The sequence below is a fragment of the Ambystoma mexicanum genome, chromosome 11, assembly GCF_040938575.1.
Source record: "Ambystoma mexicanum isolate Mex_15411 chromosome 11, UKY_AmexF1_1, whole genome shotgun sequence".
NCBI lineage: Eukaryota > Metazoa > Chordata > Amphibia > Caudata > Ambystomatidae > Ambystoma > Ambystoma mexicanum.
The window spans coordinates 104,187,160-104,331,338 of record NC_090934.1 but is presented as its reverse complement, the minus strand read 5'-3'; positions in this window follow the sequence as shown (position 1 = coordinate 104,331,338).

The window sequence follows — 144,179 nt, the reverse complement described above, 5'->3', positions numbered from 1 at the left end:
AAGTTATTTCAGAAAAATATGTGTAATCATATTTGCATCCCATTTGCATATTTCCATCTCCCCCAAAACATATGTAAAAAATAACCATAAATAAGCTAATTAGATGTAATACATGTGATTATGACTTCCCTGTGTTTTGGTATGAAATAAATGTGCTCCTCACGCAGATGACCAATGCACGCATCCAGATTCTTATAGTCATAAGGATGTAACCAGACATCATTCCCAGAACAATCATGAGAAAACAGGAAGCGGAAGTGGTGTACTGGCTAGCCTGCTGCCTGCAGTGCATCACATGCTCGTCTCTATCATCCACTGTTGACCTGGAAGTAATTGATTTCTGAGCGATAGTCACAGTACATAGGAACTAATTTTGTTTAAAAAAACGTGATTCCCAGGAGGGACCTGTTTACTTTTGCACTTATATGCAAACATGCCCCCCATGGCAATTTTCATCATTTGCACTGTGGATTTTAAGAGAGAAATATAAAGAGATGGCGGAAGCCTCTTTACACTGCAATACTTGCCCTCTGCAAAGCAAATAGAGAAAACACTGCCTGCAACGGCGGGCTATATCTACAATGACTTCCTGTGGAAAGTGATGCTTTTGGCAGGTGCAAACGCAGGGGGTTTAGATGAGAATTCATTGGTTTCACACCAGCATGAACATCTGAGAAACCAAGTAGTTTTTGAAGGTGAAATGAGGTCCCCAGTCTTGTTACTTATACATTAATAGTTGGTTTAGAACATTTCTCTTTGATCATCTTTAGTAGCAAGTGCCTTGAAGCAGCCTAGTGCTGCAAATGGAATAGTCAGTGTTGAAGTGTGGACAGATTTTCCCCAGAACTTTGTTCTGGCAAAAATGTCTCCTTGGATCTGGAAAAATCCAAAAACCCACGGCACAAGTGCAGCGTTTGCGCGGGTCGCACAGCGTAAGCCCACCTTTTTCATGAGGGGTACGCCGTCCTCATTAGCTGTTTTTAAGAAAAGAAGGAAGAAGAGAAAAGAAAGTAGTGTTCTCTCTTGAGCTGCAGTAATTGCTTAGCATGTTGGCAGGCCACACAATTACCCACACTGCCACACAGAAACGTTGTGAGCACAACTGTCAAATATCTGATATAAGGGTTGTGTCCTGCACAGACTATTTTGATCCTATGGTATTTATTGAGCGCGGACATAGATTCAAGAATCAACAGAGCGCATTACAGAGGTATATACAAATACAGATACATAACGGAGCGCTTTACAGAGGTGTACAACAGTACATATATAAAACGGAGCACTTTACAGAGGTGTACAACAGTACAGATGTATAACAGAGCTCTTTTCAGAGGTACATCAGAACAGATATACATTGAGCGGTAGGATACAGGGGGGCAAGGAGGGGAGGCACAGCTGTACCGAGTGGCAGGGATAAGAAGGGCGGGCAGCGTCTAGCGAATCAGGTGTTGCGAGGGGCGATGTGATGTCCTAGGTGTTGATGAGGAGAGACTCCTTGAAGAGGTGGGTCTTGACTTCTTTTCTGAATTGTAGGAGCGTGGGGGCGAGTAAAATCTTCTCTCTTGGTTTGTCCGATGTGCTTTATACAATTAGGAAAGGCCAATAGAAAGGAAGGTGTATATTTCACTTTGATGTTTTCACTTCCTGTGATGTCACTTCACTATTTATTTCAGGACATGTTCCCTGCAAAGCCCTTCTCCTAGGGTGGGCAGATTGGGGGTGACCAAACCCTCTCCTCTTTCATCCCACAGCCCTTGCCCCCCTTTGCTGGTTTATCACACAGTAAAAAAATGTCAATTTCCTGTACTGGGCATACACCTTACATTTTTCTGGCTGAGTAGTGGTACATCAGCTATGGTACGGCCCGGCCTGGCTGAACATGGCTTAATATAGTATAACATTACCTAACATAACCTAATATAACAAGTAAGACCAGATCATGTTGTATGCGTGTTTATAATGTGTGTCTTTCTATGGCTTCAGCTCAGATGTCATCACTTTCTTTCCTGGTCGATTTTCATACTAATTGAACGGTTCTCTTTTATTTATTTATTTATTTATTATTTATTTATTTATTACACACCACATGCCCATAGGCCTCAGAGCACAGATGAAGAACAGAGAGAAACGAGACAGCAGATAGCTTACTGTGGCTTACTAATATTACTATCAGACCCATGCTATGTGTACATTATTACCAGGGTGATGGAGGCACTGGGGCAAATTCATAAACAATCCTGCAAATGGAAAAGCACAGAAGAGGCACAGGTCTCAGAATACTGTGGGGGATTCTGAGACATGTGCAGGTCATGGCAGCCACAACAGTGGCTTGCACATGCCTTGGGAGCCAGGTGCCCCAGTGCAAATACTGGTGAGCATTACCAGCCTAATAATGAAAAGCTGGCTGCACATTTCCTCATCACAGTCCTTTGTGAGGACACGAAACGAAACACTTGTGTAAGAGCACGATACAAATAAAATATCATATAAATATATATATATATATATATATATATATATATATATATATATATATAGGAAAGTATGTCCTTTTTGTGAATTTCAATGCCCTTTTATGTGAACAAAACTCCCAGATGCAAACATGAAAAATGGCGGTACTGGATGTAGACATTCTGGTCACCTTTGTGAGTCACGCATTTTGTTTTTTTATACTTACATACCGCCATAAACAAGCCCTCAGGCATCAGGGCGCTAAAGAGGGGATCATCCATCAAGGAAGCCATGGATCCATCATGATGAGCCAGAATGTATCAACTGAACAAGTATGTCTTCAAAGATGTCTAAAGCAATTCGAGTGACTCACATTTTCTTAGGTCAGGAAGAATGGCGCTCCACAGGGTCGGGACTCTGGCAGTAGAAGTCCCTTGACTATTAGCAGCCAGGTAGACTCTTGGCACTGTAATAAATTCAAAACTCTTAGATAGGTATAGGATGATTTTACCGACAAAAAATGGTTGCAATGGCCAAAAGTTCTAAAAATGCTACCACCAAAGGTTTGAACACCAAAAGTTCGAACCTTTGGTGGTAGCATTGTAAAACAAAAATGGGGGTTGCGGGGGTGTCCCCCGCATCGCCCCGCTTACTATACTTCATGGTAAAGTGATCGGGGGTTGCGAGGAACACCCCCTCAGCCTCCGTAAAAAACAATAATGGGGACTGCGGGGATGTCCCCCGCATCGCCCCGCTCACTATACTTCATGGTAAAAAAAAAGAAAAGAAAAGAAATGGACCCAGTGGCTCAGGTTCCCGATCACGGAAGTGAAAGGGAACTGCTGCTGCAGGAGCCCAGTGTGAAGATGAAGGTAAGTGGGGTTTGTTTATGTTGTGGGCGTGGGTGGGGGGGTGTTATCGGTGTGTTTGTGTGGGTGTGTTTTTATGTGTGTTTGCATGAGAAAAGTACAAACCTTTGGTAGTTTGCACCTTTCTCATGCGAACGTTCCGGCCGCTGTAAATTCAGCCGCGGTCGGATCACTTCAAATCCTCATAAATACATGTCTGTGACAATGCTAGAGAGCGAAGGTCTGTTCTTGTCTTTATTGCTAGCCAATCTAGTCTTTTATTGGCTTGGGTAACATGATCTCACCGGCCCAAGCCTGTTACTGCTCGGTCTGCATTATGTTGCACTATTTGGAGTTTGCTCAATTCCCCTTTGCATTTTCTCAGTAATAGAGTGCCACAGCAGTCCAGTGTGGCACCCGCTTTGGCCCTTGCAAAACTTGCACGAGTCTGATCTGATAGAAATGGGCGGGTTTGATGTAAGAGCCTAATATAATAGGCTGAGGTAGAACTTGCACAAGTCACCCGCGCCTTCATACTCATTGGCTGAGCAAAGAACCCTCCCCGCGTTTTTACTTCGTGCAGTATAGGAATGGAACAACCAGAAGCAATAAACGTACTATACTCATCTCCAGGCTTGTTGAGTCTAGCGTCTGTCCCTGTGATCATCAGCTCAGTTTTGGAATTGTTCAGAGCCATGCCATTCTTCCGCATCCAAGATTGGAAAATGGCATAAACTGCACTGACGACCTCAGTGTCTTGTTATAGTCCCCGGTCAGGGGGATAAGACACTGAGTATCGTCCAAGTAATTCCTATGAATTATCCCCTTAAATTCGAAGAGCTCAAACAGAGGTAATGTATAGATAGGATAGAGGGATGGTGACAGGCATGATCCCTGAGACATGATCTCCACGCGGCACTAACGCGGCATCTGTTTCCGCACCGTTATTATACACTCTGGATGTCCGATTAGACAGAAAGGATGTTATCCATGCTGCTGCTGGATCTGAAACCTGGGCAGATAATACACGCCTTTTCAGACAAGGGGAGGGATACAGTTACATGGACAAAGGTTTTGTGTAGTGATCTGCATAGTGGGTGTAATCGGATTTGAACCTATATAAACAATATTGAAGCAAGAGTGATTTAAACCGTTTGGAGATGAAGCTTTTTAGATGGTCCAGAGCCTTTGAACCACAATTCAGCCCATCCAGGCTCTTCCCTCCCTTTCTGCACCCCTCTCCCTCACCTTTTGTTTTTCTCCAGCTCTACCAGAAATGTCGTCAGGCCTAGTACAGTAGTCGTTTGTCTGTTTCCATTCCCTTCCCATTCTCCCCCTCCCTATGGGGCTCAAATGGGAATGGGGATGTACCGGGTCAGTGTTCCTTCAATGGGGAAATACCGGGCCCACCAAGGTCGTAATGGCCCGGTATTTCCCCATTCAAGGAACCGAGTACCCGGTATGGGGGTAGCCATGGCGCTAAAAGCGGCATGGCTACCTCCATACTCAGAATGAGGCCCTATGACTTTACTGAGTAGTGGAATATTGGTTGCTAAGGAAATTATGTAACAGGACCATCAGGTTCTGCCTGGAGCCACCCTGTGGCAGAGAGAGCTGAGAAACAGGTGCCTAGGCCCTCTGTGCTTCAACTTAAACCATCCTCCGTCAAGAGGCCCTTCTAATTCAAAAACGTCACTTTATTTTTGCAGTTGAATCCTTATATTTTAAGAAAAACTGTTTACTTTAGCTTGTTGGTGGTATACATTATTTCAATAGAATGAAATTAAATCAGAGCCTGGTTCATTGAGCCAGTGCATAGTCAGCAAGCTGCTGACTCAGTCAGTGCCTTTTTCTGACACATTGCACATCATTTCAGAACTTTGTTCATAATAGGCATTTTCTCAGATTTCGGTTCATTGCATTTTCATCTCATTTTAAAACTAAAAAGCATTTTCTTAATCTCCTCCTCCATGCTGCAAGTTGATGAACTGTTTTGACAAATACATGTTCTTTTTCCATTTAATTTGTTCTGATTTTTTTAATATGTATTTATTTTGCTGTTTTCTGGAGAAAAAAACATAGTCCGTTGTTCTGTGACTGGATAACTTCCTTTTGTATTGTATTGTATTGTTTTTGGTTATTTATATAGTGCTCTTTCCCCATTTGTATGGCCTCAATGCGCTTTGTGTTTGGAACGCCCTCGGTGACCGTAGTCAATGTGGTGGAGGTTCTAAGAGTTTTGGATTGAGAGATGCTTGTGTGCATTTTGCCGGCTGAGGACTTAGGTGGTTTGCTAGGCTCCACTAAGCAGCCCAAAGGTCAGGCACGTGGGTGGGCGCTGTTGGTGGTTTGCGATAGACTGCTATTGTTGAAGATTCGATGTGTGGCCAGCTATGCTGAATTTTCTTTTGGTAGTCGCTGTATGCTAGTGGCAGAGGTGTTTCAGTGTGGGCATCTATGTGCTCTGCTAGATTGGATGGGCAGAGTCATAGCTCCATTCTACAGTGGATGGATGTATGGCCGTTCCTGCGGCCTGTGTCCAAGACGTGCTTAAAAGGTATACATACCATATGCTTCGATGTAGGTCAGAGCGGCGAGGGCGAGTGGGGTTTAGTGCAGTGTTCCACAGCGAATGCTGCTGGCTTGCCTAGTGTGTTTGTCGGAAGGGATGTTGTTGCGCATGGGGCGATAGTTTGTCAGTTGAACCAATGCTAATGCTGTCATTGTTTTTTGCAGTAGTATGTCTAGGTGAGCCACTGCGAATGCTGCTGGCATCAATTCTGTGACTGGTATATAGGGTTGTTGGGGTTCAGCAGTGTAGTTTAGAGAGGGGCGGTCTTCAGGTGGGAGTTGGGAAGAGCCAGTTTTTAGGGCCTTTCTGAATTTCAGGTGATGTTCAGGGTTGCGGATCTGTAGGGGTATGGAGTTCCAGATAATTGGCGCTTTGATGGAGAATGAGGACCCGCCCAGCCGGGAGGAGTTGTGGGGTTGGACAACTAGGCGATATGCTGAGCGAGATCTGCGATTCCTTTAGGGCTGGTAGGGGAGGATTTTGTCTTGCAGGAATTCAGGCCCGGTGTTGTGGATTGATTGATTGATTGATATTTTATTTCTATTGTGCTCGTACACAAGTGTTTCAGAGCGCGACAAGGCAAGGGAGGGGAACAGGGGAGAACAAAACAGCGATCTTACTAGGCCCAGTGACATTGAGAACGCGCAAGTGCATGGGAGAGGGGGGAGGGGAAAAGTGCATGGAAGGGGGGAGAGGTGGAAAGTGCGAAGCAGAGGAGAAACAGATAAATAACAATAAATAAATAATAAAGGCAACAAACAGTGGTAATGCAGCCAGCAATTTGCAAGTGCTAGGTTTAAGGCAGCAGACAGGGTAGGTCCGATAAGTGCAGGAAGAAAAAGGGGGGGCTGTATGGGTACAGATACAGACCCCAGTGCAAGGGGTGGCCTGGAGGCAGTGCAGGAGGGTGACAGGATGAGCAGGTACCTGGGCCCAAAAGACAGAGGGTGGCCAGGTGCACAGTGCCGAGAGAGAACAGATCAGCAGGGGAGAGGGGGAGCGAAGGCAGAAGAAAAGAGGAAGGTCTTGAGGTGCTTCTGGAACCGGAGATGGTTCTCCTCAAGTTTTAGAGTGGCAGGGAGGCTGTTCCAGTGGGAGGCCCCAGCCGAAGACAGAAATCTACCCCCAGCTCGTTTCTTAGAAAAACGACTGACCCTGAGTGAGTTGGAGGTAGATGAGCGAAGAGCTCGAGAGGGGAGGTATTTGCCGAGGGAAAGCTGAAGGTATTTTGGACCCAGGCCCCAGAAAGCCTTGTGGACAATGCAGTGGGTTTTGAATTTAATCCTTGCATCCACTGGAAGCCAGTGAAGAGATTTCAGAGCTGGAGAGATACGATCCCAGGGCTTGAGGCTAAGGACAAGTCTCACAGTCCTGTTCTGGATTAGTTGCGGAGAGTAGAGGCAGGTAGATTTAGAAAGAGGTTGTTACAATAGTCCAAGCTAGAGAGAACCAGAGCTTGAGATACCATGAGCTTCTGGGGGAAGGAGAGGAAAGGCAGAGTACCTCTGAGGAGGTGCAGTCGGAAATTTGACTTTTTAGAGACCTCAGATATGTGGGCGAAAAAGGAAAGGGTGGAGTCAAAGATGACCCCGCGGTTCTTAGCCTCGCAGGTGGGAGTAGGAGGAGGGCCAAGGGAGGCCGGCCAGAGAGTGAGGGGAAAGGATGGTGAAGGTGTACTGATGAGGAGGATCTCCGTCTTGCTGGCATTCAGACAAAGATCATTGGCGGCACACCAATCTTGAATGGCAGTTAGGCAATCAGAGATGAGAGAGGGGGAGGAGGTGGCAGAGGGCAGCCTAAAAATGAGTTGAATGTCGTCAGCGTAGCACTGGAAATGTGAGCAGAAAATGGCAATGCAGTGGGCGAGAGTTGTCAGGTATTGGTTGAAAAGCCAGGGCGAGAGGTTAGACCCCTGGGGAACACCACAGGTAGAGAGGAAGATAGATGAAAGGAAGGACCCAAGTTGGACCTGGGAGGGTCGATCTGAGAGGAAAGAGGTCAGCCAGGCCAGAGCCTGATCAGTGATACCCAAGTTATCACGGAGACGGTTGAGCAGGAAGGTATGGTTGACCGTGTCGAAGGCAGAAGAGAGATCGAGGAGGATGAGGAAAGAGGGAATGTTAGAGTCAAGGTTGGTGAGCAGATCTTCACGGATGTTTAGGAGAGCAGTTTCCGTGCTTCTGGCAGCTCTGAAGCCAGACTGGTGGTCATGGAAACAACCAACAGAATTGGAATGAAGGTTAAGCTGAGAGATGGCCAACTTTTCCAGGAGTTTGCCAAGAAAGGGAGTAATGGAAATTGGGCGATAGTTAGCTGGACAAGAAGGATCAGCTGTGGGTTTCTTGAGAAGAGGATGCACAAAGGAGTGCTTCAGAGGGGAAGGATCCAGAGGCAAATGAGTGGTTGCAAAAATCAGCAAGGGCCGGAGCGAGGGTGTCAATGTGGTCCTTGATGGTTTTAGAGGAACAGGGATGAACCTGTTCCTCCCTCCGATGGCACGGTTGGTGATGCACATGGCATTAAAGGAGCCATAGAGTAAAGTAGACATGTTCATTTTTTACATTACGTGTTTTTTTAAAATCTCAACACAGACATTTTTGTAGTTTTTTTATGAAAGCAGTTCATTCTTTTTTTATCCATTTTAACATTTAGCTGGCAGCTGATTTTCTTTTTTCAGTATTTCACATTAAGTGTCTCTTATTAGATCGAGCTTACGCATCACAGTTCAAATCAATTGTTTCCTGTGGTTCAAAGAAGACTAAGCTGTTTCAAATCAATATATGCCTTCAGTTTGAGAAATCTTTAGCCCAATTGGAACCATGGTGTCCTATTGGCTTGAAGGGGAGCGTGCCGATTCGAGCTGCGTATCAGTTGAATCAGACTTACTGACTTCGTCCGATTCCACTCAAAAGCCATCTTGATGGAGACTACAAGTGAATTGCACCGATTCAAGCTGCCTATGAGTTGAATCAGACTTACTGACTTTGATCGATTCCACTCAAGAGCCATCTTGATGGAGGCTCCAAGTGGATTGTGCCATTTCGAGCCGCGTATGATTTGAATCAGACTTACTGACTTCGTCCGATTCCACTCAAAAGCCATCTTGATGGAGTCTCCAAGTGGATTGCGCCGTTTCGAGCCATGTATGAGTTGAATCAGACTTACTGACTTAGTCCGATTCCTCCCAAAAGCCATCTTGATGGAGGCTCCAAGTGGATTGTGCCGTTTCGAGCCATGTATGAGTTAAATCAGACTTACTGACTTCGTCCGAATCCACTCAAAAGTCATTTTGATGGAGGCTCCATGTGGATTGTGCCGTTTCGAGCCGTGTGTGAGTTCGAATCAGACGTTTAGTGATTTAGCTCGATTCCGCTGACTTAACTGTTTTAGCGTTGGTGCAGGTTCATCAGTGGGATGTTGCGTGCCCTCTGAGAACATTCTCATGCCATGTATACAATTAATTGTCGGAAGTACAATGCAAATGTATGTTGGTGCAATTAACAAGAGTTATTTTGTAAAACTGTGTCATCACTATCAGCCAAAGACCATGAAAGCATATGACAGAATCCCATTGCCCTGCCTACACCATGATGGGTTAAGTCACTACTTGAATTGCAGCAGTGCTGTTTCTGTGGAGACTTTCACACGCAATACCAATAGTTAATTGGGTTGTTGAGGTCATTGTTGTGTTTCTTTAAGAGAGGTAAGACCGCAGTATGCTGGAAGCAGGCTGGCAAAGTGGCAGCAAAAAGTCACAGAAGATATAGGCAGACTTCAACATGGCTGCCAGCTCCTAGACTGTTTGCAATGTGAATGGGTTAGCCATGTGAAATGATGGGTGAGCAGGCCAATGGATGGGTGCAAGTTGTGCTGCGATGAGAAGGTGCGGGCAGTGGGTGTTTGAGAAATGAAGGTGGAGGAAGAAGAGTATGGTTAGTAGTCAGGGTGGCGCAAGCCCTGGTGTTCTTCGCGGAGAGGTAGGTTGTGAACCGGTTAGTAGGATGAGAAGAAAAGCAGCCATCCGAGGGGGGTCAGAACAGACAGAAGGCTTGTGCATTGTTTACAGTGGTGGGAAGGTAGAGCAAGGGGAGGAAGGTGGTAGAATGCAGTGTTTTTGCAGATCCCAGGGCAATGGGGGGAGAAGCAGTGTGTTGCGGGAGGCACCGATAGAAGGACTAGATTACCCTAGAGGCATAGCGGATAGCATGTAGATGGGCTCAGGTGTTGGATGGCTGGGGAGGTACAGGGCATGGGCGAGTTGGAATACACTTGTGAGTTGGGTAGTGCGGGGGCAAGAGAAGCCAAGAGGACCTGAACAAGATAAACCATCATGGATTCGGGTTTGAACTTACTTGTTTGTGGTGGTTGGAGGGGGGGAGTGAGTGGAGGGTTGATGTAGACTATGAAATGAATAATGGAGTGTTCAGAAAGGCATAGATCAATGGATGGGGATTGTTGGGTGGGGATAAAGGCCATTTGTTATGTTATGTTATGTTATGTTACCATAGCTTGATATAGCGCTACTGTTACCCGAAGGTATCTTGATGCTTGTTACTGGACACCGAAAGGTGGATCAAAGCGTGGAGAGACTAGCCAGATCAGAGGGATACAGAAAGGTTTTCAGAGCCTTACGGAAATTGACATTGTCATCAATAAGCCTCAGGGTCAGGGCGTTTCCAGAGGCGGGATGCATTAGTTTCCTTGGGTGCAGGTCGGCTGATTTTCCAGGTGGCCTAGAGTGTAGTGGGAGAGGGGGGATTCCAACCAGAGCCTGTGGGCCTGTGTCATGTTCAGGAAGTTGACGTCTCCCACATGCATGGAATACAGTGGAAAGAGATTTGAATTATAGGTCGACATCATGGATGTAGAGTGTGGAGGGACGGGGAGGTTAGCGGAGACAATCGATGAGTGTGATAGTGAGTGGACCTGGTGCAAGAGGTTAGAAACAGGGGGGAAGGGGCAGGTGGGCTGGCTTTCCTGATCAGGAGACCAACAGCTCTGCCTTTCTTAGTGAAGGGAGGAGAGTGGACGGGAGTGGTTGAGCAAAAGTGAAACGTCACGTAAAGGAATACACACCTTCATGTTTCTCTTAAAAAGTGAATAGTTTAAAAGAGCACAATGAAGGCTCTAAACCAAAACTGAAACTTTTACTGAATTGGCCCTTTAACTGTACATGTAACTTTAAAAGGGGTATGCCCTGCGCTTTACTGCACTTTGCTTTTAAAGTCTACACCCCCTTCCAATTAAGGCCTGCTTACTTAAATGTGTGTTCTTTTTGTATTTGAAAATATAAACAAAAAATAGATCACCATGTTCTATATCACAGAGCATCTAATTTACACCTTTACATCAACTGCATGCTAAGAGTTGGCCCCTATAAGCAGGACTATTCCATTCTGTAAGATATCACTGTAGTAAGCGCCCGACACAGAGACCGCTGCCGGAAAACTACACTTCACCGGTTAGTCATGGATGATATAATGAGCAACATTATATATTGTGACATCTGTGTTTAAGAAACATGGATGCCCCAGATGTCACGCCCCCTGCCGTTAACGTTCATCAATCTGCACTGCCAATCACAATCCAGTGATTCTCTCTCTGTCCATTGATGCTTCAATTTCCGGATATCATCTAACGATGCCTATTTAAGGAGCTGGTGACACGCAACCAAATCCTCCATCTCTTGAATCCAGGGAGTCGACTTCCATGTCTCAAGTTCCGTTGCCCACCTTGCCCCCCGCACCGCTGGATCGGGGGAGCGGGGGATAGGAGAGTCAAAATTGTACAGGGTTCTCCCTCTGGTTTCCAGTAATCACATATCAGAGCGGCAGATGCTGAAAGGTCATGATGATGAAGAGTACCCGATTGCTTTGCCGCCGCGCGGCCCCGGCACTGGGAAGAGAAATGGCTTTTGAAAATGTCCGCGCTGATCGCCGGTGTCAGTTCAGAGGAGTTTATTTGCTGATAACAAATGAATGCATTTGTTTTGTGATTCAGATAAAAATGCAATCTGCTGAAGCTAAATTACAGAATGACAGTGGAATGGAAATAGGAACAGACTCTGGCAAGGCGGTCCGCAGTACTGCTTTCCTATTGGATAAGGGACATCATTGGAGCGTTGAGTGAGAGCACTGGATCGCTGGACAGTCAACCTCAAGGTCTTGCTGCTTTTCGACTCTTGGATTCAGTTTCAGCTTCAGCCATGGATAGTCCTCCTGAGGAGTCATCAGCCACCCAAGACACTCTACTTTCAGTTTTTTGGCCACCGGGCGATAATGGACATGAGGTCGCAGGCAGGTGGATTATTACTTGTTGAAATCGCCATTCTCATGGACTGTTTCTACGGATTGTGGTCCTTGCAGTCCTGTGCATGTCAACTAGGTCACCATCAAACTGTTACATTGAAAGAGGGATACAGTGCGGAGGAAGGCAATGGGAGACGACCATGGACAACTTTCTATACCACTGTAACAATCATTCATCGTGATGTTCTACCATAAACAAATTGAGGGAAACTAACTGCGTACTGGCCGCAATCTCCGGATTGGGTCTGAGGCAAAGAAATATATACAATCACTAGCACAAGGGGTTCGATTATCGGGCCAGGTGTGTCCTGGTTAGCACAGTTACCTACGCACATAGTCTATGGTATAGAGAAAAAATCTCATCAGCGAGGCAAGTCCCAAGCTATTTCCAACTAGTGCTCCGTTAGTGGAACAGCTCTGTGGATGAAGCCTGGTCCAAATCTTTGACATGAAAAAGCTCCCACCAGCCAGCTGCTGTTTCCCTTCCAGGTGAGATCTCACTTGCTTTGCTCGGGCAGTCTCATGGTTCTTTGGTTGGTCCTTTGGTGATTTGTTTCATTTTTGGTGGTACACCTTCATGGTGGACTCCTAACATGTGTAAGTGGGTAAAGTGCCCAATAAATGGTCCTAGCCCCTGGCCCTCACCCTTTTCGATAATGAGGACTGACATAGATGTACTCCAGTATTTAAGTCCGTGGACAAGCCATGGATTTACCAAGGTCAACTATTGACAAAGTCCATGGATGGAAATGGTTAACTAATGAAAACCACAAACAGTTAAAGACTCTGGGGCAGTGGTATGAACAGGCCATTGATGGTAGCAGGAGTAAAATCTAGCAAGTGCCTGGTCATCTAATAGCTGTGCCGGGAAAATGCCTAATACTTATACACAAGCCAAAACTGTTGGCTTTGCTGATGCTTGTTTGATTCACTGTTGGACTTCAAGATGTAAAGAAGTATTAATGTGGACCTTTTTTGGGCTATTCGATATTTCAAAGCCCTCAGCCAATGAGTTAAAGAAGGAATAGTCCAAGGCAAAGTGAAGATCTGCCCCCCCTCCACTCCCAAGGAACATTGGGGGTGTCTCTTGTTGGGAACCAGGACCTGCCCCTCTGCACCATACCACCCTAAACCTAAAATGACTTACTCTGTCCCACAAAAGGCAAAGGAGGTATATCTCTGAGATTGCCGGTTGTAACTTTATAATTGCGATCATGGTTGGTTTGTAGAAGTGTGAGAGCTGAGTACGTTTTTTCACTACTATTCACCCATGAACCCCTGCAGAGCGGAAGTCATTTCTTCACAGAGTGTGTGTGTGTGTGTGTGTGTGTGTTTGAGACGGGAATCTCTGGCACGATGCGTTGCATGCGGCTTCCATCGGGTATCAGGCACAGCTGCCCTTCTGCTATGTGCAGTGCAAGGAGACTGGTACATCTGTGCCCATATGGTAATGCCTGGCAGTGCATGGAATATCTAAATCCAGAATGCGAAAACTATCAAAAAAGTTCATCATCGAATTGTGCTCACATTGTAAACTGCCTCTTTTTAGAACTCTAGTGTACTCTTTTTAAATACCCTCATTCGAAAGGGGAAGGGGAAAAGTTGCACAAATGAGCTACTTTGCATAGCACCAAAGAGCGCTATGGGAACATAAGAATGACTACAGAGCTTTATATTTGACAAACATGTCTTGGATAAAAGATATTGGGCCTCATTACACGGTAGGCGGTAAGGGAAAAACGATGCCGGTAAAGGATTACTGGCATCGCTGAGCGCTCCTGTCTATCACGACCTGCTTACCCGCTATTAGCGGCACCGCTAAGAACGGTGCCTCTAATAGCGGCACGTCGTGTGCGCGCGACCCCTCATGGCGGCAATAGCAGCATGGCGGAAACAGGAGTCCATCACAAGTCATGCGGACATGCAAATAGCGGCAATGAGCAGGCCCAAAAAGCCCATACCGGCATGGCGGAAATACCGGCATCGCGAACCACCCGTAAAGGGCTATGTGCAGTGTTCCCAACTGCCACAGGTGCACACAATCAGCACAGGTGGAGCCAATAGAGACTGGGCCAGCACAAAAGGAGCACACCACACCTCTTCCCACACCCATTCACACGCCAAAATGATTCCAATACTAGTACCATTACATGGGCTGGAGGACATTATTGCATTGCAACAGCAACAACAACAGGCAGCACAGAGGAGACGCAGGATGTGGAGGAGGGTGAGAAAGGCACAGCAAGGCCCACCAGTGCAGCTAGTTGTACCGCAGAGGCATCCACCAATCCCCAGAATCAGAGCCAGTCCATTCAACCTAACCCCTGAGCAGATACACACCCTGTACCGTCTGGACCGGGATACCATCACCACCATCGTGGACATGATACACAACGACATCGTCAGCCACATAGACATCTGTACTGCCATCCCCCCTCTACTGAAGGTGGTCTCTGTGCTCCACTTCCTGGCCACAGGCACCTACCAGCACACGGTATGGCAGATGCATGGCATATCACAACCAGTATTCTCACGCACGCTGAACCAGGTGCTCGATGCCCTCCTGAAGCACACAAGTGAACACATATCCCTGCCACGGACTGGCCAGGAGATCTCCAACACCAAAGTTGGCTTCCATTCACTGGCAGGCATCCAAAGTTGCATCAGGGCCCTCGACTGTACCCATGTGGAATTGGTGGTCCCACATGCCATTGAGGCAGTGTACCTAAACAGAAAGCAATACCACTCCATCAATGTACAAATGGTATGTGACTCTAACAAGATCATCACACATTAGTGTGCCCGATATTGTGGATCAACCCATGATTCAATGGTTTTTCAGAACTCAACGATAGCGCGCTACATGGAGCGACATGCTGGACAATGTTCGTGGCTACTTGGTGAGTAGCATGGCAAGCACATGGCAGTGTGTGTGGGCAGTAGATTTGGGGGGGGGATGCCTACTCCAACTGGGTGTGATTGGGGGGGAGACATGCATACTCCAACTGGGTGTGATTTGGGGGGGAGATGCATACTCCAACTGGGTGTGATTGGGGGGGAGAGATGCATACTCTAACTGGGTGTGATTGGGGGGGACAGACGCATGTTCCAACTGGGTGTGATTGGGGGGGAGATGCATACTCCATCTGGGTGTGATTGGGGGGGAGATGCATACTCCAACTGGGTGTGATTTGGGGGGGGTGCATACTCCAACTGTTTGAGATTAGTTGACAGAATGAACAATGCCCATACAGAAATACACCACTGTCCCCCAAGGCAGGTCAGATGGGACCTGACACATGAAACCCACATGCAAGACGTAAGCTGCACAACAATGAAATGAAGCCATTACCACAACCATGCCATATCCATCCACATGCACACTGCACATCATCAGACCGTACCCTCTACAACACAATGCAGCAACATGCAGCCAATATGGACAATGGAAATGTACGCTGAACAGCATCACAACGGAAATGCGACCTTGAGTGCATACAAAGGGATCACCTGTAGCTGTTATACTGAATCACACCTGTGCACCACAACAGAAGTGCCGCATGCCAGCATGGGGACATCGAGTTAGGAATGGTAGTTCACTAGGAGTGTGGTTCAAACGGTGACAGGACCGAAGGATACGAATGACTGGACATCACCTAGTACATGGCAACAACTTCCGTATGCATGAACAGTGAATGAACACTTGCAAGGACTACATCACTTTCCCACATTGCAGTTACTTTGATTACCTCCATGCATGTAGGGATATGTGGATGTCATTCACAAATCAAAGTTGACTTGTGTGATAGGTACTGTTTCCATTTGATGCAATAACTTACACATACCCATTGTTGCACCCATGCAAGTGATGCTGGCTATCCCTTGAAGAGGTGGCTCCTTACCCCTGTACGGAACCCACAGAACAGGCACAAAGAGGACTACAATTGTGCACATACCCGTACCCGTGTGGTAATTGAGCAGACATTTTGCCTTTTGAAGACACGGTTTCGGTGCCTCAGCCGGTCGGCTGGGGCACTCCTGTACGGCCATGAGAAGGTGGCCAAGATCACCATGGCATGTGTCATGCTGCACAATATGTGCATCAGACGGAATGTTCCTCTGCCCCCTGACATTGAAATGCAACCACCTGGTGAGGAGGATGATGAGGATGAGGAGGCAAAAGATGGGACTACACGTCATGCAGGTGGCGATGCACAGGAGGGACGTGCTGTGCACCAGCATCTGATAGACCAATATTTCTAATACACATGGATGAAGAGGGTGCAATGGATGTGGGTATCGGGGCACTGAGTCTTGTGGGGAAATGCACACTGTGCACTGTCTACCAGTAAAGCACACATACACAATGAAAAATGTCCACTCATGTGATTCGTCATGTCACCAGTGTGTGTTAAGTTTCGTAAGAAAATGAAGTGCATGGACCCTACACCACAAACACCCTTTAACTCCTCCCCCACAACTCTCCCAAACACCCTTTGCCCCCTCCCCCCACAACTCTCCCAAACACCCCTTACCCCCTCCCCCCACAACTCTCCCAAACACCCTTTACCCCCTAGACCCACAACTCTCCCAAACACCCTTTACCCCCTCCCCCCACAATTCCCCGAAACATTGCTTGCACATCAGTGCAGCATTACAGTACACGAGTCACCAACATCAGGCTGGCCCTACTTCCCACCCCCTCTGCTAGCATTGGGTGGTTGCGAGTTGGTGCGCTGCATAGCCCGCATGGACCTGCACAAGGGGCTGGTTTGCCTTGAGCTGGCAGAGGAGGAGGTGCTCAGTTGGTCCGGTCCCGGGGGGTTCTGCCTATCCATAGCATCTGCGATGCGTGTGAGGACCTGCCTCACAGCTGATATTTCCTCACAAATGCGGTTGGTGCTGGCTTCAATGGCTTGTTTAATGCCCTTAACATGTTCCCTGCACTCCTCCCTCGCCAGGGCAGTCTCGCCCACATGCTGGCTGACCAGCGCAGTGATGTCTTCCTGGCGCTGTCAGATGATGCTCATGTCATGGCCTCTCTGTCTGCTTTCGATGGTACCTGATGCAGCTTGGGGCATGTGTCCACCATCAGGTGATGTCACCGTGGGACTCCAGCACCCTGCCACGAATTCATCCACAGACAGCTCATGGCTGCTGGCATGTGATGTGGGGCGTGGGCTCTCTTGGGGTGACTGCTGCGGGATGGGTCTGTGGTGTTCAATGGGTGAAATACACCTTTCCTCCACATTGGACATGGGTGCCGTGGCAGCTGCCTTGCCGATGGAGCTATTTGCGGCGGACAGTGAGCCTTCCACTGGTGAATCCTGCGTGGTGGGAATTGCTGAAGTAAGTGCTGCAATATTGTCAGATGGACCTTCACGCCTTGGTGACGTGGGTGGCTGTGTGGGTTTGGCCCTCTGCGGCAGTGCAGACTTTCCAGTTCCCCTCGATGTACTGGATGTACTGGCCATGGTGCCTGCTTCCATTCCCTTGTCCTGTTTCTTTGGAGTTGGGGCCTGCGTCGTCAGATTGTGAGCCTGTAGGGGACAAAGAGAGGGATAGCATCGGTGATGGGTCAACGTGCATCATGCAGATGATGTTGTTGCTGCAGTTCTATGCGTTTGGACTTCATGTTTGGCCATGCAGGTCGTTAGCCAGATGGGTGGGTCATGCCATGAGTCTGGGTGACACGTGTCTGAGGTGCTGCATGCATGTGGTTGTGTGGGGATGTGCACAGCATATGGGCAGGGTTGTGTACATGTCTGTTTGATGTCCAAATCCATGAGCTGATTTCAAGGTCACATTTGGGGGATTACCTAATGCTTTGCATTGCAGTGTTTTGTGTGGACACTCACCTCCATCTGACGATGACAGCACACCGCGCTCCATTTCACCAACTCCCTCAATGGATTCAACGCCAATGGTGCTGGCACATGTCTCCTCCCACTCTTGCAGCTTCATTGGGGATCCTCCTCTGCCTCCTGTGCCCATGGCCAGGCTCCTGTTGGCTGCTAGATGACTCTGTACGCAGAGGCGCAGATCGTCCCACCGCTTCCGTATGTCCTTCACAGTGCGGGGGGTGGAGCCCACCGCACTGATTTTATGGGCCACCTCTACCCAGAGCTCCTTTTTCTTAATCAGTGCGGGACGGCGCATGTCGTTTGCAAACACGACCTCAGTGTTGGCAGCAATTGTGTCTGATAGTATTATCACTATTTCATTGGAAAAGTGTTCCTTGCGCTGCCGCGCTGCTCCTTTTTGTAAGGCCTTGGACATTCTCAGGGGTTGTAGGGATGATTTTGCAAAGCTGTGGTGTAGCTGCAGGTCCTGGAGGCAGAGGATGGCAATGGATTGTGTTTTTCAAGATGGCTACCGTGCTCTTTCCCGTTCCTGTGTGATGACGCTACTTCCGGTTTTGCTTATTAATGGATTCATGGACCGGGGAAGTGCTATCAGCGTTTTCCTTGGTGCCGCTAAGGGACTTTTTGTGGCCTTTACCGGCATGGCGGTAATGTCCTTACCCGAATGGCGCAAAGCTTGTGTCCGCGTACTCGTAATGCCATGCAATTAGCGGGCTGCTTCCTACACGGACACGTTATTAGCGTCATGCCGGTAAGAACTGTTACTTTCTGCCTACCGTGTAATGAGGCCCATTGTTTACTTGAATCTCTAAGTGGGTAATGCACACTGGGCGTGGTGCTCATTTAATATTGCTAAACATCCACCCTTACAATGAAATGTCTGTAACTAAAAACATATATACTTATTCAAACCGACTCGTAAAGTTGTTCGAGGAAAAAATTGCAGCAACATTAATTTCTTCATTGGGGAACAGAAGGCACACTGGAATGAGCATTTTAGAAGAGCATTGACTCTGGTTAAAGAGCAGACATCCATATATATATATATATATATATATATATATATATATATATATATTCAGTAAAAAAACTTTGTTAAAGGGACATTATGGTTAAGTTGCGCTACTAAAAACCTATTAAATCCAGTAAAAAAAACGTTGTTAAAGGGACGTTATGGTTCAAAGTAAAACCGAAAAACCCTTGAAATTCGCCAGTTATGGTAAGCTAAGCAACCATAACTCACGCCACCGTGCACTGCTAAAACTAACACCCAGGACATCAAAGATGACATCACAAATGTCATTGATGACATCACTGATGACATCACATGTTTGGCTCCCCCATTTTTCCTTTACTGACATATCTAGACCACATGGTTTTGTTCAGTAACAGTCAAGAACTAAAAATTGAAAAGGTACTATATTTGTAGACTTATCCTTCAAGTATGTTCTTACAGTAATTTTCTTAGGGTCAAGTCACATCATATGAAAAATATACATAGCGGAAGACACAGGCTTGAAAGAGACTAATCCTCTCTCTGCATGAAGATAATCAATAGGCTTATCAGCACTTTCTCATATATATTTTTTTAACTGTACTTTCCCTATATATAATCATATTTGTATACATTGTACTCACACTCCTTTCCTTAGGGTCCAGTCACACCATGTGATACACATATATAGGGTAAGTAGCAGCTTTGAAACAGAGCAATAATTTCTCTGCATAAAGATAATCAGTTAGGTTATGAACTCTTTCTGCTACTACTTCTGCTTTTTTGCTTACTTCACTTCCCCTGTATATACTCATATTTTTATGTGTTGTTGTCTCTTTGTGTTTTGTCTGTAATAATGCAATTATGTATTAAGTGGGTTTTATTAGTTACTTATTACATGCTTCATAGTGTGCACAACTCTAATAAGAAAGCAGTTATCATTTCACTATTCAACATGGCAAGATTATGAATATTGCACCTTCATCATGTATGCTGCACACACTGCCTATGTTCCTGCATGAGTAGCTTAGTATATTGGATAGAACTTCATAATAGAATACTATTTATATTAATGCATTGTCTAATGTACTAAGTAGCTCATGATATTTATTCCAATGATCCTTGACACTTTTTGGTCAACATTATAAGAATCCCTTGTACAGAGTTTTCATGAAAAGTAAATGCACATGTGATGTCATCAGTGATGTCATCAATGACGTTTGTGATGTCATCTTTGATGTCCTGGGTGTTAGTCTTAGCAGTGCACGGTGGCGCAAATCATGGTTGCTTAGCATACCATAACTGGCGAATTTCAAGGGTTTTTCGGTTTTACTTTGAACCATAACGTCCCTTTAACAAAGTTTTTTTACTGAATTTGAAGGTTTTTAGTAGCGCAACTTAACCATAACGTCCCTTTAAGACATTTTTTTTACTGAATTTCATAGGTTTTTAGAAATGCAACTTAACCATAATATCCCTGACTTTATATACATGTAACATAGAAAATACTGAACACCAGCTAGAGATTTTGATGTCCGCGGCCTGTGTTTCGAATGTCCGCAGGGTGCGGGCAACAGCAACACTACCCAAAAACTCAGGGGTATCTTAAATTGTTATATCATGCCACATGAACACTGCACACGTTGAAAACCCAACACACAAATACATTATATGTAGTAATAAATAAGAAGTAGAACCTATGTATCTAACACATCAACCATCCATTTAAATACCATATATAGTAAAATGGAATATACCAAAATAAGAAAGATATGCTTCTAACATATTTACCACAATCTAGTAAGTACACTTCTTTTTTCTTATATGTTTCTAAAATGTCTATATTAGATACAATAAAATTAATATATTTTTTTTTTCCTCACAGAAATGTGAAATACTTTAGAATGGCTTGAGGAGAATTTCCCACATGGTAAAATGTCTGAAGATAGTGAAACTAATGGTAGACACTTCTCTATATAACCAAATTAATAAGCATTACTTTATGTGCACTTAACATATATATATATATATATATTTTTTTTTTAACAGACCATACAAACATTGAAAACAATACACAACAAGATACTTTAGAACAAACTCTCCAGCGCATGGAAGAAAAAATGAAGAAGCTCATGACAAATTTCCACCTTTTGAAAGATTTTGTGGAGGACCATATAAAAGAAAAAAATAGATACCATTGTGCAACCTGTCCCCCCTCTCCATATCCCAGTCAATTATCCCCAAACCCTCCCCACACAGAAAAACGTTTTGATGAGACTTCCATCCCTTCATCTTCTCCTGACAATCCTCTTGAAAACCCAAACTCCCCTGTGTTTGTGTCAGTTTCTGCTTCCCCTTCTCTATCATAAATTGTACATATATATAAGATAAGGAAAAATAAATGTTATTTGTGTGTTCATTTAGTCCTTGTGCTTTTTTAAAAAAAAGTCAGTTTTGGTGTCCGTGAACAACACAGATGTCCAGAATGTTCGTAAATAAACAAAATAGGGGTGTCCTGATAATACTACTCGTGTCCGTATTGTTCGCAGGCAAGTCAAAACTGTTCTAAGAACTCACACGGTGTCCTGAAATGTTCGTAAGTAAACGAAATGGGGGTATCCTGAGGACACTATACCTGTCCGTACTGTTTGTAGGCAGGTTGAAACTGTTCTAAGAACACATCAAGTGTCCTGGGAGGTTCATAAATAAACAAAATGGGGATGTCCTGAGGACACTATGTCTGTCCGTAGGCAAGTTGAAACTGTTTTAAGAACACACGCGGTGTCCTGAAATGTTCGTAAGTAAACGAAATGGGGGTGTCCTGAGGACTCTATACCTGTCCGTAATGTTCGTAGGCAGGTTGAAACTATTCCAAGAACACATCAAGTGTCCTGGGATGTTCGTAAATAAACAAAATGGGGGTGTCCTGAGAATGCTATGCCTGTGCGTATTGTTCATAGGCAAGTTGAAACTGTTCTAAGAACAACCGCCTGTCCATAACTGTTCGTTTCACTTGTGTCACACTTTTAATTATTTTCAGGACCCGAACACTGTCCGTAGACTATCTATGCACATGCGCACCACACCCATAAATCCTACGAACATCGCGCCTGTCCGTAGCTGTCCGGTACACTTGTGTCGCACTTTTAATTAGTTTGAGGACCAGAACACTGTCCGTAGAACACCAACGTGCATGCGCAAAACAGTTCCAGTGCATTTGGTGTCCTGTGGACACCCGTTCCCTTCGCGGACATGTTCGCAACGCCATCATGTGACCGCGCTCACGCTAAGCGTGTGTTCTGATTGCGGACACTGTTCGTGTCCCTGAACAATTTAAAAGTATCTTTTCAGGCAATCTAAAATATTTAATAATAATAAATCACCATAGCACATGTCCCAGACAATGATCCTGACTTTCTACATACTTTTTGGGACTTTTTGGGCCTTTTTTTTGTTGTTTGATCTGTCCATGGACCATGCGGGTGTCCACAAAGTGCGCACCAGCACCCCTATAAAAGGCCACACCCCAGAACTCATCTTCATGGTGTTTCTGGCTACCTGACAGAACACTGTACATTGGCTGCCAATCTTCCTGATTTTTCAGAAACCTGATGGCAACCATGGCTCCTCTGCTTCCACTTGGTGCTACATCTGCCTCAGCACCACCCCCAGCCCCTCCACCACCACCACCTCCCCAAGGGCCTGAAGAGGGGAACAGGAGTGAGGATGTAGAGGAGGATGAAGAGGATGAGGTAGTGGAAGTCCCTACTACCAGCACTCGCCGTGACTCTTGGGTGTGGCGGTTATTTAACATTCATGGTAACGTACCCAAGGTGCGTGAGAACAAAGTCACCTGCAACAAATACAAAGTGGTGCTCAGTCGTGGAAGGCTTGGTTCGTACAGCTTTGGTACAACAACTATGAAGCGACACCTAAGGTCGTTCCACGGTGGGGCCATTCGGAAGGTTGTACCTTGCGAGGAGCGTAGTAGGTTGACTTCCTCTACTACATCCTCCGTTTCCGATCCTGTCACCACAAGGAACACTCCTGTGGGAGAGCGTAACCCTCCAGCTGCCTCACAGGCCATTCGCAATGCTGATGACCCTTACCTTTCGAGTATCACAGTTGTGTGTATGTACAGTGACACAGTACTCTGCAGGGGGGAGAGACTTTGTAGTGCTTTCGAGACTACGGTCTCAGAGCACGAGAAGACCTGCCCCCTACCTAAGTAAGGCCCACCCTACATCTTCCTCTCTCCACCTGCCCTTTCCTATCCCCGTGGTTGGTGTCCCCCCCTACCCTCATTTCCCCTCCTCTCCTAGTGTGTCATGTGTAAAAAACCAAAAAAAATATAAAACAACAAATATTTAAAAAAAGGCTCTTTTCAGAGCCGCCTTTCACAGTTTAAAAATAGAAGTGGCAAATAAATGGAGGTGAGCCCTTTGTATTTTTTAGACGTCTGTGGACAGTTTGCGGACATCTAAAATGTTGGGGTGCTGCCCTATCATAACCATTGCACTTTTCTCTGGGAGGAAGTGGCGGCTCTGAAAAGAGCCTTTTGGTGGAGTTTGTTTCTGCTTGAAAAACTTGAAATGGTCAACACCTACTGCAAAATGGATGGCTGTAATTCCAAAAAAGGTCGCAATGCATTTTGTACATTTCTCATAAAAATCTGATTGCCAGCATAAGTAAGATGGACTCCATCTCTGCCAAAAATGTATGTGCTACGAAACATAATATTTTCATTGTGAAAAGAGGACATGCCAACATCTCTTAGAAAGGCACAAACAGCCTTATTGACATCGCGCCTCGCTTTCTCCATTTGTGGACCAAATGAAGAAGAACGCAGCCACATTTGTCTCTGCGCAATCCGAGAAAAAATTACCTGAGAATATGGAAACATGTCTATGACCTTCCCAAGTCCTTTTTTCATTGCAAATTGCAAAGAAATTCCAGACACATGTCCTAAACTATTCCCTCCACAATGAATTATCATTATGTCTGGATGATGCTCTGTCTCCAAACTAGCACAGAGAGCTACCAAGGAAGCCACTTCATTCCACGCACTCCATGCCAGTGCACTTCCACATGTGGGAATCCAAGATCTACAGCTACTCCACAGCTTTCTGTATGCACCTTCAACCAATGTATCCACGAATCTCCCAAAATCCAGATAATCTGTTTTCTGAAACACACAGCCATAGCTATCTGTTATTTTCCCAGGAAAAAGACTTTCTGACAAACTCTCTCCTGACACAACACACCCACTAAACTTTACTGACCAATCCCCTGCTCTGATCATTCTCATTTGCATACCTCCCCACCCCAAAATCCCCATATGTAACATGCGTTTTCTGCGGACTACCGCCATGTCCGCGGACATAACGTAACATGGACAACCCTTCTACCATTTCCACTTTACTCTCTGTGCCATTCCCTGATTGGATGCAGCTAAGCAGTCACACAGCCATCCACCAATCACATCCAAGACCTCTATATCTAACTCCATCATCATAGATCAGCACTTCAAATGTACTGTTAATCACTCTGAGTACAAGTGTCATATCATTGGAAAGCACCCACTACAAGAAATACTGTACAAGTCTCCAAGATTTCTACTTGCAGCTGCATGCATATCCATATGCATGAACACAAACTACAGGTATGCATGTTTTCTGTATAGTACATGTGCAATTCTTATAAATGCATATAAACAGATTAACTGCCTTTTAACCTATATAACCTATAAAATGAACTTACTGTCATTTTTCTCATCTGCTATAATCAACTGTCACTTCCAAACCTGTCTGCTATTTAATTTCTTTTTACACACACATTTGCAAAGCATGTTGAGCTAACATATTTAAAGTAAAATATAAAGACTGCACATAGTCAAGCAGAATTGCATGCACACACTATGATCAGATATCAAACAAGAATACTTCTACAAAAACATAAAAGTCAACTTCTTTCCTTTACAATTGCATTGAAGACCACTCTCCTGAAAAGCAGCAGCAGAATCTGAAGTACAAACAACAACTCAGACGAGACCTGCTCATTCTACACAAAAAGTAAGTTAAATACCACCATAATATTTTTACTGTTACTCAAACACACTGTGGGGTTCATTCATGGTATTTCTGCACCACAAAACAGAGATTGTGCACCATTCTGCCCACAAATCCCCATTTGTTAAACAGGGATTTGCAGGCAGAATGGCGCACAAATCCCTGTTTTTCGGCGCACAAATGACATACCTCAGTCCCTAGAATGTTAGTATTGTAGAACAAAGAACTGTTTTAATTCTATACCATTAGATTTAATATGTGTGCTTCTCCTCACCACTAGCTTACTTTCTACTGTCATCTGAACCCCAGTATAGTAACACACAAATTCAAGAATAGCATCCCAACTAATTGTAGTTGCCCACTGCACAATCACACACCATCACATACATCTTTACCATCATACTCAGACACTCATGCACACAGCACACATACATTGCAGAACATCCCAACCCATACCTTCTTTATTTTTACAACAGACCCCAAAGAATGCCTACCAAAAAGCAAGTCCGTAGAAAGCAACGCAGAAGTAAAGCAAATGAAAATAGAAGTGTCCAAAATAAGCATCCATCTCTAGCAGAATTTGTACAAAAAGTTCAAACAGAACAGCAAATACAGTCATTTAGCGAAACAAAACAAGCTTCAAGTACAGAAACTTTGCCTCCTCAAAATGTAAAACGAAACAGAAAACAATGAACAAGAAATCAGCTACCACTACTGCTAAAACTGCTCCTATAAATATTGATGTAGTGCCAAGTAAGCATACCAAAAAAAATAGTTTGGCAAAAATGTTCTGCCACAGAGTCCTTCAAAATCTTATAAAAACAGGAGAGAAATCATGCACAACCTTAAAACCTACCATAGAATATTAATCTTAGAAGCTTTGATAGACAGTGCAATCCTTCTCAAAAGAAAGTTATTTATTTTAGTGTTAAACAAACTGAAACCACTAAAAAAACTAATGACTAAATTACAAAAAAGACTTCTCAATAAACGAAATGTCAACAAAAATAACTTCTTAAATATCTGTGGAGGTGAATGGAGTCACACCATAAGCACAGAACCATATTTTAATGAAGAAGCATACAAACAAAAGCAAACAAATACAATTGCAATACATAGCAGTGGACGAGGTTATGAAAAAGTTAATAATACCATAATGGAACAAGAAATACTGCTTACAAAAATATCCGCATAAATCTCAGAATTACCTCTCCATTCGACTGAACCAGAACGTCCAGTATACAAATGGCCATGCACGTCAATGTGTAACTTTCAAAAAAGTCTTTACACCAATTCCTCAATCAGTATGTGAAAGGCAAAGACAAAATCAAAATTAAACTACTGCAAAATATGGATACCTTTCCAGTGCATAAATACACATGACTACAAGGCCATTCATTAGCCTGCATTTCAGGACCTATTTGCAAAACCACCTTCCATCATATCAAAATGATATCAACACATCATTCAACTATAATAAATCGAGTCTATAAACTGTACTATGCTAAAAGTCCTGTTTTAGCACTAGCCAATTTAAATATCCTTCTACATGGTACAGCCAAAGACCTACTTGAAGAAATCGACTATATCCAGAAAAAATATTTTGGAAGTGAAAGGCACTTACAAAATGCAATAGCTTTACAATAGACTAGCAACAATTCTACTCATGGCAACCTTCTACTACACACATACAAAAAAGAAATACTGAAATTTAAAAGTACATCTGCTGAAGTACCAAACCATGTGTGTGTGTGTTGCCGCAGAACTTTTTATAAAAGTAACACAAAAACTAAAAACTGTAGACCTAACATACAAAATAGAAGACAATGAAGATTCTAAATGGGTTGAATTAGCTCTCTACCTTATAGCAGAAAACAAATACGAAATAACTGACCCCTTAATACTTTGAAGTTACTGCACTATAAAACTTGACAACAACCAAACTCCTTCACGTGCTATCACAAATAATTTGGAATTATTCACATTACCAAAACCCCTACAACAACTCAATTTATATAAGAGCATCATAATTCAAACAGTGCACCCCTTTCAAGCAATAATACGCCTTCAACCAAAACAGCAAAATTACCTCCCTCTGAATTGGTGAAAGGCATTTGTGGCAAAATACTGTATTTACCATTAGATCTAAAACAAAATATGCACACTCTGGGAGTGCAACATCCAATAGAGCAATCTTTAATTATCTTAGTAAATGGTGTACCTACAAAAGACAAGACAATTTGGCAACAACTGGTAGACTTACATAAAGTTAGACAAGCCTTGCAATATCTAAAAGACAACAACGAATACTACAAAGAAATGAATATTGAAGAAAACTTGAAGGAAACCACTGAAATAATTCAAGAGTCACCAGAAACGGGTCAATTTGAGCTTCTAGATCCTGCTAAACTATCCAATATTTCAGACCATTATACAATTCATCCATTGCACTCTAATGACACCATAGAAGATGTACTAGAAACGTACCAAATGCGACAAACAAAAGGATCACCAATCAGCATATGAGAAAAAAGTATAGAAGCACATGCTTTTCCTCTACTCTTTCCTACTGGCAAAGGAGGAAGGTACGATAATAGACCTATAATACCGCTCGTTACGGATGTATTCCGAAGATCCCAGATTTAGACAAAATGTGGAATACATATTCCACCTACTCTTTGAAAGTGAACTAGCAACTCTATGTTACGGAGTTGCACACACGTTAAATTCAGGAACCCACTTTCAAAATATGTCAGCTACGCAATTATTACAAAAAGTGCAAGAAAAAGATGAGGTTTTACAATCAAGCATTACAAATCTATTAGCAAACATGCATGGCACTAAAGAGTATTGGTTCCAACGTCATGGAGATATACATTGTATGATAAGAAACCTTAGCCCACCCATTTGGTTTGTTACATTAAGTTGTGCAGAATATGCATGGGAAGATTTACATGATTTCCTATGCATATCAAACAAAAACAAAACAAACATAGATATACTAACACCTGGAGAACTTTGTTCTCTAGATCCATCTAATGTTTCAAGATATTTTCCTCACAGCTTCATTGCTATGCTACACTTTATTTGTAATAAAACTGTTCCTCCCCTCAGAGAAGTGCAACACTTCTTTTGGAGAAAAGAATACCAAGCCAGAGGAGCACCACATATCCACATGCTTTTATTGATTAAAGATGCTCCTAAATTTGGTCAAGACAATGATGCCACTGTGTTACAGTTTATCAAAAAATATGTCACTTATGAAATTCCATCAGAAGCAACAAATAGTGATCTTCATGCACAAATTTTACAATTTCAAAGACACAAATGTGGCAAATATTGTCGTTGCAAAGATAAAAACAAAGGGAAATACTACACCAAATGCTGCTTTGGTTTCCCTAGGCCGGTTACAAAAACAGATCAAGTGAACAACTTCATGTCTTCAGTTAAACATAGTGGTAAAGGTAAATCACCTAAAAATACATATTACATAAAAAGAACAGAAGAAGCAAAATATATCAATATATCAATGATTACAATGCAATAATTGCCCTCTTATGGAATGCAAACATAGATGTGCAGTACATTGCAGACAATTCCACTGCAGTTGCACAATATGTGAGAGCATACTTAACCAAAGCAGAAAAAATAGAGCTTCAAGACCTCTGGAAGGACCTGTCATCAGACAAAACACTGTCCCAGAAATTGTACAGCTTGGGCATAAAAATGTTCTCCCATAGAGAATGTGGCTCCTATGAAGCAGCAGATCATTTAACCGCTACTGCTTTGTATGGAAAATCAGAAAATATAGTATGGCTAAGTCTTGGTCCTGCTAAATCTAGAAAAAGAGTTCTCAAATCATACAACGACATAGAAACAATAGCCAAAAATGATCCCAACAGCCAAAACATTTTGAAAAACAATTTGCTGGACACATACTATCCAAACAGAAGTACCACTTTGGAAACCATGTGTCTATACCACATAGCCCGAAACTTCACATACAAAAATAATATAAAACCTGATGAAAAAGAAAGGTAGTTACAGAGTGACAAATTGTGAAGGCAGCTTAGTAAAACTCACCAAACCAAGTTGAATTAATCATATCAAATTGACATTAAAGACTCCTCAACATAAAGAACTATATTACATGCCCCTGCTACAACTCTTTAAACCATGGATAAAAGAAGAAGAAATACTAGATAACTATGACTCCTACGAAGACGGACGCTTTCAAAGCAAATGAAAGCACTATAACCGATGAAAACTTTACACACTACAAAACAATGTTGCACAATGAACAGCAACATGAAGAAGAACTACAGGCCCAACTAGATAAGGACACTCCTGATAGTAGTCAACCTTCTGTAACAGGAAGCCAAGATCCACTGGGACAGCCACTAATAGCAAATGAGGCAGAATTAGCTATGACAGAAGTAGGAAACACCATGTGTCAGTATGAAGATAAAGAAGACTTAACTATACTACAATCAAAACTAAACAATGAGCAGCATTTTTCAAGAAGTAACAAAAGAAATTGCACATGGTGTACAACATGAAAATAAAGAATGCACCTGCCAAAATTACAAACCTATACTACTGTACATCAGTGGGGAAGCTGGTTCAGGCAAAACATTCTTAATCAAAATCATCAGCAAATTCCTTCAACAATTGACAAACAACAAACTGTCAGCTGTTATCACTGCCCCCATAGGTTTAGCTGTCTACAACATAGGCGGTGTCACTTTACACCGATTGCTACTCCTGCCAGTAGAACACCAAAACAAATGAGACTATTACAAACTTCTACAGAAGCTGCGATGGAACTACGCAGAGTGTTAAAACAAATGAAATGCTACTAATAGATGAAGTGAGCATGGTCTCCAACCTAATATTGGCTTTGATTCACCTCAGATTACAAGAAGTACTCAAAACAAACTACGAAGAGCTCTTTGGAGGAAAACACATTATTGTTTTCGGAGATCTTCTTCAATTGACACCAGTGAAAGGTGAACCTATTTTTAAAACCTTAGGACACAAGCTCTCCCGTAAAACTGTTGGCAGCATAGGAAATGTCAACCTTTAGCAACATTTCCAATACAGAGAATTAACATAAAATATGTGGCAATCTGCACATCTCACTTATGCCAACATCTTAAAAAGTATTAGCGTTGGTATACTATCTCAAGAAGCACAAGCAATATTGAAAACCCGGCACATTCATGCACTTTATGGCGATAATGCATGTGCTACTGATGTTATGGAACAATTAGGGCACACAAATGTCAATTGTATGGCCTTAATGCCAACTCTTGCAAGCTGTTTCCAATTCAATGAATCAATGTTACCTAAAGAAATGCAACCAATAATGGAAATTAGCGCGGCAGACAAACTAGACGTACATGGTATGACACTAACCATGTTTGAGCAAGCCACAAGAAGACTAAATAGTTTAGAAAATTCAATCTCCAACACAGCTGGGTTGGAAAACATATTAAAATTATCCTTAAATTGTAGAGTAATGCTTAAACGTAACCTTGACATGGAGCAAGGACAAGTTAATGGAGCACTGGGTACAGTTGTTGGCTTTCAAACATACCCACGTGACAACAGCATTCAGTTTGTCAATATTCTCTTTGACAAACTTTCAGAAGTGAAAAGGATAGTACGCTCAACAGCTCGATTCCTTCTCTTCAAAGACATGTATGTACGCAGAGAACAATTTTCTCTAACTCCTGCATACGCAGTCACCATTCATAAATCACAAGGTCTTACCCTAGACAAAGCATTGATAGATATTGGTAAAACAGTCTTTAAAGAAGGCATGAGCTACGTAGCACTATCACGCTTACGTACACTTGACGGTCTATTTCTAATCAACTTTGATGCAAGTAAAGTAAACGCTGGTATTCCTTGCATTTTAGAATACAATAGACTACGTTCACTATACACCCCCCATCTAAAAACATATCCTGTTCCACAAAAAGTAAAACATTGTAAAAGAAAACTAATTCAATCAGAAATGCAACAGGATGTTGCTGCAAATCCTCCAAAGAGAGTAAAAGAAGCTAATACTTCATCAATTACCACAACCAAAGAAGAACCTATTACTCAAAGTAACTCGGGTACTTCTTCAAAGAAACAACACACATTCCGTAAAAATGTCTTGGACACAGACCTATCTAGTCCATTTAAATTTTCAAATATAACTGGTGTAAATTGCTACGCAAATGTAGCAATGAATATTCTATTTCAATTGCCACCAATTGTTGACAACATTTACTTACACAGTACAGACCAATTGTGTTTGCAAATGTTAGTACTTCATAGAAACGCAACAAACAATCCTGACAACACGTATAGTGTACATGGAATAAAACAAGAATTGGACTACTGTGCTGGAATGGTGAAATTCACTATAAACTCACAGGAAGGTCCACAAGAATGTCTAATGTACCTACTACAAGTACTGGAAAACAAAAACATACCTATAAATGAAATCTTCCAGATTTCATATATGTGGAAACATACATGCGCTCTCTGAAACAATGTGACACAGGAACACATCCCTAATGAGCGCTTCGTGTATGTATCCATACCTAATTGTGAATCTGTTCCATTTCAGAAACTTGTACAAATTGCAAACCATGGTAGATTATGTACTACCTGCAATTCGGATAATCGCTCCACCTTACTAATACAAACACATAGTAAATACGTAATACTAATGCTTCTACGTTACAATGCAGATGGTACCAAAAACAACTGCAAGCTGTCTGGATTCGCACATGGTCAAGTATCACTTTTTAAGAAAACCTTCACAACAATAGGTATAAACTACCACACAGGAGCCACACCAATGCAGTTCACTACACTGCATATATATATAAAAAATGTGGATGGTTCAGATGTAATGATAGTACCATTGCTCTAAAGCAGAGATTACCAGCAAATCTTACAAACACTTATTTAATCTTCTTAAAACCAAAATTTAATAACTAATCTGTACTTAAACATTAACAAAACTTCAATTAAAAAACTATAAACTGTTACAATATGCCAACAAGTATCTAACTGCCCCAAGATTCTACAACGACTAAACAATAAATGAATACCACTAAATTATATAAAAAAATAAACAGTTAGAATACGCCAACTGGTATCTAACTGCCCCAAGATTTTGCAATAACCAAACAGATACATCAATACCACTACATTATAACAAAAAATAGACAGTTAGAATATGCCAACAGGTATCTAACTGCTCCAAAAATCTGCAACAAGCCAACAGATAGAACATTAGCCAGAAACAACAAGTTAACACTGAAAACAAACAAATAGACTGTAGCATAACAAATAAAGTTTTTTTTAATCCGACATGGATTTTTTTTCCCACAGACCCAATGATTTTAGCAACAAACACAGAAACTGAGCAAATTGCACAGTACACTGGTTTGTAATCTACTAAATATGATGGTCAAAATAAATAAAAAATGACAATTATTCAATGTTATAAGTCGTTACAAAGTACCAATACTAACATGATCTTTTCTTTTATCACAGAAATTGACAAGGAATATATGTTCTCCAGTTACCAAACCAAACAGTAAGTAGATTATAATAAGTACAACCACCACAGCATATCACACCCATAGTGGCTTATAACTTCGGTGCTTATAAATTTGGTCTTGGCCATGCAACCAAGACTCTAGGCCCTGTCCACAACCACCTCAGCAGATCACACCCATAGTGACTTATAACTTTGGTGCTTATAAATTAGGTCTTGGGTGCATGGCCTTTGGCATGCACCCAAGTCTCTAGGCCCTGGCCACAACCACCACATCATATCACACCCATAGTGACTTATAACTTCGGTGCTCATAAATTTGGTCTTGACCATGCACCCAAGACTCTAGGTCCTGGCCACAACCACTACAGCATATCACTCCCATAGTGGCTTATAACTTTGGTGCTTTTAAATTTGGTCTTGGGTGCCAAAGTTATAAGCCACTATGGGTGTGATATGCTGCGGTGGTTGTGGCCAGGGCCTAGAGTATTGGGTACATGGCCTACGGCCTACGGCCATGCACCCAATACTCTAGGCCCTGGCCACAACCACCACAGCATATCACACCCATGGATCACACCCATAGAATCAAACACTTTAACTATGCCATATGGGCACTTTTTATATCCACAAACAAAATGAGTGTTCTTAGAACAGTTTCAACTTGCCTACGAACAGTACGGAAAGGTATAGTGTCCTCAGGACACCCCCATTTTGTTTATTTATGAACATCCCAGGACACTTGATGTGTTGTTAGAACAGTTTCAACTTGCCTACGAACAGTACGGACAGGTATAGTGTCCTCAGGACACCCACATTTTGTTTATTTACAAACATTTCAGGACACTGCGTGTGTTCTTAGAACAGTTTCAACTTGCCTACGAACAATACGGACAGGTGTAGTGTCCTCAGGACACCCCCATTTTGTTTATTTATGAAAATCCCAGGACACTTGATGTGTTCTTAGAACATTTTCAACTTGCCTACGAACAGTACGGACAGGTATAGTGTCTTCAGGACACCTCCATTTAGTTTATTTCCAAACATTTCAGGACACCGCGTGTGCTCTGAGAACATTTTCAACTTGCCTATGAACAATACGGACAGGCATAGTGTCCTCTGGACACCCCCATTTTGTTTATTTACGAACATCCTAGGACACATGATGTATTCTTAGAACAGTTTCGACTTGCATGCGAACTATACAGACAGGTACCGTGTCCTTAGGACACCCCATTTTCATTAACTACGGACGTTAAGGACAGCGCTGCTGTCCGCGGTCAGAACGAACACAACAGGGGTGCCTGCCACCTAATTAAATACAACATTTGACCCATCTCTTACTCCCCCACCCTCCCCAAACAGTCTTACACGCCAACACACTTGCCTAAATAGAATTTTTCCACCAAGTTTCACTGCACTGTCCGCGGATATCCGTGGATACAAGATGGCAGGCGTGCCCAGAAAATCTGACGCACCACACGTTCTCAACCACCCAATCAGCGAGCACGTCGAATGTCCGCGGACGTGACATGGATCGCCCAGCCAATCAGGACCCTGTCCGCGGAGCGAACAGGGAAGTGTGTCTGTGGAGCGGACATGGGTATCTCTTTTTTTTTTGCCGCACGGATTAGTCATTTAAAAAAAAAAACTACTAGACGGATTTACACCAATTAACAAAAGCACGCTTTCGGGCCCAAGCCACCGCCCCTGCCGCAAATTTGGTGTAAATCCGTCCAGCGGTTTGGGCTGTAGGCGTGAGCAAACTTTTTTCCCATTATGTCTATGGGAAAAATAGAAGTTTTGGGACCCCCTCTATAACTTTGCCCCCCCTGGCCCAAACCTCACCAAACTCAGGGTGGGCCATATACTTTTTTTGCAAAGTTTGGTGAGGATTCGTCCAGGGGGGGCGAAGTTATAAGCCACCATATATATATATATATATATATATATATATATATATATATATATATATATATTCATTTATTTCAGCACACAAAGCCCTCAGGCATCTAGGCGCTAGTTACAGAAAGTGCAAGTTACTTAAGATCCGGCAGGTAACATAGAATAGGCAGGTAGATCAGCGCAAGGATTCCAGGACTAATCATGTAGGTTACATTAATAACATGTGGAGCAGCGCAAGGATGCCAGGACCAATCTGTAGGTTACATCACATAGCAGGTGGAGCAGCACGAGGCTGCCAGGACAAATCAGGCAGTTAGATAGGTTGCATTACATAGCAGGTAGGATCAGCGCACCGCTGCCAGGCCCAATCAGGTAGGTTACATTACATAGTAGGTGGAGCACCACAAGGTTGCCAGGACCAATCAGGTAGCTTAAATTACATAGCAGGTGGAGCAGCGCAGGGCTGCCAGGACCAATCAGGTATGTTACATTACATAGCAGGTGGAGCAGCACAAGGCTGCCAGGACCAATCAGGCAGGTTACATTGCACAGCAGGTGGAACAGCGCAAGGCTAACAGGACCAATCAGGTAGGTTACATTGCATAGCAGGTGTAGCAGCGCAGGGTTGCAGGACCAATCAGGTAGATTACATTACATAGCAGGCGGAGCAGCGCTACTCTGTCAGGACCAATCAGGTAGGTTACATTACATAGCAGGTGGAGCAGCACAAGGCTGCCAGGACCAATCAGGTAGGTTACGTCACATTGCAGGGATGCAGCGCAAGGCTGCCAGCACAATCAGGTAGGTTACATTACATAGCAGGTGGAGCAGTGCTAGGCTGACAGAATCAATCAGGTAGATTACATTACAAGCAGGTGGAGCAGCGATAAGTTGCCATAATCAATCAGGTAGGTTACATTACATAGCAGTTAGAGTGGCGTTAGGCTGCCAGGAGAAATCAGGTAGGTTACTTTACATAGCAGGTGGAGCAGCGCTAAGTTGCTAGAATCAATCAGGTAGATTACATTACATAGCAGGTGGCGCAGCACAAGGCTGCCAGAATCAATCAGGTAGGTTACATTATATAGCATGTGGAGCGGCGCTAGGCTGCTAGGACCAATCAGGTAGGTTACATTACATAGCAGGTGGAGCGGCGCTATGCTGCCAGAATCAATCAGGTAGGTTACATTACATAGCAGGGTGAGCATCGCTAGGCTGCCGGAATCAATCAAGTTAGTTACATTACATAGCAGGTGGAGCAGCACAAGGCCGCCAGGTCGAGACCGGTATTGGTGGCTATATTGCGTAAACAGCCATGAAGGTCAAAGTCAAGGTAGAGCATTGTCTAGCACCGTGACACCTCATGGTGTGAGGCAGGATCAGAACATGGGAGAGCATGGGCAAAAGCTCCAGTTACGAGAAGGCGTATGAGAAAGTAATGGGGGAAGGAAAGAGGCCCGAGCACAAGCCGCGCCTCCATGAATGGGGCCTGCATATGGAATCTAGGATTGTGGATGGGGCAGTAAGAGGGGTCACGCAGTAATCAATATTGAGAGAGTGGGGTAGCCTCCTTACCTTAGACGAGTGGAGAGTGCAAAGAGAGAACGATAGTGTAGCAACGCTGCACCGCCCTAGGACGACAAGGCCAGCCAGGGACCAGACAGCAGGCCTTGGTGTCTTGATTGGCTGTTAAGATAGATGAATTGGCCAATCTGTGTGTAGGCAGGGCCGTAGTTCTCAGCACTCCAATGCTACAGGGAACAAGCCCGCCATGTTGGAATCTGGAGGGCTGGGGGCATCAAAAGTGAGAGCAAGCAGAAACGGAGGGTAATGAATGCATTCCGACATGTAGGCTGTCGGAGGGGTATAGCCTTAGACATGGAAGAAGCCAGGAGGGCAAATGGGCTTAAAGGCAGCACCCTTAGCTGCGCTCGGTGTGATGAGGGAGCATAACGCCACAAGCCAGGCAAGGCTTACCTTTCCTTCTCCGTGATGGTTGTCAGACCCCTCTCCCTCATGGAGTGGAGAGTCAGATCCTTGGGTGGTCAGGCACAAAGAGTGAAGCATAACTATATATATATATATATTCAGTAAAAAAACGTTGTTAAGGGGACATTATGGTTCCAAGTAAAACTGAAAACCCCCTGAAATTCGCAGGTTATGGTAAGCTAAGCAAACATAACTCACGCCACCACCGTGCACTGCTAAGACTAACACCCAGGACATCAAAGATGACATCACAAATATCATTGATGGTATCACTGATGACATCACATGTGCATTTACTTTTCATACAAGGGGTTGTGAATGTAATGTTGGCAAAAAAGTTTCAGGGATTATCGGGAGATGTGTAATAAACTACATACTTCTTCACGCAATGTAGTGTTCTAAAGAACATTCCATTGCAGTGTTCTTTCTAGTACAGGAACCTACTCATACAGAAATGTAGGTATTGGCTTCAGCATACACCACAGAGGTGCTATATTTGTAATTTTCCAAAGTTATATAAAAAAAGTTGAATGCTTCTGTATCAAACTTTTCCGTACTGTGAAACATGTACTAAGTAGCTAATAATGCATCACTTACTACATATTTCTACTAATACACACAAAACATGAATAGACTACAATGCATACACGTATGGGGATTATATAGGCAGAGTAAAATAAGCAAACAAGAGTCAATATCATTAGGAACTGTGTATAATCTACATGATTGCATTGACGCACAAAAATGATTGCTGTGTTTCAGGCCTGCTTCTTCCCCTATATATGTACATCATAAGAGGCAATTACATTCTAAGGAAACTAGTGTAAGAACATGTGAGAATAGAAATATCTATAAATGTAATACCTTTTGAAAGTTAAGTTTCTGACTGTCAGTAAATAAAACCACCTGCTCTAGATATAGCAGTGAACAAAAAAGAAGGGGTTGGACATGTGATGTCATCAATGATGTCATCAATGACATTTGTGATATCATCTTTGATGTCCTGGGTGTGAGTCTTAGCAGTGCACGGTGGTGGCGCGAGTTATGGTTGCTTAGCTTACCATAACTGGCGAATTTCAGGGTTTTTCAGTTTTACTTGGAACCATAACTTCCCTTTAACAAAGTTTTTTTACTGAATTTCATAGGTTTTTTTTAGTCCAACTTAACCATAATGTCCCCTTAACAAAGTTTTTTCATTGAATTTCATAGGTTTTTATTAGTGCAACTTAACCATAATGTCTACGAACATCTGACTTTATTGCACACTTTCCGGAGAGTGCCACATGACCATATGCTGGCACGCACCATGATGACGTGTCCGAGAACCCGTACGCACTTCACAATAAGATCTGTGCTTTGCGGACAGTTTGGAACTGCATTTTCTACTGATCTAGGAACTTTCAACTTCAAAATTTCCCTTGCACAGCTCCAACACCTATTCCTACTCATCCATTAACAATCTAGTACACAGTACATACTTTTAGCAAAACTGCTATTTATCTTAAAATGGCCTCAGCTAAGGCCATCCCTCCTCCCCAAGAGACACCACCACTGCTGTAATCAAGGAGCATGAGAAACACTGCCCCCTACCTTAGAAATAACACACGCGCAACATTTTCCCCTCTCCACCTGCCCCTCCATATTAGTGTTTGGTGCCTCTTCCCTCATTTCCCTCCCCACCTTTCGTTCTAAGCTCTCCTGCCAAAAAAAGCCATCCAAAAACTAAATAAATGTTCCTTTACGAGCCACCTTTCAAAGTTAAAAAATAGAACTAAAAAAAAAAATGCATATACTCCATCTACTTTATATTTCTCAGTAAAGTACATAGACTCAATAGGATTTTCCAACATTTCCATTTGCATTTTGTGTCATACTAATGGGAATATTGGGGCGGTCATCCACCGTTCCAGGGACTGGAACGATGGATACCGGCCCAGCAGCCCAAGTTATCAGCCCAAGCAAAGCGACGGTGGATAATGAGGTTTCTGGACCATTATCCGCCCATTCCAGCCCCTGAAATGGGGGATGAAGGCCATTAGCAGCCTAGGTTCCCAAAGCCGGAACCCGTGGTACTAAAAAAGAAGATTTTTCATCCTACACAGGGATGCCTGTGGCATCCCGGTTTAGGAAGGAAAATCCTTTTCCAAGATGGCCACCATGGAAAGGGAAGGCAGGGGTTCCATACAGTGCCCCTCTTCGCTTTCCATGGCAGCCTGCAGAAGGCAAAAAGAGAACCCTATGACCATTTTACCACAAGCACATTTTTCTTCCCTTTCAAATCTATCCTAATTTCAAATAACTTTACCACAAAGCCAGTCCCAGGTGGACATGGCCACTTTAATCCTATGTTTTGTCCCTTCTGGTCATGGCCAGTAGCCAGATTTTCCTGATCATGACCTTATTCCATGACCCAGACATTCTGACCACTGCCCATGGCCACAGGCTACCCCTCAGTCACTAAAGTTATACCGCTATTTTTTGTTAACTACATTATGACACTTGTCAAATAAGAAAACACTGCCACATTTGCAAAACCATGCAAGATCCTTGCCAATGCGCCTTACGCAAGTTTGCTGGAAATCCACCCACGTTTTATTTTTTCAAAAGTGTCAAATGAATGCACATACAATCGTCATATGCGCTACCCCCACTTCAAAAAATCCATTCAGACTTTACGAAAACATTTATATCTAGATCTATCATTTTTTTGCAAAACCTTTGTGTACATTTCTCAAATGGCACCACATTTATAAGCCTTTACATTATTTTGGGACAACACCTCTAATTTTGCTCCACCTTGACAGAATCCAACCAAACTTCGCAAAAAGATTTATATCTAGATCCAATATCAGTTTGCCAAAGGAAGTGTAGATTCATCAGATGACGCCTCATTTATAAGCCTTTACATTATTTTAGCACCCCCCCTCTAATTTTGTCCCCTCTGCACAAAATCCCACCAAACTTTGTAAACTCATTTGAAATCAGGTCAGAAATATCCCATCGTCATCACCCCTTACCTCCCCAGGGATTATTTCATAAGCTTTACAAGTGCAATGCTCTGAAAATATTATTGTCCGAGGGTTCGGGCATGTATTTTTATACATATGTTGATCTATTGCAGAAACATTTCCAATTCACCTTACCTTACTTTTCCTCTTTTATAAACATGCGAAATCTGGCAGCAGGGTGCAGCCATCTTGTGCTAATAGTATAAATTGCTGCATCGGCCTAAGGTAAACTGCCCTGACGTTACTAAATCAAATGCCCCGCCCCTGAGCATCACATTACCAAACCTAGTGACCTTTCACGTTGATGTTCCTCATCAGCGTAGCCAAACGCGCCCATAATCACCTACGTGACGTGACGCAGAACCGGAAAATCAACACACATCGACTCACAACACAGCACGTCACATTTCCGAATATTAAACTATACTTTAAAAGAAAACAACAACACTGTACAATTTGTAAAGTACCTTTATTTCACAATAAACGCTCTGAGAACATCCGACTATTGCCATACTCAATCAAATTGCAAACTTTCTTCGCTCGTGATCCAAAATGTTTATCGTGAGGCACGCGTTGTTCTTTTTGCATACACAAGGTGTTCGTTTTTGGTAAAAGAAGCGCTTTGGTCGCACAGTGAATTCCAGTGCTTCTGCATCAACTTGGGGCTAGACCACGGTAAAGGATGTTATGTTGCTCCTAATCGCTATTACAGCGTAAGGGCATATGGGCACTTGGTGAGCATCCCAAAAAAGAGTCACTGTGATCCAGTTGTTCACAACTATGCTCAGCTGCCGGCTGAAAAACCTGCCAGTTGGCATCTGGAATCTATGACAATCGCAGAATGGCAGAATGTATCTGTTTCGAAAATATAACAGAAATGTGTCTCAGTAGCCGATCTTTATTACAATTTATTTATTGACTTATTAATTCGGCATAGAGTTTAAACTAACGATTAGCACAGACATGAAACAATCTCAACAGAGAGAAAACAACGTGGAAAATGGTACACAATTCGAGATGGTCATACATGAAATTTTAATTAAATATTAGCATTGAACCTGGGGGAACCGAGTGGTGGTCTACATGCACCTCGATGCTGGACTCCCCATTAGCACGTTAAAAAGACCACTACACACAAAGGTTGTACTTGCGTTTCATTGCAATAAGCCACACAGAACAAACGTATAGAATGTAACCCAGAAATAATGTTCAGATACTAATAAGTTAATGCTCGTTCCGGTATATACAATCATCGAAAATCAAACTTACATTATATTCACCAGTTCCATTCTCTTGGCGTAACTGAGACCGTAACGCTCCTGCGTTCGCACCAACGATTCTTCATGAACTGAATTTACATGTTCCTTACCCACTTTTGGAATGCATAACCTTATCATATCTTCACTATTACAAACCTCCTTTCATTCAATTCCTTTCGGAATGGTCCCTTTCTCTCAAGGTCAAAAAACAATTGAACCTTATACTGTGTGTCCGATGCGTGGGCTTCCTTAGCTCGCTAGCAAAAATTGAAATCTGGTAACTTTCACTCAGAATGAACATGCATTCTTACTTTGCAACAACTTGCCTCATCGCATCCATAAGAACTGTTATTCTGATCCACGTCCATCAGGTAGTGCAGGTGGCTGCCTGAGGTGCCAGGCTGTAGGGGGCTCCAGTCTGACTCCATTATTATTTTAATTACATTTTAACACAGACACATTAGCCCTTTATTTGCTGCGCTCTGGGTGTAGCACCAGCACATCAATTTATAAACATGAAGCGTTTTAATTAAGAGTGTAGAAAAACCTGAAATAGCTTCTATTTAATATTAATAAATATTGGGCAACCAATATAAACAATATAGAGGAACGGGCATTCAGAATGTAGTATTGTATTACTCTGTAATACCACACGGTAAAGTTGGGATTACAGACTGCAGAAGCAACAATCTATGTTTACAGGTCCAAAATCCATTATTATACATCTCCATCCCTTGAATGACGAAATGCAATCACTTTCACCTGTACTTTAGACACATATTGTGGAACACCTCCAAATGTACCGTGTGACTGTCGCGACAAAAAAACACCAGTTTTCTGCTTCTTGCAGCCATATCCCATCCCATCCTCATCACCCCTCACCTCCCCAGAGATTATTTGATAAGTCTGACAAGTGCAATGTTGTGTTTTTTAATATGTCTTGACCGCAATATCCGCGGACACCAAACACGGATCCAAGATGGCAGGCGCATCGAAACAATCTGACGTACCTCAAGCTTCATCCCAACCAATCAACAAACAAGTCATCTGTCTGCGGATATGACGCAAGCCGATTACCCAATCGGTGTCCTGTCCGCGGAGCAAACAGGGAAGTGGGTCCGCGGAGCGGACATAGATATCACTCATTTTTTGTGACCTACTTTTTAGTCGTTTAAAAAAAAAAACTACTGGACAGAGTTTCACCAAAAAAGCACACTTTCGGGACCAAGCCGCTGCTCCTGCTGCAAATTTGGTGAAAATCCGTCCAGCGGTTTGTGCTGTAGATATGAGCAAACTTTTTTCCCCATTCAGACTATGGGAAAAAAATAGGTTTTGTGACCCCCCCTATAACTTTGGCCCCCCGGACCAAACCTCACCAAACTTTGCAAAAACATTCAGAGTGGGCCATATACTTTTTTGCAAAGTTTGTTGAGGATTCGTCCAGGGGGAGCAAAGTTATAAGCCCCCCAAAAAGTGCTCTTCCTATGGGATTAGCAACTTAACCATAACTACAAAGCCACTACTGTGGCTGTGTAATATATATGTATATATAGGCTATATTTCACAAAACTTTGAAAGTGAAAGCTTGTGTTCATTAAATGCAGGACAATTGAAACACCTTATTTTGGATAGCATAATAAATATTCATAAAAGTACAAATACATTAATAGAATAAAATATAATAAAGCAAAAAACAAACCCGTGAGCTATAAATTCACCCCATTTCGGTTTGCATCCATAATATGAGACTCTCCACGAAATAGAGCTTCATACATTTGGTTCATGTATGTACCCACAATTATACTCACTCACTTCCTGAAATAGTGTTGTCTGGAAGTTCAGATTCTGAAGCAATTAGAGTACTGTCTTGGATTTCTTTCTTTTATAGTCCCGCCAGGACACGGTTCTACGCTGTAATTGACTTCCTGGTAGTTATTTTATGACATTTTCTTTTTCTTTTAATAGGGGTCCACCTACTACCCTCTATACCGTTCCCTACCTACTCCATAAACTATCCTTACCCACCCCCATATCCCTGCCACTCAGCATATAACTAACTATTTTACCACCACAAAGTAACTACCGCAAAGTGATCTGCTGTCTTAATATTGTTTCCTGTGGAATATTAAAATTAAATAAACGTCTGACTAGGTCCTAGTGTAGACTAAGTGTCACCATTAGTTTTTTTTTTAAACTTTATTTTTATTTATTTGTATTTGTAGAGCGCACTAACAGCCCAAAGGCATCGAGGCGCTGTTACAGGAAATTGCAAGTAAGCTTGATTCAAAGGTTGCAAAGAAAAACAGTACTGTCTCTTGGTTACAGATATATTGGAAATAGTAAGAAGACACGTTACATTATTGGCATAAAAGACATTACCTAAGGGGGGGTGATCGTTCTTAAATGGTGGTATCCTCCTGCCACAATACGGCGAGATCTGCAGTTAAGAGCCGGTGCAGAGTCAAAACAATCAGATAAATAGCCTTGTTTTAGCTTTACGGAAGGCTAAGTGAGAGTCAACTATCCTAAGGTGTGTGGGAAGAGCATTCCAGTGTGATTCGGCCATAGTGGGGAAGCTGGTGCCACCTGCCCGGACTCTCCGTGTCTTAGGAATGGTGATCATGTTGGCGTAGACCTTCCTCACAGACCTGAAGGAGGTATGCCTAGCTATTCTTTGGACCAAGTAGCAGGGGGGGGGGGGGCAAATCATGGAGCCTTTTATGCGCAAGGGAGAGAGTTTTAAAAACAGTTCTCTCTTTAACGGTAAGCCAATGAACTTGCCTGCTCCCCTCCGAGATGCGGTCCTTGCGCAAGTTCCCTGTGGCTGCCCTAAGGGCGTTGTTCTGAACAAGTTGGAGTTTAGCCAGGTTTTTACAGTAGGTCCCTACATGGAGGGCATTGCAGTAGTCCAGTCTTGAGCCGATTATTGCCCTAGCAATGGTGAGGCAGTTCTGTCGAGATAAGAAGGGTCTAGCTGCATTGAGTAATTTGGAATAGTGGGCCGAGGTGGAGGTAATGACATTAACCTGTCGATTTCTTAGTCAGATTGAGGTCAAGGTAGACTCCCAAGGTCTTGACTGTTTGGGATACAGCGATAGGTAAATTGTCGATGGTGAAAGGGCAATATTGTTTGTTCAGATTGCCCAAAGTGGTGGGTGATCCATTCTCACTGTTGAGGCATAACCAGTTTTCTGCCATCCAGGATTGGATCGTGGAGTAGATGGAGTTGAGGGTGTTCACCCGTCAGGGGGATAAGCACCTGTGTTTCATCAGCATAATAAGTGTAGGAGATTCACGTGGCGTCCAAGAGTCAGAACAAGGGCCTTGGGAACACGTTATAGAGGGTGGGTGCAATGCAGGACCCCTGAGGGACTCTTCATTTGATGTGGCTTGGAGTGGCACAGGCTGAGTCAGGAAAAAACTTTCATTGACCTTTCCTGTAGGAACGAGGTGATCCAAGCACATGCCTTCGGGGAGAAATTAGCCGCAATGCAGAGATGGTGGCAAAGTGTGTTGTGCCCCACCAGGTCAAATGCAGCAGATAAATCAAGGAGCAAAAGGAGCACTAGTCTGCCAGCGTCTCTATGGTCGTCCATTTGATTTTTCAAGTCTAGGAGAGCCGTTGCGGTGCCGTGTCGTGGACAGAAACCAGACTGCCGAAGGCCGAGAAGATGGTTGTCTTCAAGGAATCTTTGGAATTTGCAGGTAGGCTGCTTTGTCCAAAACCTTTAGTGGTTGAGAGAAGGCAATGGATTGGATGGGTTTCCATGTTAATCATGGGCCTTAATCGAGATGTATTAATACAGCCATAAGGAGTCATCGTTTTTTTGTGGATAAATGAAACCAATCTAAACACTTTCGATCATCAGGGGCAACACAGTGAGTGCAAAGTTAGGTATTTCTGGAATGGACTGTTTGTGATTTTTTGTTTTCAGGTTTCAATTGTCACGGTTTATTAAACGGCACACACAAGCCAGGTAACTCCTTCCCCTGCAATGAATGTGGTGCACAATAAACTCTTTTTATTCCTTTAGTATACTATGGATTCCTTTTGAGTCGGTCCACAACCCGTCTCGCACCCAACCTCCATAAACACCCGTGTCACAATGGACTAGGAACCAGGCGGGTGAGTATCAATAAGATATTTATTAATTTATTATATCAAAGGAAAATCAGTCAATTACAACAGCCACCGATGTTGTGGCAACACAAAATGCAATAATCTCTACAGAAAAACCAGCTTAGGATATACTGTCACAGTTACTTCCTTTTTTAATGGCAGAGCAGAAGAAGAACCATTTACCACACAATGATAGCACTAGCGTTAATGAACTTGTTCCCTTTGAATGGAAGACAATGGCAGGGAGTAAGAATACTGGGGGGAAAATCGATTATGGTGTGGTGCCCACAGAAACAGGATGGGGAGTCAGCAAAGCAGAGGAAACCCCATTTTTGGAAGAATGTTTTTTGTAATTATTTCTCCCAACTGCTAGGGGAAACAGATAGTGTTCTAACACAGGGAATTCACGCGCTTATGTTTAGAAAGACAGGCAGAGCTTTTAGGGAATACTAATCAGGACAGAAGGAGAAAATCGATTTTTAGTATAAAAGAGCAAATGAAAAATTGTTTTTACCACACAATAGGGAAAGTGGACCAGAAGCGGAACACCTTTTTTTTGGGAGGTTAAGCTTAATGTCAATGAAAAAGAAATTGCAAATGGAATTCGTTTTTTTTTACTGAGTCTGCACATGACAGATAGACTCTGGGAAAGGGGTAATCCCACAAAAGGAAAATCAGTTTTGGTTCAGGATAACAGATGCAAAAAAGAAGGACAATGGCAAATGGGCATTTGTTCATCAGGGCACAATTTAAACACAGGGACAAATTAGTTTCTTATATCACAATGGGACTAATTATTTTGGGCAACACTATATAACTATAACAATTAACAAAAAGACTGGGAACAAATGTTGCTGGTTTCAAATTCCACCAATCCCGATCGCATGGAATTCAATGGGAAATGTATTGATTTACTTTCAAAAATGCTAAGAATTTACACAGACAAACAAGGGGCTTTTCAATGGAGATTTGCTAACATACACAGGGAAACAAAAGATTCTTCAATGCAGAGATGGCTGAAAAACACTGGCAATTTGAGTTTTCAATGGGGAATTTTCAATGGAGAAATATTGGATGCACTGCTACAAGAATGAAGAATTTATGCAATTTAGGTCTGGGGTTATTGCTACTTACATAGCAAGCCTTTATTTAAGGTTAAGGAAAGCAAACTGCATCTCGGGACACTCTGGAAAGATAGGGCAGGGATCTGGTCACGCCTATCTCAAAGATGACAGCAGTCAGTTGGTAAGTGTCAGCAGCCTTCTCTCCACACTCCTGTAATTCTCCTTTTCTGTCTCCCCGGTTTTTATGTCTCAGAGTCCTAGTACAATCTCCCTTATACAGCAGAAACAACATCACCAATTTTTACAATCTAAGGGAAGTACTCTGCAATAATCCTTGCCACTAGGTTTGGACAGTTACTTTCTCTCTCTCTGCCCCCAGTCAGGAGTGTTTTAGGAGTTTGGAGCAACATCTGTCTTTTCCCATTTGTCATCATCCATGTTCTCTTTTCAACTTTTTGCCAAAAACTAGTTATGTACACAACTTCGTAATTGTGCTTGCAGCTGCCATACTAAACATATGTTCTGTTTTAGCTGATCATGGGGAATTAGATAAGCCTTCACATTTTTGTTGTTTCCATAAAATGCACAACAGTTATGAAGATATACGTTATAAAGCATATCCCTAATTTCATTTTCTACCTTTTCACCAAATCTCACATTTGTAACATGTTCAGATCAGCCAGAAAACTCGTTTAACTGGCCATTACAGTTCCCAGAGTCATAGGTAGATGCATTTTATATTCCCACAACCGCCTGGAAATTACATAAAATACTGTATGGAAATGAAATCAATCCACAGTATGGTTGCTGCGCAAAATGCCTAGAATGAAAATAGTTTTTTAAATTAATTGTGGGTGTTCCTGTTCAGCAAATGGGAGGGATGCTTCATTCAGCACCGCCACCTGTCCCCCTGGGACAGCCTGTGACCAGAGGGTTTTTATTAGTCTCTTCGAAGTTAGTGTGTGCTCTTTGAAGTGGGTGCAACAAGGATTCACACCTTTTAGTCATGATACAGCCAAGGATGGCTATCTTTTGAAGTCCCTGCTTTCCTAGTCAGCAGGTCTGGAGGATACTGACTTTTGATGCCTTTAGCAGCACCAAACGTTATTGCAGGGTCATTAGCTGGGCGATGTGACATCCAGCTGCAAGTGAGGTTTCCCTTTGTGAAGTTTTGGCCTCAGCCAGAAACCCACACATCATGTTTTGCTTTCCTGACATCTTTCTGTGAGCATTGATATTTTTCCATCATGGTTTTTTAGAACCGTATTTATTTGCAAGCACATGTGCAGGCTGTTTTTGCTTTCAATGCTTAAAAATCCTGTTTTCCATGCCACAAGATTCTTTGAATTCTCCTTCTTTTGTGTATTAAACTACTGCTTGTCCATTGATAAGGATAGCTAGGCCCCTTCAACAGGGCTCTTTAACTTTACATGAAACAAAAGAAAAAAACAAGCTGTTTTTGTTGTAGTGTGTAAATGTCTGCCATTCATGTGAAAATCAAAAGCCAGGCCATTTTTGTTGCAGTGTTTACATGCCTGCCATTCATGTGAAAAGCAAAAGCTACGCGATTTTTACTGCAGTGTTTAAATGCCTGCCATTCATGTGACAACAAAAGCAAAATCCAAGCTGTTTTGGTGCAGTGTTTAAATGCCTGCTATTCATGTGGAAGGGACTTCTGTTTGGGGCCTTTAAATGCACCCGACACAATGCCAGACCAGGTGTTATAAACCAAACAAAATCAACAGGTTTTCCAATTACTTACTTTGCTGGTGTGATTTGTCCTCGGCTGCCAGAACCTCTTCTTATGCAAGGATTTGCCTGGGCTTTTAGACCTCTTAGGGTATATCAGTAAATTTCAGGTGGACCAATAGCTCTAATTACACTGGAACTAAGGAGGACTGGCCCACACCCCGGGCCAATTCATTCTCTTACCTTGCAGTGGCAAAAAATATATAAAATGAAGCCCTACAACAGGACCGTTTAACTGGGCATTTGGGAGATGGGGGGCACATAATAGAAAAAGCTGAAATAAGAAGGTGCAAGGTGAAAAGGTTGACATTGACCATAGGAAAACAGAATCAAACAGAATTCCCTTGACTGGCCTCTCTGAAACCTGGACATCATTAGCCATAGGAACGCTGAATGAGGCAGAATGCCCTTGACTAGCCTTTCTGAAAGCTCCCTCACCATTGGTCATTTGAACGCTGAATGTAACGGAATGCTCATGACTAGCCTCGCTGAAGATCACTCAACGTTGACCATAGTATTGCTGAATGAGATGGAATGCCCTTGAGCAGCCTTTCTGAAGCTCGCTCAGCATTGGCCACAGGATCGCTGAATGTCATGGATTGCCTCTTGACCGACTTGTCTGAAGCACCCATCCTGTCCAACCTCTCCTTGTTTTGCATCGATCAGGAAAGAGTCCTTTCCCTTGGTGGATCCACACACTTGCATTTGTCCTCTTCTAATTTTAATTTCTATGATCAATGTTTACTGATGGTTTTCAAGGGAGATGCTGTTGATTAGTGATCTGAAGGGTGGCGCGTTTAACGCTCCTTCATGTTGGTTCATTTACATTTTATGCCATCTTCCATCAGCGTGGGACCGGCTGTGGCATCACGACCCTGGTGCATTTATCTGACCATTGTTCAACGGAAGAAGTGTGGTCCATCAAACTGAGAAGCAAGCAAAGTATGTCGCGGCATCTAAAATGACAGGTGCGTAAATATCGGCATTACACAAATACTGTCACAACAGGCAAGCAATTTCTGTCAAGACAGTGTATATTTGTATATGCAGTATGGATGAGGGGTAGTGCTGCACATTCTGCGCTAACTGATGATATAATGTATTTCAATATATAGATATCGGTGGGGACTTTTGCTGCCCCAGATACAATAAGGTGTACCCAAATCTTAGTCTGAATTGAATTGGGTTGGGACCCGAGTGCCGCGCTCGTGTCAAATACTGTATAACCCAAAGTTAAATGATGGGTGCTCAAAAGTGCCTTCATTGTAAGTGCATCTCTTGGTTGACACGTGTTTCGACCAACCCCAGTCTTTATCAAAACTGAGCATTAGTTCTTAAATTGTCGTTCCACTCTGGAGGAGTGTGAGGTCAGTATGTGCACAATGTTAAGGGGTAAATCCCTGAGTCCTGGTATTACACTGATCCCTGTGTTACAGTGGGATCCAGCACCAAATGGCATTCCGCGTTCAGTTTCGATTGCCAATTATTGATCTATGGATAGATATACGGGACGGGCGGATGGATGATTGGTGACTAGGGCGATGCATGAATAGGTAGATAGCTAGACAGGTAGAAAGATAGATAGACAGATAGATAGATAGATAGATAGATAGATAGATAGATAGATAGATAGATAGATATACAGCAAGAGTGTGTGAGCTACTCTACTGAGAACGAACATGGGTCCAATACCCTGTTCCATGGAATTTCTTCCACTGACAAGGGTCTACAACTACGAAAGACACAATGAGCTAAAATGTGGTTGAAGACCCTCCCGATTGGGCACCTTCCCACAGAACATGCTATTTGTCCATGTTTGTTCTTGGTAGAGAGGCTCACATAACCTTTTGTGAATTTTTAGGAATTCAGTGTTTCACTCTATGTTACCCATGGTTATCCGGATGTGGACCAATTGCTCCCTGTCCTTATAGAGGCACAGCTTCATCTCATTGATGAGGCCCAATTATGCCGACAAAGGTGTCTAAAGTTGCTGTTGGTAATCTTGTTCAAAGGAGACTTGGCTAGCATTCCGTTGCTGACTACCTAAGTGGGTGGAACCAGACTGCTATGCAAATTAATATTTCTCCTCTGTGAATGGTACTTTGAGCTAAAACGTGGTTGAAGACCCTCCCGAGGAGGCACCTTCCCATAGAACATGTTATTTGGCTATGTCTGGTTTTGGTATAGGGGCTTTCAGACCATTTTATGAAATCTTAGGAAGTTGGAGTTCACCCTAAATTACACAGAGTAATACAAACATGAAACCCTTGATCACTGTGGTTAGAGAGGCACAGCTTCACCTCACTGATGAGGCAAAACTAGGGTGAAACATGTGTCTGAGGATGCTATTGGTACTCTTGTTCAGAGGAGAATTGCCTGGCATTTTGGTGCTGGTCTACCGATGTAGGTGGGACCAGACTGATATGCAAATGGTTATTACTGCTCTGGGAAAGGTACTGTGAGCTAAAATGTGGTTGTAGACCCTTCCAATGAGTACCTTTCCACATATTACGTTATTTGGCCTTCGTAATTCTCGGTAGAGGGACTCCCAGACCTTTTTGTAAACATATTTATATGTGGGCTTGGGGGGACATTTCTTGCACCTCTCTACCCTCAAGAGTTATGGATCTGTGCCTGAGATCTTGTACCGTTACCTAAGGCTGCAATCTTATCTAACCATATGTCCCTCTTAAAACCTTTGGCGCTTCATCATACTTTTGCATCTAAATGGTCTACCTGTTCCTTCTGTAGTCAGACGTAGAAACAATATTCCGAAAACAAAAGGATTATGCAGGATGTATTGCAACCATGTGACAATTGAAACTGCCAAGCATGTCCTAACTGAATGATCTTATTTAGGCGTGACCTATATAAAATATCTAGGAGTATATGGGCACCAGTTAGATTCTTTTCTGAGCAAGGCATTCTGGCTGAGATGTCTAAACACTGAAAATAGAGCATTACAGATGAATCTATACAGAGTATGACAAACTACAGAGAATGCCCTGAAAGTTGGCACTGTCAAATTGAAGCTGTAAGGTTTACAACCATGTTTTAATGTAATCGATAATTGTGTTCACTGTATATAACAACCACACTGTATGTTTTCGATTGTATTTGTTTTTTATGCTGAACATTTAGGTAAAGTGTTATACTAAAACACAACAAAATTATACATGAAAATATATTTATATTCCTTATATTCAGGGAAATGTGTTCCTGTCTAATTGCTGACAAATATCTGATCACACACTTTATTCCATAAATATGTTGGCATCATGACCACTTCATTCATGTCATCACAGTAAAAATTACCGGCGCAAACAGGGCCCCATTTCCTGACGCGCGGCCAACACAATGCGCCTAAAGGCAAAATGCACAAACAAGCCACGGCAAAAAGACCGGTTCCAACAGACTTGCTCCTTAATGTCCTAATCTGGGCACATTCCCCGGTGCCTGTTGGGAAGAGGCACAGGGCTTGTGAAATGACCCTTTCCCACCATGTAATGCATTTTTGGTTGTGTGGTAGCAGTGCTTTAAGCCACTGCTGTCACAATTGCATGTGTTTCCCCCAAACAGGGATAGAAATGCTCATAGTGATTGGTCCTTTATTAGCACGTCGCTGTGAAAAGCTCCCCGGCCCTCCCTTGTGAGATGGGAGCCTGTCAGACCTTAATGGGGGTCGCTCCCGGCAATGATGTTTGTAAGTGGTTGGTCAGCGCATCTTTGTACTGCCACACAGCCCCAAAAAATACTCAAGCCACCTTTGCGAATAAGATAACCTGCACTTTTCTAAAAGTAACGCAAATAAAACAAGCACATCTTCTGCATTTGTGTTGCTTTTTGAGCATCTGCTCAATTGTTTGTGATGTGTTGGTTTAGTATGGACAGTGGGTGCTCCACTGATTAAGCAATGTACCCAATCACCTTCCTCAGGGTGCCCACACGCTACTTGGAAATGTGATGACACCACACGCCCTACTGCTTAGGATTTCACTTTTTAGTGTCTTGAATCTGCCACTTTTCACAAGGACCAAATGATATCATGAGAGCCCATCAAAAGCAGCACTGATCTGTCGGCCACGAGGGAGAATCAGCAGAACTCCTCTTTGGTAGGTGCAGCCACTGAATCAGTGAATCGTTTGCAGTTGAAAACTACACTACTACTCCAAAAAGCTGATTTTCATTGTTTTCGGCCAATATTATGCTCCCCGGAAATTTGCCAATCTGGACGATATTCAACAATTGTTTTCAATGCCAGAATTATTAGCATTTAGACCATGTTATCATTAATTATTTATATAATATATATATAATATAATATATATATGGATTCCTCCAGCTTCTAAGTGCTGGGCCAGGGATCAAACCCATGTTGCACAAATAGGAGAGCATGTTGGCCCCGAGACATCCTTCGAGCTATTATTTTTGTTACCCTGTGGTTGCAGTTTTTGGTTAAGATAAGCGATGTAACTGGTGAGCCTTGTGGGCTAGTGGAATAACTGGATGTCTTGGGGTTTTCAGTGGGAAAAGCATATGTACAATGTTGATCTCTCTGTATTGGCATCTCTTCATTTGTTTTTTTTTTATTTGTTTTTTTTAAATTAATTGTTTTTAGATACATTGAAACATAAATACATTCAAACCATGAATAACAAAGAACATTTTGAAAATAGTACAAAATGCTTGTAACTGCTGAACCCATATGCATGCATAATTATTTGTCGACCCCATACCCTCACCCGGAATAATTTGGCTCACACATTGTTGTCAAGTGTTGGCAATAAAAGGCCATAGGTTTTTATTGCACAGATATGGTTATGGAGATAACAATAATCACATATCGTCTTAGTAACATACCTTTGGGCACCGGGTCTTGGGGTTACCCCCTCTGGCCCGTGCCCGCCTTCTCATGTCTCACGACTTGTTGTGGGCACTGTACAGTGCCTTGTACTTCTTTTCCTTTGTTCTTCTCCCTTATTTGTAGGGTGGGAGGGTTTTGTGGTAAAGAAGCAAAGGTTTGGAAGGCACTGAGTAAACAGTGCACCTCTTGTGTGTTTGGGTCCCCGTTCAGGGTCCACAAGCTGTGTGTGTTTTCTCAGAGCATGCCGCTCTGTATTTATAAGACCCAGGGGAACCCTTGGTCTTTGATAAGTATAGTAGTGGGGGCTGTTGTGTTCCAGCCCCCGGCCTGATAGCCGACTGTCTGGCCCCCTGGGGTGTGGGGGGCGGTCTTTGACCCTGATCCGTGCATGACTGTTGGTTTCCTTAGGTGCTTAGCACCTTGCTGTATGGAGGAATGGTGAGGTGATTGTTCATACCTTACCCTTCCTCAGCTTTGTGTTGCACAGACTGCGTGTCTCTCTGGCTTGGGGGAAGGAGAGGAGCAGAGAGGGGGAGAGGTTGGGCTGCCCCCCTCCAGGCCTGCTGATGATAACAGCAGTTACCCTGCCTCGCTTTGGGCAGCCCTGCAGCATTGCCCATTACTGCTGAACCCATATGCATGCATAATTATTTGTCGACCCCATACCCTCACCCGGAATAATTTGGCTCACACGTTGTTGGCAAGTGTTGGCAATAAAAGGCTGTAGGTTTTTATTGTACAGATATGGTTATAGAGATAACAATAATCACATATCGTCTTGGTAACATACTTTTGGGCACCGGGTCTTGGGGTTACCCCCTCTGGCCCTTGCTGCCACGCGTGGGCAGGTTGGCGGCTGACCACGTTCCCCCAAAAGTATCTCCTAGTGGCAACCCCTGGAGGTTAGAGTTGCTGTAATTTCTCTGAAGAAATGTTCCATGCTCTGGTTTGATAAATGGGTGCCGTCTTTGCGAAAAAGGTCCGGGTCACCCAGTGTAATGGCCGGGTGCTTTATGAAGCCCAGTCCTCTTGCTGTACAGAATTTTTCAAGCCCCCTGCTGAGTTTTCTTCTAGAGATGTCTATCGATTTGTAGCAGTTGGCCCCTTGCCATTTCTTTCTGGGTAGGATGGCGGAGAAATATATTTCTGTTCCCCTCCAATTATGTGAAATGCCTGCTAGGGAGGAGCACATGTCCTTGAATAAATGTCTCCTTCCAATGGATACCAGGTCATTGCCCCCTAGGTGTATGACCAAAAATTCTGGCGGGTCTCTGTATGCAACCAGTTCTGCTAGGGTTTCGTGGATCTCGGCCCATCGTAGGCCTCTGTATCCCCAACATGAAGAAATGGTGTTTCTGAAAGGTTGCCTTTCTTTGGTCTCCTCTGCCCATCGGCCCGTCCTGAAGATAAATGAGTGGCCGACTATCCATGCTGATTGGAGAGCGGTCCTCCCTTCGCCTGTTGTTTCTGTAGGAAGGGGGAGAAAGAAAAATGAGGGAGGATGGTTATATTAGCTGTGGTCTGATGTATCTTTTGTAGCAATCTGACTTCCATCCCATTATGTTTTTTAGTTGTTGGGGAGCTAGGCCTCCTTGCCATGCTGAGGTGGCGGCACCTATTCTGAATGAATTGGTGCCAAAACCCTTGGGGTCCCACCCTGCTTTGCTGATTGCTTTCATCAGCACCCCTTTGAATTGGTAGCGACTTAGTGCCGAGGCGTCCTTGTGTATTAGAAACCTCCCACCTACCTTGAGCCTTTGTGTGTGATAAAGGTTGGTGATACATACCGGGCAGTTTGCTGCCTCATCAATGCAACAAATGTTGATGGTTCTTTTGACCCCAGTTTTTGGTTGTTGGATTTCTAAGCTGATGCTCTCCTGTCTAACCCTGGCCTCCATGACACCCAGGCCGTTGGTAGCCTTGGTGCTGGAGGCAATGAGCTCTCCAACACGGAAAACCCCGAAGTATACCAGGAAAAAAGCTGTTTTGAATAATAAGATCTCGTATATGGCATCCAGCTGGTTTGTAATTTGTACCAGTTTGTTGAAATCCAGGGGGTGGCGGGTGTCCATCTGGGGGCCCTCTATTCTACACCATCCTTTCATTGCATAGGAATAATAGCACTCTGCGTGGAGTCTGAATCACCCCGTATTTTTGAAAAATACGAGATTGCAACTAGGTGTCTTTTTGCCCAATCTCTCTTCAAGCCTTCTTCATGCGCCCATTTTTAAAAAAATGTCTATGGGCCTCATTACGAGTCGGGCGGTACAGGGTTAACGGCACCGGTAAAGGTGCCGGTGCCGTCAACACCGTACCGCCCGATTCTGAGTTCCCCTCACAGGACCCGCTCTGCACGTCTGGTCTCAGCAGACGTGCAGAGCAGGTCCCGCGAGCAGGTCCCGCAAAGGGAAGAGGGAGCAAACAACGGGCCATCTCGTAATGGCCCGTTGTTTGCTCCCTCTCCCATTCCCATTCATCCCTATGGGGGCTGAAATGGGAATAGGAATGGGGAAGGACCGTGTCCGGGTCCTCGGAGGGAGGAATTACCAGGCCTTCCGACCTTGGAATGGCCCGGCAAGTCCTCATTCCGAGGACCCGGACGAGAATTTAGCGGCAGCCATTCCGCCAATAGCGGCATGGCTACCGCCGAACTCATAATGAGGCCCTATGTCTTTAATCGTTATTAACTCTACATGGTTTACGCCTGTGGCTTTAAATACTGTTTGTAAGCACTAACTGTACTGTGCCGCGGTGGTGCTTGCCAGTGCTTTCTCTGTCATCTCTGTTAGGAAGCCTAAGGAGTTGTTGGCACCCGTTATTGAGGTGCCTGGTTCTTGTTGGGCATCCCGGCCATGGCTCTCTGGCGTTGATGCAGTTGTTTTGTTGGCACCCGTTTTTTGAGGCGCCTGGTTCTTGTTGGGCATCCCGGCTTGGGCTCTCTGGCACTGGCGTTGATGCTGTTATTTTTGATTTTCCATTATTGCCCAGCATTCCGCTGGTATTGGCGTCATCTGTTCCTGGGCATGAGGCGTTAGCTGGCGGAATCTTGGCCACTGAAAGCGAGATAAAACATCTGCAATGTTATTATCCGCCCCATCGATGTGCTTTGCTTTCACCACAATGTTTTCTTGTAGTGTAACTGCTGTGATGGCTCGTAGGACTTTTAGAACTAGAGGGCATTTGGTAGACCTTCTGTTTATGGAGCCTACTACGGCCATGTTGTAGCACCAGACCAAGAGTTCTGTGTTAGCTAGCTGCCTGCCCCAGATGTGTAATGTTAGCCAAATGGGAAATAATTCTAGGAGGGTGACGTTCCTAGTCCACCCCACATGTTGCCATGAGTTGGGCCAGTGTCTGCCACACACCCTGAGTCTAGTATGGCTCCAAACCCCTTAGTCCCGGCTGCATCGGTGAAAAGGACCCTTTTTGTCCATGTGTTCAAAGGCGTATGCCAAAGTGAGGTCCTGTTGAAATCTTTGAGTAAATGTCCCCAAATTTCCAGGTCTTGTTTCACCTCTGTGCCTAGCCGGATGTGTAGGTGGGGTTTGGTGTATGAATTGATTTTTAGTTCCAGACTTCTGGAAAATACCCTCCCTTGGGGGATTATTCTAGCAGCGAAGCTGAGACTGCTAATGATTGAATTTCTCTAACTGTGCCCTTGTCTTTTGTTGTCAGGCCTTGTATTTTCTCAAGGAGTTCTGCAATTTTTGTCTTTGGGATCTTGCATAGGCCCTGTACTGAGTCAATTTCAATGGCCAGGAAAATTATGTTGGTGGCAGGTTTGGTTGTTTTATCCTTTGCTAAAGGTATGCCCCACTGTGTGTCCATTCCTTCTAATTTCACCAGGGCCTTGTTGCATTCATCAGAATTTGCTGGGCCCATTACCATGAAATCATCGACGTAGTGTACTACGTTGGTCCCTGGTCTCTGTTTTTGGAAAGCCCATTGAAAAAAAGAGCTGAATTTCTTGAATAGGGCGCAGGATACTGCACACCCCATGGGGAGGCATCTGTCTACATAGAATGTGTTGTTAAAAGTAAAACCTAACCATTGCTGGGAATCTGGGTGGACTGGTAATAGTCTGAAAGCAGATTTGATTTCTAGTTTGGCCATCAGGGCGTTCCTGCCACATTCCTGTATGAATCTTACTGCCTCCTGGAAGTGTGTGTATGATACTGTGGATTCCGTGTGTGGAATACCATTGTTTAGTGATTGGCCTTTGGGATAGGATAAGTGGTGAATTAGCCTCATTTTCCCAGATTCTTTTTTAGGGACCAGCACTAGTGGTTATATTATGTAATCTTTGAGGGGCATGTGGTCCCAGGGTCCTGCAATCCTGCCTAACAGCAATTCCTTCTTGATTTTGCTCTCCACTATTTGGGGGTTGTCCCTGGCCGACTTCAGGTTCATTGGGATGTTCTGTGACCCTGTACCCTTAAAAGGGATGGTAAAACCCTTGGTGAAACCCTGCCAGATTGCCTCGCTGGTTTCCCTGTCTGGGTAATTCATGAGTGCTTCTCTAAAATAGTTTTGGGTTGATGGGGATTCTGCCTGGTGACAAACCTGGGATTTAAAGGGAGTGGATGGTGCTAATCTTTTGCATTTTTGGCTGGCCGTCTGGTGCAGTTGCTTGCTGTGTGGTCGCTGTTGCAGTTTGTGCAAGTGTGTTTGTACCAGCAGTCCTTACCCCAGGTGCACTGGTTTTTTCCAAAATTCCTGCATGGAATGTTGGCTTTTGGAGAGTGTTTTTTGTTCTGCCTGTGGGTATTAGACTTAGCCGCCCATGGCTGGTTCTTTCTGAAAGGGCTGTTCTCCCTTTTTATGTTTCTTGTTATCCTTATTTCTGGGACCCTGTGCATTTTTGCTATTTTTGGAGATGTTCTGTGAGGCATCTTCCTCCGATGGGGGCTCAGTGATTAACGTGTATAAGTCATTTTGGACCTCGTCCCATTCTATTGCTGGCCTCTCTGACATGCTTCTCTTAAATCTGATATCATATGCTAGCCAGGTCTTCCCTTGTTGAGTGATTTTTACTTCTCTTATTTTATCCATGTAAGCCCATAGTTTTCTGCCATCATTGGGGAATTTCTCCTCGTATACTCTTGCCAAGATGGCGAAGGCCAGTAGCCAGTTGTCCCAATTCTGTTCTACCTGGGCATTTCTGGCTATGGCTTTCTCTTCTATATTTTTGGGGTCTCTAAAAGCATCTTTATCTTTGTGTTGGGCTTCTATAAGTGAAAAGATTTCTATGAACTCTTTGGCCCATATGGCTCTTTGATTGTGGTGTCAATATTCCATGCTAGGCATCTTTTTCATTAGTATTTCAGTCTGGAAGGATTTCAATTTTAATTCTAATTGGGCATTGCAGATCATTGCTATGTCTGTTGGGTTGCTGTTGCTTTTGCTGCTGCCCTGTATGTCCCGGTGGTTCTGTACTGGGGGTTGCCCATGCTTTTAAAGCACCTGTTGGGTCTACTGTGGCTGCAGTTGGCGCTATAGTGCTGGCAGCGGTTAGCATTGCTGGCACCTCTGGCAGTGGGTGGTTGGGGCTGCTGTTGTTGGGATCGTTGCTGGTGGGGGGGTCACCGTTATCGTAGGTTCTAGGGGTATGTTGGGGTTTGTGGGTCCCTGCTCCCCTGTTTGAGGTAATTGTTTCCCCCTCATTTCACGCAATAATTGTTGCATTTCTGACATGTTCTCACACAATTTCGCCAGTTTTTTGTTACCTTTTTTAAGGCCATCTGTCACTTTCTGTCTCTTTGGTGGTGTTGTGACGTCATCTTGATTGGGTGGTATATGTGTCCCTTCCCTTGGTAGGCCGTACATATTCTCCCTGTCCCATGCCCAACCTTAGTGTTCCGCTGCCTCGATGGCTGCCATAATTTGGGGTTATTTGGGTTTCTGTGCCGGTGTTGTGGGTTCCTGTGATTTTCATTTGGGACCCTTGTTTCCTTTCAGCCTGTTTGATTAAAAGAAAGATATTTGAAAAAGGCTGTGTTTGGCCCTGCAGGGATCTGAACCCATGACAACAGTCTCTGCACAGATGTCAAAATGAGCTCTCTACTCGTTGTGCAATAGCACCGTCTATAATGCACATTATAATGCTTGTTGTATTATTTGTGGATTCTTGTGGGCTTGCAAAAAATGTTGCTTCCCATGCTGGGTAACTGTAGAGTGTTGCCCCAAAAAATATTTTGGTTTATGTTCAGCCAAACTGCAACAGTGGTCTTTGGTGAGCTGAAATAATTTCTTGTGCCCAGGTTCGAGTTATGCGTATAAACTATGCCTTTGTTGTTCACTGCAATTAATTGTGTGTGCCTTGTTGGCCTAGGCCTGTAAAAATGCCCAAATGCTGTATGAACCAAAAGTTGTCTGCCTACTGCCTCAATTACAATGTTCATTGTACTTTTGCGATAAGGTTTCCCGGAACGGGGTTTCCCCGCAGCCTCAGTGTTTAAACTTGCAATATTTCTATTGAAATTGACACGGAGCACGCGTTCCGGGTCCGCCGGCGAGCAGCTACCCGCGGATGTTTATCTTTGTAGCGCACGGTTAGAAAAAACAGTGTTCTATTTCATGCTCGCAGTCCGGCGTGGCGGTTCACCTAAAATTGACGCTTGACTGAAACCACCGCCTACGCCGGGCTGCTCTGCAGGTTCCTCCTTCCTTCATTTGGGCTGGTAAGTGGAGTCCTGCATCCCTTCAGTACGTCCTGGGAGACTTACATTGTTTGTTCAGTGTTCGCCGCTCGCTGCCGTGCAGAGGTTCATGAACAGTGCAATGTTCAAAGGGAAACAAAGACGCTGCGAATGTAACAAACTTTAGAGTTTGCTAAAGAAGCAAAGGTTTGGAAGGCACTAGGTCTTTGATATGTATAGTAGTGGGGGCTGTTGTGTTCCAGCCCCTGGCCGGATAGCTGACTGTCTGGCCCCCTGGGGGGGGGGCAGGTCTTTGAACCTGATCCCTGTCTGACTGTTGGTTTCCTTAGGTGCTTAGCACCTTGCTGTATGGAGGAAGGGTGAGGTGATTGTTCACACCTCACCCTTCCTCAGCTTTGTGCTGCACAGACTGTGTGTCTCTCTGGCTTGGGGGAGGAGAGGAACAGAGAGGGGGAGAGGATAGGCTGCCCATCTCCAGGCCTACTGATGGCAACAGCAGTTACCCTGCCTCGCTTTGGGCGGCACTGCAGCATTGCCCAGGATGAATAAAGAATGAACTATCTATATGGTTATAAATAATGACACAGGGTATTGATCAATACATATGAACAGGCAGGGTAGACAGACTATTGGACAGACTATTGGAGACAAGAAACAAGAGGAAAGGAGTGGAAGGGAACAGTGATTTTATAAATAATCAGAATGAAGCAATACAACAAACAGTTAATCAGTACGGCTCAGGTATTGAATGAAAATATCCCATTTCCTATTGGACTTATGAAGACAAATTGAAGAGAAAGCATAACATTTTTCAAAACGATGAATAGAACACATGTAATTCCACCAAGTATTATTCGATTGTTTAGTAGAATCCTTCCAGTTGGAGGCAATGATATGAAAAGCAATGCTAACAAACAGATTAAATAAGATAGACGATTCAATTATTTACATGTAAAGTAGACAATGGGAACAATCTTTAAATTACTTAATGAAAGTGGCTCTTGAAAATTAAAAATATTTTGGTGCCAAACCTACATTTTAGACCAAATAGAAAATACACATTTATAACCAGAGATTAGATGGGAGAAGTCAGCATTGGGCATATGACATGACAAAAATTTATTGGATGAACTGTTGGATATTTTCACAGTTCTAGAAGGTGTAAGGAAAGCCCTATGCAGAATAAAAAAGTATGTTTGTGTTAAGTTGGCAGCTACTGAAGAGGAGTAATACAGCTGCCAAATGCTGGTACACGTATCTGGGGAGGTTGACCGGCGTCCCAACTCAATTCCCATTGTCTGATAGTAGTAGTGTTGAGCAGGTTTCTATTTTGAGCTTCATTTGAAAAGGAATATAGTTCAGCAGCTTTAAAAGAGAATTTATTAAGCATTGGAATTTAGAAGGTGGTGGAGATTTTTTTTTAGTTAAGGTAGGTAATGATTTGGGCATGGATTTGATAAGAGCTTGATGAAAAAATGTGTCAGTTTTAGGACCATTAAATTGCAGACATAACTGTGCGAAAGGAGTTACTGTCAAGTTATTAAACATATGTGTTATCTGTTTAATATTGGAGTTGACAATCTATTAAAATTAAAAATATAAAAATGTTATTTATTAGGAAAAGATTTATTAAACAAAAAAAGATATCACTAAGATCCATTTGCGTAAAAGAGGTAGTTGGCAGTAGATTTGAAATAATGTAAGGGGCGGTACGAAGTAATGTTTGCCCAAGCAAGGGTTAAAAGAAAATCAGGCAGGGAAAGAGGAGTAATAATGTTAGCTTCAATATTGATGCATTCAGGGGCATTAGGCAATTGATTTTCATGGTGGAAGAACAAGGTCATTTGTTTGAGAACAAAGGCTTTATGTTATAGTAGGAAATCAGCGAATTTCACACATCCAGATTGTTTAGGGAGTTTAAGTTTATTGATGGTGATTCTCTGTGTTTTTTTGTTTCTATAAGAATTCAGAGTGTACATTATCAAGCTTCTTGAAGACATTTATGGGGATAGACACAGGCATCAATAACAGAAAATAAAAAAAATAGTAGGACTGCTCATCATCTTGATCGAATCAGGGTTTCCCCACCAGGAAAAAAAGTGGTGACTGTTTAGAGATCATATCATTGTTTTTTATCTAAAACAAGATTAGTAAAATGGCAGAGTGAACATCTTTTGTGAAATGTAACCCCATATATTTTATATAAGACGGCTGCCAGGTCATTCCAAATAGGAGAGTATTGGCTAAAGTTCATGTGTTAGTGAGTAGCATGATTTCAGATTTTTCAAGATTTATTTTGTATACCGATACAAGACAGCATTCATCTATACTAGAGATTAAATTCGAAATAGAGAGGTAGGATTAGACAATCAAAGTAAGATGTCATCTACATATGCAGACATTTTGACTTCAATATTACCAATAAGAATACCTTTAATATATTAATTAGATATGATGTTTTATAAGAGGGACTCAAGGACTAAATTAAAAAGTAACAACGAAAGAGGGCAGCTTTGACACATACCCCTTCTTATATGAAAAGAATGGGAAAGAGAATTATTAATAAGAATTCGGTTGGAGGGTGTGGAGTATAGAATACGGACGAGGTTAAGGAAATATGTAGAAAAACCATGCCACTTTAAGGATTCAACCATAATTATCCAGGAAACCCAGTCAAAGGCTTCTTCAGCATCATATTCAAGACGAGCTTAAGAGTCACTCGATTTCTGGGAGTAATAAAGAACATTAAAAATAGTCTAGTGTTGGAAGATGTGAAGTGATCTTTGATAAAACTGGATTGGTCAATGTGAATGAGTTTAAGAAGACAAAATTCAAGCCGTTTAGCTATGATTTCAAAAATGTTGGTGTCAGAATTGTTTAGAGATATTGGTCTATAATTTTTAAAATAAGAGTACTTCACCAACTGATCCGAGCTATTGCCTATGACGATGAAGTGGTTAATAGTTGTAGAAGTTTAGGAGAGATTGAGTCTATTAACATCTTATAGAAATCAATGACATAGCCATCATGACCTGGTGATTTACCTAGTTTAAGTTCTGAGATAGCTTGTTTAATTTCAACCAAAGTAATTGGGTTATTAAGAGAAGAGAGGTCGATATGGTCCATAGGACTTTTCTTGTTCTGCTAAAAAAAGGAATGAGTGTCAGAACGTTTGATAGAGGGATCAGCAGAGTATGATTTGGAATAAAAATCTAGGAAAGCTGTACTGATATGACATTCTTTAGTTAATCTTGTGCCTTCAGGACCAGTGATGGAAGTAATGTACGACTTCTACTTTTTTATTTTTCAGGTAGGAGGCAAAAATTATGCCAAATTTATTAGAGCCACTATAAAATTTAGATTTGGAACATAGTGGATAATGGGCAGCTCTATCAGTACAAAGTTTGTTGAATTCTATGTGTTTATTCATGAGAGTCTTCGATATATTGGTGTCAGCGTTGTTTATATTTTATATTTGTTTATTATTTGTATCATGCTCCGAACCCTGAGGTAACGGGGCGCTGGAAAAGTTGAGAGTTACATACATAGAAAAAAGACCAATGACAGTTAGGGAGACCAATGGTTACAATTAGGTCTGATGTCAAAACATTTACAAATAAGCACAGGCGAGTTAGACAAACATAGATGGAAGTCAGCAGCAAAAATACAGATGATAGGAGCCTCATTGGAGAGGCTTGTTGCTCAACCAGCTTTTTATTCCGGATTTGAACATCGAGAAGGATGGTTCTCATCTGTAAGAGAGAGGTATAGAGTTCCAACGCTTGGCTGCTTGGACTGGGAATGTGGCTCCTCCTGCAGTTTTTAGGTTGAACCTGGGTACTGCGAGGCAATGGTAAAGGGCAGAGCTGGTGGTACGAGATGTTTCATGCTTGCTGAATGTATCTGACAAATATTTGGGGGCTGTGTGCGAAGAGTAATTCTATCGCAAACTGACAACCAATTGGCATCATGTCAGAAAGTTGAGATGTGGCAGGATCTGGGAAGGTTGAGTGCTGCTCTCAGTGAGTTATTTTGTAGGACCGGTAGCCTGTTTAGGTTTAGTTCTGAGGAACCTAGGATAAGTGTCTTACAATACGTGTCTTGTCAATTTTTCACAGCGCTAAGGCTCTGGCGAGTGTTAAGCAAATGCTAGCAGACAGAAAGGATTTACAACTGTAGATCAGCTTGTTGGTGTAGGCTATGGAGGACGCCACAGAGCTGACTTGTTTCTTTAGGGACAGTGTTGAATCAAGGTAGACCCCCAAGGTTTTTAATTCCTTGGTGACTTTGATCACGTTTCCGTCAATGTTGATGGATGTGTACCTGTGGTCTAGTTTATTCAGGTGTGCCTGCGTGCCAACAGTCATGAACTCAGTCTTATCATCATTAAGGCACAGATGTTGGTGGCCATCCAGGCCTGGATTTTAGTTATAATAGGAAGTTTCACATTTTTTAATGGTGTTCAGCAATTTGAGAAACAAGGATTAAGCTTTCTTTGTTATATATGCTGTGAACTGGATAATGAACCCACGTAAAGCAGCTTTAAAAGCATCCCGTTTGTTATGTATCATGGTATCTTCCGGGTGATTGAAGTAAAAGAAGCATTTCATAAAGGCATCAGCATTTTTAATAAACGTGGTATCCTTCAGAAGAAAGGAATTATATTTCCAACTTGGTGAGAACCTGCGAATATGCACCCCATCAGGTGTAGTAGTGAAAAGGAGCATGATCAGAAATTGTTATGGGACCAATTTCAGAGTCAAATAAAGCTGTGATTAGTGATGGATTTACACAAATATAATCTATTCTAGAAAAAGATTGGTGAGAAGAAGAAAAAGGGTGTAATCCTTGAAACCAGGATGACATAAATGCCAGGAGTCCCCCATCCATAGATTGTCTAGCAAATGTAAGACATTTTTATGAGATGCACAGTTGATATAATTAGAAGTAGATTTTCGATCTAAAGTGAAATCAAATATTTGGTTGAAGTCCCACAAAAACGATGAGTCAATTAGCATATTTCTGTAAATGTTTAAGTTTTAAATGTAACCATATTTGGGGATTAAGCTGTTTAGAACCATAGACATTTACCAGGGTAAGTGGTAGGTTATTGACAATAGCATCAATGATGATCCTGCAGCCATCTATGGGCATCATTCCGAGCTGGGCAGTAAGGGATACCAGGCACCGGTAAGGAGACCGGTGCCAGTAATCCCTTACTGCCCAATTCCAAGGTCCCTTGGCGGGGACCATAAAGGGCATGTGGTCTGACCACGCGTTCTTTACGGGACCCGTTAAGGGACCTTGGAGCTAATAACGGGCCCACAATTAGCGGGCCCGTTATTAGCGCCTTCCCCCTTCCCATTGAGCCCTCTAGGGGCTCAAATGGGAATGGGGAATTGCATTTGGAAGGGGACTTACCGGGTCCACCTAGGGCGGAATGTCCCGGTAAGTCCCCTCTCCACCACAACGTACCCAGACACGATTTTGGAGTCAGCATGGCGCTAATAGCGCCATGGCTACCTCCAAAGTCGTAATGAGGCACTATGTCTTTTTTTCATTAATTAAAGAGAAAGTTACACACTTATTGACTAAAATGGAGACACCTCCTTTGTTAACCTCCTTTTTAAAAAAAAAGCATTTGAGAACATTGAATGACTGATCCAGGAGCGTCTAATCTTCATGTGTTCACCATCAGAGTCCAGGTGAGTTTCCTGAAGGCATGCAAAGTCAACTTTTAGTTTGGCAAGTTGAAAAATGATTTTATGGGGTTTAATGAGATGGTTTATTCCTTTGACATTTCAAGTAACAATCTTGATTGGCATTAGAAGATATAGCGATGATAATAAATCATCATATTTAAAGTATAAACATGAACATAATGAGACATGCAAATTAAAACAATTCTGTATTGTATAACAAGTGTATGAGAATAATCAACAAACCAGCATTGCAGTGATAAAGACATCAAAGGGGAAACATATGAGGACGGGTACCCGACAAAAACATGAAATGTAACATATAAATAAGAGTAGTTTTTGTGAGGACAGATTAAATAAAGAAGGAAAAAAGAAAGAAATACAAGAAGAAAAAGAAAGCAATTGTAATGAAAGGGTATCATGGGAGTTTCAGAAGCACAAGATGGATAGGACACAAGAAACAGTATAGAACTGAGAGGAGATTTAAAAAAAAAAGATCTCATATCGATAAAAGAAAGAGCAGGGCTACAGAGAAAAATAGAAGCATGAGAGTAAGAGTGCTGTATAAAATCAGCATGCATAATAATATATCTATATGTAGAGGTGAAGTAGGAATGTGGCCAGTAAAAAGATCAAATTATGATTGCAAGGAGGAGAGAGAAGTTTCCACCACTTTCATAGGTGGACCTATCTCTGGAATGATCGGGATTGTTATGAGGAATGGAAGGGTCTGGCGGTTCAGATCTGATGCAGGCTGAACTGTATTTTCCTTTTTTATTGTTAGTTCTTTTAAAGAGGGGTTGTGGGTGATGAGGTACAACCTGAGAAGAAGGAGTAGTTGAATCAGAAAAGAATGTGATTTCCATTTTTCTTGATTGAATAGAATGAAGTGGGTTGAAAATGTAATTAGGGTTGGTAAATTCTTTGGTAGTGCCTTTTGGGATTGTTATGATCATTCTCACAGGCTCAAGTAATCCATATCTGATACCTAATATATTCATGATGCGTTGCATGTCAAGGAATCTTTTCCTTTTGGCTTGTGTGGTCTTAGAGAAGTCAGTAGAGGTTGTAGGTCAAAGGATCAAAAAAAGGGTTGAATGACAAAAGGGTCGAGTCAATTCGATGGATAAAATAGGATCAAATGTTTTTTCTTTTTTTTCTTTTTGGGGGGTCACCCCCCCAACCCCTGTTTTTGGGGTAAAAACACCCTTTTAAAGCTACACTAGAGCAAAAAAAAAAAAGAATATATATATATATATATATATATATTTTAAAAAAAATTAGATCCTTTGGTTTTCGGTCGAATGCTCTCGACCCTTTTGCATTCGACCCTTTTGCTTTCGACCCTTTAACTGGACACCGTCGGTAGAGATATAGATTGTTTGGCCTTGGAGGAGGAAGGGTGAGTTCTTTCTGGTTGCTAGTAATGTCACAGTTTATTGGACGGTCACTCTCAACTAAGGGAGTTTCTTTCCCCCCAATGAAGGTGTCGCACAACAAGCACTTAGCAGATTCCAATTTGGTTAGGCCTCGAACCTATATAACACTGTTCAGCAGATATCCTCTGTATCAGCAATAAGCTAGAAACCAGGCTGGTGTATAGAAATACTAGTGTATATTTATTTAAATGTCTACAATGTTTAATAACTCCCGATAATACCAGCCAACAATTCGGTGGCTCAACACAATGATCACAATTGCAAATGCAAATGTCTTGCACCAATTGACTGACATGTATTTCTTAATAGACTTTCAGTTACCAAAGCACACACAGGATGCATTTTAAGTCAAAACACACATATGATTTCTTTGCACATTAACATCGAGGAAACTTTAAAAACACACAGTGATTGCTTGGTTTATCACAATAGTCTTTTTTTCTAGCATCCCCCCCACCTCCTGGCATCCGTTGCATATTAATCCTTAGTTTGAAGGCAAGGTGCAGGGAGTGTGAATATAATCGGAATTTCGTTTGGGCTTCTTGAAAGGCAAGGTCTGGGAAATGAACTCAAGGGGCAAATCGTTTGGGGAACACACATTCAAATGAAATGCAGGGTTTGGGTAATTTGGAATGAATGGAAAAATGTGTTTACGGACAATTTGTTTTCACATGGAAGACAAGGGGTTGGGTTTTTCTATGTTGGGGAACCTAGCACATTCAAATGAGCAGCAGGGTTACCCAATTGCATTAAAGGCTAGAGTAATTTACAGTGCACTGGAATAATCATTGTCAATTTCAAATGTTGGCAAAGATTTCACCCTGTGATAGCTGACCCTATGGGAATTAATTACATTATATTTTTAGTTAAATAAGCTAAGGGTATAGCACTTTTACCCCCCCCTTCCCACTAATTGAAGGGCCCCCACTAATGAAAAGGAATGGGTTAAAATGTACAGCTTCCCATCAAACATCCGGTTTAAACGAGTATGGTATTTTTCTGTAAGGGAATTAATTAAGTGATATGTTTAGTCAAATATGGCCATGGTCTATACAGTCCCTCTCACTCAATAATGGGAAGGGATAGGAAAGGTAGTTCCCCGCAAAAGTGATAGCTTTGGGATATATCTACTTACATTGGACATCTCTGTTCTTAGCTGAGGAGGCCAGCCAGATTGTAGGACCCTTTTTTGGTAGGCAGCCCACACATCAGGCCTCTATTACAGCAAGGTCCCTCCAGCCAGATTTTAGGTGTCTCTATTATTTTTCGTGGTTGGTTCCTGAGCTGACATAATTACAAATGTGACACTTCACGATCCAAACATTAATTTTATATTCTATCTGTTCACCAACTTCCAGGTTCCTCTGAATGATGAAAAGGCGAAGATCATGGTTTTATTTCTAACTGTGTGTCAATGTGACATGCTGCTATCTGTGTACTTAAATGAAATGGTAGCTTTTCATGTTTTATGAAAATAGTTTTTTCAGACACCCACGCCTCTAGCCATGCATTGGCCACATCCAGCAGTTTTCAGTTCTTAGGCACATTTTCCTTCACCTGAGCACCTGTCATTTGATGAAGTTGAGAGAGGCCCATTTTTGTTCATTAACTATGCCTTATGTTGGAGATCAAAGTTTTGAACTGGCCTGCATAGTCCAATGCATTTCAAGATCAACCAGCATCATTCTCACAATAGGGCCTTGCATGCCCTATCCGTCTCTGTCACTCGGGGGCTGCATTTCCACCCCACAGTAAGGTTTGGCAAGCTTGTTGATGCCTGAGAAAACATGCAATAAAACATCCGGGAACTGTGCTATTTGAAGAAAACAGGGTTTTACTTGATGTGATCGTTGTAATTCAAGAGGCAGAGAAAAAGAAATACCATTTGCTTTGGGTATCCAAGTGGTGAGAATATTAATTGGATCATTGGCTTCAGCCTTCTCCGGAATCCCATAAAAGTGCACATTGTCCTTCCTGTTTCTATATTCCAATTCCGTAACATCAGATTCCAATTGGAAAAATGTTTGTCACATATTGTCCAAGCCCTCAACCCTGTCCTCTACAAATGATATTCTCTCTTCATCTTCATCCATTATTTCTGTTATCATCATAATTTTGTTTGTAAAACTTTAATATTTTTTTGTATAAATGATGAACGAGTGTCAAGCATGGAGATAGAAGTGCAAATATTGCTAAATTCATCAAGGATTTTTTCCAAGCAAGTGTTAAACATAATAGTGTCAGATAGTGGAGCATTTCTGGTGTTACTAAACATCTCACGAGCAGACTACATAATAATGCAGGCTGAGAAGAGATATTTGGCCTCATTACAAGCCTGGCAGTTTGGCCGGAAATAAGGATGCTGGTAGCAACATAGCGGTACCCTTTCCGGATCGCCAGACTACAAGAATGCCTGCAGGGGCCAGTGCTCCCGGCAGGTCTAACCTGCTGGGATTACCATCCCCCACAGGCATGGTTTTCATAGAAGCACCAGCTCCAGCCACCACTTGGATCAGATCCTTTCGGGCCACAGATCCATGAGGGTCTTCTCCCCGTCGGCCTCTGCTGAACCTTTGCCAGTTTTTTGCAGGGTCCCTCAGGGTTCCTGTGTTTCACCGACACTCAATAACGTATTTACAAAGCTACTCTTCCATATTCTTGACTATTTGGGTGTCACCTATACTAAGTACGCAGATAACACCAAAATACTCACTCCTATCACTGGTGACCACTCTGTTGACTCCAAAGCCTTAAACAAGGTCTATCAGGTCATCCAGGCCTGGATGCCTCAACATGCGCTCTGTCTTAATGAGTAAAAGAAAGATCTACTCATCCTAGGCTCCCACTACAGACTCAATAGACTGGAATCAGACTTCAAATCATTCATCATTGATGGCATTACTATCAAGGAATCCAATGGCACCAAAACTCTAGGCATTTATCTTGATTCCACCCTGTCTCTCACAAGACAAACCAATGCTGTTGTTTCGGCATTAACCTACACATGCAAACTTATTACTGCATGTCGACCATTTCTTACCTCCTCTAAACTGCATCATCCTTGCTACAACCCTCATCATGTCAAAAATGGACTATTGCAATGCCTTATATCTTGGGACTAGTCAAAGGAACCTCAACAAGTTACAGGTCACTCAGAACAATGCCATCAGAGCAGCTTTAAATATTCCTAAGAAACAGCATATCTCCGACACTTGACCTAGTCTACACTGGCTTTGTGTTTCCCAAAGAATCGCCCTCAAAACTCTAGCACTCACGCATAAATGCCTGGCTAACCAGGCCCCAGAATACCTGGCAAACCGTTTCATACCTCGTACCTCCATCCGCCCACTGAGATCAGCCCATGCACACTGTCTTTCACTGCTGAGGTTCAAGCTCCAGAAAGCAGGGGCGTCTAGCTCTCCGGTTCTTGCCTCTAAATTGTGGAATTTACTCCCAACCCACTCAGATCTGAACCTTCTTACCACTCTTTCAAGAGCAAAACCAAAACGCTGCTCTTTGCGCAGGATTCGCAAAGCCTATATCTGTCCCTCTGATTATAATAACTAACACTGCTTGCCAGTGCTTGACTTGCCGGTTTAGCCGGCTCTGCTGACTTGACCCTCACATTGTAATTATTGTATACATATTCTATATAATACATATAATACATTGAAATATGTACCATTTATGACTTGACCTTCACCTCTGTAATTACTGTATATATATCCTGTACCTTGACTGTTATATGTAATGTTTAATGTGATCTGCATACTCTGTAACCTGTAACCTTTAAGAAATGTGCCCAGATGCGTCCGGGCCAGGAGCACTATATCAATAAATAAATACAACTACAAATATACTATTAGCAACGGTGCTGGTGCGTCTGTGTCCCCGAATGGGGCCTTACACTTTCTGCTGCCTGACATCCTGGGCCTCCAGGACCTGTAATGTCCCAGTGGCACCGGGATCTCAGGTGGCGGAACAGTGTAACGAGGTAGCCAGCAACCTGCCGGTAGCACCAGCGGGTTACCGCCGACCTTGTAATGAGGTCCATTGAGTGTAATTCACAATATGTTGTATGCAATATACTGTTTAGACCCGGGTGTCAATAGAGAGTAGGCCACAAAGGAAAACCCAGAGACCACGGTAAACCATGATCGTTCAAGCCTGAGGTATAGGAAGGTGCCAGCGAAATGAGGAAGCCTGAATAGTTTCAGGAATGATAAGCAATGGCGTGTGGCAGGTGGCCTGCAGAGCGTAGGCAACCGCTGTGTGAAAACGGAGTCAAAAGCTCTACCTAGGAGAAGGCAGAAGGCCACACAGTGAACGGTAGGATTCTAGCATGTCACACAGTTACGGAGATTACCACATGCTGGGCAAAAAGGGCACGCTGTGCTTCCAAGACGCACATTGCCTTAGCAAACACCAAAAGTGCTGGGTTATTTACTCCTCTATCAGCAGCAGTGAGCAGGCCACCAACAAAAGCCGGAAAATATCAGGTGCAGATATCATGAGGAAAAAAACATCCGGTCATCATTGCAGCCGGTGTTTCCTCCATAGTAGCCTAGACAGTCCCTCATTCACGGTAAGCACTGTAATGACAAATAAACATGCCGAGATGCACGTCCTTTTATGCCTTTTCAAAAACGTGTGCTTTCAAAGTCATTCAGATTGTTATTTTGCCCATAACTCGAAGAAAGTCTCTATGTCAGAGGGAACAGTGGAACTATGCCGCCATCTTGGTGCTGCTTTATTTATTTATTGCATTTGTTGTTAGCGAAAAACAATCAGGGAAAACAATTTGGGTATAATTCACCTTTAGAGCGTGTGGGCCCTACTGTTAGGTGCTTCATATATTGTGTCACACAGAAACAGACATAGAGCATGTATCTTTTATAGCATGAGTGTGTCATAGGAGAACAATAAACGTGTCCACTAGCACTGTCCCTAGTAAGAAGCACACACTATCCCTATGAGGTAGTGCTATCCCTAGGGCAAAGCTGGTGCGCCACCTATCTATTAAAAAAGGGCGGAACATATCTATCCCTGTCTCTACAATGTCTCCATCATAAAGCGTTTAAGCAAGATTAAAAAGGATTGAGCCAGATCTTCACAATTTGAACATTTCAGAGAGGAAACATTTCCATACAGCTGTGTGCCGTTTTCTTTATATACCCCTGGTGAAGTGTGTGCACAGAGTGCAGGACAGTGGGTGTGGAGTGGCTCAACACATTAAGGATAATAAAAAAGGATATTTAATGTTGCCAAAAGATCAATTCAATGGAACCAGTAGGCTGCTGTACTGGTTATCAGTAACTATGGTTTCAGTCTGCTGGTCTGACCAGTTTGGTCGGACGGATATCACCAATTGTATGTCGGTAACACAATCGGCATAGGAAATTAGTTCATGTATACCGTATCTCCAAGTCCGTTCCAGGATATTGTGCAAAAAAGGGGTCCACGGTTTCGATGACATATTCAGTGCAGTCATCTTCTTCAGTACCAGAGTTTTTAAGCGTGCTATCAGTCACAATGTCCATCAGACAGGATGGGGTGTCCATGCCCAACCTGGGGAAGAGTTAAAAACAGTTGCTTAACTAGGTGTAGTGCTGGGCGCAGTTTCTCTTAAGCAGTTAATGCCAAACTACGTTCAAAGACCGTACAAATCGATTGGTGACCGAAAAGGCATTTATCCCCACGGTGGTTGTCTCCCATGTGGCTCCTGGGAGCCAGCTCTTCTTTATTGAGAACCATATATTCTGTTTCATGGCAAAGGATGAGTACAATAGTGTTTACCTCAGGCCACAGCATGTGCGTGCCCGTGTGGGCCATAGGAGCGGTCCTTTCCTTGGCGGTCCATCTCTCTGTTGTTTCTGTGTTGCAGATGTCAACTGGGCATCACGCTAGGAGTGAGGGTGGAAGGGAGGAAGGAAAGGGAGGTTCATTACAATCCACTTTTCATCCTTTTTACACTACTGTTAACTTCTCGGAGTGCACATACTCATTTGTGATTTCTCTAATGCTCTGCCCCATTATGGGGGATTGTGGTCTACACAGAGAGTTTGTCTATGGGACTTGCATGTGTGTTGGGTATGCGGCCCACTTTGTCCCTCATGTCGCTCGTGCGAGATGGCATGGAGGGACCGATGCGGGCCGAGCCCATTATTAAAGGTGCATCGAAGGAGCATGTTTCTAACTGTTACGTATTTTTATTTTTAATAGTAACAATTTCATCCTGGATATGGGAGAGTGTAGTGCTTTCTAGATGCCTGTGCGCTCGGAGCGGTGTACATGCATGAAACAGGCTCACTCGCACTTCGATCTCTATGCCTTAAGTGCCCTTGGAGATCAGTGTGTGCAGTGCCCGTTATTTTGAGCGATAGCGGCATAATACAGTTGTTAGACATAATTCTTACCGTCGGGTGGACGGAGTGCCTTGCTGGATCTGTGGTTCTTGCTGCCACGGTGTGACTGGCATGTGCAGGCAAAGAAGGGTTGCTAGGCAATTTGGCAGGGGTGTTGCTAGGTCTGGAAAAGACCTGGAGCTGCTCTAATGTTGGAACTGTCGGGACTGGGGACTAGCTAGCCTTTTGGTTCTAGCTCCTGAGATTCTATCCAGGGCTACAACCAAAAGTCCAGGGGCTATAGCCTCCATAACCCCCCTAGCAACGCCTCTGCAACTTGGGCTGCCAGTTTGACTTTACACGTCTTAGTCCAGAGACATGCTGCGAGTCCACTTTCTAATATGGCGGCCATTTTGATGTGGCACAGGCTGCAATGCCAATATCATCGGCTTGCACTGTTTATTCACCGGAATTGGCAAACGTTCTTGTTTCTTCATACATTTTGATTCCTTTGAAGCTTACATTTAGCGTGCCATTGTAATTGGGCAGAGATGCGGATTTGCTAGGTCTGGCGGATGTTCTATATTTTATATTTTGTTTTTCACTTATAGATAATTTTGCAGGCGATTAGGCACAACTTTAGTCTTTTTCGAAGTTACTGCCTTTTGATTTGAACATGATAGGCGTGCGCTTGCTTCTATATGCCTTATAAATGTGTCATGGTGCAGCGCACCAACCGGTTTAAGGCTTGACAGGTGTTGCTAAGCAACGCCTTCTACACAATGTTGCTGTATTCGCTAAGGCTAATAGATTAAATATTTACCTTATTTACGGGATCAGTCAACACATGGTCATAACAGAGTGTATACTTCTTGTATAAATGCTACATGATAGAGACATTGTAGAGACAGGTATAGATTCTCTCTGCCCTTGTCTATTAGATAGGTGGCGTGCCAGCTTTGCCCTAGGGATAGCACCTCCTTATAGGGATAGGGCGTGCTTCTTACTAGGGACAGGGCTAGTGGACACATTTATTGTTCTCCTTTGAAACACTCATGCTATAAAAGATACATGATCTATGTCTGTTTGTGTGTGATACAATTTCTTGTTAGCGCCCAAGACCCAGAGCCCAGAGGTATCACAGCGCTAGATTACATACATGGTGGTGCATGCAAAGGTACAGAGTTACAGTTTCAGATATTCACATTGGGTTAGAGTATGTGTTAAACAGAAAGGTTTTGATTTGTTTGCGGAAGGCCTGGTAAGATGGTTTGTTTCTAATGGAAGGGGAAAGCCAGTTCCATAGTGGAGGTGTGATTACGGTGAAGCTTGATCCCCCTGATCTTTTACTGGTGAATCTCGGGCGGTTAGTGAGATGAAGGAGGTAGAGCGCAGTCTGCGCGGGCTAGGTCATTCGGAGATGCAGTGGGTGAGGTAAGGGGGCGGTGTTGTGGAGGTATCAGTGAGTGGTGGATAGAACTTTGAATTCAATGCTGGCTTTAATGAGGAGCCAGTGAGCTTCACGTCTCATTAGGGAGATGTGCTCTGAGAGTTTAAGAACACATACTACTCTGGGGGCATTATTCTGTGTTCTTGTCGTTTTTGGGGATTTTTAGAGGATGTCCCTGCATGGATGGCATTGCAATAGTCAAGCTTGCTGTCATTATAGATTGTGCTAAGGTGAGACAGTTGCTAGTAGTGAGGAATTTTCTAGAGAGATTGAGGAGTTTAGTTGAGTAAGCTGCAGAGGAGGCCACCACATTCACATGTCTTTTCATGTTGTGTTCTGCATCAAGGTATACTCCCATTATTTTGACATGGGAAGAAACCGGGATGTTGTTCCCGTCTGTGAGAAAGGCAGTGTAGGCGGGCTCTAGGTGTTTGAGGTGGTGAGGAGAGCCTACATTGAGCAGCTCTGTTTTTTCATCATTCACGCTCAGGTGGTGGTTGGCCATCCAGACCTGAATGATGGTATAGATGCGTTTGATGTTAGCCGAGTCAAGCTCGTAGGAGCCGGAGAGTTTGAGGTGAATCTTGGTGTGGTCAGCAAAGTTTTTGTATGGGATGTTGAGAGTGTCGAGGTGATGAAATAGGTCCTTAGTGTATGTGTTGTAGAATGTGGGGGAAAGGCAGGAGTCTTGCGGGACACCAGTTTCAGGAGAGAGGTTGAAGAAGGTGGCAAAGCGTTGGCAGTGGATGTCGTGGTCAACGAGGTTGAAGGCTGATGAGAGAACAAGCAGCAGGAGGATGGCAAGGTCACCATTATCGCAGAGGTGGTCCAGTGGAATGTTAAGATCAAGGAAGGCAGTTTCGGTGCTATGCCTTGTTCTGAATCCAGAATGATGCTCGCCAAGTAAGGAATTGGTTTCCAGGTAGGCTTGGAGTTGCAGGTATGCAGTGCCGTCGAGAATTTTCAGGTGGAAGGGAACTGTCGTGAATGGGTGCTAGTTAGTGGGTGGGGTGTGGTCAAGAGAAGGTATTTTTAGTAGAGGTGTGACCCAGGCTTCTGTGATGGAGCTGGGTAAAGTGCAAGTGCTGAAGTAGTTGTTGATATATTTGGTGATGGTGGGGGCCAGTGGTTCAGCACAGAGCTTGATGATGTGTGTGGCGCATTGGTCACCTGTGCAGTTGGAGTCTTTGAGGTGCTGGGTGGTGGCAAGCATTTCTGTGGGGACACATATGAAAATTGGAAGGGAGGGTTGTTGGATGTGGTGAGGGAGGGGCTCTCAGAGGTGGTGTGGGGAAATTAAGATTTTTTGAGTATGTTTTTTTTCTCTGAGGTCTAGATTTTATTGGCTAGGGTGGATTGTACCAGGGAACATCAGGCTTTGTCATCGGGGAAAATTGTGATAAGCGGGCCAGGTTTTTCGAGCTCTTTGAAGATTTTGAACAGCTCTCTGGTGTTGGAGCATGCCTCAGTTATGTGAGTCTTGTATGAATTAGCTTTGGCTGTGATGATAGATTTCTTGTAGGCGGTGGCGCTGGTGCTGAACGCATCGTTGTTGGAAGGAGAGTTTTTTTTTTTATGCCAGATTTGTTCTTTGGAGCGCTTGAATTTACAGAGGCTTGCTAATTCCTCAGTGAAGTAGTTATGGTGGTGTTCTTTTTTTTGAGTGGTCGTTTTGAGTGGGACATGGAGGTCCAGGGTGTAGGTGAGGGAAGAGTTGTAGGCTGAGAGAATGGTCTCAGGGTTTTTGTTGGGGCACAAGTCGAGGGCGGCCAGGATGGATGGCTCGAGAAGTTCCTTGGTACATTTTTTAGTGTGTCTAGCCGTGATAGGAGGGTGGGTGGGAGATAATTTGGCGGGGGAGGTTTTGAGGTCCAGGGTGAATAGAATCAGAGAGTGGTCTGTCCAGAGTATGGAGTTGACGGCTAGGATTTGGAAAGTGATATTTAGGGAGAGGATCCAGTCTAGGGTCCAGCTTTGGAGTGGGTGGGGGAGCTAGTAGCTTGCATGAAGTTCATCTCTTGCAGGGTCATGGCGAGAGTGGAGGCCTTATGATCAGTGGGGTCCATGAGCCCGAGGTTGAAGTCACCAAGGAGTAAGAATTCAGTGTTCGGCTTTAGGAGTGGGGCGATGAGGAGGGGTAGATCGGTCACACACTCTCTTGATTTAGTTTGAAATTGATGCTTGAAATAAGCGCGTGTGTTGGTGAGATCCTTCATCTATAGAGAAAGTTGGATGGATGCAATTATTTATTCATGATGTGGGGAGGCACCACTCTCTGGTATTCAAATTATGGATGCATGGTTGTGTGATTTCTTCCTTGGTATTACATACATCTCTACTCAACTTGAGTGAAGTATCATGATTATTATAATATAATATTATTATTATTATTATTATTATTATTATTATTATTATTATTATTATTATTATTACTACATCCCTTGGAATGCTCAAAGGCTCAAAGAGCATTCTCATTGGATACTTAGAGTGCAATATCAACCATTAGCACCTGGGGAAATAGTCTGGTCAAACAGATGGGCAAGAACGTGGGTGGAATCCAACAGTAATTTCCCTCATTCTCGCGTCTACCCTGGCTGTTACCATATTTTCCCTATCCCCCGCACACTAGGCCCCTTCCTGTCTTCTCCTTCCTCATATGTGACTTCCTCACCTCTTTTTCCTTTCCCCAGCACTCACAAAATCCTACATCCCCTAATGCTCCCCAGCTGACTTACCTGCTGTTCTCCGGCTCACATTCCTACTATATGGCTGCTGTAGAAATCGAAAAGGGATTTAGCCCCTTACTAATTTCCATAGCGGCCATCTTTGTTGTGGTAAACTACATATCTAAACAATGAAATTCTTATTTGGAAAGAAATTGCACATTTAGGATAAGCACTTAACTTGTTTCTGTTACCAATAGCTTGCACTTGCTACCACAAAAAGAACATAGAATACCTCTATCTCTATCTCAATGAAGAGTTCATGGGAAGGCCTCACTGTGTCCTCAAAGCCAATAAAGTCTCAGAGTTCCCAGAAATCTACTCTAGAACACGTGATGTCAGAGCCTAAGGGGTGTTGTAACAAGCCATTTTATAGTTGTCAATACCATAGTGAGGAACCCGACTGACCCAGTCCAGCGCAATCCATACCAAACACAGACCAGAGGCATCCCGCTACCCTAGATCCATGGCAAACCTACACCATAACTCTGCGCGCTGACTGCAGTGCACAGACTGTGCTTAGAGTAGCATAGGCCCCCTGATGACAGCTCCACACTGTCTGTATGCATCACTTTCATCCCCGCATCACTCCTCAGCCCACCATTCCTCGCTTCCTCTCTTAAGTTCTCTGGATTTTATTTCTAAATCAATGGTGCGCCCATTACTCTGAGCTTTCTACCCTGTTCCTTATGACTGTAGCTGGATGGCTTTATTTTTTTTTCAATTGATCTTATGCCACTATTACTTGTTCCCATTTTGTAACCAGTTTCTCAAGCATGAAGACGGAATTTGATGCAGAGGAAGGGACGCAGAGTCGAGTCACGCTGTGAATTGCTATTAGTGTCTGTTCTGTCTGTGCCTTCGTAAGGCTGCTAATAATAGTCCAAAGTAGTAATGTTTTCTTACAGACCAGGTGCAAGCAGGCCCACATTTTGGACCAAAATATTTATTATCTGGGGTCAGTCTAACAAGTTTACAATTTATGCTTGTTTCATAAATACTCTCTGGGTTGATTGATTGAGTGATTTGTTATTTATTATGTGCCTGAAAACATGTGTTTTAAAGAGCAACCAGGCAAGGGAGGGGGACCAAGGGCGAAGACAAGACAAACGATCTTACTAGGACTAATGTCATTTAGATTGTGTAAGTGCACAACAGGAAGTGCAGGGGAGAGGGTACAGAGGGAAGTGCAACCAGAGCAGCAGGGCTTTGAGTTAAGTGCAAGTAAAGGCTGGGGCTACAGGAGCAACCTAACCAGGTAGTGTAAGGTTAGCCAGGTGGCAGAACAAGGTGGGCTTGGTGGGAAGTGCAGGGGGACTGGTTTTAGGGGTGGGGGGCTGGTGCCCTGTAAGACTCAGAGAACACCAAGCAGCCAGTCAGCAAATGGATGTAGGGGCAAGGGTAGGTTAGCAGGAGAGAGGTATCTAGAAAGAGGAGGGGAAAAGGAAGGTCTTGAGGTGCTTTTGGAACTTAAAGAGATCTGGCTCAAGGAAGAGGGAGGCAGGGAGGCAATTCTAGAGGGAGGCACCTGCAGAGGAGAGATATCTACCCCCATTCTCTGCTAGGAGAAGTGACTCATCTGCAGGGAATTAGAGTTAGATGAGCAGAGGGCTCTAGAAGCAAGGTATTTAGGAAGAAATAGTTGAAGATAGTGAGGGCCACAGCCCCAGAAAGCCTTGTGGATGATGCAGAGGGTATTGAACTTGATCTTTAAAGCCAAATGTAGCCATTGTAGGGATTTCAGGGCTGTAGAGATTCAGTCCCTGGTTTTGAGGCCAAGGACAAGTGTTGCAGTCCTGTTCTGGATGAGTTGCAGAGGGCGGAGAGTAGAGGCAGGCAGATTTAGAAAGAGGCTATTGCAGTAGACAGGCCTAGAGAGAACCAGATCTCTGGGGACAGTGAGCTTCTGGGAGAAGGTGAGAAAAGGGAGAACACCTCTGAGGAGGTCTAGCTGGATAGGGGCCTCCTTGGCAAGGTCTGTGATGTGGGGAGAGAAGGAGAGAGTGGGTCTTGCTAAATAGTACACCTTCCATCTCCTTCAGGTGCAAATATGAAGTTTGTACTCCGGAATTTCAGAGAAAATGCAACATAATAATTTAGAGGATTAATTCCAAGCTGAGCCCCCTGCACAGTTGACATTCAGTGCCTTTCAAATAAACTGCACGTTTTCAGCTTGGATACCTATTAAATACTACTATACCCCTCTGAAAGCAGTCCAGCACACCGCAGCAAGCCTCATCACAGGACTGAAAACATTATTCCACAGTACTCCCATTCTCACTGAACTACACTGCTGGCCCCTCTAAACTAACATCACCTTCAGGAAAGCCTGAATAATCCACCTGACTCCAATATCCAAGATGCCATGAGAATTAGCTGTTACGATCCCCATCTCAGGAGGTCCACGCAACACTGAGAGCCAAGATATCACCAGACTGGAATCCAAGAAGTGCAAGAAGAAGTCATCAGAAAGCAAGCATTTACCTGCTGTGCTGCCATGCTCCGGACGAATCTTCCTGCCAACATCATGTTGGCACACTCCCTCCTACAGTTCTGGAAAGATCCGAACATCCAAATCTTCAAGAACACTTTGCTGACAAATGAGGGCTATAGCCCGACAAGCGAATCACCTCACTATGTATAACTCGCCTTTATTGTGCATATATACATACATATAAACATGTACCACATTTTCTGCCTGCTACCCCTGCCCTATCTCTCCACTTGCATATGTGCAAAGATTGCTTGCGTATATTGTAATCGGAAGGTTGCCAGACAATCTGATAACACTGTGTAGAGTACCCAATTTATTTGTATCACCTGATTAGTTTCCATTGCAGACCAGACACGATTGCCCTCACTGGTCATAAACATGCAGCCCTCTTGATGTTCTGGACTACAATTCCATGATCTCTCACCATTGACTATGCCGACTAGGGCTGATGGGAGTTGTAGTTTCGAACATCTGGTGAGCCACAGGTTGCAGACCCTTGCATGGATTTTGATTCACGTCGCAACGTGGATTCACATGCAATCATGGGATGATTCCTATGGTTGATCCAGAGTAGATGCACTGTGCCATGGGGACTTTCCACAGAGTTCTCTGTGGCCTTCAAGTGCCAGCGACATTGAATATCCAGTCCTCTCCTGAGTGTGTGTCCATTGATTCTCCAGTATGTTTGTAGTTTCACAGCAGTCATTTTTCATTGCCCACCAAACTGATTTCCATTGCCCCTCACTGGATTCACTTTCACATTCAGTTCATTCATAGGTCTCCCAGATAGATCAATGTGCCTTACCACACTAGTGGTTAGCCTGATGGGCACTGCAAGTTCTCTGTGTTCTCCCAATTAAATATATTTTCCTTTCCAGTGGAATACCTTTAAATCCCACATGGATGCCCTCTGCCCCACCTGCTGGATCTCCTTAACTCCCACAGCGGATTTCCTTTGCTGTCCCTGTGGATTTGATTCTAGCGAGTGGGCTGATTTATTTTCCGGCCCAGTGGATCTCCTGTGCGGCCCATGTCCTCTACTTGTGTGGATTGTACTGCACCACAGGAAAATTGAATTGTCCCACAATTGTCACATATCAAACACACAATGACTGCCCTTTGGGATCGACAGCACCTCTCCAGGAAGCTAGAATCGCCAATGTTCAGATAGTCTACCATGTACCAGAAGTTAACCACCCCCAATATTTTAAGCTTAGTTCCAATATGCATCACCATGTCCACACTTTGAGGACGCCATTACAGAACGATCTACCTTATTGCAAGGTAGTTCCCGGTTGCCTCGCCCGCGTCTGCGTGTAATTTAAGCAGATACCTCTCACGCAGTCCCGCTCGCTTCGTCTTCTCTTTTCCAGACAGCATCTCACTGGGGTCCTTCCTCAACTCCTCTTCTTTCACAGCTTTCATTTTAAAATCGATTTTGCTGCAGTGCATTCCTTCCACCCTACACCCCCCCCCCAATTCCCACCAGCACTGGTTATTGATCACATGCATCCCCGTCTGCTCCCACCTACCCCTTCCCTTGTCAGATTGTAATCATTCTTGTATATTAAAATCAATAGTATTCCTCTGGTACTGTCTTCTCATCTTCTCACCTGCTAGGTGGGTGGCGAGTGTGTTATTGACTTTGCCACATATCCATAGTCCTCTCATTTGCATTGCTCAGATTTTGAAATCAGAATGCCCCCTGGCCAGACATGCTTTCCCCGCCTGTCAATTAAATGCATCACAGTCCATTCTGTTCAGCCTTAGCAGGGAAGAGTCTACTGTAGAAGGAGGAGAAGCAGACTGAAGAATGTGTATGCGAAGGAGGTGTCTTATTTTAATTTGTGCTCTAGATGCTTGTGGTGGGAATTTCCTTATTAGTCATGATTCGATGCATTATGCATCCCCCAAAAAATGTGTTGCTATATTCATCAATTGGACTTTGCAATGTCCTTTTTTTATTGTTATATGGCCCAGTCGGAGCACCGGGTACGGTATTACCCAAATTGACCTTTTGCAATTGACCTTTTGCACAATTGACCTATTTATAGTGGTCCTAATTGACCTTCTGCACAATTGACCTTTATATTATTTTAGTTATTTTATATATGTATTGGATTGGTTTTCGATTATAAATAATATAAGGGGATTGGCTGGTAGGTTGCGGAGGGTTTTGGATTGGGTGGGTGGGTGCGGGGGGTTTCCTCCTGCATATATGTCCTAACTGACCTTCTAAATTAGGTCAATTCTCCAGAGATCAATAGTGAAAAGGTCAAATAGTATACAACCCTGGGTACAGGGGTGGACTGGCCTGCAGTGACCTCTGGAGATTTCCCGGTAAGCCTCTACACCCTGGGCCTCTCATGTGTGGTAACCTATTTTATTTCCAAATGTTCTCATATGAAAAGTGATGGAGCGTGCTGAAAATATGTGATATGGGGCCACTTTGAAAATGATTTCCAGGACCTCTTTTGGTTCCCAGTCCACCCCTGGCCGGGTATGTTGTAGTATCTAAGCGAGGGGGGCTCTGTTGTATGCTCACAAACTCTGAATACCATTCCATCTGGATAACAATGCTGCAGCATTGGTGCTGCCTTCTGGAAGGAGGTGTTGTGACTTGCCAATCACTTATCCATGTGTTTGTCTTGGCACCAAAAGGCAAGTGCTCCATTTTGTTTTCAGATAAATCCCCATGGGCCATGTCTTGTGTTCGCACTCAAGTATGGACACCTCCCAATGCTCCAAGCCCCTTAGCGCTTGATTACGCATTTGGCGGAATTCCCTCTGGAAATACTTCCAAATGGTTTCACTGTTACCGCATGCGTTAAACATACAGGTTCTTAAAGGGAGCTCGTGATTTTGAGTGATGCGGACCCTTCAGCTATTCTCTATTTTCAAGTCCCATAGGAGTCTATAGGGAAATACCACATGAAATCTTGCTGGATTACCGCTTGTGGCAATATTGTTTCCGTTGATATTTTTTTGTGGGGGTAATTAATTTGACACAAAAGCAGCTGGGATTGAACAGTTACAGAAAGAAAACTCATAATGTGGTGGAGCGGTAAAGATGCAGTATTACGAAATACCAGATTCTACTGTTAAAGCCATATGCATAAGCAGGCCCTGGGTGCTTGATCTAGCTAGAATCCAATGTTCCGTATTGCCTTGCCTTGTGTGTGGACACATCCCAAAGTTCAAAAACCCTTGTCTTTTATGAAGCCAGCCTGCAAGTTCAGATTTCCTGTTCTTCTTTATGAGTTGATGTATTGTGTCTTGTGCATGAATAGGACCCGAAGTTCTAGTTCCCTGTCTTTTGTGTAGCCAAGCCCTAATGTCAGAACTTCAATACCTTGTGTGTGGACATATACAAAGGTTCCACAATGCTCATAATTCCAAATGCCAGCCTTAAGGTCTTTGTATTGTGTGTGAGTCCATATACCTTTGTTTCACAAATGGACATGTCAAATGTTTCAAGTTCTCCTTGATTTATATATCCTTTGGTTAATGATCTTAGGGCCTTGCCTTGGGTATAGCATATAGACATTGTCTGTAGAGATTTCCAAAAGGTCCAAGTTCTCCTTGCGTTATATATCCAGGAGTTAATGATCCAAGGGCCTTGCTTTGTGCATAGCATATAGACATTGTCTGTAGACATTTCCCAAAGTTCCAAGTTCTCCTTGCGTTATATATCCAGGAGTTAATGATCCTCGGGCCTTGCTTTGTGAATAGCATATAGACATTGTCTGTAGACATTTCCCAAAGTTCCAAGTTCTCCTTGCGTTATATATCTAGGAGTTAATGATCCAAGGTCCTTGCTTTGTGCATGGCATATAGACATTGTTTGTAGACATTTCCCAAAGTTCCAAGTCCTCCGTCTTCTAGTCAGGCCTAAAGTGCTCAGTCAAAGTGCCCTGTCTTGCATAGGGGCATGTCCCACACTTGCAAGATCCCCGTAGCCAAGCAAAGCCCCAACTATCCAAGTCCATTGTCTTGTCTCGTGCAGAGGTCCTGGCTCCCTGTCTTTTGCATTTGAAAGGTCCATGATCTCTGTGTTGTATGTAGCTAGGATGTAAGGCCCCAGGATTTTGCCTTGTGTAGTGTACAGCATCAGCATGCCCCAGACTTCCAGGTGTGCTCGTCTGTTGCTTTCACACTTTAATGCTCCAAGATCATTGCTGTGTCTACAGCAATGCTCCAAATTCGAGGCACGCTTGCAAAGTCCTCATTTGATTTGCTGTTAGGATAATTCCAAATCTAAATCAAAATAAATGCTAGGTGTGTGCTTGTCTTCCTAAGAGAGCTTAAAATGGCACCTTTCTCCCAAAATGTATAGTGCCAACCTCCATGATAAGGCTGAGTATCAAATTCATAGTCCCTCATTGCAGTTTTGTCAGTATCCTACTGTTAATTCCGGCAGGGATACCGGCATAACTGCCTTACAGTTTCTGGGGCCCAATATTACCGGGACATTACAGGCGGCGGAGACGCCAGTAAATTCCTCTTCCATGGAGTCCCCGAGCACTCCATGGGATGGAATTGCCAGAATTACTGGCACCCATACTACGGGTGCCGGTGATTCCAGCATTTATTTGCCAGTAGGAGCCTTAACTCCCCGAAGGCCCGCGCCTGTAGTTAGATCACTGCCCTCTCTGTCAAACTTGCGTTTCTCCAGTCCAGAAGAAATGCCAGTGCCAGAATTATAAGCATTTGTTATGGCATGTTTTCCAGAGCGCGGAACTAATCATTGTTATTGTAATTGCTTATTTGTGAAGCGTTTATACACAAGTGAAGTGCTTCAAAGCGCTTAATGTCTAATAATGTGCCCCATAGTGCGTAAGCTGTTGCGCACTCCACGAAAAGCTGGAGATGTATATCAGAGAGACCCCACAGCAGCCCTCTGGAGTAGTTTACCCCCAAAATGAACTCACAGGCAGATGATAAGTGTGTATTCAAATGTTCAAAGATACCCCCCCAACCCTTTAATTTTCCAGTAAAAGGTCTGAATAATGTCAGAATAGAAAGATTAGTTCATCAGCCACAGTCGGACATCTTTAACAGTGAGGCCTGTTCAACGAAAACACATATTCCTAATTAAATGGCTCCACCAACCCTGCCCTTTTTTAATGGGTGGATGTAGTGTGTGGACAGAGACGCATGACTGATATGTGGAAAGGTGGCAGAGCCTCTAAGTTGGTCCATAGAGATCTTTATCTGGATAATAAAGTACCCATTCTGCCCAATATGTGTGTATGTCTGCATGAGTTTGGCATTGCACAGCTGTTCTAATTCTGTGAAAGCAGGGCTTTGGGCGACAAAGTGCAAATAGATGACACAATAAGGACAGTCTGTCTGGCATGAGGGTCTTACACCCCTCTTTTTAGAGCTATATGCCATGGATGCTGCATATTGGTGGGCCTGTGAGAGGGTCCTTGGCAGCACCTATTTGCTTTAACTCTGACAATCCATCTGAAAGTCCATTAACCTCTCTCATGGGACAATTCTACTCCCGCCCCAGCCTCTGCTATCTTTTCACGCTGATAACACCAGCTACCCACCCAGCCCCCGTAGATCACACCTTTTACCCACCCATTTCATCCTTTTGCAGACTCATTTTTCCATCCACATTTCTTTCTGTCCTATTTCATTTCTTTTCTATCATGGTCTCATCCAACCCTCTCCCTAGGCCAAGCCTGTGTCTTTGTTTGAACTGTCCACTTGGTCATTCATTCTATGCCTACACTGGAAGGGGACCTTCCCAGTTTACCCCTTCCCACTGCTCAATGTTCACCCCTTTTCTCCTAACAGCATAATGTCACCCTCCCCATTTTATCCTTGCACCCTAGCATTTTCTCATTTCTCTTCCCCATGATGTGAGCCGAACTGATTTTGTTTTGCAGAAAACACCCTTCCATATTTCACTCTTTTCTTTTATGGTAGCTGCATCCTGTATTCCTTTAATGCCCACACCAGCAACAGGAGACAGAGGCTTGTGTTATCATCTGGTCTCCACCTCCCAGCCCTAACACTCATGGTATGAGTCATCTACTGGTAAGCTATCTCAGCGGGTTGAGCACTCGCTGCTGCGATCTGAGCATGATCTGCAGGTCGCAGGAAGAATCCCGGCAAGGCAGACTCAGACTTTCATCCTTCCGAGGTTGATAAAAGAATACCAACTTCGGTTGGGTGATATTGTATGCAAATATGTTCTCTGTAAAGCGCTTTGGCGAAAGCCTATATATACAAAAAAACATCATCTGTAACATTCCACATGCAGTTTCAAAGTTTTTCTTTCATGTCACTGCAGCTCAACACTGAGGTAAGATAGTTTGTGTTCTCTGTCCTCCACAATCTCCCAGTTTTATTTAATGGGTGTGTGTAGTGCATGAACATATGAGAATGGCTGCACTGTGGAGATGGGCGGAGCCTCTACATTGTCCCACAGAGAACCTCTGAAAGTTGATTCTATCTTTTTCTATGTAGGCATGAGTTTGACAAGGCCCAATTGGTTTTATTCTGTGAAATATAAACTACTAAAGGTGCCCTTGGAAGGATATGGAAGGGGGGCATACATTTACAAGCAGGCAATACGGATTATGGAACGAAAAACAAATGAGTCTCACTCAGAGAGGTTCTGTAGTTGCATTTTTACATGTTTAGAATGATCTAAGCCTGGGAACTGGACTGATGAGATGCTATCTGCCTGTTTGTCTGTCTGTCTGTCTATCTATCTATCTATCTATCCAGAATATATATAGAGCAGACTTTCACCAAAAGAGGCATCATGGCGCTAACATAGATACCAGCAGAAGAGGCAGGAAGACTAATTAAACAGATAAGTTTTCAAACAAACCTTAAAACCATTCAAGTCTGAAAGCACGCAAACCAAAGCAGGAAGCGAGTTCCAATGTTTGGGCCAGTCACTGAGAAGGCACGACCACCAAAATATTCTAGCCAATTTCAGGGTAGCAAATGAAAAAAGAAAGAAGCCGAGCAAAGCATTCGACCCCTAGCGAAGTACCTTGGAAGTGCCTCTATGCCTGGTACTCTCGTCGTTTGCAGACTCTCATCCTTGGACAATCCGTGAAAAACAGGCTTCTTCTACGGTACCTTGTTATTTACCACTTCGAGCTACAAGAACGTGTTCTGTCTGTGAAGGACTTCTACCAATACACACACAGGGTAATTCATAGAATTTCGCAGAAAAGTGTCGCAAGCGGCTGGCGCAGAGTGTCCGCGTGCGATTGTCTGCGCCAGGCACGTGCGCTAAAACCGATTTCCGCGCACAGCGTATTCATGAATTTTAGGCTCCCAAACCAGCCGTGGCGCAGAGTATCGCAGCGACCCTGCAGCAGCGCCAGTAACGCCCCCAAGAACGCCCTCGCGCAAGGATAGCCACCAAAATCGCTAAATCATCGCAAAGGGCTGCGCTAACCCTGGACCAGTTTACAGGGCTGCCAAAGAAGGAACGCAAAGCGGGTAACGTTTATATCAGGGGTACGCGGGAAGTTTTACACGCGATTAGCCATGGTACGTGTATTACAGGGGTACGCAGGAAGTTTAACACGCGATTGGCCAGGGTACGTGTATTACAGGGGTGTGCGTGAAGTTTTACACGCGATTAGCCAGGGCACGTGTATTACAGGGGTACGCGGGAATTATCACACGCGATTTGGCTGGGTACGTGTATTACAGGGGTACACGGGAAGTTTTACACACGATTTGGCTGGGTACGTGTATTACAGGGGTGCGCGGGAATTATCACACGCGATTTGGCCAGGTACGTGTATTACAGGGGTGCGCGGGAATTATCACACGCGATTTGGCTGGGTACGTGTATTACAGGGGTACACGGGAAGTTTTACACGCGATTTGGCTGGGTATGTGTATTACAGGGGTGCGCGGGAATTATCACACGCGATTTGGCCAGGTACGTGTATTACAGGGGTGCGCGGGAATTATCACACGCAATTTGGCTGGGTACGTGTATTACAGGGGTGCGTGGGAAGTTACACATGCGATTAGGCTGGGTGGGTCCTCACAGGTGTTCCCTGTACACCCTCCACGGCCCCTACAGGCAGCCCACAAAACAGGGGACTACCCTGCACACTTGCTCATGTCCCTCTGTACCCCCACCCCCCAGCAGTGCAGGGGCACCCTCCACCAGGCCCCCACTCATGTCCCCTTGCACCCCCACCCCCCAGCAGTGCAGGGGCAGCCTCCACCAGGCCCCCACTCATGTCCCCTTGCACCCCCACCCCCCAGCAGTGCAGGGTCACCCTCCACCAGGCCCCCACTCATGTCCCATATCACCCCCACCCCCCAGCCACCAGGGGCAGCCTCCACCAGGCACCCACTCATGTCCCCTATCACCCCCACCCCCCAGAAGTGCAGGGGCAGCCTCCACCAGGCCCCCACCCATGTCTCCCACCACCCCCACCCCCCAGCAGTGCAGGGGCAGCCTCCACCAGGCCCCCACTCATGTCTCCCACCACCCCACCCCCCAGCCACCAGGGGCACCCTCCACCAGGCCCCCACTCATGTCCCCTATCACCCCCACCCCCCAGCCACCAGGGGCAGCCTCCACCAGGCACCCACTCATGTCCCCTATCACCCCCACCCCCCAGCAGTGCAGGGGCAGCCTCCACCAGGCCCCCACCCATGTCTCCCACCACCCCCACCCCCCAGCAGTGCAGGGGCAGCCTCCACCAGGCCCCCACTCATGTCTCCCACCACCCCCACCCCCCAGCAGTGCAGGGGCACCCTCCACCAGGCACCCACTCATGTCCCCTTGCACTCCCACCCCCCAGCAGTGCAGGGGCAGCCTCCACCAGGCCCCCACTCATGTCTCCCACCCCCCACACCCCCCAGCACTGAGGGGCACCCTCCACCAGGCTCCCACACATGTCTCCCATCACCCCCACCCCCCAGCCACCAGGGGCAGCCTCCACCAGGCCCACACTCATGTCTCCCACCACCCCCACCCCCCAGCAGTGCAGGGGCAGCCTCCACCAGGCCCCCACTCATGTCTCCCACCACCCCACCCCCCCAGCATCCAGGGGCACCCTCCACCAGGCCCCAACTCATGTCTCCCACCACCCCCACCCCCCCCGCATCCAGGGGACCCTCCACCAGGCCCCCACTCATGTCTCCCACCACCCCCACCCCCCAGCCACCATGGGCAGCCTCCACCAGGCCCCCACTCATGTCCCCTATCACCCCCAACCCCCAGCAGTGCAGGGGCAGCCTCCACCAGGCCCCAACCCATGTCTCCCACCACCCCCACCCCCCAGCAGTGCAGGGGCAGCCTCCACCAGGCCCCCACTCATGTCTCCCACCACCCCCACCCCCCAGCCACCAGGGGCACCCTCCACCAGGCCCCCACTCATGTCTCCCACCACCCTCACCCCCCAGCAGTGCAGGGGCAGCCTCCACCAGGCCCCCACTCATGTCTCCCACCACCCCCACCCCCCAGCCACCAGGGGCAGCCTCCACCAGGCCCCCACTCATGTCTCCCAACACCCCCACCCCCCAGCAGTGCAGGGGCAGCCTCCACCAGGCCCCCACTCATGTCCCCCTGCACCTCCACCCCCCAGCCACCAGGGGCAGCCTCCACCAGGCCCCCACTCGTGTCTCCCACCACCCCCACCCCCACCCCCCAGCAGTGCAGGGGCAGCCTCCACCAGGCTCCCACTCATGTCTCCCACCACCCCCACCCCCCAGCCACCAGGGGCACCCTCCACCAGGCCCCCACTTATGTCCCCTATCACCCCCACCCCCCAGCCACCATGGGCAGCCTCCACCAGGCCCCCACTCATGTCCCCTTGCACCCCCACCCCCCAGAAGTGCAGGGGCACCCTCCACCAGGCCCCCACTCATGTCCCCTATCACCCCCACCCCCCAGCCACCAGGGGCAGCCTCCACCAGGCACCCACTCATGTCCCCTATCACCCCCACCCCCCAGCAGTGCAGGACAGCCTCCACCAGGCCCCCACCCATGTCTCCCACCACCCCCACCCCACAGCAGTGCAGGGGCAGCCTCCACCAGGCCCCCACTCATGTCTCCCACCACCCCCACCCCCCAGCCACCAGGGGCACCCTCCACCAGGTCCCCACTCATGTCCCCTATCACCCCCACCCCCCAGCCACCAGGGGCAGCCTCCACCAGGCACCCACTCATGTCCCCTATCACCCCCACCCCCCAGCAGTGCAGGGGCAGCCTCCACCAGGCCCCCACCCATGTCTCCCACCACCCCCACCCCACAGCAGTGCAGGGGCAGCCTCCACCAGGCCCCCACTCATGTCTCCCACCACCCCCACCCCCCAGCAGTGCAGGGGCACCCTACACCAGGCCCCCACTCATGTCCCCTTGCACCCCCACCCCCCAGCAGTGCAGGGGCAGCCTCCACCAGCCCCCACTCATGTCTCCCACCACCCCCACCCCCCAGCCACCAGGGGCAGCCTCCACCAGGCCCCCACTCATGTCCCCCTGCACCCCCACCCCCCAGCCACCAGGGGCAGCCTCCACCAGGCCCCCACTCATGTCTCCCACCACCCCCACCCCCCAGCCACCAGGGGCAGCCTTCACCAGGCCCCCACCCATGTCTACCACCACCCCCACCCCCCAGCCACCAGGGGAAGCCTCCACCAGGCCCCCACTCATGTCCCCTATCACCCCCACCCCCCAGCCACCAGGGGCAGCCTCCACCAGGCACCCACTCATGTCCCCTATCACCCCCACCCCCCAGCAGTGCAGGGGCAGCCTCCACAGGCCCCCACCCATGTCTACCACCACCCCCACCCCCCAGCAGTGCAGGGGCAGCCTCCACCAGGCCCCCACTCATGTCCCCTATCACCCCCACCCCCCAGCAGTGCAGGGGCAGCCTCCACCAGGCCCCCACTCATGTCCCCCTGCACCCCCACCCCCCAGCCACCAGGGGCAGCCTCCACCAGGCCCCCACTCATGTCTCCCACCACCCCCACCCCCCAGCCACCAGGGGCAGCCTCCACCAGGCCCCCACCCATGTCTACCACCACCCCCACCCCCCAGCCACCAGGGGCAGCCTCCACCAGGCTCCCACTCATGTCCCCTATCACCCCCACCCCCCAGCTACCAGGGGCAGCCTCCACCAGGCACCCACTCATGTCCCCTATCACCCCCACCCCCCAGCAGTACAGGGGCAGCCTCCACCAGGCCCCCACCCATGTCTACCACCACCCCCACCCCCCAGCAGTGCAGGGGCAGCCTCCACCAGGCCCCCACTCATGTCCCCAATCACCCCCACACCCCAGCAGTGCAGGGGCAGCCTCCACCAGGCCCCCATCCATGTCTACCACCACCCGCACCCCCCAGCAGTGCAGGGGCAGCCTCCACCAGGCCCTCACCCATGTCTACCACCACCCCCACCCCCCAGCAGTGCAGGGGTAGCCTCCACCAGGCCCCCACTCATGTCTCCCACCACCCCCACCACCCAGCCACCAGGGGCACCCTCCACCAGGCCCCCACTCATGTCTCCCACCACCCCCACCCCCCAGCAGTGCAGGGGCAGCCTCCACCAGGCCCCCACTCATCTCCCCCTGCCCACAGGCCCTGACAATCCTCAAGCATGTGCCTCATGGCCAGCCACCACAGCCCAAAGACACAACCAAGTATTACGTGCCCATGATACTACTCCAATGGAAACAATGTAAATCAGCACATGTGTCTCTCACACACACAATGGTTGTAAGTGAACCTGAAAACCCATATCATGACATGCATGAAAAAAATGAGATGAAACCACACATTGAAGAATGAAAAAGTCCAAATAATGTATTAAAAACAACAGCAATGGCAATCAAAATTAGCCAAAATACACAAGTAAAAAAATTACAAAATTAAGCAGGCTGTCCCTTTTCAAATTAAAATCAATAAATGATAATCCGAAAAAATATCTTCCAAAGTTCAAGTACATGAAAAGGAAATGAAGGGAAAAAAGAAATAGAAAACCATTGCTCCATGGAAAAAATATTCATAGTAAAAAAATATATCCAAATCCAAAGTCCAACTATATACAAAGTATTCAGGGTCCATCATCCCAAGAGAAGAAATGAAACCTACCAAAAAACCTATCTAAAATGGAACTATATACAAAAGGTGGAGCAGTGTCCGTCGACTCCAAATAAAAATAAACTGCAAAGGAAACCTATCACTAAATAACTATATACAATGGCGGCGGGCCAGTCCAGCGGCTCACTTAGTGGTGTTCCGGGCCAGGGCATCATCGAACTCCTCGTCTATGTCCCGGAGGCGGTCCTGTTTCATGGCCTCGAGGGTCCGCAGGGACGCCGACATGTTCACCTCCAACTCCCTGCGGATTGCCTCGAGGCACTCGGCCCGCCTCAGGGCCCTCCGCATGGAGTTCTCTGCCCTGACCATCGTGAGCCGCGCCTCTTCCGCCTGCTGCTGGTCCGCATCTATGGCGTGGCCCAACCGCTGCCACACGGAAGACACTTCCCGTCCATGGTCCTCCTGCCCTCCGGCCGATGCCTGCCCCTCCGATGTTGAAGGCCCCGAGCTATCGTGGCTCCCACCTACAGCCTCCTGCTGCTGCAGCTGCTGCTGTCCATGTGCCCTGTCCGATGGTGCCTGCACATCCTCCTCCAGCTGGGGTGCAGTCGTTGATGTGGCCACCCCTGCTGGACGTCCGACTCCCGACTGTGGCAGGGATCTTTTGTCCACCAGCCTGGCCGCACGGTCGGAGGCAGCTCCACAGGGCACCCAGGTGACACATGGGTGGGAAGATGGCATGGAGGACGACTGGGGCATAGGGGGTTCTGTGGAGAAGGGGGTTGGAACAAGGTCCAGGAAATGGAGGAATCCAGCCCTGGTGAGCTGTCCCAGTGGGTCAACGCGGTCAACGAGCCATGCGAGAAGACATGCAGACTCATCATGAAAAGACTGCAGGTCAGCTTGCCTGGCCCGTTGACGCAACGTCACCCCACCCTGGACAGGCACAACCTGGTGCAGGATAGCCACATCCGCAGGGAGAGGAAGGCCTTGTGTTGTAAGCCAATCCTCTCCCTGAGAACGGGTCTGGAGGTAGGCATCCCCGCTGGTGCAAGATGATGCAGTGACAGGAGCAGGGACAGGATTGCACACAGGCACATCCGCAGCGGCCTGTACTGCCTCCTGTCCCTGATCCTGCACTGCACCACTAGCACCAGTGGAATCCCCACCTCCAGACCCCGCCACTGTCGCTTGCACGGGCTCCTCCTCCACCAAACCCCCCACCAACCTGGATGACTCCGTGCCATCTTCCTCCGTTGGGCCCTGTGGGGTCCCAGCTGCCCCTTCTGCTGCCGAGGAGTCCAACTCCATCCTCCGCCTCTTGGACATCCCCTCGGCAGCTGGGGTGGTGGGAGACATGGGTGGGAGCCTGGTGGAGGCTGCCCCTGCACTGCTGGGGGCTGGGGGTGGTGGGACACATCAGTGGGGGCCTGGTGGAGGCTGCCCCTCAGTGCTGGGGGGGGTGGGGGGTGGGAGACATGAGTGGGGGCCTGGTGGAGGCTGCCCCTGGTGGCTGGGGGGTGGGGGTGATGGGAGACCTGAGTGGGGGCCTGGTGGAGGCTGCCCCTCAGTGCTGGGGGGGGGGTGGGGGGTGGGAGACATGAGTGGGGGCCTGGTGGAGGCTGCCCCTGCACTGCTGGGGGGTGGGGGTGGTGGGAGACATGAGTGGGGGCCTGGTGGAGGCTGCCCCTCAGTGCTGGGGGGGTGGGGGGTGGATCGACATGAGTGGGGGCCTGGTGGAGGCTGCCCCTGGTAGCTGGGGGGTGGGGGTGATGGGAGACATGAGTGGGGGCATGGTGGAGGCTGCCCCTGCACTGCTGGGGGGTGGGGGTGGTGGGAGACATGAGTGGGGGCCTGGTGGAGGCTGCCCCTGGATGCTGGGGGGTGGGGGTGGTGGGAGACATGGATGGGAGCCTGGGGGAGGGTGCCCCTGCACTGCTGGGGGGTGGGGGTGCAGGGGGACATGAGTGGGGGCCTGGTGGAGGCTGCCCCAGCACTGCTGGGGGGTGGGGGTGGTGGGAGACATGAGTGGGGGCCTGGTGGAGGCTGCCCCTGGATGCTGGGGGGTGGGGGTGGTGGGAGACATGGGTGGGAGCCTGGTGGAGGGTGCCCCTGCACTGCTGTGGGGTGGGGGTGCAGGGGGACATGAGTGGGGGCCTGGTGGAGGGTGCCCCTGGATGCTGGGGGGGGGGTGGTGGGAGACATGGGTGGGAGACTGGTGGAGGGTGCCCCACACTGCTGGGGGGGTGGGGGGTGGGAGACATGAGTGGGGGCCTGGTGGAGGCTGCCCCTGCACTGCTGGGGGGTGGGGGTGGTGGGAGACATGAGTGGGGGCCTGGTGGAGGCTGCCCCTCAGTGCTGGGGGGGTGGGGGGTGGGAGACATGAGTGGGGGCCTGGTGGAGGCTGCCCCTGGTGGCTGGGGGGTGGGGGTGATGGGAGACATGAGTGGGGGCCTGGTGGAGGCTGCCCCTGCACTGCTGGGGGGTGGGGGTGGTGGGAGACATGAGTGGGGGCATGGTGGAGGCTGCCCCTGGATGCTGGGGGGTGGGGGTGGTGGGAGACATGGGTGGGAGCCTGGTGGAGGGTGCCCCTGCACTGCTGGGGGGTGGGGGTGCAGGGGGACATGAGTGGGGGCCTGGTGGAGGCTGCCCCTGCACTGCTGGGGGGTGGGAGTGGTGGGAGACATGAGTGGGGGCCTGGTGGAGGCTGCCCATGGATGCTGGGGGGTGGGGGTGGTGGGAGACATGGGTGGGAGCCTGGTGGAGGGTGCCCCTGCACTGCTGGGGGGTGGGGGTGCAGGGGGACATGAGTGGGGGCATGGTGGAGGGTGCCCCTGGATGCTGGGGGGTGGGGGTGGTGGGAGACATGGGTGGGAGCCTGGTGGAGGGTGCCCCTGGATGCTGGGGGCTGGGGGTGGTGGGAGACATGAGTGGGGGACTGGTGGAGGCTGCCCCTGCACTGCTGGGGGGTGGGGGTGGTGGGAGACATGAGTGTGGGCCTGGTGGAGGCTGCACCTGGTGGCTGGGGGGTGGGGGTGCAGAGGGACATGAGTGGGGGCCTGGTGGAAGGTGCCCCTGGATGCTGTGGGGTGGGGGTGGTGGGAGACATGAGTGGGGGCCTGGTGGAGTCTGCCCCTGGTGGCTGGGGGGTGGGGGTGTTGGGAGACATGGGTGGGAGCCTGGTGGAGGCTGCCCCTGCACTGCTGGGGGGTGGGGGTGCAGGGGGACATGAGTGGGGCCTGGTGGAGGCTGCCCCTGCACTGCTGGGGGTGGGGGTGCAGGGGGACATGAGTGGGGGCCTGGTGGAGGGTGCCCCTCGATGCTGGGGGGTGGGGTGGGTGGGAGACATGAGTGGGGGCCTGGTGGAGGCTGCCCCTGCACTGCTGGGGGGTGGGGGGGGGGGGTGGGAGACATGAGTGGGGGCCTGGTGGAGGCTGCCCCTGGATGCTGGGGGGTGGGGTGGGTGGGAGACATGAGTGAGGGCCTGGTGGAGGGTGCCCCTCAGTGCTGGGGGTGGGGTGGGTGGGAGACATGAGTGGGGGCCTGGTGGAGGGTGCCCCTCAGTGCTGGGGGGCTGGGGGGTGGGAGACATGATTGGGGGCCTGGTGGAGGCTGCCCCTGGTGGCTGGGGGGTGGGGGTGATGGGAGACATGAGTGGGGGCCTGGTGGAGGCTGCCCCTGCACTGCTGGGGGGTGGGGGTGGTGGGAGACATGAGTGGGGGCCTGGTGGAGGATGCCCCTGGATGCTGGGGGGTGGGGGTGGTGGGAGACATGGGTGGGAGCCTGGTGGAGGCTGCCCCTGCACTGCTGGGGGGTGGGGGTGCAGGGGGACATGAGTGGGGGCCTGGTGGAGGCTGCCCCTGCACGGCTGGGGGGTGGGGGATGTGGGAGACATGAGTGTGGGTCTGGTGGAGGCTGCCCCTGGTGGCTGGGGGGTGGGGGTGATGGGAGACATGAGTGGGGGCCTGGTGGAGGGTGCCCCTCAGTGCTGGGGGGTGGGGGGTGGGAGACATGAGTGGGGGCCTGGTGGAGGCTGCCCCTGGTGGCTGGGGGGTGGGGGTGATGGGAGACATGAGTGGGGGCCTGGTGGAGGCTGCCCCTGGTGGCTGGGGGGTGGGGGTGCAGAGGGACATGAGTGGGGGCCTGGTGGAGGGTGCCCCTGGATGCTGTGGGGTGGGGGTGGTGGGAGACATGAGTGGGGGCCTGGTGGAGTCTGCCCCTGGTGGCTGGGGGGTGGGGGTGTTGGGAGACATGGGTGGGAACCTGGTGGAGGCTGCCCCTGCACTGCTGGGGGGTGGGGGTGCAGGGGGACATGAGTGGGGCCTGGTGGAGGCTGCCCCTGCACTGCTGGGGGTGGGGGTGCAGGGGGACATGAGTGGGGGCCTGGTGGAGGGTGCCCCTCGATGCTGGGGGGTGGGGTGGGTGGGAGACATGAGTGGGGGCCTGGTGGAGGCTGCCCCTGCACTGCTGGGGGGTGGGGGGGTGGGAGACATGAGTGGGGGCCTGGTGGAGGCTGCCCCTGGATGCTGGGGGGTGGGGTGGGTGGGAGACATGAGTGGGGGCCTGGTGGAGGGTGCCCCTCAGTGCTGGGGGTGGGGTGGGTGGGAGACATGAGTGGGGGCCTGGTGGAGGGTGCCCCTCAGTGCTGGGGGGCTGGGGGGTGGGAGACATGATTGGGGGCCTGGTGGAGGCTGCCCCTGGTGGCTGGGGGGTGGGGTGATGGGAGACATGAGTGGGGGCCTGGTGGAGGCTGCCCCTGCACTGCTGGGGGGTGGGGGTGGTGGGAGACATGAGTGGGGGCCTGGTGGAGGATGCCCCTGCACTGCTGGGGGGTGGGGGTGCAGGGGGACATGAGTGGGGGCATGGTGGAGGGTGCCCCTGGATGCTGGGGGGTGGGGGTGGTGGGAGACATGGGTGGGAGCCTGGTGGAGGGTGCCCCTGGATGCTGGGGGCTGGGGGTGGTGGGAGACATGAGTGGGGGACTGGTGGAGGCTGCCCCTGCACTGCTGGGGGGTGGGGGTGGTGGGAGACATGAGTGTGGGCCTGGTGGAGGCTGCCCCTGGTGGCTGGGGGGTGGGGGTGCAGAGGGACATGAGTGGGGGCCTGGTGGAGGGTGCCCCTGGATGCTGTGGGGTGGGGGTGGTGGGAGACATGAGTGGGGGCCTGGTGGAGTCTGCCCCTGGTGGCTGGGGGGTGGGGGTGTTGGGAGACATGGGTGGGAGCCTGGTGGAGGCTGCCCCTGCACTGCTGGGGGGTGGGGGTGCAGGGGGACATGAGTGGGGCCTGGTGGAGGCTGCCCCTGCACTGCTGGGGGTGTGGGTGCAGGGGGACATGAGTGGGGGCCTGGTGGAGGGTGCCCCTCGATGCTGGGGGGTGGGGTGGGTGGGAGACATGAGTGGGGGCCTGGTGGAGGCTGCCCCTGCACTGCTGGGGGGTGGGGGGGGGGTGGGAGACATGAGTGGGGGCCTGGTGGAGGCTGCCCCTGGATGCTGGGGGGTGGGGTGGGTGGGAGACATGAGTGGGGGCCTGGTGGAGGGTGCCCCTCAGTGCTGGGGGTGGGGTGGGTGGGAGACATGAGTGGGGGCCTGGTGGAGGGTGCCCCTCAGTGCTGGGGGGCTGGGGGGTGGGAGACATGATTGGGGGCCTGGTGGAGGCTGCCCCTGGTGGCTGGGGGGTGGGGGTGATGGGAGACATGAGTGGGGGCCTGGTGGAGGCTGCCCCTGCACTGCTGGGGGGTGGGGGTGGTGGGAGACATGAGTGGAGGCCTGGTGGAGGATGCCCCTGGATGCTGGGGGGTGGGGGTGGTGGGAGACATGGGTGGGAGCCTGGTGGAGGCTGCCCCTGCACTGCTGGGGGGTGGGGGTGCAGGGGGACATGAGTGGGGGCCTGGTGGAGGCTGCCCCTGCACGGCTGGGGGGTGGGGGATGTGGGAGACATGAGTGTGGGCCTGGTGGAGGCTGCCCCTGGTGGCTGGGGGGTGGGGGTGATGGGAGACATGAGTGGGGGCCTGGTGGAGGATGCCCCTCAGTACTGGGGGGTGGGGGGTGGGAGACATGAGTGGGGGCCTGGTGGAGGCTGCCCCTGGTGGCTGGGGGGTGGGGGTGATGGGAGACATGAGTGGGGGCCTGGTGGAGGCTGCCCCTGGATGCTGTGGGGTGGGGGTTGTGGGAGACATGGGTGGGAGCCTGGTGGAGGGTGCCCCTGCACTGCTGGGGGGTGGGGGTGCAGGGGGACATGAGTGGGGGCCTGGTGGAGGGTGCCCCTGGATGCTGGGGGGTGGGGGTGGTGGGAGACATGAGTGGGTGCCTGGTGGAGGCTGCCCCTGCACTGCTGGGGGGTGGGGGTGGTGGGAGATGTGAGTGGGGGCCTAGTGGAGGCTGCCCCTCAGTGCTGGGGGGGGGGGTGGGGGTGGGAGACATGAGTGGGGGCCTGGTGGAGGCTGCCCCTGGTGGCTGGGGGGTGGGGGTGATGGGAGACATGAGTGGGGGCCTGGTGGAGGCTGCCCCTCAGTGCTGGGGGGGTGGGGGCTGGGAGACATGAGTGGGGGCCTGGTGGAGGCTGCCCCTGCACTGCTGGGGGGTGGGGGTGGTGGGAGACATGAGTGGGGGCCTGGTGGAGGCTGCCCCTCAGTGCTGGGGGGGGGTGGGATGTGGGAGACATGAGTGTGGGCCTGGTGGAGGCTGCCCCTGGTGGCTGGGGGGTGGGGGTGATGGGAGACATGAGTCGGGGCCTGGTGGAGGGTGCCCCTCAGTGCTGGGGGGTGGGGGGTGGGAGACATGAGTGGGGGCCTGGTGGAGGCTGCCCCTGGTGGCTGGGGGGTGGGGGTGATGGGAGACATGAGTGGGGGCCTGGTGGAGGCTGCCCCTGGATGCTGTGGGGTGGGGGTTGTGGGAGACATGGGTGGGAGCCTGGTGGAGGGTGCCCCTGCACTGCTGGGGGGTGGGGGTGCAGGGGGACATGAGTGGGGGCCTGGTGGAGGGTGCCCCTGGATGCTGGGGGGAGGGGGTGGTGGGAGAAATGAGTGGGGGCCTGGTGGAGGCTGCCCCTGCACTGCTGGGGGGTGGGGGTGGTGGGAGACACGAGTGGGGGCCTAGTGGAGGCTGCCCCTCAGTGCTGGGGGGGGTGGGGGTGGGAGACATGAGTGGGGGCCTGGTGGAGGCTGCCCCTGGTGGCTGGGGGGTGGGGGTGATGGGAGACATGAGTGGGGGCCTGGTGGAGGCTGCCCCTCAGTGCTGGGGGGGGTGGGGGCTGGGAGACATGAGTGGGGGCCTGGTGGAGGCTGCCCCTGCACTGCTGGGGGGTGGGGGTGGTGGGAGACATGAGTGGGGGCCTGGTGGAGGCTGCCCCTCAGTGCTGGGGGGGGTGGGAGACATGAGCGGGGGCCTGGTGGAGGCTGCCCCTGGTGGCTGGGGGGTGGGGTGATTGGAGACATGAGTGGGGGCCTGCTGGAGGCTGCCCCTGCACTGCTGGGGGGTGGGGGTGGTGGGAGACATGAGTGGGGGCCTGGTGGAGGCTGCTCCTGGATGCTGGGGGGTGGGGGTGCAGGGGGACATGAGTGGGGGCCTGGTGGAGGCTGCCCCTGCACTGCTGGGGGGTGGGGGTGGTGGGAGACATGAGTGGGGGCCTGGTGGAGGCTGCCCCTGGATGCTGGGGGGTGGGGGTGTTGGGAGACATGGGTGGGAGCCTATTGGAGGGTGCCCCTGCACTGCTGGGGGCTGGGGGTGCAGGGGGACATGAGTGGGGGCCTGGTGGAGGCTGCCCCTGCACTGCTGGGGGGTGGGGGTGGTGGGAGACATGAGTGGGGGCCTGGTGGAGGCTGCCCCTGGATGCTGGGGGGTGGGGGTGGTGGGAGACATGGGTGGGAGCCTGGTGGAGGGTGCCCCTGCACTGCTGGGGGGTGGGGGTGCAGGGGGACATGAGTGGGGGGCTGGTGGAGGCTGCCCCTGCACTGCTGGGGGTGGGTGTGGTGGGAGACATGAGTGGGGGCCTGGTGGAGGCTGCCCCTGGATGCTGGGGGGTGGGGTGGTGGGAGACATGGGTGGGAGCCTGGTGGAGGGTGCCCCTGCACTGCTGGGGGTGGGGGTGCAGGGGGACATGAGTGGGGGCCTGGTGGAGGGTGCCCCTGGATGCTGGGGGGTGGGGGTGGTGGGAGACATGGGTGGGAGCCTGGTGGAGGGTGCCCCACACTGCTGGGGGGTGGGGGTGGTGGGAGACATTAGTGGGGGCCTGGTGGAGGGTGCCCCTGGATGCTGGGGGGTGGGGGTGGTGGGAGACATGAGTGGGGGCCTGGTGGAGGCTGCCCCTGCACTGCTGGGGGGTGGGGGGGTGGGAGACATGAGTGTGGGCCTGGTGGAGGCTGCCCCTGTTGGCTGAGGGGTGGGGGTGCAGGGGGACATGAGTGGGGGCCTGGTGGAGGGTATCCCTGGATGCTGGGGGGTGGGGGTGGTGGGAGACATGAGTGGGGGCCTGGTGGAGGCAGCCCCTGGTGGCTGGGGGGTGGGGGTGGTGGGAGACATGGGTGGGAGCCTGGTGGAGGCTGCTCCTGCACTGCTGGTGGGTGGGGGTGGTGGGAGACATGAGTGGGGGCCTGCTGGAGGCTGCCCCTGGTGGCTGGGCGGTGGGGGTGGTGGGAGACATGAGTGGGGGCCTGGTGGAGGCTGCCCCTGGTGGCTGGGGGGTGGGGGTGGTGGGAGACATGACTGGGGGCCTGGTGGGGGCTGCCCCTGGATGCTGGGGGGAGGGGGTGGTGGGAGACATGAGTGGGGGCCTGGTGGAGGCTGCCCCTGCACTGCTGGGGGGTGGGGGTGGTGGGAGACACGAGTGGGGGCCTAGTGGAGGCTGCCCCTCAGTGCTGGGGGGGGTGGGGGTGGGAGACATGAGTGGGGGCCTGGTGGAGGCTGCCCCTGGTGGCTGGGGGGTGGGGGTGATGGGAGACATGAGTGGGGGCCTGGTGGAGGCTGCCCCTCAGTGCTGGGGGGGGTGGGGGCTGGGAGACATGAGTGGGGGCCTGGTGGAGGCTGCCCCTGCACTGCTGGGGGGTGGGGGTGGTGGGAGACATGAGTGGGGGCCTGGTGGAGGCTGCCCCTCAGTGCTGGGGGAGGTGGGGGGTGGGAGACATGAGCGGGGGCCTGGTGGAGGCTGCCCCTGGTGGCTGGGGGGTGGGGTGATTGGAGACATGAGTGGGGGCCTGCTGGAGGCTGCCCCTGCACTGCTGGGGGGTGGGGGTGGTGGGAGACATGAGTGGGGGCCTGGTGGAGGCTGCTCCTGGATGCTGGGGGGTGGGGGTGCAGGGGGACATGAGTGGGGGCCTGGTGGAGGCTGCCCCTGCACTGCTGGGGGGTGGGGGTGGTGGGAGACATGAGTGGGGGCCTGGTGGAGGCTGCCCCTGGATGCTGGGGGGTGGGGGTGTTGGGAGACATGGGTGGGAGCCTATTGGAGGGTGCCCCTGCACTGCTGGGGGCTGGGGGTGCAGGGGGACATGAGTGGGGGCCTGGTGGAGGCTGCCCCTGCACTGCTGGGGGGTGGGGGTGGTGGGAGACATGAGTGGGGGCCTGGTGGAGGCTGCCCCTGGATGCTGGGGGGTGGGGGTGGTGGGAGACATGGGTGGGAGCCTGGTGGAGGGTGCCCCTGCACTGCTGGGGGGTGGGGGTGCAGGGGGACATGAGTGGGGGGCTGGTGGAGGCTGCCCCTGCACTGCTGGGGGTGGGTGTGGTGGGAGACATGAGTGGGGGCCTGGTGGAGGCTGCCCCTGGATGCTGGGGGGTGGGGTGGTGGGAGACATGGGTGGGAGCCTGGTGGAGGGTGCCCCTGCACTGCTGGGGGTGGGGGTGCAGGGGGACATGAGTGGGGGCCTGGTGGAGGGTGCCCCTGGATGCTGGGGGGTGGGGGTGGTGGGAGACATGGGTGGGAGCCTGGTGGAGGGTGCCCCACACTGCTGGGGGGTGGGGGTGGTGGGAGACATTAGTGGGGGCCTGGTGGAGGGTGCCCCTGGATGCTGGGGGGTGGGGGTGGTGGGAGACATGAGTGGGGGCCTGGTGGAGGCTGCCCCTGCACTGCTGGGGGGTGGGGGGGTGGGAGACATGAGTGTGGGCCTGGTGGAGGCTGCCCCTGTTGGCTGAGGGGTGGGGGTGCAGGGGGACATGAGTGGGGGCCTGGTGGAGGGTATCCCTGGATGCTGGGGGGTGGGGGTGGTGGGAGACATGAGTGGGGGCCTGGTGGAGGCAGCCCCTGGTGGCTGGGGGGTGGGGGTGGTGGGAGACATGGGTGGGAGCCTGGTGGAGGCTGCTCCTGCACTGCTGGTGGGTGGGGGTGGTGGGAGACATGAGTGGGGGCCTGCTGGAGGCTGCCCCTGGTGGCTGGGCGGTGGGGGTGGTGGGAGACATGAGTGGGGGCCTGGTGGAGGCTGCCCCTGGTGGCTGGGGGGTGGGGGTGGTGGGAGACATGACTGGGGGCCTGGTGGGGGCTGCCCATGGTGGCTGGGGGGTGGGGGTGGTGGGAGACATGAGTTGGACATGAGTGGGGGCCTGGTGGGGGCTGCCCATGGTGGCTGGGGGTTGGGGATGCTGGGTGACATGAGCAGGTGTGCAGGGTAGTCACCTGTGGTGTCGGCTGCCTGCAGGGGCCGTGGAGGGTGTACAGGGAATACCTGGGAGCAAACAGCCAAATCGCGTGTAGAATTTCCCGCGTACCCCTGTCATACACGTACCCAGCCAAATCGCGTGTGGAAATTCCCACGCACGTACCCGGCCAAATCGCGTATGGAACTTCCCGCGCACCCCTGAAATCCACGTACCCTGCCAAATCGCGTGTGTGACTTCCCGCGCACCCCTGAGATCCACGTACCCAGACAAATCGCGTGTGGAAATTCCCGCGCACGTACCCGGCTAAATTGCGTGTGGAACTTCCCGCGCACCCCTGAAATCCACATACCCTGCCAAATCGCGTGTGAGACTTCCCGCGCACCCCTGAGATCCACGTACCCAGCCAAATCGTGTGTGGAAATTCCCGCGCAGGAACCCGGCCAAATCGCGTGTGGAACTTCCCACGCACCCCTGAAATCCACGTACCCTGCCAAATCGCGTGTGAAACTTCCCGCGCACCCTTGAGATCCACGTACCCAGACAAATCGCGTGTGGAAATTTCCACGCACGTACCCGGCCAAATCACGCGTGGAACTTCCCGCGCACCCCTGAAATCCACGTACCCTGCAAAATTGCGTGTGTGACTTCCCGCACACCCCTGAGATCCAGGTACCCAGCCAAATCGCGTGTGGATATTCCCACGCACGTACCCGGCCAAATCGCATGTGGAACTTCCCGCGCACCCCTGAAATCCACGTACCCTGCCAAATCGCGTGTGAGACTTCCCGCACACCCCGGAATACACGCACATGTTATTTTTCAGTCAGCGGGTGTCCGTGTTTGTGGCTACCCCTTTGCACGTCATTTGTCCTGGAGGGCCACAGTATAGGACATTCATCATGGCTGTATATAGCTGCTATTTGTTGGCGCACCTTTTGGCGCACATTTATTACAGGCGCAGAGACGCTACCGCCTGCTTTCTTGTGGCAGTCGTGTTTGTGCCTGTGCGCTGGTTTGACCGTGCGCTTTATTGCCCTATTTGATTCCATAAATACAGGTAGTAGGCGAACGTGTGGGCGTTCCGCGGACTTGCACCCAGTACTTCCCCCGTGACGCCCACATTTTGGCAAGTTGTTCCCCATTCCGAGTGTTACGCCCCGTGTTCCGCCTACTTTTGTTGTGTGCGCTGCGCTATGTGCGATTTTCGCTTTGGCCTGTGCGATTTTCGCTGTGACCTGGCGCACACAGCCGTTAGATGGCCTGTGCGCCAACGTGCGCCGTGCACTTTTTTAGCGCACATCCGATGGTTTTCTCGCGCACGGCCTTCCATGAATCGATGTGCGCTGCTTTTCGTGCAATTTTCGCACTTGCACTTCGATTTTCGCTATTCCACTGTGAATCGCACGTTTTTGGCCACTTGCGCCACGCTAATTATTCCATGAATCGGCCTGTAACTCTTTTCTTTTTAGTGCCTTTCTGTGCCACATTGAAGAAATCACAGTGTATGTGCTTGAAGCCACACATCCTAACGGCGTTACGAAATAAAAACAAGAACGCGTGTGCACCAGCGCGGGCGCACCTAGTAAAGTACTGTGGTAGTGCCTCTTTGCCTCTTCGCATTGGCGTCGAGGGGTTTTGTCACTTCCAGGGTTAACTTCGCGGAGCGCATACATCAGCTCCATGCAGTCGCGATTCCCACTGGCCTCATTAAATAAGGAATGCCTCCTGGAATCTTGCAAGTGAAGCAACAGGAGCTTTCTACTGCTCAAATTTTGATTTCACGGAAGCAAGCTCTAAACCACACCTCCTCTACGCCTGTAGCAGCGAGAGCAGGAACATTACCCAGGTTTGTATATAAAGACAGCCCCACCGCGGACATTCGAAGATTCTGCAAAGAACCGCAAATGCCCAGCATAACTAACGTAACTGATGAGGTGCCAAACCCAATTTTCAGGCCGATTCATGGAATTAATGGGCGCCGAAAATTTTGGCGCAAGCGTGCGAAAACGTGCGAGTCTCAGTGAAAGAGCGAAAATCGCAGTGCAAGTGCGAAAATCGCAGGGAAACCAGCGCACATCGATTAATGGAAGTCCGTGCTCGAGAAAAATATTGGATGTGCGCTGAAAAAGTGTGCGGCGCACCCCGGCGCACAGGTCGTCTAACGGCGTGCGCCACGGCCATAGCGAAATCGCACATAGCGCGGCACACATAACAAAAGTAGGCGGAACACAGGGCGTAACACTGGGAATGGGGAACACCGCGTGAAAATATGGGCGTCACAGGGGAAATACAGGAGGCAAGTGCGCGGAATGCCCACACGCTCGCCTACAACACGTATTCATGGAATCGAATAGGGCAAACCAGCACACGGGCAAAGACGCGCACAGGCCCAAACACGTCTGCCACAAGAATGCAGGCGGTAGCGTCCCTGTGCCTGAAATAAATGTGCGCCAAAATGTGTGCTAACAAAAAGCACCATTATACAGCTATGATGAATGTCCCATACTGTGGCCCTCTAGGACAAATGACGTGCAAAGCGGTACGCGACAAACACGGACACCCGCTGTGTGAAAAATAGCGTGTGCGTGCATTTCGGGGTGCGCGGGAAGTACCAAACGCGATTGCCCTGTGTACGTGTATTTCGGGGTGCGCATGAAGTGTCACACGCGAATGCAGCAGGGTACGTGTATCTCAAGGTGCGCGTGAAGTGTCACACGCAAATACAGCAGGGTACGTGTATTTCAAGGTGCGCGGGAAGTTCCACACGCGAATTCAGCAGGGTACATGTATTTCGTGGTGCATGTAAAGTTCCACACGCGATCACAGCAGGGTATGTGTACTTCGGGGTGTGCAGGAAGTTTCACACGCGATCACAGCAGGCTACGTGTATTCCGGGGTGCGTGGGAATTTCCACACGCGATTACAGCAGGGTACGTGTACTTCGGGGTGCGCGAGAAGTTTCACACGTGATTACAGCAGGGTATGTGTACTTCGGGGTGCGCGTTAAGTTTCACACGCAATCACAGCAGGCTACGTGTATTCCGGGGTGCGCGGGAAGTTCCACACGCGATTACAGCAGGGTACATGTACTTCCGGGTGAGCAGGAAGTTTCACACACGATCACAGCAGGCTACGTGTATTCCGGGGTGCGCGGGAAGTTCCACAGGCGGTTTCAGCAGGGTACGTGTATTTCAGGGGTGCCGGGGAGTACTACACGTGAATTGGCCGTGTGGGTCCTCCCAGGTGTTCCCTCTACACCCTCCACGGCCCCTGCAGGCAGCCCACACCACAGGGGACTACCCTGCACCCCTGGTCATGTCCCGCAGGCATCAAATCCACCATGGCCATGCCCCCCAGCCAACCCACATGTCACCTTGCACTACTGATCACCAACGCATGTCTCCCAGCACCCCCACCCCCCAGCATACAGGGGCACCCTCCACCAGGCACCCACTCATGTCCCACACATGTTTCCCAGCACCCCCACCCCCCAGCAGTGCAGGGCACCTGCCAGTAGGCACCCACTCATGTCCCACACATGTCCCCCTGCACCCCCACCCCCCAGCATCCAGGGGCACCCTCCACTAGGCCCCCACTCATGTCTCCAAGCACCCCAACCCCCCAGCAGTCAGGGGCACCCTCCACCAGGCCCCCACTCATGTCCCACACATGTCCCCCTGCACCCCCACCCCCCAGCAGTGCAGGGCACCTGCCAGCAGGCCCCCAATCATGTCCCACACATGTCCCCCTGCACCCCCACCAGCCAGCATCCAGGGGCACCCTCCACCAGGCCCCCACTCATGTCCCACACATGTCCCCCTGCTCCCCCACCCCCAGCAGTGCAGGGCACCTGCCAGCAGGCACCCACTCCGACGGCTCACTTCTGGATGTTCCGGCCAGGGCATCATCGAACTCCTGCTCAATGTCCCGGAGGCGGTCCTCTTCCATGGCCCTGAGGGTATGCAGGGACGACAACATGTTCTCCTCCAACTCCCTGCGGATTGCCTCGAGGCACTCGGCCTGCCTCAGGGCCCTCTGCATGGAGTTCTCTGCCCTGACCATCATGAGCCGTGCCTCTTCCGCCCGCTGCCGCTCCGCATCTATGGCATGGCCCAACCGCTGCCACACGGAAGACACTTCCCGTCCAGGGTCCTCCTGCCCTCCGGCCGATGCCTGCCCCTCTGATGTCGAAGGCCCCGAGCCATCATGGCTCCCACCTCGTTGCTGTTGCTGCTGTGCCTGTGCCTGTGCCCATGCTCCTGTTGCCTGCACATCCTCCTCCGGCTGGGGTGCAGTCATTGATGTGGCCACCCCTGCTGGGCGTCCGACTCCCGACTGTGGCAGGGATGTGTCCTCCACCAGCCTGGCCGCATGGTCAGAGGCAGCTCCACAGGGCACCCAGGTGACAAATGGGTGGAAAGATGGCACGGAGGACGACTGGCGCATAGGGTGTTCAGTTGAGGAGGGGGTCGGAACAAGCTCCAGCAAACAGAGGAATCCGGCCTGGGTGACCCGTCCCAGTAGGCCAACGCGGTCAACGAGCCATTCGAGATGACGTGCAGTCTCCTCACGAAAAGACTGCAGGTCACCTCGCATGGCCCGTTGACGCAACGCCACACCAGTTAGGACAGGCTCAACCCGTACCTGGATAGCCATGTCTGCAGGCAGAGGAAGGCCAGTTGTTGTAAACTCATCCCCTGCCTGAAAATGGGTCTGGACGTAGACATCCCTGCTGGTGCAAGATGATGCAGTGACAGGATCAGGGACAGGATTGCACACAGGCACCTCCGCGGCGGCCTGTGCTGCCTCCTGTCCCTGGTCCTGCACTGCACCACTAGCACCAGTGGAATCCCCACCTCCAGGCCCCCGTCTCTGTCGCTTGCACACCCTATTCCTCCACCAAATCCCCCACCAACCTAGATGACTCCGTTCCATCTTCCCCCGTCGGGCCCTGTGGGGTCCGAGCTGCCCCTTCTGCTGCCGAGGAGTCCAACTCCGACCTCCGCCTCTTGGACCTCCCCTCGGCAGCTGTGGCCTGGGACGCGGCACCGGACTCCTCACTCCCTGACGAGATGACAACCTGGGAGGGGAGCCGGGCCTTGCGTCTCCGGCTGGCGGTGCAATACCTGCCACTGTGCTCCACAGCACCTTCTCCGCCCTCTTCATCAGTTGACGCTGCAGACAGGGAGAAATAAAACACCGGCATTAGGGCACTGTACAATGACAGTGGTACATGAGTGGCATTGGCAAACCTCAGACATGGCATCACAATCACCAACACACATGTCATTTCAACTCGCAAACATGAGCTATACCACAGCCATATCGCAACAGCCAGCACCATCCATACACATACAACAGCATGAGCAGGCAAAGGTGAGCCAGACATCACATGCAACACAGGGAGTGGACTACACATGCACACACACCACCACACTTGCATGCATGTGTACACCTCCGCCAACTGTCGCAGTGTTGCGATCGGCATCCATGTCACATCTGCCAATCAGTCTTCCACATCCTGGTGTCACATGCATCCATGTTGCATCACTGTTGCACCCTTGTCAAATACACACACATGCACATGTACACGGTGCAGATACATGCAGCTGAAACCAACATCCATGTGTGACATCACAACCATCCCTACTTACATACACATTAATTCAAACATGTGTGCACACACATCTGCATTTGGCATGCAAGCCTACACACACAAGCCCCATCCATGTCTCACACATGAGAGCCCTTGCATGTGTTAGCCTCACGGCCCTGTACACACACCCCCATACTTGTCCCCATAAAACCACATGTACATCCTGCACACTACTGGCACACCACCACACGCACAGCTTACAATCAGTATGCATGTACACTTACCGCTCGACTCCAGACGGGTCTGCCTCTCAAGGACCTGGACGTGGAGCGCTGGGGATATGCGTTCCAGGACCCTCATCTGATCTTCCGACAAGTGGCCCTGGCGCCCCTTAGCATCCGCTGCCTTCAAGAGGTGCCAGGCCTTGTTCAGGGTCCTGGACCTGAACTCCTCCCAGCGCTTCTTGACATGATGGAATTGTCAGACTGCCACCCCCTCCGCGTTGATGGCAGTCACGATGTCCGTCCAGATCCGAGTCCGTCCTTCCTTGTCGGCGTGCAAACTTCCGAAGAGGGGATCATACTGCCCCAGGACTAGCTCCACCAGGACACCAACTTCGGTGGCAGTGAAGCTGGTGCCCCTCTGCCTCTCTGGCTGGGGGTTGCCAGTGGTGCCAGATGGTGTAGTGCCCGACATGGCAACCCCAGAGGCAGGAGTGGGTGGGCAACTGGGTCCTGGGGCTGGGCTGTGGCGCGATGGAATCCCAGTCGGGAGGCTTCGGTTCCAGCAGGGGTGGTCACAGCAACAGCACCCCTGGCTGATGTGCAAGCAGCAAATGGCAGGGCACGTGGGCCGCAGGCAGTCAGGCAGCAGCAGATGGCAGGTGGAAGCGTGCTCGGGGCTCTGGGGGGCAGTGAATCGGACTTCTGGGCAGGAGTGTGGTCTTCCGTGTGCTTACGCGTGGCCAGCTTGATACGGAGTGATTTGGCACGTGAAAATCCAGCACGTCGGCGTGTAATTCGGGGAAAGGCCCTTAGCGCGTAAGCGCGTCAGCACACGTACGCAAATTCATAGGCCCAAAGGCCCCCAGCGTGTAGTCGTGTCTATGACGTTACGCGCACAGGCGTTTTCCATGGCGTGTGGAAAAAATTAGCATGTCCGAGTGTCATAGCTTGGAATTGGTGGAAAGGGCCTCAGCGTGTATGCGCGTCTGTGATGTGCGTGCGCGGGCGTTACCCTGTACACGGGTGCATGTTACACGTCCAATGACTGCATGTCAGAGTGTCAGCTCGTGTAATTGGAGGATAGGGCCTTAGCGCGTAAACGCAGAAGTGACGCAGGACGTGTGGGCATGTTTAAAAGGCACGTGTAGGACGCCATTTCCTTGTGCATGCTTTTCGTGGAGAGCGAGTGGGTGAAATCTGTACTTCTTGTCGGTTCACACGCGATTTACTTCACAGCGTTTCAAGTTCGTACTCCCTGTTACCTCTGACAGCTTTTTCTATTTTTGTCTTTTTTCTGGGCCTGTTTCCTCAAACAGCGTACACTTCTTCTGTTGTCCTGTCTCCTCAGACAGCGTACAATTCTGCTTTTGGCGGGGGTGTTGCCAGCGCGCACACGCGTGTCTTTTTCACGCTATTTTTCCAGGCAGACGGTGAGTCGCGCACGTATTTAACATCTGTGCTTGCACTGTGTGTTGCGTACCCCTTCAGAGGTCATTCTAGGCTGCGTGTAACACGCATACGTTCATTTTTGTGTTTCTGGGTGCCACAGCGTAGTGCAGGTTTATTTTTCCACACACGTGGTCTAGGAGGGGTTGTGTGCACGTTATCTCCGTTTTTTGGGGTGCCTGTGCGTTGCGTGACCCATCATCTTTCCCCAGGGGTCACATACAGCCTTGCTGGAGCACTGGGGTACGAATTCCATCTAGTACCCTACCCCTTTGTTCCCCAATTGCACAGGACAATAGTTTACTGCAACTCCCATATGCACAACAACATCAGTGCCATGGTTGGGAGGCAAGCACGCGGTAAAGGTGGCAAAGGTGGCCAGCCTCAAGAGGTGGGTGTGGTGGATACAGTAGGGGACGTGGCCGGGACTTGCAGGGTGCCCCTAGCCCCCCTTGTGTGGAGGACCAGTCAGGGACACCCATGCCCCCCCCTGGTTGAGGGTAACGTGGATGACACCATCCCTGCTCAGCCCTTGTTTGACCAGCCCATTGTGGCACCAGACCTGGCACAGGGTGACTCCCAGGCTGACTTCCAGGTCAGCAGGTCTAGGCCACGTGTGGCGGTGCACGTTGGTATCACCAGGCCACGTGGATCAGGGGCAGCTATGTCATCTGCTGCCCCAAGTAGGCATGGTGTGGAGGCTGCAGGGGCAGCTGCGGCTCCATCCACCCCAGCTCTCACTCACCCAGCCAGGACAGTGTTGGTCCCAGTCCATCCTGCTGACGTTCCCCCTGACTACATCACACTTCAGCTAATGCCTGCACCAAGTCCCATGCTCAGTGTTCATTCCCACACTCCTAGTACACAGTCCACCGGGGCTCCTGCCCCTAGTGTCCAGAGCGGCTAGGACACTCAGGATCCCCACCACCTTCCAAGCGGAAGAGGAAGAGTGCTCGTCCAGTACAGGCTGATGCCCCAGACACGGCTACACAGTCTGGCACCTCGAGGAAGCCTAGCTTCAGTGAGGCCGAACGTGATGCACTTGTGGAGTATGTATCCGCACATGACCGGGAAATGTTGATTACTGCAGGTGCAAGACGACACCTGCTCAACGTCAGGCACACTGGCAGATGATCGCGGACATCATAAGCGCCCTTGGAATTGTGAGGCGCACAGCTAATGATTGCTACAAGCACTGGAATGACCTGAAGCGCAGGGCAGAGAAAAATCTGGCCTCAAGTCATGCCGCTACTCTAGTGACTGGAGGTGGGTCTCCAGCAGAGGACATTGAACTCACTCCACATGAGTATGTTGCTGCAACCTATGTCACGGAGGAACAGATCCAAGGCGTGGGAGACCAGGCATTGTCCGGTGAGTGCACATGCATGTGTGTGTCATCCATGTGCATGGTGTGTGTGTGAGGGCTTCTGATTGAGTGCCAGGTGTGGGTGAGGGTGTGTGTGCCTGAGTGGTTTGGGTCACCCATGTGCTTCATCCAATACATTCTGCGCACCAGGATTTGGGTATTGCAGTATCCCTTCTGGCAACAGTAGACATTTAGCCCAACATCACGCCAGTTGCCCTTGAAGTGTCATCTTGCCACAACATTGTTGCATATTTTTCTGTGTTCATTCAGGCTGATTGTTTGCATTCCACCACTTTCACTAGGCATTTCTCAGGCCTATTGTCACATGTGTGACATGGCTATGGTACATGCCATCTGTGTGATGGCATGTGTCATGTATGTGTATTGGACATGCCAATCACAGGCCAATGTGTGATGGCACTGCTAGCCAGCATGCAGCAAATGTGTTGATCTTCCATCTTGGTGTCATCAATGTGTGCCATTTGCCTCCCCTTCATACGCAGTGACGGTGCATGCATGGGAGGGTTATAGTCATGTGGGACATGTGTCAATGAAGTACTGGTTCTATTGCTTCTCAGCCCTAATTGTCTGCCATGGTGCTAATGCCTGTTCCCATTTCTTTTCTTTCATGTCTTTGCAGGGGATGACGCACTTGATACTGCTGGGGTTGTGGAGATGGTTCAGACCCAAGAGGGGTCTCAGGGCCGACCGGGCACCAGTGAGGGACATGGTGCGGTGGTGGGTGAGAACCCATACTTGCTGCAGACCATTCTCTCAAGTGGTGACTCTGGGTGCACCTCCCCCGAGCTCTATTCAGGTGTCGATTCAGATGATGAGACCTATGTGCGGTCGCAGGTAAGTGTTTCTGTGAGGGATTCTGTTCTGTCCGACCCACCTGCACCAGGGGTAGAACCCTCAATGGGGATGTCAGTTTGGTAGGTCCGCCTTTGGTGGTTACGGATGCAGGGTCACACTCCGCAACATCTGATCCTGTTCCTGGGCCAGCAGATCAGAGGGGGAATGCAGTCCTGCAGCCTCAGGCAGTACCGGCACAGAAAGGCGCAGTTCGCCTTGCCCCAGACAGGTGTGGTGCCCGCCGACGCGGTGGCCGTACGCCACATGGCAATACCGCATGGGAGCAATCCATATACGGTATGGCAAACCAACAGGCAGCATCAGCTGAGATGATGGCTCAGGCCATGGATAGGGTGGTAACTTCCATTGTCCCCCAAGAAAGGCTGATGGAGCAACTACAGCAGGCAACAGACTCCATTTGCCAGTCACACAGGGAGGACATGTTGGCGTCCAACAGGGACAGACGGGCGGCACTGGAGACTCTGCGGGAAGCCATTTCTATAGAGTCCCAGGGCCACAGGGAAGCCCTGAGGGTGGAACTCCGTCACATCAGGGTGACTCTTGTTGAGCTTGAGGCTTCAACTGACACGAGGAGAGAACAGCAGCTGGGGCGTTTCACGCGTACGCTCTCAGCTGAGATGCAGGCAACTCGGGAGGATGTCCGGGCATCCCGTGAGTTGTTGCATGGGGATCTCTGCACGATTATCCTCCAGAACCAGACCTTCCACACCCGCATGTTTGCTGCCATGGAGGACCAGACTAGGGCTTTGCGTGGGCTGCCTCCCATAGTGCCACCACCTCCTGATGCAGCTGCAGAGGGTGGGGAGAGCGACAGCAGTGATTCTCCCACAATAGGGTGCCGTGCAGGCCATGAGCCCATGGAGGTGTTTTTTTTCAGCAGAATCCACACAGGTGGGTTTTGTTGTGCACCCTGTACTCGGACCTCCTGGGTGGCCTCCCCCCCCTGGCCCATACATTGGCATTTTTGATTTTTGATTTTTGATTTTTGATTTTTGATTTTTGATTTTTGATTTTTGATTTTTGATTTTTTGATTTTTGATTTTTGAATTTTGAATTTTGAATTTTTTTCAGCGTGTTGCCTTGTGTGGCTCCCATGGGCATCTGCTGTATTGTGGCTGGGCACATGCAGGCTTGTCCTGAATTTGGGGTAGATGCTTGGGTTTGTGAGACACACACCCCTCCTGTTTCCCGTTTCCATGGGCTTGCAAAGGGTGTGCCCAAGTGACATTGACTTACACAGTGACGTTGGACTCCCATGTGCTGAGTGGTCAGTCTGTAGTCAATACTGTGTATACATTCCTAGTGCATATTGTTGTTGTATTGTACACTGCATGGTGTATTGATATGTGCCTCTGCATCCATCTCATCCTCCTGATTTGCAGGTCCATTCCTCATTTCTTCACAAGGCCGTCTACTTTGGAGATCCATGTTGTAAGCAGTGCACCTACACTTTTGCGTGGCCCCAACACTGTACAGTTGGAAGTGGTCGAAGTGCTGGCATTATCAGGTAGTGAGACTACACATTTTTGGAAATTCGTACTGTCATGTTTATGGTAGGCTTGAGGTTGTGTAGCTGATTTGTATTATTGCTAAATATTTGCTCATGTGTGTTGTTGGTCCTGCATTACTGTGAGCATTTCATGTGTGGCCAGTTTCCATTAGGGACACTGAACTTTGTGACACGTTTGTCATGTTGTGGGGATTACTTTGTTTGATGTCACATTGCATGACATGCCATGGTGTGTTGTGTGACGGTGCCGGGGAGGGGTTGGGTGACATGGCACTGTTCTCATGTTGTATTTTGCAAGTGGGTATTAATTTTTGCTGCATAGAAGTGTGTCTTTTGATGACACTGCATTGGTGGTGTTTGTGTAGGTAGGGATGCACACATTGTAACACTTCCAGGTGAACAATCTCAGGCTGCTATGGTTGTGACAGTTGACTGTCCCTTCATTCATCATCATTGTCTGATTGAGCCATCATTGATTGTCAGATGGTATGTGCCAGGGCTGTGTGCACTCCACAGGGGTGTGATTTCTATGTGAAGTAATTAGCCACCAGCTGCGTACGGGCTGCCTCACCCCGTGCCCTTTCCCCTCCCATGCGCAGTGGGCGTGCATGTGGTTGGGGATGCAGGGGCACCACCATGTCCACAGCCAGGCCCCGGCGTGTTGCAACATTGTGCAGGACACATGCTGCAACTATGATCCTGCACACTACTGGGGGAGAGTATAACAGCTGCCCGCCAGAACGGTCAAGGGAGCGAAAGCGTGACTTGAGCACTCCGAATGTGCGCTCCACTATGCCCCGGGTTGCAATATGGGCTGTGTTGTATCTTACCTCGGGAGGCGTGATGGGGTTCCAAATTGGCGTCATCATGTGGGTGCTCAGAGGGTAGGCACTGTCCCCTGGGGAGGTGGTGATGGATATCATTAGTGGGGTAGTGACATTACTCTGTATCTGACATGCATGCATGTGCAGTGGCATTTATACTCACCAAGCAGCCATGCATCACCATGCCGCCCAGCTTCCATGTCCCGGTTTAGGGTTGACATTCTGTAAATTAAGCTGTCGTGGGTGGACCCTGGATAGTTGGCAAATACTGAGGTGATGATTCCCTTGGCATCACATACTACCTGGACGTTGATGGAATGCCAGTGCTTGCGGTTTCTATAGATGTGCTCAGATGCCCTGGGGGGACGTAGAGCCACATGGGTGCAAACAATGGCACCTAGCACTTTGGGGAATTGTGCCACCCCATAGAAATCCTGGGCGGCAGCCTGCCTTTCTGCAGGTGTTCTGGGCAGGTATATGTGCCTGCGGACTGATGGGTGTGCAGTGATGATGGCCAACACCTGGTGTAGGCACCGTGACTGCGTGGCCTGTGACACCCCACCACTATGGCACTTGTCCGCTGAAATGATTCGGTAGCCAAGAAGTGCAGTACATTGAGGACCTTCTCCAGGGGGGTGAGTGCTTGGGAGCAGAGGGTGGGTGATGTGAGGTCATCCTCCCACTCACTGGCCAGGTCGAGTATTATGTGAGGTGGAAACCTGTACCTCCCATACACTTGGTCATCAGGCATCCCAAAAGGCTGGTTCTGGGTGTGAAGATTCTGGCCCTGACTATCCTCCTCCTCCTCGTGCGGTATCCCACGGCCACTGCTGCTAGGAACGGTATATTCATCCTGGCGTATGAGTTTGTTTGTAGTTTGCGCGCACTTTTATGCTGCGCGTGTCGACGTACGCCTGCTTCCTGCGAGTCGATGTATGCCGGCTTCATGCTGGCTTACGTGTATCCGGATAGGACCGTCTTTTTTGGCGCGTTGTAGGCGACCGTGTAAATCTTCCCGCCCACCACAGGAATACACGTAGCCCGCTCTCCCAGGCCCAGTCGCGTGTGAAACTTCCTGCGCACCCCGAAATACACTTACCCTGCTGGAATCGCGTGTGGCACTTCCCGCGCACCCCTGAAATACACATACCCAGCCCAATCGCGTGTGGCACATCCCGCGCAGCCCTGAAATGCATGTACCCTGCTGAAATTCCATATGGCACTTCCCGCGCACCCCTGAAATACACGTACCCAACCCAATCGCGTGTGAAACTTCCCGCGCACCCTGAAATACACTTACCCTGCTGGAATTGCATATGGAACTTCCCGCGCACCCCTGAAATACACATACCCAGCACAATCGCGTGTGAAACTTCCCGCGCACCCCTGAAATAAACGTACACAGCCAAATCGCATGTGGAACTTCCCGCACACCCCGAAATGCACGTACACTGCAGAAATCGCGTGTGGCACTTCCCGCGCACCCCTGAAATACACATACCCAGCACAATCGTGTGTGAAACTTCCCGCGCACCCCTGAAATACATGTACCCGGCACAATCGCGTGTGAAACTTCCCGCGCACCCCTGAAATACACTTACCCAGCCCAATCTCATGTGGAACTTCCCGTGCACCCCGAAATGCACGTACCCTGCTGAAATCGCATGTGGCACTTCCCGTGCACCCCGGAAATACACGTACCCAGCATAATCGCGTGTGAAACTTCCAGCGCACCCCTGAAATACACATACCCAGCCCAATCGCGTGTGGAACTTCCTGCGCACCCCGAAATGCACGTACCCTGCTGAAATCGCGTGTGGCACTTCCCGCACACCCCAGAAAAACACGTACACAGCACAATCGCGTGCAAAACTCACCGGGCACCCCTGAAATACATGTACCCGGCACAATCGCATGTGAAACTTCCCGCGCACCCCTGAAATACACATACCTAGCCCAATCTGGTGTGGAACTTCCTGCGCACCCCGAAATGCACGTACCCTGCTGAAATCGCATGTGGCACTTCCCGTGCACCCCGGAAATACACATACCCAGCACAATCGTGTGTGGCACTTCCCGCGCACCCCTGAAATACACATACCCAGCACAATCGTGTGTGAAACTTCCCGCGCACCCCTGAAATACATGTACCCGGCACAATCGCGTGTGAAACTTCCCGCGCACCCCTGAAATACACTTACCCAGCCCAATCTCATGTGGAACTTCCCGTGCACCCCGAAATGCACGTACCCTGCTGAAATCGCATGTGGCACTTCCCGTGCACCCCGGAAATACACGTACCCAGCATAATCGCGTGTGAAACTTCCAGCGCACCCCTGAAATACACATACCCAGCCCAATCGCGTGTGGAACTTCCTGCGCACCCCGAAATGCACGTACCCTGCTGAAATCGCGTGTGGCACTTCCCGCACACCCCAGAAAAACACGTACACAGCACAATCGCGTGCAAAACTCACCGGGCACCCCTGAAATACATGTACCCGGCACAATCGCATGTGAAACTTCCCGCGCACCCCTGAAATACACATACCTAGCCCAATCTGGTGTGGAACTTCCTGCGCACCCCGAAATGCACGTACCCTGCTGAAATCGCATGTGGCACTTCCCGTGCACCCCGGAAATACACGTACCCAGCACAATCGCGTGTGAAACTTCCCGCGCACCCCTGAAATACACGTACCCAGCACAATCGCGTTTGAAACTTCCCGCACACCCCTGAAATACACGTACCTAGCCCAATCGCGTGTCGAACTTCCTGCGCACCCCGAAATGCACGTACCCTGCTGAAATCGCGTGTGGCACTTCCCGCGCACCCCTGAAATACACGTACCCAGCACAATCACGTGTGAAACTTCCCGCACACCCCTGAAATACACGTACCCGGCACACTCCCGTGTGAAACTTCCCGCGCACCTCTGAAATACACGTACCCAGCCCAATCGCGTGTGGAACTTCCCGCGAACCCCGAAATGCATGTACCCTGCTGATCTCGCGTATGGCACTTCCCGCACACCCCTGAAATACATGTACCAGGCACACTCCCGTGTGAAACTTCCCCCGCACCTCTGAAATACACGTACCCAGCCCAATCGCGTGTGGAACATCCCGCGAACCCCGAAATGCACGTACCCTGCTGAAATCGCATGTGGCACTTCCCGCGCACCGCTGAAATACACGTACCCAGCACAATCACGTGTGAAACTTCCCGTGCACCCCTGCAATGCACGTACCCAGCCCAATCGCGTGTGGAACTTCCCACGCACCCCTGAAATACACGTACCCAGCCTAATCGCGTGTGGAACTTCCCACGCACTACAAAATGCACGTACCCTGCTGAAATTGCGTGTGGCACTTCCCGCGCACCCCTGAAATACACGTACCCAGCACAATCGCGTGTGAAACTTCCTTCGCACCCCTGAAATATACATACCCAGCCCAATCGAGTATGGAACTTCCGGCACACCACGAAATGCACGTACCCTGCTGAAATCGCATTTGGCACTTCCCGCGCACCCCTGAAATACACGTACCCAGCACATTCGCGTGTGAAACTTCACGCGCACCCATGAAATACACGTAGCCAGTACAGTCGTGTGTGAAACTTCCTGCGCACCCCTGAAATACACGTACCCAGCACATTCGCATGTGGAACTTCCCGCGCACCCCTGAAATACACGTTCCACACTTGGCGTTTGCTGTTTGGCAGCCCTGTAAACTCGTCCAGGGTTAGCGCAGCCCTTTGTGCAGAATTGGGACTTTTGATGGATTTTCCCTCCGCGAGGGCGTTCTTGGGGGCGTAACTGGAGCTGCTGCAGGGTCGCTGCGCCACTCTGCACCACGGCTGGTTTTGGAGGCTAAAATCCATGAATATGCTGTGCGATTAAATGGATTTTACGGGAACACTGTGCGCCAGCCGCGTGCGCCACTTTTGTGCGAAATTCCAAGAATTACCCCCTTACTATTGGAAATTCCATGAATTACCCCATTTACTGTTGGATGCACCATGCCCGAGAACTGCTCTCAAAAGTGTACCCATTGTGCAGGAACTGGGTAGATTGCCACCTGTTAATGCTGTGCCTATTAAAAAGAATGAAGCCTTTGATATGACTGATGATACTAATATGACATGTGTAGACATTAATACCCATGTCTCTCTAACAGATAGGGCCTCATTCCGAGTATGGCGGTAAGGGATAGCGGCCACCGGTAACGAGACCGGTGGCGGTAATCCCTTACCGCCATACTCCGAGTTCCCTTTGCGCCCTCGCCCTTAACGCCTGCTTTGAGCAGGTGTTAAAGTCGAGGGCGCAAAGGGGCCTCCAAGCCAATAACGGTGACCGTAATGAACGGTCACCGTTATTTGCATCTTCCCCATTCCCATTGAGCCCTATGGGGGCTCATTTGGGAATGGGGAAGAGCCTTGGTGAATGGGGAATTACCGCCCCGCCGACCTTGGAATGGGGCGGTAATTCCGCCATCCACCAAGGCGCTGCCGGTCCGGGTACGGCGTCAACCAAGGCGTTAATTGCGCCATTGGTTAGCGCCGTACTCGGAATGAGGCCCATAGTGTCTTATTGAATAATGTACCAGCTACGGCCAATAAGAGCATTGTTAAGAGCCTGAACATCTGTGAACTCTCTGACATTGCCATAATTGATCTGCACCCAAGCCATTCTCGCTTTTCAACACATTTGTTACCCAACAACATGTCAAATAACCTCTCGAGATCGCCTATTATGTTCTCGATTTAGAGAATCAATGTTCTGAAATCGAGATTTCCTATCTTGCACCAACCAATTGTTACTGTAGTCCCAGTATGTACACAAACCTCCATCTATAATACATGCTCGGACACACACCCAAAACAAATGATAAATTCACAAGCCCCTAGACAAATCTCTGCCGTGCCTTTGGTGTTGGCATCATATAAGGCAACATTGAACAATCAGCGTTGTTGTCCTACCTGAACCGCAACTAATGCCCGGCACTGCTCCAAAAACTGCCTATATCATATTCACTAACAGTTCAAAAAAGAAACCACACTTAAATGACCAAGTTCAATTCCCGAAAAATCAAAAAGAGTTGAAAAAAAACTCTACTTCAAAAATAAAACTTTAAAAAAAATGTAAATATTACATCTAAATGTGTGATCATCGCATCGAATGCGGTCACAAGAAAATATCATCAACAGGCGCATGTTCGCGTTGTTCTCGAGTCCCCCAAAATGAATTTAAATATCTTACTTATGGTCCGTTGGATGACTTGGTAAGTGTGGCAAATGGACAAGAATCTGAACAAAATAAGCAAAGGGACACTTCCCAAATGAAACAGACCAATGCTCCTTCTATTAATAGTGAAACCACGGTAACTGAGCTACATCGGCAGGAAATAAGACGAGCGGTCGATGCATATGTGGATGGTTAACCTCTACCTAATATACTGGGCTCTGTGAACCTAGATCGAGTGGGCATGTAAAAATGCAGATGAAAATGCAAACGTTAGATCAGGCAGTTGCTATGCCTTCCGATTACTTCAGTAGAGAAGAATCGCACTCTTCTTGCTGAAGTTGCGCCAGAGCTCCTCCAATTGCTGCAAACAGTACTGAACAAGGGTATGACTAAATTGAACCCCTTGGTAAATACCACCAAACCACCGACAGCAGCAAGTCGAGGGAAAATGAATGATCAAGCGAAGAAATGGCTGTCAACCTGCTCCTTGAGCTTGTCTTGTAGATCAAGCCCTTTCCCACAGTATGATTTAAATCGCTGGTTAATTTTAACCATCTTTTCTGACATCCTCCAATTGTTGTAAAACCAACAGATTGTCCACAAACTTGTGGAACTCTCCCGTCCCCTGCACACCCTTTTAAACTGTATAGACAGTCAAAATTTTTACACAATGGTAATACTAAGTTTCTTTAAGAAAAGAGAAATTTGTGAGAAAAAACAATTTTCGACACTCTTAGTGTAAAACAGAGTGATGGAGACCATCAATTTTAATTTAGTTTTAAATTATCTTTTATAGATATGAATTTCAATTCATTCATCATCCGGTCTTAATGAACATGATAACATAAACGTATTCATTTTGACGTCACATTCAATAATATAATTCGTGGGCATACAATGTGTTTATCACACTTTCTACACTTTTCACATGTAATATCCATAGGAAGTGATAATAAATGTTCCAACGAAGAAGTAGCTTTTTACAAAAATACCGAAAGGTAATATTTTTACACTCAGATAGACATGACTAGATTTTCCTTCACGAATTCAGATCTCTCTTTTAACTGATCCTTTTCTACTGTTTTTCTCTCACATCTACAGGTTGTATAGCAACTGAGATATTCAACAACTATTGGGTTGTCATTACTGTTAATAATAAATCCAGTCAGGATATTCCACGTTGGACATCCGGGTGATTATTGTAAAACGTTTTTTCTCAAGAGTTAAACGACAGTTATAAGTGAGAACCTAAAATCTGATTACTGTACCATATATTGTAGGCAAACCAAAGATTAACGGTAATGAAGAGGGCTAACAAATTCTGAAGAAGGGGACACTCCGAAACGCATCGAGAAAACATGTATCACTTCCTATGGATATTACATGTGAAAAGTTAATTTTGTAGAAAGTGTGATAAATTATCTTTTATAGATATGAATTTCAATTCATTCATCATCCGGTCTTAATGAACATGATAACATGAACGTATTCATTTTGAAGTCACATTCAATAATATAATTCGTGGGCATACAATGTGTTTATCACACTTTCATGGTTTTACATAGGTTAAAACAACCCAGTGTCAAGGTTGTTATTCTCCCCGGCACCCCGTTAATTTTCTACAAATTCTGTATATATCTTTAATCTAGGTGTGCGCTAGGCAATACAATAATTGGATCCCCCAATTGTTGGACATCACTTCCTCTGATATTATTTTGGTGGACATTTTGAATAAACAAAATCTTAATTCAGCTAGAATCTGGATGAACTCAAGGGTCATACAAAATACGATATGGTTAGCAAAAAATCTGCTATTTGAGATGGGTTTTTATCAGTAGAAACCTTAATGATAAAACCATCTGCAGATCAGAAACAAGATCAGCTAAACTTCCAAAACGACACACACCATCTGATACAGCAAAATCCACTATTATGCAAGCAGGCCTGTAATCAATGCAATTGCATGACCAGAAAAAAATAACTAGATCCAGAACCTGAAGTTGGAGAAATGTCCCTCCTTAGTTGGAACACCAGAGGATTTACTAATTTACTAAATAACAATGAAAGCTCCTTGAATAAGTATAATATCCTCATGTTACAAGAAACATGGCTCACATCTGTCCCCATATGGGACAACTACGATTTGTTTCTAAATCCTGCTCAAAAAGGAAGCCGTGGGAGACCCACATCCGGCCGTTTAATACCGATACAAATGAGGTCAGTAATCAGTGCCAATTCATGTGCCTCTCCTAACAAATATATGCAGTTGGGTCATCTACAAATTAATTCAATGCTATGATAAATGTCTATTGGAACCCGGTGGGAATATCCGATAAATGCTTACTAAAATATCTGAGCGAGTTATTGAACCTGATTACACTGGACTCCTCCATCTCGCAAATTCTCATTGAGGGAGATCTAAATTTCAATTGTTTCAATGAGAAAGGTCAAACCAATAAAATTAGGACAGCAAAGTGGAATCAGTTTATAAGCCATTATAATTTACTCAAGCTCAACAGAGTTTTCAAATCTGATATCCCCCCCCCCCCCCATCCAACATGGCGTAGAGGGGTATGTACATCGGCAATTGATTACATATATACCAATGTTGAGTTCTTTCATGTAATCACAGAATTTGAAATTTTAGAAACAACGGCCAGTGACCATTACCAATTTACAGCGAAATGGCAGATTGAGAATAATATACTGAGTGTGAGAACTGGCTATCAACAAAGGTTTATAAATGCAAACACAGGCCGTAATAGGCTATCATGGTCGGAGGAGTCTTTGGGCAACTTTCATTCCGACCTGATAACAACATTAGGCTCAATTGACTCATATATCTATATCTAATACTCTCGATATCCTTGCCCCCGTCATGAGAATCCGCCTGAAGCCCAAAGCCAAATGTAACTCCTGGTATGACTCGGATCTCGTCACCCTAAAACGCAAGTGCAGGGTGGCAGAGAGGAAATGGCGTGCTTCATGTTCATCCTCTGACAAACTGGCCTGCCGCCTGCTCCAAAGGCAATACCGGCTCTCCGTTCTCACCAAGAAGAGAGCCCTTATCCAAGCCCGCATCTCTGAGGCATCTAACAACTCGGCCGAACTCTTTAAAATCTGCAAGGAGCTGGCCAACCCTGCTGCAGTCTCTACCTCTCCTGTCCCCTCCCAGGCCCTCTGCACCGCACTGGCCTCGCACTTCATCTCAAAAACTCAGGACATCCTGTCCTCGCTCTCCTCCTCTCTCCTCCCTCCCTCTCTCCCCGGCTCTTCCTCTTGCTCTCTTGCAGCCTCCCCTCCGCCCTCCTTCTCTGCTTTTCCACCTTTTTCTGCTGATGAGGTTTCCAGACAAGTCCGATCTATGAAAGCCTCGTCTAAACAGGTTCACCCCTGTTCCTCCAAAACCATCAAGGACCACATCGACTCCCTGGCTCCTGCCTTGGCTGCCTTTTGCAACCACTCATTCGCCTCTGGAGTCTTCCCATCCCCCCTCAAGCACTCCCTTGTGCACCCCCTCCTCAAGAAACCCTCCTCCGACCCCTCCTGCCCGGCCAACTATCGCCCAATCTCCATTACTCCCTTCCTGGGTAAGCTCCTGGAGAAACTGGCCATCTCCCAGCTTAACCTCCATGCTGATTCTGTTGGTAATCTTCATGACCATCAATCCGGCTTCAGAGCGGCCCGAAGCACGGAAACTGCTCTCCTGAACATCCGTGAGGACCTGCTCCTGAACCTCGATTCCAACACTCCCTGTGTTCTCATTCTGCTCGATCTCTCCTCTGCCTTTGACACTGTCAACCATGCCATCCTGCTCAACCGTCTCCGTGATAACCTGGGTATCACTGGTCAGGCTCTGGCATGGCTGACCTCTTTCCTTTCCGGTCGACCCTCCCAGGTCCAAATGGGCTCCTTCCTCTCTGACATCTTTTTCTCCACCTGTGGTGTCCCCCAGGGATCCAACCTCTCTCCCTGGCTTTTCAACCAGTATCTGGCACTCCTTGCCCACCGCATCGCCGCTCTCTGCCCCTACTTCCAGTGCTATGCGGACGATACCCAGCTCATTTTCAGGCTACCCTCGGCCTCCTCCTCTCCTTCCCTCATCTCCGACTGTCTGTCTGCTATCCAGGAATGGTGTGCCGCCAATGACCTCTGCCTTAACGCCAGTAAGACTGAGATTCTACTCATCGGCACACCCACTCCCTCCTTCCCTGCAGCTCTCTGGCCGGCCTCCCTTGGCCCCCTTCCTGCCCCTACCTGCAAGGCTAAAAACCTTGGGGTCATCTTCGACTCCACACTCTCCTTCTCTCCTCATATATCTGACGTCTCTAAGAAGTCACACTACCAGCTGCACCTCCTCAGAGGTATTCTTCCCTTCCTCTCCTTCCCCCAGAAGCTCACTGTCTCCCGAGCCCTGGTTCTCTCAAGGCTGGACTACTGTAACAGCCTCTATCTTAATCTGCCTGCCTCCACTCTCCGCCCTCTGCAACTTATCCAGAACAGAACTGCGAGACTTGTCCTTGGCCTCAAGCCCAGGGACCGTATCTCTCCAGGACTGAAATCTCTTCACTGGCTCCCGGTGGCTGCGAGGATTAAGTTCAAAACCCTCTGCATTGTCCACAAGGCCTTCTGGGGCCTGGGGCCTAAATACCTTCAACTCTCTCTTCCTAAATATCTTCCTTCACGAGCCCTTCGCTCATCCTTCTCCAACTCCCTCATGGTCAGCCGCTTCTCGAAGCAACGAGCTGGGGGTAGATCTCTCTCCGCAGCAGGGGCCTCCCTCTGGAACAGCCTTCCTGCCTCCCTGAAACTTGAGGAGAACCATCTCCGGTTCCGGAAGCACCTCAAAACCTTCCTCTTCGCTTCTGCCTTCTCTCTCCCTCTCCCCTGCTAAACCTGCTTAACTCCCCACTGAATTCTGCACTAAACCTGCATCTGGGCCACTCTCAGCGACCTCGGTCCAGGGCCCAGCCACTCTCCACTTGCACTGCCTCCCTGGCTCCCCCTGCACTGTGGGGCTGTCACTGCATCCCTACAGCCCCCTTCCCAGCACTTGCTCTGCACTTACCTCGCACTTGCCACCAGCTGGCCCTCTTATTTATTATTTATTATTTATTTACTTTTACGCTACTTACCTTGTACCGCACTTCCCCCCCCACCTCCTCCCCCTGCACTTTCTCCTTTTCCCCTTACCTCTGCACTTGCGCGATCTGAATGACACCTGGCCTAGTAGGATCGTTTGTCTGTCTTCCCCTTGTTTCCCTCCCTCCCTGCCTCGTCGCGCCTTGAAACACTTGTGTATAGGCGCGTTACAAATACCATATCATATCATATCAGGGGATTGTTCCAATGGAGTGGTTTACTCTGACCTGATGCAAGTATTTCAGTGTAATTCGAGATCAAGACCCTCCATTCAAAAAATAGACTCTTATAAGATCCATGCGTACAATGACAACGTGAAATTAAGGAAAGCCCTATATAGAAGACAAAAACGTGAGGCTTTGAAACAACCGGAAGATATTAGGTTTAGACTGTTGATTAATATCAGAACAAGTACAAGAACTGGCTAAAGACTAGAAGGTATAAATTATATCAAACTGATGGTGCTATTATGCTAAGCGCTCTGCATACTAAGAACATAGCCAAGAGCTGGACTTTATTGAATGGAGTCACTAATGGCTCGCAAGCCATTATATTAGCAAATGGAGTCACTGAACAAAAGATGGATTTCCCACTTTTCAAACGTCAATTCCGTTCCTGAGGGCGCTCATGGTTCAGATTTCTTGGTAGGTTCCAAGAATTTTTATCTAAAGTTTGATTTGGATGATATACGTCTATACATTAAAAAGCCAGCAATACTAGAGCATGCAGCCCAGATGGTTTATCCAATCAAACTTTCAAATGACATCCGGAAATATGGGCCAATATATTGTTCAACATCTTTACCATCATTAATAAGACCCAAACTATACCGTCTACCTGGAAACATTCTATTGTAGTCCTGTCTTCAAGAAGGGATATAGACAAGTACCTACTAGCTATAGACCTATTGCTCTCTTAGATGCACCTGGAAAAATCTATTCAAGAATCATACTGAAGGATTTAAACACATGGGGCCTCATTACATGGTAGGTGGTAAGGGTTTACCGGTACCAGTAAGGACCCGCAAAGGGACCTTGGTGCTAATTACGGTACCGCAATTTGCAGTACCATAATTAGCTCCTTCCCCATTCCCATTATGCCCTATGGGGCAAAAATGGGAATGGGGAAGGGCCATGGAGGAAGGGGGAATTACCGCCCCGCCAACCTTGGAATGGGGTGGTAATTCCCCTTTCCTCCATGGTGGTACCGGTATGGTACCGGCGGCAACCATGGTGCTAATAGCACCATTGTTTACCGCCTTCCGTGTAATGAGGCCAATGGACTTTGCAGGTGCATTAAACATGATTCAATCAGACTATGCCACTCGGAGAAAATGGCTGTATTTTGCATTGGTTGATTTCCGAGTGGCGTTTGACTCTATTGACGGGTTACTCCTGTACAACAAATTGGTTAATTACAATTGCACATCATCCCTGCTCGAACTGATAATGCTGTTGCATACAAACACGACAATGCAAGTTAGGCTATCGCATGTTGGACACCTATCGACCATATTTTCCACCTATAGAGGCCTTAAACAAGGGTGTATACTCACCTCTACAATCTTCAATATGTTCTTGTTTGATTTGGGCATCTCATTAAGAAAAATTGTAAGTCATCCTCCAAGCTTGGGCAATCCGAAAATCTGCTATCTGCTACATGCAGATGATATTGTGCTCATGTCCAAGACCCATATTGGTTTGCAAAAGTTATTGAATGGCCTTGACGCATATGTGACTAACAATCATCTCCTGATTAATATTGATAAAACTCAAATAATGGTTTGCAAAGCAAATTCTGGTACAAAAATAAGACCTTTTAAATGGAACCTACAGAATGTAGAGCTTGTAGGTGTATCCCAATACAAGTATTTAGGAATGACAATCTCTGACACCATGACAAATACGGTTCATGAACAAGAATTGAAAGGTAAATTGCGCTCCTTAGTTTCGCAAGCTAAACTTCTTATGGGGAAATTTGGTACATTTCGATGCAACACATCGGGTCTCATTACACGGTAGGCGGTGGACCAAGGTGCTATTAGCACCTTGGTCCATGCTGGTAAAATACCGGCACTGACTTGGAGGAAAGGGGAATTACCGCCCTATTCCAAGGTTGGCGGGGCGGTAATTCCCCCTTCCCCCATTGCCCTTCCCCATTCCCATTTTTGCCCCATAGGGCTCTATGGGAATGGGGAAGGTGCTAATTACGATGCCGCAAATTGCGGTACTGTAATTAGCACCCTGGTCCCTTTGCGGGCTGGTTTCTAACGCCTGCTAAAAAGCATGCGTTAAAGTACTAACCCGCAAAGGGACCTCGTAGTAAGGCGGTAAGGGTTTACCGGTACCGGTGCCCTTACCAGCACCGGTAAACCCTTACCGCACTACGTGTAATGAGGCCCATCATGTTATTTTATCAGCAAAAGGTGATTCCAATCCTAACCTATGGCATTGAATCCTTAAAGCCAAAAGATCGCTAATGGTGGGATAAACTGGAATCCCTTTTTTGGAAACAAGTGTTGCATCTTCCAAACCCCACCCGTTACCCTTAATTTGCTTCGAACTGGGGCTTCTTTACTTGTATTGTCAGGTGGTGTGGAAATATTGTGTCTTGCTCCGCAAGTGTTTGTTGGGTCTGAGGTGTCCTAATATATTGGGAGCAATGGCGCACCATTTACTTGCTCAGAGCCAGAATTTTTCTAAAACCTGGTGTCAATATACTTTGAATGCTTTGGCTGATGCCTCGGTTGAGTTGGAACTTCTTTTACACAATCTGTCATGCTCTAAAGTAAAGATCTTCCAACACTACTGGTGTGAGAATCGTACTAAGTGTTTAAAGTATAAGGATTTTGATACGAAATTGTTTGGTCAATAGTTATATCGATCAATGCCAGATTACTTGATCGAATTTCCATTTCCATATATACGCAACGAGTATCTTCGTTTCAGATTAAATCCTTGGCCTACATTGGATGTGATGGCAAGAAGAAAGCTCATTCCAAAAGATCAAAACTACTGTCACTTATGTAAGAATGAAACTCAAAGAGAAACTTTGGAACACTGCATAGTATGTTGTTGATAGTTGAATTGTCAAAGAAAGAAGTTTTCTAAGAATTCATTTGTCCAACATTGTACAATTGATCTGATGGACCTATGGCAGAGCATATTCTCTAGCACAAAACTGGCCATTAGAGTGGCTATAGCACAATTTCTAGATTCAATTTTTCCAGATAGCTTAGACCAAGTATGTAAAATGGTTGGTTAAAGTACCCCTGTATAAACACATTGAAAAATGATTGGAAAATATCATGTTTTGTGATATAATTATGCATGTGTATACTGCAATGATGTAAATATGAATGTGATGTATATGTTTTTTGTAATGTAAATGTGAAATTTTAATGTAATTTGAAAGGTTGATTTTATCAACCAATCAGATAAAAAAACATTTTTAAAAGATTTAATTTTGCAAGGCTACACAACCCTTCCTGTAATGCCCGCAATAAATCCTGCACAGGGCTTTAAACAGTATGCGTGCTTTAACGGGCAATAAGTGAAGCTGGCATCGTGCTGGTGAGGCAGATTGGCTATAAGGTAGAGCTACGGCTAAAGGAACTGCTGTATTTTGCGGCACTTGCAGCCGGTTAAGCAAATGAATGGGTTCTGGCAATAAAGTAGCATTGCAATAATCAAAGCTGCCATTTATAGAGGCAGCATTAACTGGGGCGTGGAAGGTATTAGGAATGCAGAGGATTGCTTATTCCAGATGCTTCAGTTTAAATAACCTGCGCTACAGATTGAACTAATCTGAGCATCAGGCGACAACAATGCCGAGATCTTTACACAGAGACTTTTCACTACTTTAACTGAGACCACTAACTAGCGTAATGCAGATGGACACAAATCAGGCCTCCATAAAGAGACAGAAGATGGAGGGCTGAACGCAAGGATTTCAGTTTTGTCCCCATTTAGTTTCAGCCAATTGCGGCTCATCTAATCACCCACAGCTACAAGAGATGATGTCAAGTGGGCGGGTGTGCCCTCCCATTCGAGGTGCAGCCTAAACACTAGCTAGGTATCATGAGAACAGGAAAAGAAGCAAAAGCCCTGGGCATGGATGAGGCTAGCTAATGGCTGAACGTAAATGTGAAGAAGTAGAGGATAAAGGGCAGAGCTCTGAGGGACCCCACAACCAACTGGGACGGATTTAGACAGAAACAGAGAAACACATTGAAAACGAGACACAGAAAAGACCGGAACCATTAAAATACAGGGCCGGAAATGCCAACATCTTGAAGCCTAGCCAAGTGAGTGGCATGGTCGATGGCATTGAGAGCAGCAGAATGATCTAGAAGGATAAGTCCTGATACACCGACCTGGTCTCGAATGAGTGTAAGGATTGTTGATCACTGATACAAGGACCGAAGGAGGACGGAAGCAGAGTTGGAAAGAATCGAGACAATTTGAGACTTCAAGGAAAAACCTTAATTGTGGAGTAATCACTGCCTCATTAAGATTCATAAAAAAGGAAACAAAGAAATAGCCCTATAATTAGTGAAAAGAGAGGCATCGAGCGACGGTGTCTTAAAAAGCAATAACATTATTGCATGCTTTAGGCAATAGGGGACCTTACCAAAAAGAAGCGACACACATATAGCCTCAACAAAAATCTTAGAGTTGACAATAGATTTAAAGAGACGAAGAGGAATGGTATCTAAAGGTGAGGCAGATTTCACACAGAGGGTGGAACGCCCAAGTTTCAGAGCAGTCGATAAGCTGGAAAAAGTTAAACCAGGCTGCTTCCTCTAATAACGATAGGGAAGAAGGGGGTGCTCCTGCTTCAGGGAGAGCTACGTAACCAATGTTAGATCGAATAGCCTCCATTGGCTGCATAAGGAAATTGGATACATTGTTGCACAAAGCCTGAGAGGCTGAGAATGTACAGGGCAATGTAGATGAATGGACATCTGCCACTGTCTGGAACAGTTTTTTTGGGGAATGTAACACAGTCTGAATAGATTCTGCATAGTATCAATGCTTAGCAGCCTCTTAGGCTGTAAGATAGAAGATTGCGGATCCTTGTAACTTAGCTGGGCACGAGGATCGCACTTTGAGAGCCACTGGCGTTCAGCCTGGTGCAATTTCAAGTGTAGGTTTCGAAGACCAGACCTGAACCAAAGGTCGAGATGGTTTACGTACCACTTCAAGGGTGCTAGAGTCTCAGCTGCTTCAAGACAAGCCAAAGTAAGCCAAGGAAGAGACAGAGGGAGGGGGCCACTACCGGGCGATGATAATTAGAAATTATCTGTTTAGCTAAAGAAGAGAGATCTATCGACTTCCTAGTTCTCTGAGGCAATCTAGGTTGCTGAGGTGAAATAAGAGGCAACGGTATGAATATTTCAAAAGGTATTAGAAAATGGTCAGACCAAGTAAGGGCCGAAGCAGGATATACCCGCAAGAGTTGAGCAGGAGCAAAAATCAGGTTGAGAATATGGCATTTAATATGAGTGCATTCTGAAACAAACTGATTCAAAAGTAAGGATTGCAAACCAGTTATAGAAGGGACCGAAGTCTAGCCCTCATCAGAGTCGGAGAAATTATAAAAATCACCAACAATACACAAGTTGCGATGAATAAGAATTAGATTTGAGATCACATCGAATGAAAGCTGTTTCAAATACAGGTGCGCTCCCTGAGGGAGAACGATGAACAGTAAGCAGATGAAACACAACAGATAAAGAAACCGATAACCGAGCAAATGGAGCTTCGCACAGAGAGGAACAGGCTAAATTAGCTTTAAATATAAGGGCCACCCACCCAACTGGATGAGCGGCATCCCGATCCAGGGGCAGAATGGAATAATCAGGGGGTGCGGGAGGGAGTAGAATATGCACAATATCCAGACTGGAACTTTGCAAAAACCAGGTCTCAGTAATACAGACCAGGTCATGGTCATGATCCTTCAGAAATGTGTTCATCTCAAACTTATGTGCTACTAAGGAGTGAGCCTTAGACAGGCGGGCATGCAGACTTCAACAAGAAGGTGTTACTAAAAGACAGATGCTGGTTCTGCATCACTGATCCTCTGTCTTGCCCTGAGTCACTAGGTCTGGATTAATGATTCCCTGCCTTTGTCTTTAGTCCCTGGGTCTGCATCAGTGATTATCTGCCTTTGCCTTGAGTCCCTGGGTCTGCATCAGTCATTCTCTGCCTTTGCCTTGAGTCCCTGGGTTGCATCAGTGATTCCCTATCTTGCACTGAGTCCCTAGGTCTGCATCAGCGATTCCCTGCTTTGTGCTGAGACCCTGGGTCTGCATCTGTCAGTCCCTGTTTTGCCCTGAGTCCCTAGGTCTGGATTAGTGATCCCCTGCCTTGCCCTTAGTCCCTGGGTCTGCATCTGTGATTCCCTGCCTGTCCCTGGGGCTCTGGATCTGCATAAGTGATTCCCTGGCTTGCTCTGAGTCGCTGGGTCTGCATCACGATTCCCTGCCTTTGTCTTGAGTCCATGGGTCTGCTTCAGTGATTCCCTGCCTTTGTCTTGAGTCCCTGGGTCTGCATCAGTGATTCCCTGCCTTTGTCTTAAGTCCCTGGGTCTGCATTAGTGATTCCCTGTCTTGCCCTGAGTGCCTAGGACTGCATCAGAGAATCCCTTCTTTTCCCTGTGAACCTGGGTCTGCATCGGTGGTTGTCTGCCTTGCGCTGAGTCCCTGGGTCTGCATCTGTGAGTCCCTGCCTTGCCCTGGGGCTCTGGGTCTGCATACGTGATTCCCTGTCTTGATCTGAGTCCCTGGATCTGCATTACTGATTCCCTGTCTTTGCCTTGAGGCCCTGGGTCTGCATCACAGATTCTCTTCCTTGCCCTTAGTCCCTGGGTCTGCATCACTGATTCTCTGCCTTGTCTTGTATCCCTCGATCTGTATCAGCAATCCACTCCTTTCCCCTGTGTCCATGGCTCTGCATTAGTGATTCACTGCCTTCCACTGAGTCTCTGGATCTGCACCAGTGATTCCCTACTTTGTCCTGAATCCCTGTATCTGCATCAATGATGTGCTGCCTTCCCTTGAGTCCCTGGGTCTGAATCAGTGACTCACTGCTTTGCCCTGAGACCTTTGGTCTGAATTACTGATTCACTGCCTTGCCCTGAGTCTCTAAATATATGTCAGTGATTTGCTGTATTCCCCTGAGTCCCCGGGCCAGCTTCAGGGATTAACTGCCTTGGCATGAGATCATGATTATACTTCAGTGACTACTTGCAGACTTGTTTGTTCTGGGGCCTGGGTCTGCACTGGTTATTCCCTGCCGTGCTCTGAGATCCTGGTTCTGCATCAGTGATGCCTTGCTAACTTGTCCTGGGCTGGGTCTGCATCAGTGATTCCCTACCTTGTCCTGAGACCATGTCTCTGTATCTGTGATTCCCTGCCTTTCCCCAAGTCCCTCAATCTGCATCAGTGATTTGCTGCATTCCCCTCACTCAGACTGCTTGAGTGTTTCCCTGCAGACTTTTCCTGGTGCCCTGGGTCTGCATCAGCAATTCCTTGCCTTGTCCTGGGGCCCTGGTTCTGCATAAGTGGTTCCCTGCGGCCTTGTCCTGGTGCCCTGGGTATGTATACATGATTCCCAGCCTTGCCATGAGTATCTGGATCTGTAAAACTGATTCCCTGCCTTTCCCTGAGTCACTGGATCTGTGTCTGTAATTCCTAGCCGTGCTCTGAGTCCCTGGTCCTGCATGCTTAATCCCGGCCTTGCCCTGAGTCCCTTGTTCTGGATCAGTGAGTCTCTGCCTTGCCCCGAGTCACTGGGTGTGGATACGTGATCCCCTGCCTTGCCCTGAGTCCCTGGGTCTGGATCAGTGATTCCCTGCCTCTTCAGGAGTCCCTGGGTCTGGATCAGTGATTCCCTGGCTTTGCCTTGAGTCCCTGGGTCTACATATGTGATCCCCTGCCTTGTCCTGGGGCTCTGGGGCTGCATCAGTGATTCCGTGTCTCGCCCTGATACCATGTGCCTGCATCAGTGATTCTCTTACTTTGCCTTGAGTCCCTGGGTCTGCATCAGTGATTCCCTGTCTAGCCCTGATACCCTGTATGTGAATCAGTGATTCACTGCCTTCCGCTGAGTCCCTAGGTCTGCATCAGGGATTCCCTACTTTGTCCTGAATCCCTGTGTCTGCATCAATGATTTGCTGCTTCCCTTCAGTCCCTGGGTCTGCATTGTGATTCCCAGCCTTGCTCTGAGATCCTGGTTCTGCATCAGTGATCCCTTGCTGACTTGTCCTGGGCTGGGTCTGTATCTGTGATTCCCTGCCTTGCCCAGAGTCCCTCAATCTGCATCAGTGATTTTCTGTGTTCCACTCCCTCAGTCTGCTTCAGTGATTCCCTGCTGACTTTTCCTGGTGCCCTGGGTCTACATCAGCAATTCCTTGCCTTTTCCTGGGGCCCTGGCTCTGTTTCTGTGATTCCCTGCTTTGCCCTGAGTCCCTCAATCTGCATCAGTAATTTGCTGCATTCCCCTGAGTCCCTGTGTCTGTTTCAGTGATGCCCTGCCTTACCCTGAGAGCCTGTTTCTGTGAAAGTGGTTCCCTGCTGCCTTGTCCTCGTGCTCTGAGTATGTATGAATGATTCCCTGCCTTGCCCTGAGTCACTGGATCTGCATGGGTGATTCCTGGCCTTGTTCCGAGTCCCTGGGCCTCCATGATTAATCCCCTGCCTTGCCCTGAGTCCCTTGATCTGGATCAGTAAGTCCCTGCCTTGCCCCGAGTCCCTGGGTCTGGATCAATGATTCCATGCCTTGTCAAGAGTCCCAGGATCTGGATCAGTGACCCCCTTCCTGGGTATGCAACAGTGATTGCCTGCCTTACCCTGAGTTCCTTTGTATGCATCAGTGATCCCCTGCCTTGCCCTTAGACCCTGGGTCTGGATCCGTGATCCCTTGCCTAGTCCTGAGTCCCTGGGTCTGGATCAGTGATTCCCTGCCTTGTCAAGAGTCCCTGGGTCTGGATCAGTGATTCCCTGCCTTGCCCTGAGACAGTGGGTCTACTTCAGTGATCCTCTACCTTGCCCTGAGTCCCTGGGCATGCGACAGCAATTCCCTGCCTTGCCCTGAGAGCCTTTGTATGCATCAGTGATCCCCTGCCTTTCCCTGAGACCCTGGTTCTGCAGAGGTGATTCACTGTGTGACACGGCAGCCCATCACAGAGAAACACACCTACTCTTAAGGAAAGTCCAAGGGTGTTTATTAAAGACGTTTGATGGTCAGAATGGCTAGTTTTCTTTGGGGCCTAATGGGCTGGGGATATCTGACGCTCCGGTCAGCCCTTTCCTCTCTTCAGCTTCCCCGGGTTTGGGCCCCACCTCCCTAGCCCAGACGTCCCTATCGTGGTTGTTAGTAACTTTCAGATCGGTAAACCCTTGCTGTCTTTTTTCTCTATACACTTTAGGTGTTGACCCTAAGACGATGGCTACCTGACTCCCCAGGGAACATCTACCTTTTGCTTTCCTGTCGTCAGTTAGTACTCAAGGAACAGGGAACAGTGGCTTCTTCCACCCAGCGTCAGGCTCACACCTTCACGCCCTCTCATTCCTGACACTTTGCTATACTTTTCTCGTAAACTGTTCTTCGCTCACCACGTCACTGTCCCTCCAATCTCTCTCTACGCCTTTCCACCTCCACCATGCATTCTTACTTCCTTTCCCACTCCTATTCTTGCTATCACTTGTATCTCCAACTATCCATCTACCACTGTTATTCCTATCCCTCCTTCCTCTCACTCTACTTTCCCTGCCTCTTACTGTTCCTCTAGTTACGACTTCTAATTCAGTCTAAACCAATATCTACTCCTACTCACCTACTCACTGTCGCTCTTCTAGCTCTACCTTACTACTGTATTTCTCTCTCTGGATCTCCAGAGAAAACATGCCCTGCTCACCTCTCTCGCTTGCCCCTGGTCAAACCCCCAGGGACACCAAGTGATATAGTGCCCTGCACACCCTTAAGTCCCCACTACCACTTATCTACTTCGCTCACTTCCCCCACTGCCTGTTTACTTAGATCCCACTACTTCCACCACTCTACCCCTACCACTACTTCTACTCTACCACTAATACTCACACTCTCCCTCTCAACACAAACACTCCACAGACACCCTCCTTAACAATAGCCTCTGCATTCCTTTCGCTCTTGTTTCCACTCATCTTTCAGATGTCCTCCATTGCCTCCTGTCCTCACCCAACTAACCCACACTTGCACACTCACACACACCTCGTTAAATACCCCACCCCCTCCCAGGATTGGCAATTTACCCTGCCCAATAACTTACCTGCCTCCAAGGGGTGTGGCAGGGCAAGGCCATGGGGGGGGGGCTTTAAAGGGCTAATAAGCCCCACTCCTTTTTCAATATGGACCCTGCTGGTGTCCAGGGACGCGGGATTCCTTTACCTATTAAGAGTATCATGCCTGGTGGTATAGTGGTTAAGGCCTTCAAGGGCTTTTATTTATTAATGAGAAATCACTGGTGGGCTAGTGAGCTTATCACCACGTGGGCTCCAGCCGACACTGACAGCTGGGGCCACGCGCCTTTACTGGCCGTAGTTATGGTTACCACGGCACCCCTTTGGTGCTGTGCATCCCTTCTTGCATCCTCTGCCGATGTTGTCACATTCTGCAGCCCCCATGACAGGGATGCCGCTGCTGACACATGGTTTTCCGGCATCCTGCGTACCATCTCCTTGGGCGGACCCAATACTTCTGAGGCCCGGAGGCCGCCATCAGTGCTGGTAAGAAGGGATGGGGAGGGTGCCTGCCTATATCCAGGCATCTGTGGCAATTTGGTGTAGGCTCACACCCCCTTGACAGGGCCTGTTCACCAGCTCTGTCGTATACCTTCACCCTTGCTTTGCCATAGTTTCCTGGGATTTCCAGTCCCTGTGTCCGTTCTACCTTACTCAGTGTCAGATCTTCAAATACCGTCTCCTGTAATAAAACCAGGGTCTCCTGGTGCTGAAGTGCATAGCATTTTGGGTCTCTCTAAATATTTCCGGTTGCCCTTCCACAGAAATTCACGTTAACTCGTTAAGTTGTTTTCTCTTGTTGGTACTCTTCATTTATGCCTCTGGATTCTATCTCCTTTCCTGCCCAGTTTTGCATGGTTATAGTTAGGGATCTTCTTAGGCACTGATATGCCTCAGGAAGATAGCTCAGCAGCAACGTGCTTGTCTTGGAAGCAAGACAACACGGAGCAAAACAAGTTCGATCCCTGGGTTCGCGCTTAGAAACCTCTGGGTATTAAGCACATTATAAATCACCTATCATATCATATCATATGATATGTACCCTCTGCCTCCACAAGCATAGCACTTAGTCCTCTGATTCACCATGGGTATTCAGGACTTTCCCGTAGGTTCTTGGCAACATAGAGAAGCCATCTATCGGTTAAACCCGGTGAATCTTTTCCAATGGTTAAGGTCCTCCGGAAGGTCTGGATTTGCTAGAACCCGGGTTTCACAAACATGTTCCCCAATTCAGAAGGATGCTCTGATTGTTGGATATGTAACCCAGTCCCCACGGACACAACAGGTTGCTCTAAGGCATCCATCAAATTGGCTGGCGGCAGGTAAAAGCTCTGGATGGATGCTACTGTAAGTGCTGTCAGAGTCTAGAAATGCCCAGATGGCCTACTCATGCACCTTCCCCAGCATGTAATATCCATCCTCCAGGAAGTTGCCCTGGGCGTGCAAAAACCAGGGCCGAGAGGGGTTTTTGGGAGTTCTTCCCTTCTTCTTCTTTCCTTTAAATGCTCCCTTGGAATCCTGGTTTCAGGATGTTTCCTTTGGGCTTGAGTCCAAGCCTGTCAGCGTGGACTTGTTCTCTTCTCGAATTTGGAATGACAGTTTCCCCCTCCTGCAGATCAGGCAATTTTTGGAGTACCACTGCCCATAAACAGGCTACTTGTTCTTTAGAGGGGCCTTCTTCTTCATCAAAAATGGGGTCAGGTCTCCAGATTGGGATCCTCTGGTCTGCATCTCTCTTTGCCTCTTGGGAACAGTCATCTTCTGGCAGATTGGGAGGTGTAGGTGTGGTTTGAACATTTTGGACTTCCTTCTCATTACCTTCTCCTGGAATGACCAGAGATGATGCAGTCACCCTAGACTTTTTGCGTTTTGCTCTGGGGTAGCTTTTTCCGGCTCCAAATCTCTTTTGGAGCCCTCTGGCCCTCTAACTTTGGTTGGCTGCCAGTCTTTGACCCCAACTGGGATTTCCCAGATATTAGGATGGGGTGCAATGTCTTAGACATAGTCATAGACCCCTCATCGTCTTGTCATATTGATAGCAGTCCCTCTGTCTACCTGGATATGGGAGTAATCAAGACACTGAAGGCTTCCCAGGTAGTTTCTATGGCAGACTTTGGGATTTCTCAACTTCAGTTCCCGTTATGTTTAGTTCAGTGTCTCAGACAGTATCCAAACAGAAATGCCTGAATACTTCCCCTGCTCGAAGGTGAAGAGGTTCTGTGGTCAAACTTACCAAGAGAGCTCGGAAGGTGGCTGGTTACTGGGGAGGAATTAGTCATGTCAGAATGTCATACTGGGACTTCCGTTGGGACCAGTAAAGTGGAACAAAGTATCCAATACAGTTCCCAGGTAGGTCCACTCGTAAGTCTGTTTCAATCAGAGCCTTCTCGTTAATGGGTATGTAATACGGATCTGGACCTCGTAGAAATTCTCCCATGGCAAACTTAGAGTTGGAACATGGGCACGGGTGGTCAATGGTTGAAAAACCAACCCAGCAATTCTGGTTCCTGGTGGTAGATGTTGCATTCGGTATTCCTGGGTATGCTTCACCTGCGGCTGGTTAACCGTCTTTCGATGTATGTAGCCACTCTCTGTTTCGGGATCAAGCCAATCCCAGTGCTGACACCCAATGGGACAGGGCAGCCCATCATAAACAGCCATGCTGACTCTTAAGGAAAGTTCAAGGCTTTTTATTAAAGACTTTTGATGGTCAGAATGGCTAATTCTTCTTTGGGGACTAATAGACTGGGGATATTTGGAGCTAGGGCTGACCCTTTCCTCTCTTCAGCTCTCCGGGCTTGTTGTCCACCTTCCTATTCGAGACATCCCTATCAGGTTTGCTTTCATATTGCTAATTCCTAGCTGTCTTTCATCTCTCTACACTTTAGGGGTTTGCCCTAAAATAATGGTTAGCTGACTCCCTAGGGGACTTCTAACTTTTCCTCTCCTGTCATCGGTTAGTACTCAGCGAACAGGGAACGGTGCCTTCTTTCGCCCAGCATCATGCTCACACCTTTCACACCCTCTCGTACCTGACCCTTCACTATAATGATCTCTTAATCTGTTCTCCTCCTACCATGTCACTGCCCCTCCAATCTCTCACTCTGCCTTTCCACCTCCACCCTTTGATCTTACTTCCTTTCTCACTCCTATGCTTACTACCGCTTGTATCTCCAACTATCCTTCTACTCTGTTACTCCTTTCTCTCCTTCCTCTCACTGTACTTTCCCCGCCTCATACTATTCCTCTAGTTAAAACATCTATTTCACTCTACACAAATATCTACTCCTACTCTCCCATTCACTGTCACTCTTCCCACTCTACCTCTACTACTGAACTTTATTCCACTACTACCAATCCCACCTTACCACTGTCCGCCTCTCTCTGGACCACCAGTGATATCTTGCCCTGCTCACTCTATTGTTATCCTGTGGGTTACATTTACCTACCCAGTAGATTGCCTCTCCATCACCAATCTGCACTTCAGCAGTTACCAGCAAAATTGCTGCGCTGGCTCTGCAGAGGGCCATTCCCTTGCATCAAAACTACATTTTGCTGCTACAAAAATGATGGCTGCGCTGTGATTGCCAAGCACCTATTGGGCAAGAAGGAACAGGGAAAACACAGAGAAAGGCTGCTAGTGTGTTCCTCATGTGCACCCAAGAAATTAATTGAAAAGCAGCGCTCCTCTGCTGCTAGCTCAAAATTTTGCATTGAAAAAGGAGATAGTTTACATTTTAAATGACTGGGCGTGGATGCTCTTTTCCACTGTTTTCAACAGTACACAGTTTTGTTCAGTGAGACCCAGTTATGTCTATCCATATTCAGGTTGTGCTTCAGGAAGAGGGGGCATTTCTCAATGAATGACAGGCTGTGCCATGCAAGATCTGCGAAATAACATAGAAACTTCACTCTCAGCCATATGGAAAATCACTTGACTTTTTGCAACAAAATATCATAGCTAAACTCTTCAAAAGAAGCCCTATATATATGTGCTTATGTCAGTTTCAGTGGACATTTGCCTTGACCAGATGTCTGTGTATGAGAAATTGACTAGGGCTACAAATAATTTTTAGAATCTAGATGTAAGAGAAAACCGCATAGGAAGTGACAACAAAAGGGAGATTCACCATGTGTACAAATGGTTGCTTTTTACAAACAAGGAAATCTCTTTTTGAAAGTAAATTGTGGAATTAAGGCACTGTCTTTGCACAGAATGTGATGGGAGTTTTGTTTTAAAACATATGTAGGATATTTAAGTCCCACAGTTTGCTTTCTGGTTAAGAAAAAAAAAATAAGTGTGCTGAAGCTACAGAACAGGTTTTCCTGGCCTGGCTTCAAAGGACATTTGCTTCCAGGGAACACGACCTGCCTCCTCCCAAGGCGACCAGTATCTGGAAACTATGAATAGACCAAGGGGGAGAATGTAACACAATTGTCAGACTTTCTGGCATTCTGTAGCCAAGAGACAAAGGATTTCCAGGACACTTAGGTGCGACTTCGTGAAAGGCACGCCGCTCAACTTCAACTGGGGAGCCTCAAAGCAAACTCTAGAGCAACCTTGGAAGTTATGCCCTTATTTGGGAGACAATGCTGGCCATTTGAGGCAAAAGACTTTTTTGAATTAATACATTGTAAGCTTGTTTTTCTGCAACCGGACAACGCAATAATGCGAGAGTTTAACTGCTTAAATATGATTTTGGGGGCATTAAAACACACAAGATATTGTGACTTTCCCTAGCATGTATGGGACGCAACTGGTAGAATAATGTAATTCATGGGAAAAGTGTTCATGGGATAACTTCAAAATTTAATGCAAACATGCTCTGTGATAATAGGTACACCTGTAAAAAATTGCAGAATTGTAAGTGTAATATTTCCCACAGAAAAGCGCAAAAGATTATTAGAGGGACAAAACAATGTCGTACACACCTGGGAATTGGACTGAAATATTTAATTTGTCTATGTGATTTGCAAGAGTGCCACAACTGTAAAAATGTGCAATATAGGTCAGAATTGATTTTTGGCAAATGTAACTGTGGGATGGCTATGTACCTCATGAAAACACACCCCATAAAACTGAGTTCCCTGCTTCAGTCCAATCTGCTTCTAGGAGGAGGCAACATACATAGGCTGACCTATCCAGTTGTTAGAATCATGTCCAGCCTAAGCCTGTCCCAACAATAAATCCTGTGATGTCACCCGCCTTATAAAAGAGGGAAGCTCACAGAGACAAAGGACACACACTTCTAAATTTTCCAGCTCCTGCCTATCCAGACATTCCATATTCATCCAGCCAGACTCCAGACTCCACTGCCAGGCAAGAGCATAGCTGACCCTATCCAGGCAGGACCATTGATCCACAAAAAGAAGCCCCACTGAACATCCCAATAACCCAGGGAGAAAAGGGGAAAAGCGGTGGCACCCTTTTTGAGCGGATCCTGTGACCAGACCAGCTTTTTGCCCCACTACCTGCATGCCTCTGTGCCGTGACCAGACAAACCCAGCTGTTTTCTGCTAGGAAAGCCCTGCAGTGTTGCCGTGACCAGATCCTTTGAGTCCAGAAACCCGGTTGGCTGTCACAAATCCCAAACTCCAGCGCTGATTGTATCTCCCCATCCCATAGCAACACATAATATACCCTAATATGATACCTTGTCTTGGTTCCACCCTCTGAGTAATCTAATCCATACCCTGAAAGCTTGATTAAGATAGTTTGAATCCTCTGTGCATCCTGTCCTTGATTTCCTAGTGTTAGTGCCATTCTTCCACTCATTTCCGTCATTCGTAAGTCCTTAGTAATATTTTGATTACATTAATTAATTGTCCCTAAAAAGAGGCACACTGCATGAAGGGTTACAACTGCAGCATACATTTTCTATTCACGGGTGGCGTTTCTCTTTTTTTAGCCACTAAATCTAGTTTAAGTGAAACTTGTCCATTCCTTTCCAAACCGATTTTCTCTGTTAACTGCTTTTATTTTTGAAACCAAATTTACTTTCCCCTTGAGAATCTCATCCTGTCATTAAGTTAGAGTCACTCTTTCACTTGACTTGCATATTATTCCTGTGATGTGCATCTGTCATCCAGCCCAAAATCCACTTTCCAATTCTGTCTATTTCACCTGTTTTTCAAACCGTTTTGACATTTAAACCTGTGAAAGTAAGAAAGTGAAATTTACATGCGTGTGATTTTGGCTGCACTGTTTGTTTGTTTGTTTCATTTATTATTTATAATGCGCACCAGACCCAAGGGTATCAAGGCGCAGAAAAGCAGTAAGTACATTTTCAGCTTGGTTACAATGCTGTAAAAGTATATACAGTTATAGAGCAGAAACAGGTTCAAATACAATAATATACAATATGTACAGAGGATATGCAAGATAGTACAAAGCAAGTCTGGATAGAGGTTAAGAGGAGACAGGGTAAATACAACAGGATAGGGTCAACAGTATATACAGACAAGGTAGATGAGTTTAAAGGTCATTTTCTTTAATCCATTTGATGATATTGAGTCTGAAGTGCGGGTATGTTTGGTCTGTCCTTAGGGCCGTGGGTAGGGAGTTCCAAAGCTGGGCAGCCTTGACTGGGAAGCTGCACCCTTCCGTTTTGGAACATTTATATCTAGGTCTGGTTAGCAGATTAGAGTTGGCCCTTCTTGTTGGGCGGTTAGATGATTGTCTCTAAAATCTGTCTATGATGTAACTGCAAAAAGAGTAAATTGAGATTTTGGTTTATAGATCCTCATGAACCTTTACGAATCTAAAGGCATGAAAAATTGGTATGCACAACAATAGATGAAGACAGGTGAGAACCTTTATAGGGCGTTGAAGTTCTTTATTTGATAGATGTCAAACTAAACAAGATTGTTAGAATTGGGAGACTGATGGTGCCCCCCCTTTTACACTTTCCCACTTTAGGGTATGTAAAGGAAACCTAAAAACTTCCACCACAGAAATCCTGAGACGCTTCCCGAATCCACTACGTGGAAAACAAAACAAGAATGAAAACACTGTTTTTTTTTAATGTTTGCTCTTGAATTTGATTAATTAATGTCATTAGATATGTCCTGAAGAAAGTGGTAAGATACTTTAACACGCTGAAACCGGTCAATAAGATGAAGGTTTAGGAGTGATGAACCTGAACCCTGAGACACACAATATATTTTTTTTGTGAGCTTGTTTAAGAAACATACATTTTTATCTATATTAGACAACCAAAGAAAATTGAGTTGTCTTTTTAAAAAAACACTTGATTAGGCATAATCGAGTATTCGAGAACAATAAGACACACATATTGGAAGCCATACTAATAAAGTTGAGAATCGACTCCCTAAAAGTGTGCACATAATTTTAGTATGCAGTAAAAGCAGTGAGAGAGGATGGATGAGCTTCATGTCTATCCCTCACACTAGGTAGGCGTTACAACAGCACATTCTAGGGATATAAGAACACAGAAAGGGACAGCAAGTATCTCTTCGCAGGGCCTTATACTCAGATGTAGGGACTCAGACAGTAGGAATATTTTTTTAATTAAGTGGTTCTGTCTATATTGTGTTAGAAAAGTTTAGGTAGAGACAGAAAAGGCTAACCCCAAGACTCTATTTTGTAATGATATACCTTACTGCGAGATGACCCTATGCCTCCTGAGGTTTTTAGTTTGGCCATCAGGTAGGCCAGCGTACCAGATGTGGTTGCCTTCTAGGTGAGGCATGCAGTTTTGATCCAGATCCAAGCTGGAATGTGCAGTCTGTGTAATTCATGAAAAGCGGGCATGAGGTGGTCCAATTTGCTGCAGCCAGGATGAGGGACTGGTGTGAGGGGAGCCAGACAAACAGCTGGGAGATCAGCAAGCATATGCCAAATCAATGGGGCTTACACCACCGTTCAGAGAGCCCGGGATGGAAGGAAGGGCTTTATCATGTTGAAATGAGAGATCGGATGCCAAGCTTTTTGAGGCTTTTTCAAGATGTGTTATTGGAAGGATGGATTGCTTTCTACAATGAAGCCTAGGGATTTTGCTGAGAGGGTGTTTCTCATCCGCGTTTGAATGTTTTTAAGGTATGAGCAAAGGCGAACAATATCTTGTGGGCCCTTAAAGTTTACGTAAAATTGTGAATCACCTGTGCACCAGTGTACCACTTTTCTGGGGTTGTCTACCGGCGAGCCCATTGGTTCCATATAGAGGTTCAAGATGACCATGGAGAGAATGGAACCCTGAGGGACTCCTCAGGTGGTGGGATACTTGTAGGACCTGAGGGAGGACATCTGTACACCCTGGTTTTGCCAGACAGGTAGGATGTGAACCGATTCAGTGTGGTGCCAGAGAACCCCATCCTGTGTGCAAGGAAGTTGAGTAGTGTGTGATGGTCAACTATGTTGCAAGCAGAAGATAGGTCCAGGAGAATTAGAAGGCCTGACTGCCTTTTATTGATACTCTGAAGTATTCTGTCAGTGCTGTAATTGGGATGGAATCCGGCTGTTATCCCAGAGCAGACGGAATTGTGCAATATTTTAAAGTAGCTGATTCACAACTACATTCTCCATGGCTTTGCTGATCTGGTAGTTTACATGATCGTCAGGGTCAAGGGTGTTTTCTTTTTTTGTTTTAGGAGTGGATGTAGAAGCCCTGTTTTTTTAATATCTGTGAATGTGCCCTCGCTGAGAGCATCATTGATGATCCTGGAGGATGTTATCAGTTTAACGAGGATAGTTTTAAAAGTGCAAACATGTACTGGAGGTCCTCAGGCGAGAGGGATGAGAAGTCGGTTTAGGGTTGAGCGGCCCATGCTGGGATTTTGGTATGATATGATAGGTTATTTATTTAGAGGTTTCTAAGCGCGGACCCGAGAATCGAGTGTTGCTCCGTGTCATCTTGCTTCCAAGGCGAATTTGTTGCCCCTGAGCTATCCTCCCAAGAGGAGATTGGGTGTGGGCGGTCAGAGGATTTTGAGTCCTTGATGTGGATCCTTATATTATATAGATTGTTAATGAAGCACATATTGATCTCCTAGACTTCTCCTGGGATTCTGGTATCTCTGGGTCTGGTGTGGGGTTCGAGCAGTCTTCAGCTGTTGTAAAAAAGGCTTTGCTGCTGTCAGAGACGGCGATTAGAGCTGGTGTAATAAGAAGGCTTGGCCTCGGATATCACGTCCCGCAATTAATAACGTAAGGCAGGGGCATAGGATTGTGAGTTGGTCTGCGGCAAAAAAAAAGTCCCATTGTAACATATGGGGACTTTCATGCAATTGGCCTTTCCTGGGGCGCTCAGGGGTAAGGGCTGGCCCTCAGAGCACCCTTGTACTGGGCGCCCCAGACGTAAGGCCATGAGGCCCAGAAGGTCCTCTTTTTTCTGGGCCTTGTGCCAGCATTTTGCAAGCGCTCTAAGGAACCATTTGTTGTTAGAGCGCTCTAGAGTATATCAGTGTGTATATATAAAATCTGTTCCCACCATATTTTTGGCCCTGGGCCTAGTTTTTGAAGGGTCTGAGGCAGAAGATCCCAACTGTAAAATGAAAACATCCGGAAACACGGGAGATGCCGCTAGCTGCCCTCATTGGATAAACGCGTGTGGTTAGTTACCTTAATGAGAATTAACT